Source organism: Myxine glutinosa, chromosome 6 (assembly GCF_964187855.1).
Source record: "Myxine glutinosa chromosome 6, kmMyxGlut1.1, whole genome shotgun sequence".
NCBI lineage: Eukaryota > Metazoa > Chordata > Myxini > Myxiniformes > Myxinidae > Myxine > Myxine glutinosa.
Window position 1 is genome coordinate 40,300,540 of NC_136266.1, and position 110,150 is coordinate 40,410,689.

The 110,150-nt window shown below is 43.6% G+C and overlaps 1 protein-coding gene and 1 long non-coding RNA gene across 9 annotated transcripts; both read right to left on the minus strand.

Annotated features, from left to right (window-relative positions):
- Nucleotides 1-1,662: 1,662 nt before the first annotated feature.
- Nucleotides 1,663-9,186, minus strand: LOC144892582 (uncharacterized). The gene is made up of 3 exons (XR_013623782.1): nt 7,247-9,186; nt 6,947-7,095; nt 1,663-4,552 (listed from the first exon to the last, which is right to left on the minus strand). It is a non-coding gene; the product is annotated as an uncharacterized LOC144892582 (long non-coding RNA).
- A 4,501-nt stretch (nt 9,187-13,687) lies between these two features.
- On the minus strand, nt 13,688-103,752 carry LOC137429706 (cell cycle progression protein 1). 8 transcript variants are annotated; one of them, XM_078779772.1, is made up of 16 exons: nt 103,410-103,489; nt 103,187-103,314; nt 91,222-91,303; nt 62,505-62,646; nt 53,928-53,978; nt 51,273-51,376; nt 50,506-50,647; nt 50,282-50,362; nt 42,254-42,508; nt 39,994-40,109; nt 39,785-39,868; nt 28,473-29,255; nt 28,088-28,300; nt 27,824-27,930; nt 24,976-25,018; nt 13,915-14,258 (listed from the first exon to the last, which is right to left on the minus strand). In XM_078779772.1, exons 3-15 carry the CDS (start codon nt 91,279-91,281, stop codon nt 25,000-25,002), a joined length of 2,157 nt encoding a protein of 718 aa, XP_078635898.1. In that variant the 5' UTR covers nt 91,282-91,303; nt 103,187-103,314; nt 103,410-103,489; the 3' UTR covers nt 13,915-14,258; nt 24,976-24,999. The 8 variants fall into 8 exon arrangements, with proteins under 8 accessions (XP_067975974.2, XP_078635898.1, XP_067975977.2 ...); XM_068119876.2 differs by having other exon boundaries at nt 39,994-40,115; XM_068119873.2 differs by lacking the exon at nt 24,976-25,018 and having other exon boundaries at nt 13,688-14,258; nt 39,994-40,115; nt 103,410-103,752.
- Between the last annotated feature and the right edge of the window lie 6,398 nt (nt 103,753-110,150).

Consider the following 110,150-nt stretch of genomic DNA (forward strand, 5'->3'; position numbering starts at 1 on the left):
TCGAGATCTCAGGCTCATCAAATAATTAATGCTACACCAAAATGAGAAGTTGAAACGATTCTTCGTTTTGAGAATCTCTCTTCGCTACGGGACTTGTATACTCGATTTTAATCGTAAATAACGTGAATCAGTGTCGTCAAGTTAAAATATTGTTGAAATCGGCTTCTTATTTATTTTGTACATTTATTTTCACAAACAAATGGGAGCTTTACGAAGCGCACAGAGTTTCTCTGTAATGCAAAGTTAAACGTGGAGAAGTTTGAACATCCTGGCGAATTCAACCAAATCTTCAGCATTACGACTCCCCCCAATCGTTCAACTTTCGACCACTGAAAGATCTCGTCGAACAGGCCTTTCTGCACAAAAGAGCGATTTTTAATAAGAAGTCGGAAGGTTCTACGAAGCGCCTGGAGTAATAAATCCATTACATACGGCGATAGTTTTTTTTCGGAACTTGCTTCCGACGATTAATCGCTGCAGCTTTTGCCACCAAACCCGACATTGGAAGACGTCATTTCTCTACCTACAGCATGAGTCGCAAAACCGAAGAAATCTGCTATTTCCTCCACGTTTTTGCTCGTCATCAGTTGTCCAACACTGAATGCCTGGTTTTTATGTCTCTGGATAAGCTCTGAGCAAAGTATTTGTACAAAATAGCTGCTTCCAGTTGGGCAAGATAGCTGTAATATTTATAGTGAGAACCAAAGACTCTACCTCACTTAATTTCCATTCGTGATTTTTAAAATCACACCATCGATACCAAAGAATACCAAAGATGTTTTTTCTCGGCACGGTCTTTGTCGTCCGCATCCTCGCGTTGTCTTATCCTTATACCGTGTACCTGATACCCAATCTCCTCGACAAATCTGCGTGTTGCGACCCATGCAAAAGTCCCTTTCCCCCCCCAACCCATCCTTTTTTCCCCTTCAATCGACTCCCACCGTTACCCCATCCCCCCCAATCCCACCTTATCGTCAACCTGACTTGGACCCCGACTCCGGAACAACCTTTCCTCCAACGAGCTCAGTCCACAGGACGAGTGCCTTGCTTGAACCAAAGTTTTCACGTCTCTGGAGACATCTCAGACTAGGTCCTATTCGGAATTTCCTCAACCGGATGGATCGCGTCACACAGACTACGTCATCGCTGCGCCTGGTGCTTGGGAGTGTGTAGTCCCGACAGCGAGAGCACGCCAGCGGAAGGAAGCAAAAAGGAAGAAGAAGATTAACTTGCTCTATACCAAAGTCTTTTTTTTTTTTCTCACATCGCATACCAAAGCCAAAAATAAGTAAATAAAGACAACCAACGAGCGAACGCGAAGCATAGGCCGTGTCTTTGTCCGATAGCTTTTGTTCGCTTTATTGCTCTGAGAAATACCTCATAGATTTAATGTTTAGGGTAACCTGTCGGTTATAGATTTGTGAGTATTGCTATTAACTTATGAAATAGTTTGGTAACTTAAATGTGACGCAAAGCTTTAACTCCATGTCCACACCCTGGGAAGGATTTTGAAGGATGTGTGTGTGTGATCACTTATGGAACAGTTGAATGTTTAGTCTGATGAAAGACTAAGGAAGGCAAGAAAAGTTTACAAACTCCTTGTTCAACCATATATTTTTCAACATCGATTCGTTTGATCGATTCTGGGTTCTATTATTCACGTTTGAAAATTATTTTTCTAACACCAACATTCAATCTCTATGCTTTTCCAGGATGTTATCCTCGAAATCTATTTAACCACTTCCATATCGTACGTAAATTATGATCCAAAAAAAAGAGGAGGGTTTGATGAATGTTTGCGACTCCACTCAAATGAAACGTCATAATTGCAAATTCAATTATTATCACAATTCCCGTGATCATTGTAGGTGAAGATTGGTCAAATATTTTTTTTATTTTGTACGTCAGCGTTTTAAGTTATTATAATTTATCTGTCGGCATGTAATGCCACTTAATTCTAGCAGCGATTGACTATACTTTGATCAAAGTTATTTAAATGCCAAATAATGTGTGACAACTTTCTTACGATTCTTTGCCATGAATGTAGAGTATACGTGCATGCTTTAACGCAATGGTGAATTTTGTATTTTAAAATGATAACAGCTAACGTGACCCTGTATAAGCTTTTATGATTTCGCTCTTATCTCGCAGATGGGTTTTTATTTATTCATTCACAGGTGGACGTAGGCATGGTCTTGTACAATTCCTTGCATTAGCAGCACCCGTCCCGATGTGCAGCGGTCGTGGTTTTTATTGATTTATCCGTTTAATTTGTTCATTTTTGTGTGGGAAAAAAGCGTGTTTAAGACATCTCGCACCATGGGAATAAATTATATCGATTATAAATAACGGTTATGCAGACACTGCACGTTTTAAAAGGGTCCCGAGTGTAAAACTTTGTCGCCAACATGATGTAACACTTTGATCACTATGGATTGTCTGTCCGTCAAGGCGTCCAAATCGAGCAAAACAATTAGGAGAAGTTCCCCACTTTGGATACGACTAATAAAATTATGAAATAAAAGGCTTTCTACAAACCATTCAGAATAATTAATTTAAGTTCGATGATTTTCTGAGTCAAACCTACATGTTTGTTTTCGTTTTATATTAAAGGATATCATTTTCACCATGAACTATATCAAGACTTTTCATGGCAGAAACTCGACCTGATCCACAAAAGACAATTGAGGACTACCAGTCCATCTCCTCCAGAGCGAGTCAGATGGATTTCCATGGTTTATATAAAGATTCAAATGACAGCCTGGTGTTGGCTTAGCGGTTCGGGTGCCGGCTTGGGATCCTAGGATCCTGGGTTTGAATCCCGGTCGATCGCCTAATTGACGCCAGGGGGGTTGACTCAGCCTCTCATCCTTCCGAGGTCGGCAAATCGAGTACCAGTTTACTGGCAATTCCCTGTGTGTCGCAAGGAGCGACTAACGGGGTTGGTGGCAGGAAGGGCATCCGGCCATAAAACATCGCTTCAATAAGGGGACCATGGTGCCCGAAAAAGGCCAACCCCTGCTCTGTGGGGAAAAATGGCCTCTAAAGGTGGTTCTATATAAAGATTCAAATTCACCTTATGGCCACCTCTTTTCTTCAACTCTTGAATTGTGTAGCGTTTCAGACATTCATTTTGACTTCATCGGCACACAGCTCTCTTCTTAAAAACCCTCAATCTCGAAAGTTTTCAAGAACAAACCTGGATCCACTGGAGCACGTATAGCTCATTGGTTTTTCACATGACATCTTTACAACCTATAGGATGCTATAAAGATTTGCATGTGACCAAATTGAATCATATATATGCCATGGAAATCCATTTGATTCAAACAGGTCGAACAACAACCCACGTGGCTTTGAGGTTCACTCAAATGCTGTCACAGCTATACATTCCTTGGAATACCATTTGATCGATTCCACATTTCTCGCATACTGTTGCGTTTGGGTCATGTACATGCGGCTCAGTTTATGGCCATTTGAGGGGGAACACGATGAAGTACTTTAAAAATAAACAACAACCTTAAGTTTGAGCGTGTTGAGTGGTAAATGGTGTCTAGCATGTATCATCATTTTACATTAATCGACTAATGCATATATGGTTGTGGAATCGTGAGCCAGTTTATGTGCTCTTGGATCTTCCACTGCGGGCCAAACCACTTGCAGAACGACTAGTGATGCAACCTATTGGGCTTTTGTATAAAATCCATCAATCCCAGAAAATGCAAGCCTCTGCATTCCACGGATTATTCGGCACCAAATTTGTCAAGTTCAACGAGCAGAAATTACGCCAAGGAACGGAAATGACATCAGAACACAATTATTGCATAAGGGAGGAAACAACACTGACAAATTCAAGCGAGGTCTTATTTTGGCTGTTAGTTCCTTATGCACAGGTCTAAGCGAACAAATAATTTCCAAAAAAATAAAAGTAAAAATACCTACGGGCGAACCCACAAGTGGACCGGAGGCGGCGGCGACCATTTCTCGCGGTGGTTTCCTCACTGTGTGTGCAACCAATATGTCCCCTGCTCCCTTCTGTAGCCTATACCTGTGTTTCACGTTTGCGACGGCTGTGTAGTTGAATAAAAGCAGACGCTGTAGTCAATAAAATGACGTTTCACAGCATATGATCGGCTTGTGTGGTTATGATTTGTATGAGAGAAATGCAACATGTGTGACCCAGCACCATGGACAAGACCGCAGCACAATGCAACATGATGGCTCATGCCGCAATGGCTCCCACTGAAAACTCTTGGTACAGAGGCCTCATGATGTTATATACACAATGATGTTGGTGTAAACTCTCCAAACTTGTAAAATTTAAAAATAAAGGGAAGTGTTGGGGCCAGACTGCATCAAGATCATCATTGTGTTAATTTAAAGACAACCCTACCAAGGGTATGTGTACAAGATCAGTTGATGAGTATCAGACATGGGCTGGACTTTGGCCTGAGATGCAGCAACACCTCATTCAAACAACATCTGTGCCCAGCTACACCGATCCTCCATAATGTCACCACACCATGCAGCAAGTGCACGGAATGAGGCTCACCTATGTGGAGGAATTGGGGAGGAGAGACTATTGTCACACAATTTGAGAATCAAGTGGAGCGGCTGAATGAGTAGTATGTGTTATTGTATCAGTAATTCAAAACACAAACAGTTGAAATACCTCCTTTAGTATTTTTGGGAGATGCTTCACCTTCAAATTCAACCTTGTCCCAACATTCCATAACTTTTCACCTCAACCCTCGATTCAGCACTCTTTTATAAATCCTCTCGTGAATGACTCGGCCTCTGTATTTTCAACCTAAACCACGAGTACTTCTTCAAACTCCACAAGTTTGGCTGTTGCTGCTCTTCCTTTCCAGTATACAACTATTCTTAAAACCTGAATCTTGAAAGTTGAAAAAGCTTTAATTCCATTTGATTGGTGAAACAAGTTGTCTGCAGGACTATCACAACGGAGGGCCACACAAACTAAAGACACCCATTTCAATGTGGCCCTGCACACTCCACGCTCTCTACCTGTTGGTGAAATTTGAACATGGAAGAACATTGACAATGAAGACTTATTGGTCAATAACAACAGCTATGAATACACATGCAAACACAGGCCAAATGCACATCAAGGCCGAAATCAATAAGAAGAAGAAAAGCTCCCATGCCGTACAAACTGTGACCAAGGCACAACATCTGTATTTTAATGCAAATAAATACTCAGATCAAAGAAGTGATGGAAAATGTGCTTGGCAGGCAAGGAAGTGGGCAAACAAAATACCTTCGTACCTCTGCCAGGCTGAACAGTTTACATTTTATGTCCGCTGATAAGCTGCATCTGGATTCGGACTTCAAACAAAATCGAATCTGCTTGCTCTTCTCATATACCCAACTCGTCCACCTAGTTCTGTTTTAACTCGTCCACAACTTTTTGAGATATCGTGCTATATATCATTTTTGGCCCGATCTCTCAATGGTGAATAAGCACTTAAAAAATTCTCGTATCTGGATCTGGATTCGTATCTTCACCAAAATTGAATCAAGTCGTCCTTATCACACACCCAACCTGTCCACAAAGTTTTGTCCAAATCCGTCCATAAAATTTTGAGATATCCTGCTCACAAACAGACAAACAGGGGTGAATACATAACCCCCCGTCCACCTTGGGTGGCAGAGATACCAAATAGTCTTGGGAATGGAATACTTTCTGCCTTTGGTACAACCCTGCTGAATGAACCATATACTCAACCAAATGATATTGCATACCTCGATATGGGTGGCGTGGTTGATTCTTCAAGTACAGCACTTGTATGTATAAATAATATTTAAAGTGCCGAGTGCAATGTAGTTTATTGGAATATTACTTATTAAACTGGCCTGAAATTCCTTAAAGTAAAAATATATATTGTATGTAGGTATTGAAGCATATATATTTAAAGTTGTCATTGAAGTTTTTGAAAGACAACTTGTTAAGCTCTACACAAAATCTGAATTAAACTTGCAAAACAAACGTTGCCTTTTTAGTTTAACTACGAAGGCCTTGAAGGGGTTCGGGTATGGACAAAGCTAGCTGGATGCGGTCGTATAACGATTGAACCCGAGATGTACAGTGCACATGACATCCATATGGAACAAAATATTCAATTTATTTTTTAAAACCATGATCTCTGTGAAGTGGAATATATTTGCCAAATTAGTGGATAGCTTTAAGTTTAGCAGATTAATCAAATGACTCGACCCACCACCTATCTTCAAAGTTAAACATTCTATTCCAGAAGGCCTCATGGAAGGCACAACAAATCGTTTAAACAGAGGGCAAGCACAAAGAGGACAAGGAAGAGCAATCAGAGATTGCAAACCCTCGCCAGGATGTCTTTTCAGTGGTTTTTAAGGCTTTTTTTTGTGTTAAAACAAATATGGCGGCCGAACCACGTGACCGATGACGTCACCATTATTTTTTTTTTCTATACTAATTTATTCCTAGATTATGCTCAAGAAATTTCATCTTGATCGGATGAAGTTTTCTATTTGTCGAATTATGACGTCATCATTAACATATTTTATTCCCCATGGAGAGTTCTTTATAATGAGCCATGTCTCAATTTTTTCTATTCAGCACTTTTGGAGATATAGAGGTGCAAAGTTTTTTGGTTTTTCCAAGGTGGCGGCCGAACCACGTGACCTATGACGTCATAATTATCATAAAAAAATTATACAGGTGGAGTTGCACCTTTGGTGAAAATTTCCTGTCAATCGGACCAACGGTTGCAGAGAAAATCATATTTATTCTGTGCGGACAAACAAACAAACACACACACACACACACAAATAGACAAACGGACTCAAATGCAATACCCTCTCCTCTGGCGAGGGTAACAAAACAACATTAGATGTAACATGAGGGATCAGATTTGTGTTATTTTAGTATGAGGGGAAAAACACTCACCTCATAATGCAAGGAGCAAGAGATTCAAACCGGTGTCTTAAATGAATTTGTCTACTGTGTCCAAAGTCTGTCTTTTTTTTAAGGAGATTATGCACCATTTCCTCCACGGGCTTTACAATGTAGAATGCGATTATGGTACTCGAGTGCACCTGTAAAGCAAAACATGTACCGTCTCACTCCCAGCAAACCTAGATTAACGCACCGGGCAAGACTTCAAATGGAGACAACATTTTCCTGTGCAGAGATAACATAAAGCAAGTCCCGAGAAGGATAAATGCAATGACAACGGTAATAGAATACCCGACTCGGTGGCGTAATGGTTGCTAGCTGTTGGAGGATCGATCATGGACAAACGATGCTGAGAAGGCAATGGCAAACAACCCAGTGTAACCCTTGCCAAGAAACTGCTTCGGCAGCACCGACGCCCTGTAAAGAGTATGGTCCATCAAAATCAAAGCAACAGCAGAACATGGAATGCTTCTCGTCAGGGGGAAACGGGATAAGGGGTCAGCATTTGAAGACGTGAAAAGGCACATTTTCTGACCCTCCGCCTTCCCAACCGACCATCTTTTCCGTTGCACATCCTCTTCCGCACAACTCTCTGTCCTCAGATTTCTTCCCTCCAACCCGTTTTCCTTTTATCAATCCCCATCCCCACTCCCACCAAGTGTGTAATTTGCAGATTGCTCTCGGATGGAAACGCCATTCTTTGTGTTGCTCAGAAAGCACTTCATAGATTTTTGCTTTCTGTCGTCATTATACATGACGGGTAGTGGCTTTTTACCCCCTCCCCTTGACCCCCAACAAATACTAAGCTTTAAAAAGGACCTTTACTTTTCCTTGGAGTTCAGACTATTCGTTTAGTTTCTCCTAATTCACCTTCCTTCCCTTTTCTCTCCATACTCACAAATTCCCCCACCTGCATTTCTTAAGTATATTCTTCCACTTTCATTTTTAACATCACTCCCCTCACGACCCTACAACCAGACCCATGCATATGTAATAAAGAGATGACCCCTAAAGTAATGACCCAACATCAGCATCATTCCTGGTTTGGTTTCAATCTCCTTCCGTTCTATTTCTTGTATAGACTGGAAAACATCCCATTATTTATGAACCAACAACAAAACGGCCCATTATCCCATAACTAAAAGTGTTTTTAATTCGGACATAAACTTGGAATATTTATTACAAGCTTCTCAGTGAAATTTTAAATCTACTGTACAGAAAACTTTTCTTTTTTTGAGTTTCACCATCACAATTTCCCCAGACGATTGTCTGCTCAACAGAAGCGAGCGTTTAAAAGATAGAAGGACCACTCTCCTCACCCCCAGAGCCGTAGATAGAGAGAGTTAGGTCAACCCGGTTTCAACTGGTCTGCCCTATGATTGGTTAAGCGCTGTCATGTGATTCACAGGCGCCATGTTGTTACCCAACCTCCGTAACTAGCAGAACGCGCATCGCATTGCATGCATTCGCTTAGTGGAAGTTGGGATGGATGAGGGGAAGTTGGGATGGATGAGGGGAAGGAGGGATGGATGAGTGAAAGGATGGATGGATGAGTGGAAGTTGGGATGGATGAGTGGAAGTTGGGATGGATGAGTGGAAGGATGGATGAATGGAAGGAGGGATGGATGAGTGGAAGGAGGGATGGATGAGTGGAAATGGGGATGGATGAGTGGAAATGGGGATGGATGAGGGGAAGGAGGGATGGATGAGGGGAAGGAGGGATGGATGAGTGGAAATGGGGATGGATGAGTGGAAATGGGGATGGATGAGGGGAAGGAGGGATGGATGAGTGGAAGTTGGGATAGATGAGTGGAAGTGGGGATGGTTGAGGGGAAGGAGGGATGGATGAGGGGAAGGAGGGATGGATGAGGGGAAGGAGGGATGGATGAGGGGAAGGAGGGATGGATGAGGGGAAGGAGGGATGGATGAGTGGAAGTTGGGATGTATGAGTGGAAGTTGGGATGGATGAGTGGAAGGATGGATGAATGGAAGGAGGGATGGATGAGTGGAAGGAGGGATGGATGAGTGGAAGGAGGGATGAATGACGGGAAGGAGGGATGGATGAGGGGAAGGAGGGATGGATGAGTGGAAGGATGGATGGATGAGTGGAAGTTGGGATGGATGAGTGGAAGTTGGGATGGATGAGTGGAAGGAGGGATGGATGAGTGGAAGGAGGGATGGATGAGTGGAAGGAAGGATGGATGAGGGGAAGGAGGGGTGGATGAGTGGAAGGAGGGATGGATGAGGGGAAGGAGGGATGGATGAGTGGAAGGATGGATGGATGAGTGGAAGTTGGGATGGATGAGTGGAAGTTGGGATGGATGAGTGGAAGGAGGGATGGATGAGTGGAAGGAAGGATGGATGAGTGATGGATCTTCCACTCACCCATCCCAACTTCCACTCATCATCCACCCATCCCTCCTTACATTCATACATCCCTCCTTCCACTCATATATCCCTCCTTCCACTCATTTGCAACTGACTAAACAATGTATGAAACTCACGAACATAAAAATAAACCCGTCCCTAATAGCAGTAAGTTGCATGCACGCTTGAACGCACGCGCGTGTGCATTTGACCTTGGGTAACAACATGGCGCCTATTGTTTAGTTGGCCAAACTATCTACAGCTCTGCTCACCCCCACACATCCCACCTCCCCCCCCCCCCCCTTCACCCGCCCCTCCCAAAAAGAAGCACAAAGCAACCGGTAGCGTTTTTAATTAATACCTGTAATGAGAATAGATGAATAATGCCGAGTAATTACGTTTTCCACAACCTCTGGAACAAGCAGAGTGGGAATAAACAGAGCAGATGTTGAATCGTTGGCATGATCATTTCAATAAAATAAGGCTCACTGCAAAATAATAAAACAATAATAAAACATCAAACACCAAGTGCTTCCTGGCATCATTGCAACAGCGAGCGGTTTGAAGGTTTGCAGAAGCAGCAAATTAGAAACTTAAATTAAATGTATACCAAGGGTTGGGGTGTATTTACATTTACAAGCTGAATCTACACGTCCAATTTGTTGGTACTTTTATGAAGCAGTGCAAATCCATTGCAGGAAAGAGGTCGAAGTTTTACAACAAACACTTCAGCTTTCCTTTATGCATAAAACTACACACTCCATAAACACATCAGCTTGAGAGAAGTAAGTAAGTGGAAGCTCCAGAGAAAGCTCTCGGCACCGATCGGTTACTGGCGGAGTCCAAATTCACGACGCAAATAAACAAACGGTTGCGAGTACGAACCCATTCGGCGAGAAGTGACGTCAAGAGTTAAAGCTGCACCCACGACAAAACATTTGCCTCTTGCAATGCGCACTTCCGGTGAAATCAAATAGTTTTTTTTAATTTTTAAACATTACATTGCTCTTGGAAGACATTTCCAGGTTTAGGACAAAAAAATATTGATAATAAACGGTGGCATTACACGAGGTAGGGTCGGTTGATCAAAAACTCAATCCCCTTTTGGGTGAGTTTTTCTTCGCTCATCGAAATGTTTAAAACAAACCATAAGACACAAAAACCATGCTCGAACAAAAGGTTTAGTCACGTTTATGCAGAAAATAGTTAAAGGAAATTTGTTATACAGCATGGTGAACACATGTTGCTTCCCCTTCTTAGCAAACGCTCTCGTCTCAGTTTAGTGTCCACTGTATTCTGCTCATTGCTCCATTAATGAGGTTCGTTTGCATTATGAATGAAAATGGTAATACTTTTTAGAACGAAGTCTCGACTCGTTGAGGAGATTAAATGACAACAACAGTTTTAACACCGACAGCAGGTAAAAGGGAAATGTAGTGACAACACCAGTGAGTAGATCAGTGGCAGGAATTGGAATAATAAAAATAAATGATTCAATAAATGGATTGGCAAGGGAGGAGTAGAATATATATATATATATATACACATCAGAGGTGCCGAGGGGAGAAATTATACCCTGCACGCTCAAACCCAACCACCTACAAGGGAACAAAAGGGGAAACAGCTGCACCAGCCCAGAGTGGGGAGCCTTACTCCACAATACTTTGGATGAAGGCCTAGTACGCCATGGTGAGCTCTGTGATGCACAACGGACTTGCCTCGGCAGAGAATAGCAAGGGTCGAGCCAGCTTAGAGTTTGGAAACACAGTGAATGGCAAGGGATGAGCAAGAGAGGGAATGGCAGATAGCGAGAGCATACAGGGATTACACCTCTTCCAGGGGTTGGCAAAAAAAAGAAACAACCTAGGGGTTCGACAGCTGATCCGTATGGAGGAACGGTCATCCTTATTGGACAATGGTATAGTTGGGAGGTGAACAGGTATATGGCCCAACAGGCTTGCATACATCGATGGGCACAAATTTATATTTTCAACACCACAGGGGAGAAGGCAAAGAAATAAAATGGGAAAATGTAATAATAAGTATTCATATTATTGGCTTTTACAAAGTATGGGTGTGTCTGGAAATAATGAGAAGAGTGCATGAAGCAGACAATGAGACAGAGGGCAAGAGAGAGGGTAAGGAGAGAGAGGGCAAGAGAGAGGGTAAGGAGAGAGAGGGCAAGAGAGAGGGTAAGGAGAGAGAGGGCGAGAGAGAGGGTAAGGAGAGAGAGGGCAAGAGAGAGGGTAAGGAGAGAGAGGGCAAGACAGAGGGTAAGGAGCAAGAGGGTGAGAGAGAGGGTAAGGAGAGAGAGGGCGAGAGAGAGGGTAAGGAGAGAGAGGGCGAGAGGGCGAGAGGGCGAGAGGGCGAGAGGGAGAGAGAGAGAGAGAGAGAGAGGGTAAGGAGAGAGAGGGCGAGAGAGAGGGTAAGGAGAGAGAGGGCGAGAGGGAGGGTAAGGAGAGAGAGAGGGTAAGGAGAGAGAGGGCGAGAGGGCGAGAGGGCGAGAGAGAGAGAGAGAGAGAGAGAGAGAGAGAGAGAGAGAGAGAGAGAGAGAGAAAAGGAGGAAATAAGAGGAGGAGACAATGGCCATGGGAAGAAGGGGAGAGAAGGAAGAGAGGAGGAGGGAGGTGGGCAAGGGAAGGGGAGGGAAGAGGGGGCAGAGGAGGAAGAAGGGGAGAAAAAGAAAGAAGGGAAAATAAAACAACCGGATGAAAATTTGCTGCGAATGCATTGATGGATGGGTATGCCTTCACCTGTGTTGGATGTCAACCCACTTATGTTTGATCTCAATCAAAGGTCACATGAAAAAGTAAAGGTCACTTGAGAATGAGATATGGAGACAGAGAGGTAGAGAGAGAGAGGTAGAGAGAGAGAGAGGTAGAGAGAGAGAGAGGTAGAGAGAGAGAGGTAGAGAGAGAGGTAGACAGAGAGAGGTAGACAGAGAGAGGTAGAGAGAGAGAGAGATACAGAGAGAGAGAGGTAGCGAGAGAGAGAGGTAGAGAGAGAGAGAGGTAGAGAGAGAGAGAGGTAGAGAGAGAGGTAGAGAGAGAGAGGTAGAGAGAGAGAGAGGTAGAGAGAGAGAGGTAGAGAGAGAGAGGTAGAGAGAGAGAGGGAGAGAGTTGGTAGAGAGAGAGAGGTAGAGAGAGAGGTAGAGAGAGAGGTAGAGAGAGAGGTAGAGAGAGAGGTAGAGAGAGAGGTAGAGAGAGAGGTAGGGAGAGAGAGGTAGAGAGAGAGAGGTAGGGAGAGAGAGGTAGAGAGAGAGAGGTAGAGAGAGAGAGGTACAGAGAGAGGTAGAGAGAGAGAGAGAGGTAGAGAGAGAGAGGTAGAGAGAGAGGTAGAGAGGGAGAGTTGGTAGAGAGAGAGGTAGAGAGAGATAGAGAGAGGTAGAGAGAGAGGGAGAGAGTTGGTAGAGAGAGAGGTAGAGAGAGAGGAGGGAAGACAGAGATAAGTAGAAAAGAGAAAACGTCAGCTGCTTCCGACTGGAAATATTTTTTGCAGCTCATAACTCCAAAGGGCACACGTCCTTTGACCTGTTGAACCCAGGATTTAATAATTTCATCTTTGTACCGCAGTCTATACTTGTGCCAAGTTTGGTTGAAATCCCTTCTGTGGTTCACAAGTTATTGTGGCAACAAAGATTTTCAATTTAATGTCGCATGACTATCGATCTTTGACCTTTTGAACCCAAAATCCAGTCAGTTCATACTTTTGCAGTTTGGTTGGAATCCCTTCTGTGGTTCACACATAATTGCAGTAACGAAAATCTGCTACGCACGCACTGCCGAACGGCCAAACCCAAAAACACAATGCCACCAGCGCCTTCGTCTGCTGGGGCATAAAAAAACAGAGACAGAGAGAAGAATAGAGATTTAAAAAGGCAAAGCAAGAAAAGAGTATGCCGTGCGAATATAAAGATTCTGGTTGAGGGAGGCACCACGAGAGATAAAGTTAGGAGCACATCAGGAGAGAGATGCTGATGAGAACTCTTCGGTGGGAACTCTTTGCTATTCCGCTTTTAGAGCCCCACTGCACTACATTCTGGGATGGAAAGAGATGAGCTCAACACTTCCTTTACAATTTCAATTCCATTGCACATACCCGAGACGATTCGAGAAAACTTCCAAATTTCAACTCGTGAGATAAGTTTCTTACAAACTACAATATTACTACAACAGTTTAAGCTAGTATACTTAAACCAGACTTTTAAAGTCCAATCCAGATGTTTTAAGTATGACGAACAGCTGGTATGCCCTCCATTTAAGGTCCACAAACCTTTACAGATGAGGGCAAAGACATTGGGTACAACACAGAGAAAACGTTATGAAAGAACGATGGATTGACAGAGAATCCAAAAGGTGTTACCAATTTAAGTGTAGGTTTGTTGCTTGCATTCGCGTTCAAAGTTTGGAAACATCACTCCTGTATGCAGGTCCACAAGTTACAAACTCGATCTTAGCCTCAACAGGTCGCAAAATACAATGTCAGTTAAACCCCACAAATCTGCAAAATAAGCATGAAACAGCTACCGTAATGCTATGGTCGACACGTAACAGGGAAACAGGCAGAATCTTCCAAAAAAAAAAAGCGCAGTTAAAAAAAGAAATCATTTTAATCATGCGACTGCAATGAACAATTGCACGTTCTTCATCACAAAAACACAAATCTTCCACAATCAGCTCGCCTCTATGAATTAGGTCCAAAGAGCATTGGCCCGAGCTCTATCTCCACACCAGCCATGCGATGCCCAGTGGCTTGGCATGTTTTGTCATACCAAACCATGCTGCAGGGTCGCTGGCACTGTTGGTTGTGGTGATGGTTGTAGAAGCTTGACCGTCTGTTCTCTTTACCTTGTTCCCAGCATGGTGCAGCATCATTAGAGGCTGCACATCGGCGTTCATGCTGCCAGCACTCAAAACTTGCCTGCATCCTGCCATGCCTGCACCCAAATCAAAATGACAAAACAAACATTTCACTTGGAAGAAGACAGTGACATCACATCAAATAGAAAAACTAACTTCCCAGTTAAAAACGAAAGAGGAAGGGAGGAGAGGGTGGGAAGATCAAATTACCAATAAATCAGCAATGTCATGGAATCCATCCCGCTTCTGATACCAAATCTTTCCACTTCTCCAATGGCTTGATCTCGGATCATCAATTTGGATTCAGACCAGGTCATTCTACTCTGGACATGCTGGTTCTGCTGTCTCAACAATCGATGGAGGCGCTCAATGGCAAACGGGAAATCAGAGCCGTCTCCCTTGACATATCTCATGCCTTCGATACGATCTGGTACCCCGCCCTGCTCACCAAACTCTCCTCCTATGGTAGCCGTGGAAACCTCCACACATGGCTTGCCGACTTCTTCTCTGGTCGCAGTCAATTTGAGGCCCTGAATGGAATTCTCTCATCTCCTCTTCCTGTTCAGGCTGGAGTTCCCCAAGGCAGTGTTCTGGGCCTTGTGCTTTTTCTGGTCTTCATTAATGATATCTCCGACTCTCTGGAAAATCCTCTCTATTTCTTTGCTGATGACTCCACTCTCTGCCGCTCCATATCTCAACCCTCAGATCGGCAGTTTGAGCCTCTTCACTCTCTGCAGACATGGACAAAATCACAAACTGGTCAAACAAGTGGAACATGTCTTTCAATCCTGACAAATCTCACACTCTCACTATGTCTCTCCATAAAGACCATCTGGACAACTATCCCATCTAATTTCTCAACAATCCTCTCGAAGAAGTTTTGTCACTCAAGCTTTTGGGTCTCACAATCTGTCATGATCTTTCCTGGGAAAACCACATTTCCAAGCTGTCCTCCAAAGCCAATCGCCGTCTGAGCATCCTCCGTCGGTCGAAGTCCTTTCTGGGCACTTCTGAGCTCCTCACCACATACATCAGCCCAAGTGTCCTAAAATCCTGCTCTGCCACTCTATCTCACACTCTCTCTGTTCTTTTCACCCTCTCTTTTGCTCAAGGTCATCTGCCAGCTTCTTGGAAATCAGCAAACATTACCGCTTTACACAAAAAGGTGCAAAAATAGATCCTTGCAACTACAGACCAATCAGCCTGCTTCCAATTATCAACAAAGTCATGGAATCCATCATTGCTTCGGACATCAAATCCTTCCTCTTCTCCAATGGCTTGATCTCTGATCATCAATTTGGATTCAGACCAGGTCATTCTACTCTGGACATGTTGCTTCTGCTGTCTCAACAATGGATGGAGGTCCTCAATGCCAAACAGGAAATCAGAGCTGTCTCACTTGACATATCACATGCCTTCGATATGGTCTGGCACCCAGCTCTGCTCACCAAACTCTCCTCCTATGGTATCCACGGAAATCTCCACTCATGGCTTGCGGACTTCCTCTCTGGTCGAAGGCAACGTGTGGCCCTGAATGGATTTCTCTCATCTCCCCTTCCTGTTCTGGCTGGAGTTCCCCAAGGTAGTGTTCTGGGCCCTGTGCTATTTCTGGTCTTCATCAATGATCTCTCTGACTCTCTGGAAAATCCTCTCTATCTCTTTGCTGATGACTCCACTATCTGCCGCTCCATTCCTCATCCCTCAGATCGGCAGTCTGCAGCCTCCACACTCTCTGCAGACCTGGAAGAAAAAAAATCACAGACTGGTCAAACAAGTGGAACACGTTTTTCAATCCTGACAAATCTCACACTCTTACAATGTCTCTCCAAAAGGACCGACTGGAAAACCCTCCCATCTACTTTCTCAACAATCCTCTCCAAGAAGTTCTGTCGCTCAAGCTTTTGGGTCTCACTATCTGCCATGATCTTTCTTGGGAAAACCACATTTCCAAGCTGGCCTCCAAAGCCAGTCGCCGACTGGCCATCCTCCGTCGTGCGAAGTCCTTCCTTGGCACACCTGAGCTCCTCACCACATACAAGGCTTTCATCCGCAGCTCAATGGAATACTGTTCCCCCCTCTGGGCTGGTGCTCCTGCCTCACACCTAGCTCGGCTTCACGCTGTTGAAACCAAAGCTTTCAGAATCATTGGAATCTCCTGCGATGAAGTTAACTCCGAGGGCCTTTCACTCACTCACCGCAGGCAGGTTAGTGGTCTTTCTGTCTTCTACCGACTCTTCTCCGGCCTTGCTCCCCCAGCTCTCTGTGCTCTGTCCCCCCAATATGCCTTCAGGTCGCACAAGATCTGCCTGCAACCCTCTTATGGTTAAACTGCCAAAATCTAGGCTCTCTGCTCACCTTCACTCTTTCATTCCCCTTTTCTCCCGCCTCTGGAACAAACTCCCCCACTCCCTTCAATCCCACCCCTCCCTCCAGGTCTTTAAAACAGCTGTTCACCACCATCTCTTATCTTCCCCCATCCAAAACCTTGATCTTTTCTACACCCCGCTAATTCACCCCAGATACACTTTATTTGAAATTCCAACTTCTTTCCTGGAAGTCCTTGTAGTGTTCATATGTTTTATACCTCTCCCACCTCCCCCAAAGCCCTCCCCCTCCCACAATTCTCCTGATGTCCCTGCTATCAAATGTTGTGTTTGTGTCCTTCCCCCTCTCTCCCCATCTTGTCTGCCGCTCCCCTTATTTTTTGTGTTTTGTGTGTCGGTTTGACGTTTTGTGCGATTAATGTTAGCTCTTTCACGAGCCTCGATCTTGTATACAAAAAAAAAAGAAAAAAAAAAAAGGTTTGATCCGCAGCTTGATGGGGGTACTGCTCTCCCCTCTGGGTTAATGCTCCTGCCTCACACCTAGCTCGGCTTCACGCTGTTGAAACCAAAGCATTCAGAATCATTGTAATCTCCCGTGATGAAGCTGATTCCGAGGGCTTTTCTCTCTCATCACAGGCAGGTTGGTGCTCTTTCTGTCTTCTACCGACTCCTCTCCGGCCTTGCTCCCCTTGCTCTGTCTGTGCTCTGTCCCCAAAATATTCCTACAGGTCGCACAAGATCTGCCAGCAACTCTCTTCTGGTGAAACTGCCAAAATTAACTCTCTCTCACCTTTACTCTTTCATTCCTCTTTTTTCCTGCCTCTGGAACAAACTCCCACACTCTCTTCAATCCCACTCCTCCACTCCAGGTCTTTAAAACAGCTGTTTAAACTAAAACAACAGTTTAAACTAAAACAGGTCTTTAAACCACTATCTCTTATCTTCCCCCATCCAAAACCTTGATCTTTTCTACCCCCGTTAAAACACCCCTGTTTCAATCTCCAACTTCTTTCCTGAAATTCCTAGTAGTGTTCAATTGCTTTATATCATGTATACCGTGAAACATTTAGCTATGTCCCATGGTTCCATCACCCAAATTATATTAACCAGTATGTTGATTGGCCGATGCTGCTATAGTCAGGGAAGTTGCAGAAAAGAGCATTGTTTTATTATATGCAAGTTCCAAAAATTATACGACTCCAGAGATACACTTTTAGTTGCATAACAAGAAGTTGCAGAAAAGCTGCATGGTGTCCAGGAGGCTAAAGAATCAGCTTGTACATACGCTGCATTAAGACACAAGTGCAATGTAATGCTTGAGATTTGACAATGTGGTATTCAAACCCTGCATCAAAAGGTAAGAACACCAGATGTGGTGGCATAATGATTAAAGCATCCACTTTGAGTCCAGGTCAGCGGTTTGAACCCCAGCAGTCATACAAAAAAACCCTTCAAAATGGTATGTGCATGCTGAGCCTGGTGTTGGCTTAGTGGTTAGGGTGCAGGCTTGGGATCCTAGGATCCTGAGCTCGAATCCCAGTCGATCGTTGGATTAACGCCAGGGGGGTTGACAGCCTGTCATCCTTCCGAGGTCGGCAAATTGAGTACCAGCTTGCTGGGATGAATGTGCTGGTGTGTGCCCCGGTTTAGAATAGGTACACCGTATCCCTGCGTGTCGTAAGAGGCGACTACACGGTTCGGCGTCAGGAAGGGTATCCGGCCATAAAAACATTGCCTCAAAAAGGGAACCATGATGATTGTCATGGGGCCCGCAAGGCGAATCCCCACTCGAGCAGGGAAAATGGCCTTGAAAAGGGATTATTTTTTTTTGGTATGTGCATGCTGCTTCGTTGCTTCAAGCTCAGCATTTAAAAAAGGTTGGAGCACAGACAATCAACCATAGTTTGGCAATCATAGCATGGGCTAAGATAGGACAATGGCCCTGTCCCGCATTGAACCTTGTGTAAGGAAACTCATGACGTTCGTTCACTCATCTGGAAATAAGCAAAAGACTACCTCATATTTTGCTTGTACATGTTAATGTTGTTTAGTAAGTAAAGTGGATTGTCATTTGTTGTTCACAACACCAATGTTTTTTTTCTCTCAGAACACCACTGTATTGCATGCTACCTCCTGTCTAATGGTGGTTCTGAGATCTCATCGAACCATTTGCTTTGGTTTTATACTTCCATGGAACTGAATGGAACATTAAGAACAGCTACATCCATGCTTAAAGTAGTTTGTTTTCAAAAGTAGAGTTTACATTTCAAATTCAACATTCTCCATGTTGCACATGTTGCACCCGAGGCGCCCTTGAGAAAATCACTGAAAAGTTGAAATTTGTTTTATTTCGGTTTTCTGCCTGTAAAATGGTTTTTTTTCTAGCCCTGTAATTACAAATAAATGATATTTTGAATCCTAGACTGCCTTACAACTTATTTCTTGAGTTTATAGCCAATACTCTACTTTGTGGTGCCAGTCAAAGCAGCATTATTTTTTAATTTATGAAAGCTGCCCAGCTTTCCGATACACAATAATTCTCCACAAAAACATCTCTCGCACTTCCTGAGCAATTAGCGGTGACGCAGACCGACGATTAGGTGTAATATAACAGTGCCCTTAATTGCTCAGGAAGTTTCTCATGAAATGTTTGTAAACAAGAGAAAAAATAGCCTTCGACCATGTATAGAACGAGCTCCATTACGAGCATTAGACCATGGAAAAATAAATAAATAAATAATGTGGTGGCCCGTATACAAGTAAACCGGCCGCTATGGTTCAAAGGGTTAAAGATAAAATATATATTTTAAATATTTTGTAAAAAACTTTGACAAATAAATAATCACAATCAGTGGTATTTTAGTCACATCATGATCATTTGAAAGCAAACGTTTGAAATTGGTTTAAGCACGCTCCATCTGCCACTGTTTTTAAGCGAGGTAGATGATTTGCATTTCCCTCTACTTCACAAAAGGTGCACAAGATTGTATGAACTAGATTGCATGAACTATAATTCCCACCAAATAAGAGTGAGTGTTTATTAAGAATGCAAAAAGAATTAAGAACTACAACGACATTCAGAGCGCATAGTCACGCCACACATGCTCATTCTGAATAAAAATACCATCATTAACTGAACACGCTACTATTATGGCCCATATAACCGTATCATCCACACACCCACCCTATTATGTCACATACAATGCCATTATCCATAGCTTTATTGATTGATTGGGCAGCTGGAAGGGCAGCTGTAAGGCATTCTATGGGCAGCTGGGGTCCATTGGACCCGAGTCATGCATCCTCGGGTTAATGACCACTTATGTGCCCAATAAGCTAAATTGTGTCAATGAATATATTAATATACAGATGAATATGAAAAATCATTTTTTTTTTTAAATCCAATATGGCCACCAGACCACGTGACCGATAGCATCGTAAATTGAATTCTCCACTGACATAGGATCATAGATCAGAGATATTAAGTTTTAGATTTTTTGAACAAGGGTTATGATTCAACCAATTAAGGCTGGAATACCATGTCACTAATGATGTCATTTTCTTCAAGCAATTCAAAAGATGATTGGATAAGCTCTATTATCATTTTAGATGTACTAGTGGGCCTGTTGGTCCATTGGACCAAATTTTCATTTGTCTTCACGGCCTAGTAGCATTCCTGCCTGCTGTATTGCTTGATCATTAGCTTGCCTTTCACCAAGCCCAGATGTGCTTGGGCCAGGGCGGGAATTATATGTCAGTTATTATTATTGTCAAATGATACTATGATGATTCTTGTTGTTATTATTATTAGTATTAATTAATATGTGATTTATTACATCGTTATCATTCTTTTTGTTATTTCTTTTGTAACTAAAATGCCATGCCGTGGAAGGACCTATTAAGCTACTCTATATACCCTAACATGGCATGCATCTTTGTCATTAATTGGCCTAATCAACTCAGGAGATCATGATGATCATTCTGATGCATCACATTCCACATCAGAAAGCTCCATGGAACTCCACAAGAACATCTTGTGTTGATAAAAAGAAGAAAAATATCTCAAGCAAAGAGTCACAGGCCTCCTCTCCTATAGGGGAAACCCTATGCCTGTACGGCCACTCCGAGCAGCAGGAAAGTGCGCTGTAAAAAATAATGACTGCACCTTCTCAAACGAGGAAAAACATCACCTTGCGAAGAGACATGATTATGCACCAAAGCAAGAAGTTGAGAAGGTGCTAACTGTCTCACCACCATCAAGGACAATACTCCAGAGGAGAAAACTACAAACGGAAACATGGAGTTTTGAGAAGGAGATAATCCTCGAAGGCAAAATGTTTTCCATACATGAAGCATGGGGGAGTAAAGGTAAAGGTGACATTTAACGAACTGATCCAATAGGAAAAGGCAGTAGATGAGTGGCTCATAGAATGTAATACCTTTCTCATCCCAAAATCGGAGGAAACCCCACTCCCCCACAAATACTTGCGGATAACATGCCTACCAACCACATACAAACTGCTGACAGGAATCATCACAGAAATGATGTACCATCATCTAACACAGCAAGGAGGTTTAGAGGCAGAACAAAAGGGATGTAAGAGAGGATGTTATGGAACAATTGATCACCTACTACTGAACAAGGCCATACTTGAAAATTGCAAAATGAAAAGAACTAAATTGTTCACTGCCTGGATAGACTAAAAAACCTTTTGATAGTGTCCCACATTCGTGGATGATAAAACCAAAACTTCTCCACCTTGTCAGCAGAGGACACAGAGTCCAGGAGCAGCTGGCTTCGACTGGGAAAGGTGGGTACAGAGAGAGATGGGTTCGGAACACAAGATTTTGAGGCAAACAGAGTTGAGGCATTTGGCTTTTTCATGTGCGGTGTCAGCTGTGTAGCCATTTGAGGTAAGGGAGGGGATGGAAGGGGAACAAACACCAGAAACAGATTTGACTAGACACCACCAGGATTTGGAGGAGGGAAACAGGTTTGAGAGTTCAGTCTTGAGAGTAGAGAGATATTATTTCCTGGCTCTCCTGAGGGTCGACACACACTTGTTCCGAGATTTGTGAAAGGAACTGAGATTACCTTCAACTGTGGGGGATCTGAAAATAGCAGTTGGGAGAAGGCACCCCCTTAAATCTGGGAGAACTGGAGCAGTTTGTACAAGAAGAGTGGGCCAAACTGCAAGTAGAGAGGTGCAGGAAGCTCATTCATGGCTATAGGAAGTGCTTGACCGCAGTTGTTTTGTCCAAAGACTGTGTGCTACCAAATATTAAGTCCAGGGTGTCAACAATGTTGTCAATGTCATTTATTTTTATTTTCTGATTTAAAAGGATATATTAAGTTCTGAATCAAAAACAAAGGTTCTGTAATAGTAACAGTGAAATAATGAATTGCGGAGACCAAATACTTTTGTCAATTTCAACTTATTTTTGGAGAAAATTGTGAGTGATTTAAAAAAAGTGTAAGGGTGCCAATATTTTTGGCCACGACTGCATATGTTTCGACTCGCGTGCTGTACTTACCTCAACCTGAATTGATTTGAACCTCTCATTTTACTGCTCTGGCTGCAAAATGCCCAATGGTGTCACCATAAAGTGTACCAATCATTCGAGAAAAGGATGTGGAAAGGCATTTCACAAGTTATGACATTCAGGATTTTAACGAATTTAATGTGTGAAAATAGATTAAGTTTGGTTTTGTGCTCGGGCTTCCTGGTTAGTGAAATATGTGACAAAATATAGTGAAATATAATGAGTTGTAGACAAACGACATAATTAGTTTTAGACATTGTTAATCGGAAATCTGAACTAACAGAAAATATTATAAACTAGAAATCATCTGAAAACGCAAAGCCCGTCCGCGTCTGTTTGTATTCAGACGTCTTCTTCTTCTGTATGCTCAAAATAACGAAAACAGTTTAATAAAATTTACAAAATGAAAATTTCTGATTTTATGCAGCCTGGAGCTTTCAGCTTTAGATCTAAAAAAAGAACTATCGTCTTCTAACTTTTGATTGGTGAACCAATTCAGCGCCCCAACATGCATATTCTTAAAATTTCGGGTCAATCAGATGAAAATTGACGATGTTATGTGACGCTGACCTTTTGACCAAATTATTAATTTGCCTTCTACATATTCTCACAATAAAGCTTTGTTGAAAATCTGATGACAAAACTCAAATGGTAAATTTAAATTTCAGGCCAATTGAAAGAAAACTGATGATTTATGTGATGCTGACCTTTGACCATTTGACAAAATTATTAATTTGCCTTCTCCGTTTTATAATAATAAAGCTTTGGTGAAAATTTGATGACCAAACCCAAATGGTAAAAACGTTTTGATCCAGGTCCACAAACACACGTCCACGCGATTACAAAACCCCGTCCCCTGCGCTAATAAGGTCTTTCGAATAAAAAACAACAACTTGTGACTCAAATAATGAATGTTCATTATGAGTTGAAAGTCAAAGTTGATGTGAACACTTTCTCATGTAAACATAATCTAACACGGGCCGCTGTGAATAATTCACTGGGCCTAGCAACATGTCTGTGCGGTGGCGACACAATGGTGTGTGCAATATGAATAGCCATAATCCTTCGTCTTGTATACAGCTAAATTGTTGGGGGTGTGTTCAGTTACCAATTTTATTGTACAGCGCTCGCCAAGTGGCTTAAGCATTCAAGCTAACACTCCAATCAAAACCGTTGATCAGGAACTGCTGGCTTATCAAGCGCTAGATAGCTGCTTGGTAACTGGACACACCCAAGGTTTCCTACCTTTCAGTTTCATCTTAAACAGCAGTAGGGACTGTTTCAAAAGCTAATAATAGGTGTTTGTGGTTTATAATATTTTTGGGGTCCCCCACAAAACGGCACGATAAGATATCTATAAATATTAACACGGTGTTCGGCCAAGGAGAAAAACCCCTTGGGGAGTGGGGCAAATTAAGTCATTCCTCTTCGAAGATAAAGACAAAGAAGAAGAGGAACACAAACTCATCTCCCAGTCACAGATGTTGATGAGGATTCTGCAGTGGTCCTAGTGGCCCGCACCCATACTCTGCAACCTCCAATTGGAGCATTGAACACTGAACAGGCTTTTTAAAGCTAGAGCATTGGGAGGTGATTATGTCAGTGGAGAGCATCCAATCGGAATTGGTGTTACTGATGGGTTCTTCTTCAATGTCTCATTCACCTTGTGCGAATATCACCTGAATGTACACCGAAAAGCTGTGGTTCTTTTCAATTCTGTTTTATTGAAATGTCCTTCATATGTCTCTGTGTCTACCAACCATAAACACAAACTCAAGCAAAAAGCTGATTCAGGGGTTTAAGTTACCAATCACCCCCCATCCCTTATCAACCATTTCAATGGAGTGCTTGCTTGAGTGTTTAAGCCACTTGGGGATTGCTCTACAAGCGCATTGGTAATCCGTAATGGAACACAACCCAGCACATGTGCTACACTGAGCTTGGTTTGCATGCCCCTAACGCTGCCTCTAGATGTAGAAGCAAGGCTGTGAGCTTGCAATGTGCACGCATCACATCGTTGGCCGGCCGCGTGCTAGAATGATCTAAAGCACGCATGTAGCTCGAGCACGCGATTGCGCAATGCCCAAATGTACAGCAATATAGTGCCAATGTACTGTGCGCAACTTCTGATTGGCTGTCTAATTTTAGTAGAGACTGGAATGACCCATTTGATCATATGGTGCTGCTCTAATGATCACATGGGGCAGAGACTTCATTTCAGAGAAGATGTGCACTTCGGTTTTCCATCTATTCACTGCAATTATCTGCAATTATCTTGTCAATAGCTGAAGGTTGTGTTGAGCTAACAATTGTTTTGGAAAATGCAATAACTGTGTTAATATGTGAAGAAAATCTTCTTCAGCAAACATTAAAACTGTCCATACCTAGTATTATTTTACTGAAAGTTAGTAGGTACATGATTGAATAGCTGACGGGAGTGTTCTGTGATTACGAGTTGCGAGGTTGTTGGTATGAAAAGCACTGAAATATGATCTGTATGTGCTGTGAGAAATAATAATTTAAACGTGGATACTGATTTTTATGAACTTTTATTTGATTCACCACCAAATAATATGTGGTCGAGCCACCCCCCAAAAAAATTAAAAAATCAAAATCAAAAGAAATAAAAAATAAATCAAGCGTGACCCCTGGATAAGTAACGGCCGAATGTATCGCGGTTATAAAGAGGACAGACAGACACCATACTTGCGTATTTTAGTATTACGAAAATGTGCATTGAAAAATTGAAAGCCCATTCTGTTAAAGTCAGAGCCAGGAAATACATTCATGCAAAAAAAAGAAAAGAAAAAAAGCCTTACAATTATAAATAAATAAATATAAAAAATACTTAAAACGACCTGGAATCTATTTCAAAGCTTCTTTCAAGTGTTGGTTAACTAATTGTAAGACTTAAAAAGACCTTTACCTAGTTTTTGAAGAGATGAAATTTCTATTGTTGAAGTGCCAGCCTAAAAACAGGAAAAGAAAGGTTTGAAGAAATGAACAAAAAAACATCACGTGGAAATTAAATTCTGATAGAAATATCCTCAACAAAATCAATCTAAAACTCGTCATGATGCCCTAGAACAAACAAATGAAAAAGATGGACCAACACAGCTCACTTTTCAGGAGTCACATGTACATCGAGTCATCACTCTATAGAGTCGCATCACATAGAGTCGTTTACATTTACTGGGTCAAAGAAGATAGAAAATAAAACACATCTCGTTTATATCCAACAGTTGTAAATAAGTGTCGAATGATAAAGCTAAACACTGACTGTTATGGCATAAAGGTCCACAGAATCAGAAATTGTTTGGCTTAATGAATAAATATGGCTTCACTTAACACTTATCATTGTGTTTTCTTGAATAAATATTGTTACCTTTGTAGGGGGTAGACAATGATTAACTTAGAACCAGGTAGAATGTATAGATTAGTGTGCTCCAACTGTCGTGTGAAGAAGAAGAATCATCTCAATGTACCATAAGTACGGACTTTGTTTTAGACCGGACTGTCGTGTTAGTGCATCTTCATCCCCATCAGAGGAGTAGGGTATGTTAATTAGCTCAGGGATTATGGGTAAATTTATCCCCTGTGGGTCGATGCCTCTATAATGTATTCCCTTTGTTCCTTTTGACACCGCACTAGACACTAGCCAAAATCAGCCAAAAACACCACTATTTAATAAAACCACCGGAAGCTCAGATCAAGCCCTACCGCAGATTACCCCGACTTTGGAAGCACACATGACAAAAGATCCGTGAGGCCACGCCCCGAGGAGCCATGATTGGGTGGGGTTTGATTGGCAGAAAGGACTGGTAAGTCCTTTCTGTCAATTGGGTGGGGTTTGATTGACAGAAAGGACTGGTAAGATGGAACTCGCTGATAGGGTCGGGACGGAGACGTGTTGAGATGATGTCAGAGCCTGAAGACAAAAGACTGTGTTCCCGACATTTTGTCCTCTTTCACGTGGGGAGTTCAGAACGCTCTGACCGATATTTGTCGCTCCTGCGCATTCTCGCCTGGAACTCGTATGAACAGTGGCACTTTGCTCTCTGGCTCAAGGAAGCTCATGGTGAGCGGCCGTGTTGGGACATCTTGCTGGTGGTTCTGCGGAGGAAGAGCTATGGCCTGGGAACTTCGGTTCTCCGTGCAGAGGACGGGTGGACGAGCACAGTGTGGCAGAGCGGGCTGCACGCTTGCTTGTTCGCCTCGCGCAGGAGGCCTACGTCATGCCCACGAGCGTGGCCTAGTGAACGAGGGTGTAGAGAGGCCTTGTTCCCGCCAATAATGGAGCCGCGTCCAGACTGTGCGCTCGGGGCCTGGACGAGTCCTGACGAGACGCACCGGTCGAGTTGAGCTAAGTACAATTAAATAACACGTTTTTCTTTTACCGTTATATTTCCCATTGTCTGTATTTGATTCTGTATGTGGGAGCACTCCATATAGGAATTTTAGTGTTACCGTGTTTTATTTTGTTACCGGCATTCTTCAATAAAGCCGGTATTTTTGGACATTTTCATTTTGTGTTGGTTTGAGTTAATTTATACAGGTGTGAAGACGCCAGGTAAGTTCGTCACCCCCTTCTCCCCCCCCCCCCTTTTTCCTCGCGTGTAACGAATACCGCCATCATTGAACTGAACGCATTGGAGTAACAGCTTGTTTGGCTATTCGTTCCTTGGAAAGATTTTAATTACCAGGAACGTGACAATATTTTGATATGAAGATTTTAGTGTTTTTTGGGGCCTTTGTACTCTCGATGGCCCCCCTTCCCCCAAAATGGCGATGGGATTACACCATATATCACGTGACCCGCTACATCTTCTTCAAAACACTTTTACTTCTGCATTTGTTTACAGGTGCTGCCTACATACTTTTTAAACATAGCACCGTAATCACGCCATTGACTAAAAACGAATGAAAGCAATTGAAAGTGTCAACCAAAATTAGAGATCATTCTAATCTAATGAAGAAGAAGAAAAGGACAGAAGAGCTTCCGGAAAGCACTAGAAACAGAGGGTAAGTAGCATAATGTTGCCCCGGCTGTTTACAGTTATGTTCAATCAGTGCTCATTCACATGTTGTACATCACTCACTCACTGCATGCACATTGTGTGGATAGTCCCATCCAGTATGATTTATAATAAGCCACCAGTTGGTGTCAACAATATTGTATACCCCTTTGCTTTTCAATGAGCACATTCCTCATGAGAACAATAATTACAGAAAAGCATTACATCAAAATACCACTAAACTCCACATGTTCTAGCTCTATGATTTACCACTTACCAGTTGTTATTGCCGAGTCTTTCTTCATCGTCATGCCGATTGTTATGAACACCAGGTATTTCATGAACGATGTCATCCCAAATTTCCACCTCGGGTTCATACATACAAGGTCTGACAGCACCTTCTACATCATGCTTTTGATTATCGTCGTAATCTGAGGATTCTTGATCAGAAAAGTATTCGTCGAATTCATTTTCTGACGGGTCTGAAGCGAATTGTGTGGATTCTTGGCATGCTAAGAAAATTGTACTGGTGATTACGTCACAAGTATGCACTGACCACGGAGGTTTTCTGGATTTTTTTAGGGAGAGTATTGGATTTCTTTTTTAGCCAGGTTGGCTTAAAAAAAAAAGCTTTAACAACTCAAAAAATTATTATAATTAAAAAACACTTTCAGTTCTTTGTTTATTAATTACAAATCAACATGATCATATAAAAATAAAATGTAATTTCTCATTCTGTAGACCTTTAAATCTATGTACCTGGAAGTATGTCGGTGACCTGGTAGTCGTCGCAAAATAAAATCGTCCAGATCTTCACCCTTCTTTGGCTCCTCTAACCCAAGCTCATCCTCGAGAAAATCTTCCACCTGAAGGAGGAACACAACAGACAACTCATGGCCACAACCTTTTAGAAAACAGACATCTTAGTCACAGCATTAAACAATATTGTCACAGATCATGGCTGGCTTCAGACTTCAGAGGTAACTCAGGTCCTGCGAAATGTACAATACGACAGCTCTGCACCTTGTCAACAAAGCGGCGGAATGAAGTACGGTCATGTGCAAAGACACCGTCGGCTCCGAAGAAAGGGCGCACAAAGCCATCAAGGCGCGGCCAATGGGGGAACTTTAGTCCAGCAAGACGGCCGACGTAATCACGCAACAGCTGTTGGAACTGACCGGAACTGACAGGTAGGAGTGCTTCAAGGTGAGCACACTCGGTGACTGTTGAACAAGACTATCATACAACAGAAGCAAGAGAAGGGAGACAGGAAATGTAGGCATATAATTAAACAAAAACATTACAAAGGTCCAATGAAATAATTAAGATTGCTACGAGAACGATAATGATTTTGCTCAAAAAACAAGGATTTTTTTTTTTTTGGTTTCTCAAAAGATGGAACACTCACTGTTTTTTGCTGCAAACGTTGCTTTTGGTATCGCTTTTCCCCAACGAATCCATCATTTGATGTCCTCTCAGCCCGTTGTTGATGCCAAGCAGCATAGTTCCGAACATCTCTTGCACCTTGGGCCCGTGTCCCAGGACGATGGCGTGATTGATGGATATGGCCACTTTTCCCCTTCACAATATATTTCGAATGATCATTCCTCTCCACCCCACTTCCTGATTGAAGAGATTCTGTGACAAGTGGACTATATGTTTGCAAAAACTTCTGCTTTCCTTCGTTTTTGTCGCTAGTCACACCAGAATCTTTTCTGCGCCGAGAACCTCTGAAGCCCCGGGTGTTGTTCGTTACCACCTGTCGTTCTCCGTTGTCACCTTTGACAACAGTCCCTTCTTCTCTAGCTTGAACATACAGTCGCTCCCACATGTGAGCACGCTGCTGTAACATTGACAACTTACCCTCAGTCTCAGCCAGTTTCCTTCGTAGCTTTTCCGTTACCCCAAGAAACTTCTGATCATCTCTCAAATCTCTGCCTCTTTTATCACTAGGTGGTTCTTCATTCATTTTTGTGCCCATCTGCATCTTCCCTTGCCCTTGTCTGAGTGATCGAATGCGGTTATTCAACGTAGCGACCTCTTGGCGCAGTACAGCTAATGTTGCCTCGTCGCGCTGCCGGATAGCTTTCAGGCGTTCACCATCTTGCGCTGCCTCATTGCGAGACAATTCTGCAGCACGTCGTGCTTCATCTGCTTCATGCAGCCGAGACTCCAGCTCCTGCCGATTTGACTATACAGATGTTTGGAAGACAGGAATAAAGGAGGGGAAAAAGGGCTTCCTTTATTGTATTACCTGTTGCTGTACACAAGACAATTAAGTTTTACAGATTTGGGATGTTGGGATCTGGGGGATTTCAATGATTCAGAGCTTAAGATGTTGATGTATTTTTCTTTACATGGACAACAGATATGCAACAATTTTTTGCAACATCAACAAAATCTATTAACTGGTATAGGTGACCAGGGTGACAGGTGACCATATATTCATACATAACCAGGGTGTGTACCCTGGTTTAGAATAGGTACACCGTATCCCTGCGTGTCGTAAGAGGCGACTAATAGTACATGGTGTTATGTAGAATTATTATATGTAAGTGCAAAATTTGCTACACTAGTGGAACCAATGTTTTTTTGCATCTATATACCCTTGGCAACAAGACCTGAGTTGGTTCCATTTTTTTCAATGGCGTCTTCGGCGGCCATTTTGAATTTCAAAATGGCCGCCGTTTTTTGCAATTTTGTATGTATTCTAATTTCTAGTCTTAAACTACACATAGATAACTATAATTACAATAATGAAGGAAATATGAACATTTGCTTTATTCTTTTTTATCTTACAGGTATTCATAGACAAGTTGGATTTCAGCTTCACCGCCGCATAATGTCATCGTTTGAAGAGCCGCCTTCTAAGAAGCAATGCACAAGTTACGAACTTTGTGTATTCTGCCAAGAGAGAACTCCTGAACCTTCGGTTGACGTTGCTCATGCCAATTTCAAATGTGCAATTTCAAATTTCCAGGGAGCAACCACCACCAAAACACAATCACACAATGAAAAGATAAATGGAACATGTGCACTTATTGGACAGCACATCATCCAGGAGTTCAAATCTGATCGGCAGGTGCAATATCAGCCAAAGTCCTCAACTTCAACCTTCAGGTTCACAACTGAAACGCCATTAGGGGCTGGACTTTCACTCCATAGCCATCATGCACACCGCAGTCGCAGAGACATAGACATGTTGTACCAGAGTGGCGTGGTGTTTCATATCAACGTGTAAAGGAGATCACTTAAAAGATTGCCACCACAGTCCAAGAGAATATGAATGAATTCAATGGCGTTTACATGCCTCCAGGACTGTTGAAAAATCTGCCAATCAGATGCTCAGCTGATAACATAGATGCCAAGGTAGACACAGCTGATGGACGGAACACATTCCATGGGACTGCTCTTGCTGTCTATCAACAAGTTCCCCCAGATGTATCAGAATACGAGACTGTAGCTGAACCACTGAAGCTGCATGACAACACATCAACAAAACTTGAGAACATCCTGCCAACTGTGACTGAAATGTCTGACTGTACAATTACTGGTAACCCCAAGCCAAGTAGAAGTCCACGCTATGAAAACTTTAAACTTGGTCAGTATCAAGATAACGTTGTTAATGCAACACAGCAAGACTTTGCATGGCTACTTTCACGGTATTCACAGAGGCACCATGTAGAGACATCAGACGGTATACCAGTTTGGTCAGCATACAATTCTCGTGTGTGCACTCCAGAAGAGAACAAGACACCCAACCTTGATCAAGATCACAAAATGCCTATCATTAAGGCACCAGCTCATGAGTGGACAACACTGGTGACAGTTCTTGAGAAGCTTTCGTACGTCAATAGTGTTGTGTGTCCAGAAAACACTGGAACGATCTTAGTTACATTTGACATGGATCTTTACAAGAGGGCCCTAAAGTTAGAATATCTTCATGACCAATATGCTGGGAAATGGATGGTATGCCCTGGTGGTTTCCACACTGTCTTGTGTGCACTAAGGTGCCTTGGGAGGACTGTTGAGCACAGCGGGCTTGATGAAGCTTGGAGCAAGGATCTGTACAGCACTGTGACAGTAAATCAGATACTCAATGGGAATCACCACAATCGTGCTGTTCAAGCTCATGAGCTCACATTAGAGGTATTCTTTGATCTCTGGCTTGCAGAATTTCTGAAAGAGAAGCCTGCAGTTGTAGAAGCTCTATCTGCCTGTATGGATAACTTGATAGAAGCAAACAAGAAAGAGGTAGGCATTCAGGAAGCCCATCACCAACTTCTAATGGAGATTGAACATCTAAACTTGGAAAAGCAGCCGAGTGATTTTGACAGAAGCCACAGTAAAGTCCCAATGTATCAATGGGCACGAATGTACATGAGGCAAGTGTTGGCGCTGATTAACTTCACACGTTCACTGAAGCAGCCAGATTTCTTCCTGTACTTGGCGTCTCTAGAAAATTTGTGCATATACTTCTTCAGCTACAACCGACTAGATTATGCTCAAAACAAGTTGTTAGCCAAAGATATTTCTCAAAAAACGTCTGTTAACTGGATATAAGTGTTCTGGTGGATTTTCTGTACAAGGAATGACAAACATGCCAGAAAAAATGGTTAATCAAAGTGGTTTATGTGAAAAGATACATACAAAATTGCAAAAAATGGCGGCCATTTTGAAAGTCAAAATGGCCGCCAAAGACGCCATTGAAAAAAATGGAACCAACTCAGGTCTTGTTGCCTAGGGTATAAGGATTCCAAAAAACATTGGTTCCACTAGTGTAGCAAATTTTGCACTACAATGACACAACACCATGTACTATAAGAGGGTTGGCGTCAGGAAGGGCATCCGGCCATAAAAACATTGCCTCAAAAAGAGAACACTGACAATTACAAATGAGCAGGGTACAGCCCAAAGTGGAGATCGGTTTCTGAGGTTTGGGACATGGAATGTAGGGACAATGACAGGGAGATCAGGAGAAGTGGTGGAAGTATTGATCAGAAGAAGAGTGGACATATGTTGTGTGCAAGAGACGAGATGGAAGGGAAGTGGTGTGAGAATGGTGAAGGGTAGGCAGGGACAGAAATACAAGTTTGTGTGGCAAGGGTGCCCGGAGGGCGTGAATGGTGTTGGTGTCCTGTTTTCTGAGGAGTTTGTAGACAGTGTGGTGAGTGTGACTAGAGTGAGTGATAGGTTGATGATGGTGAAAATGATAATTGGAAAGCTCTTGGTGAACATCATCTCGGGATATGCTCCGCAGGTTGGTCGGAGCGATGAAGAGAAGGACAAGTTCTGGTGTGCGATAGAGAAGCTGATGGAAAACGTGAAAGATGAGGAAGTTGTTGTGGTAGGAGGAGACCTAAATCGACATGTGGGAAGGAGTATGGATGGTTTTGAGGGGGTTCATGGGGGTTACGGATATGGTGTGAGAAATGGAGAAGGTGAAAGGATTTTGGAGTTTGCTGATGGAGCTGATTTGTAATACTCAGTTCCAGAAAGAGGATAATAAGCATGTTACATACACGTCAGGTGGGTCGACGACAACCATTGCCTACCTGATGGTGCGTAGGCGAGATAGGGGGCACCTCCGGGACACAAAGGTGATCCCGGGGGAGGAGGCTGTTTCACAGCACCACTTGATTGTCTGCGACACAAGGGTGAAAGGTGCGAGGAGAGCTCAGCAGGTGAAGTACCAACCGAGAATGAAGGTGTGGAGGTTGAAAGAGGTGACAGTAAGGGGGGCATTAAAAGAGAGCGTTACGGATTCGTCACTTCCGTTTTTGTGGTTTTCATCCACTGTAAACATTTTTGATTCCATGTACTATTATTGTTGTCGTTTAAAGAAAAATAGATTACTATTTGCAAAATGAAAAAAAGTTAATGTTTTAAATGAAACATTAACCGGACGACGACGAAGAGGAAGAGGAGGAAAAGCAGGCGGAGCGAGTGAGTCGGACAAGAAGGAGCCGAGCTACTTGGAGGTTTGGAGCGAACGTTGATGAACGAGAGTCACGAATGAACTTTTGGTTTCCCGGGAAAGGGATTCCTGCGACAGAGTTGTTATCGCTGTGACAGATCAACCTGGGTGTCAGGTTTTGCGGTCGATTCCGAAGAGAATCATCGTCGGGCCATTACGTCTCGAGTACGGGCCGTCGGTCATTTTGACTCGCGTGCTTTGCGCGTCGCGCAAGGTTTCTTTGCTTCCCTTCAGCCGTTTTCACCGCATTCAGACGTTTATCTGGTGTGAGTGTGTATAACGTGGATTTTGAAGGTTAATTTGCGGTTCGCCGACTGAGCCGTGAAGCGTCCATACCCGGGGGTGTGATTTCCCAGTCGCCTGGAGGGGGCCTTTGGATTTCCCAGTCGCCTTGAGGGCGCCTTTGCGCAGCTTTGGCCGCGTGACTGTGACTGTCAACCCAACGGGATTCTGGTCTCGATACGACATCGTACGGACGATTGCTGGAGCGGATCGACTTTGGCTTGAAGCCGGAATCAACTTTGGCTTGAAGCCGGGAATCGAGACATTGGGAATCTTCTTCTTTTCGCTCACTTGGAGCACAGTGAGTTATATTGTACGAACCTGATGGTACCATCATAGGAATGATATACTATTTGTTGTCCAATTGATTACTATTGTTTTTGTGTTGTTATTCTTGTGTGACCTTAATACAATATTTGTTTGTTGGTAACAATTGGTGTGGTTTCACCATTGATCTTTGACACAGAATAACACATTTCTCTGCCGTGACTCCTCTCGGGGCTCGGAGGTACACCTTGACCGGGGGTTGGGGAGGAGCACGTAACAAGAGGCTGAGTATAGAAGAGGATGATGTGGTTGAGCTTGAAAGTGGTTGGATGTCAATGAAAGATAGTCTGTTGGGAGCCGTTGGTGAGGTATGTGGATGGACAATAGGACCACCGAGGCACTCGGAAACATGGTGGTGGGATGACGAAGTTGGAAAGAGGATTGACGAGAAGAGGAAGAAGTTCAAGGAGTGGCAGAAGGCGAAGGGTACGGGAGCAGAAAAGGCAGAGCATGAAAGTTATAAGGCAGCCAAGAAGGCTACAAAGAAAGAGGGAGCAAAGGCACAGGAGGCATGTAGGAAAATGTTCGGAGAACGCTGGGATTTGGAAGAGGGTCAGAGAGCGGTATTCAGGATTGCAAAGCAGATAGCGAAAGAGAGGTGTGATGTGATGGGGGTGAGCTGCTTGAAGGATGAAGTGGGACAAATCGTTGTGAACCCAGATGGAATTAAAGGAAGATGGAAAAGATATATGGAAATGCTGTTGAATACAGAGAATGAATGGGATGGCAACAGAGAGTAACCCAGTTTTAGGACCAGCAGAGAAGATAACTGAGAAGGAAGTTGAGGAAGCGATAAAAGCAATGAAGAGTAGAAAAGCGGGAGGGCCGACGGGAGTTGTGGGAGATATGTTGAAGGCAGCGGGAAGTTGGGGTGTGAAGAGAATGACAGAGATCTGTAATCTGGTGGTGAAAGAAGGCCGCATTCCAGTGGATTGGGAACCGAGTACCCTCGTCCCTCTATACAAGGGGAAAGGTGACCCTCTGGAGTGTGGCTCGTATCAAGCGATAAAGTTATTGGAGCATGGAATGAAGGTATTGGAAAGGATGTTGGAGAGGAGGATAAGGAAGAAGGTGAAGATCAACGAAATGCAGTTTGGATTTATGCCAGGAAGAGGAACGACAGACGCGCTCTTTATTGTGAGGCAGTTGCAGGAGAAGTACATGGAGAAGAGGAAGAAGTTGTTTCTTGGGTTTGTTGATCTGGAGAAAGCATTTGATAGGGTTCCACGCGAAGTATTGACATGGGCATTGAGGAAGTTAGGAGTGGAGGAATGGTTGATCAGAGTAGTGATGGCAATGTACAAAAGAGCGCTCACAGCTGTAAGGACTAAGTACGGGAACAGTGGTGAGTTTGAGGTGAAGGTGGGAGTGCATCAGGGGTCGGTACTAAGTCCACTACTATTTGTAGCTGTGATGGAGGTGCTGGCTCGGAACGTAAAGGAGGGTTTACCGTGGGAGTTGTTGTATGCAGATGATCTGGTGTTGATTGCAGAAAGTATGGATGGACTGAAGGAGAAGATGAACAAGTGGAAGGAATGTATGGAGACAAAAGGTCTGAAGGTGAATATCGGAAAAACGAAGGTGATGGCAAGTGGTAAAGCATGTGGTGAGGTGGAAAGAACTGGGAAGTGGCCATGTGCTGTGTGCAGGAAGGGTGTCGGAGTGAACTCCATTCAATGTACAATGTGCGCTGAGTGGGTTCATCAAAAATGCAGTGGTCTGAGAGGGTCAGTAACCAGTGTGGCAGCTACATTCAAATGTAAGGTGTGCACAGAGGGAGCTGCAGATGGTGGAAATGTTGAGTTGGATCTTGGAGACGGCGTGAAGCTGCAAGTTGTGAAAACATTTTGTTACCTTGGAGACATGCTGAATGGAGAAGGTGGATCAGACTTGGCAACGGTTGCTTGAGTGAGATGTGCATGGAAGAAGTTTCGGGAACTGAGTGGCGTGCTGATGAGGAGGGGAGTGTCGTTGAAGCTGAAGGGAAAGGTGTATGCTGCATGTGTGAGAAGTGTTATGATTTATGGGAGCGAGACATGGGTAATGAACGTAGAGCAGCAACGAAGGCTGGAAAGAGTGGAAATGCGAATGGTTCGGTGGATGTGCGGAGTATCGTTGAGAGAGAGGAAGACAAATGATGAATTGCGAAAGATGATGGGAATAGAGCCCGTGATTGATGCTGTGAAGAGGAACAGGTTGAGATGGTTTGGTCATGTGTTGAGGAAGGATGAAAGTGACTGGTTGAGAAGAGTGATGGAAATGAATGTAGAAGGAAGTAGAGGACGGGGAAGACCGAGACAGACTTGGCTAAAGATGGTGGAAGAAGAAATGCGGGCAAGGGGGTTAACAAGGAGAGATGCAGAAAATAGTGCAAAATGGAGAAGATCGTCATGGGGACCGCAAGGCTAACCCCCGCTCTAGCAGGGAAAATGGCCTTAAAATGCATGTTGTTGTTGTACAGGTATGGCAGAAACTGATTGGGAATCTGAAACTGTTAAAAATCTAAATGAATGAGTCATTTATTCAAATGATAGATTTACCATCTATCAAAGGGAATGCTGAGTTTTGACACTTGGACATCAAAGTACCAATTTTAATCCCACAGTTAATTATAGTTCTGAATGGTGACCCTTTGTTCCATCCACATACCTCACCAACGGCTCCCAACAGACTATATTTCATTGACATCCAACCACTTTCAAGCTCAACCACATCATCCTCTACCATACTCAGCCTCTCTTTTAATGCCTCCCTCACCGTCACATCTTTCAACCTCCACACCTTCATTCTCTGTTGGAACTTCACCCGCCGAGCTCTCCTCGCACCTTTCACCCTTATGTCGCAAACAACCAAGTGGTGCTGTGAAACAGCCTCCTCCCCCAGGATCACCTTTGTGTCCCGGAGGGTGCCCCCTATGTCGCCTTCGCACCAGTAGGTAGTCAACGGTTGTCGTCGACCCACCTGACGTGTATGTAACAAGCTTATTATCCTCTTTCTGGAACTGAGTATTACAAATCCAGAAATCAGCTCTATCAGCAAGCTCCAAAATCCTTTCACCTTCTCCATTTCTCACACCATATCCGTAACGCCCATGAACTCCCTCAAAACCGTCCATACTCCTTCCCACATGTCCATTTAGGTCTCCTCCTACCACAACAACTTCCTTATCTTTCACGTTTTCCATCAGCTTCCCTATTGCACACCAGAACTTCTCCTTCTCTTCATCGCTCCGACCAACCTGCGGAGCATATCCCGAGATGACGTTCACCAAGAGCTTTCCAATCAACATTTTCACCATCATCAACCTTTCACTCACTCTCGTCACACTCACCACACTGTCTACAAACTCCTCAGAAAACATGACACCAACACCATTCACACCTTCTGGGCACCTTTGCCACACAAACTTGTATTTCTGTCCCTGCCTACCCTTCACCATTCTCACACCACTTACCTTCCATCTCGTCTCCTGCACACAACATATATCCACTCTTCTTCTGACCAATACTTCCACCACTTCTCCTGATCTCCCTGTCATTGTCCCTACATTCCATGTCCCAAACCTCAGAAACCGATCTCCACATCGGGCATAAGACGTTTCGTCGTCATAAATGGATAGCTAGACGTAACGACGTAAAATAACAAAAATTTAACTTTTTGACTTGAATGCAAGACACACGTCTGGTGGAAATTGAGCAAAGCTTATCACCCATCCAACACCATCCCTATCCTGAAGCATGGTGGTGGCCGCATCATGCTATGGGAATATTTTTTCCATATTATGGGAACATAAAGCTGTGGGGATGCTTTTCAGTGGCAGGGACTGGGAGACTTGGAAGGATAGAGGGAACAATGAATGGAGCCAATTATAGGCAAATCCTTGTAGGCTTCAGAGTACAAAAGACCTTCGACTGCAGGGAATATTTACATTCCAACAGGACAATGACCCCAAGCATACAGCCAAAACAACAATGGAATGGCTTAAGCACGAGATTGTGAAAATCCTAGAGTGACCCAGCCAAAACCCAGACTCGAATCCCATTGAGAATCTGTGGAAAGACATGAAGATTGATGTTCACCGACACTGCCGATCCAACTTTACAGAGCTTGAGCAAATCTGCAAGGAAGAATGGGAGAAACTCCCCAAATCCAGATGTGCAAAGCTGATACAGACATACCCAAGAGGACTCAAAGCTGTAATCACTGCCAAAGGCGCTTCTACGAAGTATTGACTGAGGGGGTTGACCACTGATGTAAATTAGATATTTCTGTAAATCATTTTCAATAAATTTGTTTAAAAATTCTAAAAACATGTTTCACTTTGTCATTATGGGGTATTTTGTGTCGATCAGTGACAAAAAGTTTCAATTTAATCCATTTTAAATTCAAGCTTTAACTCAACAAAACATGAAAAAGTCAAGGGGTATGAATAATTTCTAACAGCAATGTATATAATTATAAACACTCCAGTGTCCTTTATCAGCAGGTGCATGCTGCCGTTCAGTTGCTCACTTGTTGACGAGAGGCAAACTACTTGCACTTGATGGAGGAACACCAGGTGTCCAGGACTATTTATTTTTTTAAAGGAAAGGTGCAGGTAAGCACAGTTCAGTTTTGGGTTTGTGCGGGTGCGCACAATTCAGTTTGGTGGGGACATGTGGCACTTGGGGTCCACTCTCAGGGTACCCATGCCCACAAATCTGGATGCCCCTCAGTGCCCATGGCAATGCATTCCACTGAAAATAACCGTTCTCCAATCGAGCTGCAGTGGAAAAGCCTCTACTCAAACTTTGTAGAAAACTTCAAGGTCCCCAACCCTCTCTTCTTATACCAATCCTACTCCTCTTTACTGAAAAAGAAAAAAAAGATCTTCCAACAAACAAATGAACCTTCAACCAAGGTGAAGAAATTTCTAGTCTTCTCCACTGCTACTGGTCCTGACAACCATCAATTTGGCTCCCACACAAGCCATTCCACTATGGACACATGCTACTTCTGCTCATCCAGCAATAAATTGATGCCCTAATCTCAAACAAGAGGTCAGGGTAGTCTCATTTGACATCGCCCATGCAATAATTGTCTGGCATCCCAACCACAATTCGGAACATACTTGCTACAAGATAACCTGTACATTCATAAGCAGTGAGTTGCTTCGGATAGAATTCTCTCCCTTGCTGTACTTCTGCAAGCTAGTGTCTCTCAAGGTAGTGTGTTGGGACAAATCCTGTATGTGTATATACTGTATATATATATTGACATGTCTGTCACTGGAAAATCCATTGCATCACCTTATAGGCTGCACCCCTCCACCCGGTAAACTGACAGCATCCTTCCCTGCAGATATGGAGACAATATGCAACTGGACATAGACCTGGAGCAGATATTTTTGCGCAACCCTTCCCCGCTACCCCCAAAAAAGCACCAAAAACAAAAACTAATTCTCACTTGTAATTTCACACTGGAAGTCCATAAGGACTGGATCTACGTCAAACTATACAATACAAAACGATGGATTAAAAAAATCAGCCGATGATTGAAGATGCTTAATCAGGCAAAAAAAAAAACAAAAAAAAAAAACTCTGAACAACCAACATCCAACATGTTAAGTTTTTTTTTTTTGTTAAAAAATAATTATTCGTGCAGAGATCAGTGGAATACTGTTCTCCTCTATAAACCAGAACTGCATCCACCTTGCATTTTGAAGTTGCGATGGCTAAGGCATTATTATTTTTGTTATTACAATGTGGCCTCTCAATCTTTTACTACCATTCATCCTTACTTCGTTAACTTCGTCAGCTCTCCAGCTTCACCAGCAGGTCACAGGTGTTAGTCTAGTAACTCACTTGCCAATTGACATAAGTGAAAGGCTGTCATTTTCTACTTTGCATGCCATCCCCCCCCCTACCTGTGAAATTACCTTCTTGTATTTATGCACACTTGCCCTACCCTCCAGTCCATTACATGGTAAGATCTCAAAAGTAAGCCCTACCAATTGTTGATGTCGTTTTTCAACTCCAATAAGCCTCTTTTATACATTTGTCCACCAAACAAAACCAGAACACCATGCTGAAGAATGGTTCTTGGCAATCACCCTCATGTAAGCAAAGAAAGTAGTGATGAAATGCCTGGCCTACTTGTAAGTGGGCTTGTGTAGCACGGAGAACTTCATTTTCTTCAGCCAACCTCCTAGCATCGGACAGCATTCCCGATTCTCCCCCCTGTAATGTGCCAGAAATGTTAACAATACTTACCAAAAATAGTTCGATGTCAATAACAACATTACATCTGGGTTTCAATCACAGCAGTTCATATCAAAGATTGGATGAGATCAGCACAGGCTTACTGCATGAGTATAAAACGTCTTCCGTTCCTGCTGGCACTGTACAAGGTCATTCCGAATATCATCCATTTCATCTTCATATTGCTCCTCAACTTCCCTCTGCTGCCCTTTAAGTTGTGCTGTACCTAGTCAGGACAGAGGTCAATTAAAATGTGATGCACCACTGAGTATTCAGAGCAGTCAGTCAAAAAGTATACAAATATCCACAAAATTCACTTTTATACCATCACATCAGATAAAAGATAAGTTTAACAGCAAGGCTTGACCAACAAGACAAGTTTCGCAGCCATAAGTAGTAAACCATCACAATGCTGGGAGACAAGCCAATAAATCAGGTTAGAGCAGCAGTTACATCAAATGACAATTAATTGCAGCTTCACTCAGCCGAACAACTCAACCTCCTCCTCCTCCTCCATGGCTCAGAAATGTTCAATCCCGATGTGCTTGCAGCACCATGAGGTCGAGATCACGCAATCAATTTTAAAAAACTCACAAAAGCAAGCATCATGCCACAAATGTACTTACTGAAAAACCTTCCTAGATCTGGTTTCCCTATAAGCAGAAGGTAATAATTTGAAGATGTTAGTGCTGTACACTTTTAAAGAAAAAGGTCTATTGCTCAGTTATTTCCCTCTTAATGTGTCCACTGCACCAGTCAGCAACTTTTTCTTTAAAAAAACAAAAAACAAAAAAACAATGACGTCATGAGTCACATGTCTGATCAATGCGTGGTTAAATCAAAGTGGGGTTTGGGCCCCAGCATAACTGCTCGCATTTATAAAAACACACATATAGCTCTTATTAAAACTGTTATTCCAAAGAAAACGTCTAAACAGGTGCTCATCGATGACACTTGCAGGATACAAGTTGGAGAATGGGAGTAAATAGTGTATTAAAAACAATTCCAGCTAGGTAACATTAATCCTAACATGGCAGCATAAATGACAATCTAAATTTCTCAATTTCTACTGGACCTACAAGACAAGTTTCACAGCAAAGCTCACATGATCAATAAGTGCCAAAAGCAGATCAGTCCACCCAGTGGTGTAGTGATGGGGGGGAGCAGAGCGGGCGACCGCACCAGTCGCGAAGTGGATGGGGCATCAAATGACGCACTCAAAAAAACGTTTTAATGCTCCATTTGAATGTTATTGTATATAAATTATAATACAACTAACTCGTGAGATCACGAGAAGCAATTTTCAGAACCATGCTTTACAGTGTAAACTCCATGCTATTGGCCCAAGGGATGGAGGGGTGTAACTGTTGGACATTTGTTATGTAATTACGTCTATCAAATTTAGATATCTCACGGTGTATGCCTCAATCAGCGACGGCCAGGATCACGTGCCAAGCGAATTCTTTAACTTCCTTTCCTTCCTCTGCTGCTCTGTCTCATCAGCTCTCGTCTCTAGGCCATAGAAATACCACACCTTGCTGCATGCATGTTTGATGTAGTTTTTGTTAACGGCCTTGTAGCATACCTGCCTGCTCCACTGCTTCAGCATTAGTTTACCTTTCACGAAGCCCAGGTCTGCTTGGACCAGGGGCGGGGATTACACGTTCGTTTTATTATAGCCAAATGGCACTAATATTATTATTGTTGGTAATATTATTAGTATTAATAAATGCTTTGTTACAATTTTATAATTGTTTTTGTTATTTATTTTGTAATAGGGATACCATGCCATGGAAGGACCTATTAAACTGCTCTATACACCTCAACATGGTGCGTGTTTAGAAACAGGAATTCTTCCGCATTCTTTGCAGTTAATAAGCTGAATCATCTCAAAAGATCATAACTAAATCTATTCTCATTTTGAACAGCTTCCAGCTGCTGAGCCCACTGCGGAAGCTTAGAGCTCTTCAATATGGCCCCCTCAATAGGAATTTCTGACTATGTCCATACCTGCAGGGGGCGGTATATTTGACCTTGGCCCTGAGCGCCACAAACCATCACTACGCCACTACGTTTGTGCATTCCAGAATCCAACATAGGATATATGTGTGTGGAATGTACAATATTCTGGAGCAATACGATCTCACAACACACAAGGAATCCTCTCTAGGGTTAAAACTGAAAACACATTGGAAAAACAAAGCCAGCATCTCTTCGCATACTCCTACAAGTGCCGTGGGACAATTGTTTTGACTGCAACATATGTGTGTGTGTGTATGTATGTGTGTGCAAACGTCAAACAACCTTTTAAGAATTAAAGCCGAGTAACTACTCAAGTTGTGGGAAAACATCAAAAATACTCACCATAGAAATGTCCGATGCCCAAGCTAAGGGCCACCACAAGTGCAAATAGGATGCACTTGTCAAGTGTCAACCATGCAGGAAAGAGGGAATGGTTGCTTGAAGTCTCTACCAGTTCATCCTCACATCCAGGAGCCATTGGTTTCACACAAGGGAGAGAAGCAAGTGGAACAGAACGACGGTGCCGCTTATGAACAGGAGGCTCCAAAAACACGTCTTCACTGCTCGAGTCCGTTTGTGGGTCAGCTTGAAAACACTCTGCAGGGGCAAGAACTCAAATGAGGTTTTACCAGAATAAAGAGGAATTAAGAGTTGAAGAAAAGATGGTAGCATCACAAGGCAACAAAAGGAATGTTGGCAAAAATTACGGTACCAAAAACAGGATCAGTACTAGACGGTCTACAGCGATGACATTTAACTGCTCTTCAATTACGGATGTCGGTTACAGATTATGGAAATAAATCCACTTTTTGGAAGTGGTGGATAGCACTACTGTGTAGATGGGCACCAAATGCTGCCAACATAGTAGGGCAATCCACTCCTGCAAGAAAAATAAATCTCCTTGGATTGACAATCCATTTTGATTCAAGTTCCTACCATTTCAATTCATTTTTGCCCAAGTGATTAACCCACTTTAGGAAAGACATCCTTCAATGATCGTCTTGCACTCATATTCACGAGCATGTTCGCACCGTGCCAGCCGTAAACATCGAGCATCTCTACTCTGCTTTGCACCGTTGGTCGGCTCAGAGCCATTAATTGTGTGTGTGTATATATATATATATATATATATATTAAACCAGCCTGACAACCCCTTCCAGTTGAGCTTGTCTCATTTCACGCTCAAATGAGATCAATGCTAAAAAGTTCTAAAAGTTATCGCATGCAGTTGTTCAATGAACTGTTTAGCAATGGCGACCATGATAGCTGTTCGCCTAAATAATCGCAAACAGCCATTACTCATGTCTGCCAAATACGAAAGACTTCCCAACCGTTACACATGTGCTTTAAGAGTACAAAAATCCCTGAAATAAACTTTGTAGACTGTCCACAAGTACAACTACTGCTATACTTGTAGTTGCAGCAGGTGCCACTATTTCCTGGTCAACAAAGCCACATTGGAGGCATTTTGGGCACAAATTAGTCATCATGACAACTTAGGCTAGCTCATGTATGGTGTTATGAGAACATCAGCATACCCATATCAGATCACGAGTCTGCTTTGACTTTTTACCATGCTGGCAGATACACAAGATTCGAGCAAGCATGGCCTAGTTTCTGGGACAAAAAGGTTCTGCACAGTTTCATGAAAACTAAAGGCACAAGCATTATTTTCACATTTCCTCACAGGTGATGAATCATGTATATGTATTGAAATAAATAAAAAGGGCTCCTCTTTATCGGTCATCCTTCAAAGGATAGAAAAAAAGAAAATCAAAGTTCCATGACATTCATGCATATAAAGGATCAAATTTCTGCATACTTTTCACAATACACATCTCCATGCTGCCTACGGAGCAGGTGCTGTAGAACTCAAAATTTGGTTTCAAACCAGCAGAGGTACTCAAGGCATACATTTGGACACTAACCCTCCTCACAGCAACCCCAGACCTGATCCTTTCTACACTACACCCCCACCCACCCTTCCTCTAACGGCTGCTCCTTTTGGCCTGACTGAAGCCTACTTCTCACATCACCCGTCCTCCTCTAGAATCTCCCTTACCAGATGACTAATATTTTATGGTACCCAACACCAGATGACTAAGAAATGTTGCTCACACACGACCTGCATGCATTCGTTTCTGATTATACTCTTCTACCTCGACAAACCAGGCTCTTGCTCCAGTGGTAGTGTTTCCACGTTAGTTAATACTCCCATACACCACAACATGTGCTCTGTACGAATCCCTCCCATTCCTCTGGAAACACTTATTCCTCTCTACCAACCTGTTTGTTGGAGGTGGTGTAGCATGTACTCAAAGGATGACAAATCCATATATCTCATGTGGCCCTGTTTTTACTCGTCCACCCCAACCCTTCTTCAGAAGTGCCTTTATCATTCACTATTATAGCTGAATTGGGGAGAGGAGAGAGGGGGTTAAAGCTTCACGACATCTTGTCATGTTATTACTGCAAAGCAGCAGGTGCAACCCAACGAGTTTCCCCGTCGCACATCAACGACAGGTAATGTTCACTACTGTACTTTTACCCAGGGTGCCAAAGGGGTTTAATGGTCAGGGAGTGCTGTAAAATGTTTGTCTCCAGAAATCAATCTATATCCATCTCTGATCACAACCTAGGTGGACAATGAAGAAGAAATTTGGACACTCGTATTTGGACAAATAGATATTGCATTGTCTCAATCGTACTATCATAGAGATGTTTTAAATATCTATTTTAGCAGAACTTGTCTCCTCCGATAACAGATACTCAAATTTCTTTGTTGCACATAACTGGGCAAGACGAGCACCCAGTCACAGATAACTGGGCAAGACGAGCATCCAATCACAGATAACTGGGCAAGACGAGCATCCAATCACAGATAACTGGGCAAGACGAGCATCCAGTCACAGATGCTACTGACGGCAAAGAGAAGGCATGAGGATGCAGTTAACTACTTAAAGTGCATCATATGTCAAGGGCCTACAATCAAAGGACTGCTGAATGTGCAAATGACAACAACACCAAAGCATATTATGACGACGGCTCGACAGGACGAGCTTTTCAGAAGAGAACATCTAGATTTTTCCATGGACACATGTGCAGCAGAAAGTCACCCAAATGGCATGCCAAATGCGGGAACTACAGGAACATCTTAATTTATGAACACGTGTTCCTAAAAAGTAGCTCATAAATCGAAAGATCATAAATCTGGAGCGATTTTTTACATAGATATAATGATATAATGGGGGGATGTGTACCCCCCAATTTTTCCCTATTACAGAGCTATGTATTTTGTGGACTTGCACTGCACTGGAAGGTATCACAGAGCGAGCACATACCATGATCTTTTCTTTGTCATTGCGCATCGTAATCACCGTTGTATTTGCAAGGCCAAAACCAAGCTCAATATCCGTAAGGCCGGCGACAGCATCAAACTGTCTTAGAATTTCTGATTCCTCTTTCCCATCTCTCTTTACACCACCATCACTTCCTTGAGCACTTATCTTCCTTTCAGGAGCCACGGTATAAGATTGCTGCCGCACTGGCACATGCCAAAAGTTAGGCTGTGAATAAAAGGCATTGCACAAGAAGAGGACGAGACATAACCAGCTTTCCCTACTTCACGACCAAGAAAGCATGAATGAAAAGCAGCAAGATGGTGAACACATCAGTGTTGGAGGACTTTTCAGAGCCAGATGGCTGATATTACTAAATAAGTCACCAGCCAAGTGTGGGAGCTGATGGTTGCTTTATCAAACCTTTTCTCATTAGTTATTTGAACAGGCTGAGAATGCATATCTCATGCTCTGTGATCTTTTTCTCTTGCATTTGCTGTTCTGACCACAAAGCTGGTCTGTGTTTCTCTCTGGTTATCTTTGATTTAAAAACATATTGTGGGTTTCTCAGGGGAACAGGCCGCCCCGTGCTGGAAGCCGACCTTCAAGATCGCATGTGTGGCACTATGAGTGTGTTGCATGTTCTTATCTCCACTGCACTGGACCGCTCACTGGGAATTGTATTTGAGAAGGGATCGAGCCAGATTCGAGCTGATGTCCTTCTCCCACATGTATAGTTACCATTAAATGGTTTGTATTCTTGGTGCGGTGTCTTTTGTGTCTGTGGACATCGGACATCTCACTTCGTCACAAGCAAGGAAGCTTCCAGTCGCAGTTTACACCAACAAGGGGGACGAGTTTGAAGGATCAGAGCTCGAGAAGCTCGAGTTTACAAATTCCTGAACAACAAAAAAAAAAAATCAACTCTGCTGAAACTTCTACCACCGACAGATGGTATGCATTCGTCCTACATCTAAGACGTGCAGCTTTAGCAACCATTATAGACGAGAATGTCCATGTTTGCAACCCTGAGATCCCACAGTATGAAAACTGCGGATGGGCAGTGGATAGTGACAAGATGACCGCATGCCATCTACACAACCGGCCTGGCCACAGAAGATTAGGAAGACCATTCCATGCAGCTGTATGAAAGGTTGCAATAGGAACTATTCCTGTACCAAGATAAATCCTGCCTGCCACTGCCAAGGATCTGCAAAGTGCAGCAGTGTACAGCACAGTGCCTTTGACAGCAGTGATTCATTAAATGACAACTAACAGATAATTGTAGTGTCATTTGAAACCAATTTTAGCTCACCTGGACTTCAATCCGGTGAGCTTATGTGATTGAGCAGTGTCCGTAAGTAAATCAATCACAGTGAGTGAGTCTTTAAACACTTCATTCATTATCGCTTGAACCAAACACATGGTTTTTGATGAAACCTGGCCACAAGCTTCATATCTGAAGCCTAACAAAGTGTATTGACCTCATCAAAATCTGCACTCATTGACGGGTTGAAATCAGGCCTAAAACGCTAAAAATTCCTGCCCTAACTTGCAGGAGACATTGCATCAGCAGCACAGCCATGCACTCAGCCAAAAACATGACCTGTAAACATGTATCACTGTAATCAGCATTGAGAGGGCTTCAGTTAAACCAATCACGTGACCAGTTTATGCGCATGAACGAAATTTCGATATTTTATGACGTCCTTGACTGTTGCTCCTGATCCAGGTGAGCTTCAGGATCCGTGGTCCTACTGTTTCTATAAGTGGTTACATAATAAGCCTGGTTTTGGGACTGTAATTAATTAAACACGTTTTTTATCTATCCAAGTTGGTTGAATTGACCAATCATCATGGGAAGCAAGAATACCACAATCGGTAACAGCTGCAAAAGGGACATTTTGCTTGTAAGACAATATTACTTAAGAGCTGCCCATGGACTTTCAGTAGTTTGTTGGCAAGATTGTCCACCGAGGTTGTGATCATAGATGCATATAGATCGGATTTCTGGAGGAAAACCTTTTGCAGCACTCAATGACCATTTTCTCAAAAAACAAAAACAGGATGTCTCCCCCTTGGTATTTGTGATAAACTTTCCTGCCAACCTCTTTTTTTTGTTCTGCCTCATTCAACTCCTCTGATCACATCTAAAGGATGTCCATTTAACTGGCCATATACCGAGAGCAACCCAAGAACTATAGAGTCTGGTAAATTCCTGAGGCTGACTGGGCCGACTTTGTGATCTGCCCTTTCATCCTCAGAAGGGTGCAATGTCTGCTCTGCCTCTGTCAGTTACACCTTTTGGAAATGTTTTTCATAGGAAAAAAGGTCATAATTTCCTTGACACATTGGTTCATTCCATCTCACCTGCAGACATCATGCCCATCTTCTTTTCCAGTACACAGAAGCATTGCACAGGCAGTACAACAATCAGTTTACCTTGTCATGTTGGAAGGCAAAATTGAAGCTCACAACAACTACGTTCCTTTCACGAGACAAGCCACAGAAAAATACCAGTCTTGTCAGAAATTTGAACTGTCTACTTCCTTAGTCATGTTTGGTGAAATTTGGTGGCCAGAATGTTTCCCCAAAGCCCAATCATCGTACAGTGAATGCTGCCCTTCATAAGGTAGTCTCTACTCCACCTGTGCTCAATAAACAATAATCAACCCATCCCTCTTCACGAAATATGACAGTCATTTGATCGATTGATCTACAACAGCAGACACGAGTCTTCCAACAGAGTTAATTCCATCATTTAGTGTCAATTTGTCGTTATAACGTGGAACTCCCCCCGCCCCCCCCCTCCACCCTTTCAATTTCCCCCTTTCCCCATCCCTCTCCCTTCCACAGATCTCCTGATGTCCCTGTTCTCTACTGTTGTTGTACTTGTGTGGTTACCTCCCTCTCCCCATTTTGTCTCCCGCTCCCTTTATTATATGTTTTATGTGTCCGTTTATGTTTTTTGTGTTTAATGTTAGCTCTTACACGAGCCTAGATCTTGTATACAAAAAAGAATAATAATAATAATAATAATAATAATAAAAATTCTGCAAAACAAATGCAGCATGGCACACACCACAATTCGGGAGCCACTCCCCTGCCCCCTCAACTCCAAACTTCTTATTCTCTCCTTCCCTTGTATGGATCCCCTCAAGATAATCTCCACAAAGGTGCTTCCTTCGCCAAATACAACTTTAATTAAAGAGTTAGATTTTTAAACAGAGTTAATTAAATACGTTTTCTAGAGGATTCTAAATCTGGAAGTAACTGGAAAATCCTCAAACAACAATCACTCTATACAGGTTAAAGAGTAACCCTAACGTGACAACCTGTTCCCTTTTTATACAAAACAACTTCTGAAATACAGGGTGTTTCAAAAAGTTCGGAATTGTACGATATTTTTTTTGACACAATGCCTTTGACGTGGATAGGACACCGTGAACTGATAGAATAAACCGCACATACTCCAAATTTAACATCACTTGACTTTTTTTTTTCTTTGGGGAGACCTGAAATTGGTGGTATATACCACAATACCACGAAATATTGAAGATCCAGGGAATTAAATCAGAAACAAATGTGCTAAAATTGATGTGTCGATTGACGTGGATTTTTTACAACATATATTGGAGCCTTATATGTCATTTCTCCCAACAGATGCTTCAAGTGTGACATGCGCTATTGCCTCTAACACCCTTACGGCACAATTGTGACCTTCATTCGACGCATAACGCATTCGTAACGCACACTCGTCTCTAAGCTGTCCACCCAGCTATAAACTGTCATCCTGGTTTTAAATAAGCAGGGTGATTCATCAATGTGTGCCGTCCCTCGGTTGAATATTAAACTGGGTGTCCCATCTGGTGACATAGGTTGGTGGAAGTTAAAGATCCCACGCTGTCCTTCACGAAGAGTAAGCAAGCAAGCCATTGCTGTCACCCTGAACAAATTCCAGTTCAAATCTTAGTAGAATGTGAGGCCTGGGCAGCTGGTTCGTGAAAGACTTGGGCCAAGCTTCCCACGGCCAACCCGATAAGAACGTGGGAATAATTGTGGCAATTAAAGAATAATAATAATAATAATAATAATAATAATAATAATAATAACCCACCACCATCTACATGATCTGCATTGCCACGGCCACCCACCTGGGGTTTCTGGATGTAATAAACTTGTAAAAAAAATATTCCTATGATTCAAACCTCATGTATAGAGCTCACCTCCACAAAAATTACACAGTCATATAATAGAACCAGTATGTTTTGTATCAAACATTGGGCATACCAGCCTTAACCTCCTGCTGTACCCATACACCACCCAAAAGACAAAATTTATGTCACCACTTGAGAAGGTCAAGAAGTTTTTGTATGGCTCAGAAGTCACCTTTGCTACAGGTTAAGAAGGCAACAGTGCCAGAGTTCTCAAATCTTGCTCTACTGAACAGGTAGCTTCTGTTTTACTCCTTCAACAAATTATTCACATTGGTTCATCCACTATCCCTCTGGAAGGTGGCAAACATCACTTCTATCCACATTAGGAGTGTAAATAATCTGAAATCTGAACCGTCAGCACATTTCCTATTGTCAGAAAGGTAAGGAATCCTCCAAGATCTCTGCTCATCTGCACCATGTCCTCTTCCATCCCTTCCCAACACTACAGAAAAAAACTCCGTGTATGCCCAGCCCCAGCAACGTTTCCCTCCAGTGCTTCAAGGTTGGGACCTCACTGCAATATCGTGGTTGGTCTTAGATTCCTGCAAACAATTTCTCTTACTAAGTAACCCTGCACCCTAAACGCAACTATTATTTTTGGAAAACCTGCTTGACTGTGTAATCAATTTCCATACATCCCCCATTGCACCTTGCATTGTCGGTAACATCTCCATATTTTATAGGTGAAGTGCTATTATAAGCCTTGACTATTTAAAAATAAAAAGGTGTTCCCCAATTCATTGCTGCAGTAATAGCAGCAAAGCTACCACCGTTTTGGGATCCTACAAAAGTTATTTTGCTGATCTTGCCAGCACCTTGATTTGGTACAATCAGGTGAGGTGAAGAAGCAGTTGGTAAGGATGGGTGAAGATCTGAAACCAGCTGCACCAATTCATCTGAGGACAGCAAACAAAGCAAGTAAATACGATCCAAAATGAGCCTGTGGTAAAAAATGATAAATCATCAAATTACAGTAGTTAATAATTTCTGACAGGTAACCAGGACTATAAAAAGGTGTTCATCACGCATTTTCCTTTACCACTTTCTTGTGGCTCCAACTCGTGCACGAACGGTTGATGAAGCATCGGGTCCTTGCCAACAGCACATGGCTCAGATGGAACCCCCTCAAGGGAACTTTGCTCCATTGGATCACGATGACTGCAAGACTCCAAAGGGGGTGGCTGCCACGGAAGGACATTTGAGGCAATTTTGTAAAGGAGAAAGTGTCATGAAGGATAGTAGGATTGCCTGGAGGTGGCTCGCCAGATTCCACATAATCTCTTTCTGTGTTTGACAACCGGCATTAACAATGCCACAATATTGCTGCTGTGCCAGCAGATGTATAAAGATGCTGATAAATACTTATATGCTGCAATTCAAAGCAGATTTGAAAATACATATAAAGGTTAGAAGCTCTACTCTGCATCTCTCTCTACCTTGTATACCTTTTTTCTCATCTGAAACATTTGAATCCATTCTTTAACTCTTGGTGCAGAGAGATTAATTTATTTACTCCTGAATTTAATATGACACCAAGTGTTATCATTTGAAGTTACTTTCAAAATACTTGCCATATATCAGTCTTTCAAATAAACAAAATCAGGATTTGAACTCGTATCCGATGGTATGTTAAACAGGTGCATTAACTATTACACTTTGTCAACTTCTCTAAGACTCCGCAGAGTCCAAATTATGCTTTTTATAAAACCATCAATAAATGACCGCTAAGGGTGTACAGTGCCTTTAAGTAAGCAATCTTGGAAAAAGCCAAACAAACGTAGTTTGTAGAAGAATTTTCATACTCACCACAGCAGAAACTTCTGCCTCAAAACCTGGAATTTCTGTTTCAGAAGTTGGCACTTGCACCTCTGCACTGATATTCGTGTGAACTGACCTTAACTTGTCACTCCCTACAAAACATCAAAATATGCAATCTCGTTCTAAAATAAATTCAAATAAAAATGCAACAAGATTGATAATCAATTTAGAACAATCAAAATTCATCTTTAAATCCAGACAAATCTCTCTCCCTCTCCCTGAAAGGAGCGTCTGGCAACTCCTTCTCTCCCCTCCCCCCCCCCCCCCCTCCTGCCCTCGTCTACATTCTTAACAATCCTCTTGAGGAAGTTCAGTCACTGAAACTCTTAGGTCTCACTATCATCCATGATCCTTCTTGGACAAACCACATTTTAAAGTTAGCCTCCAAATCCAGTTGCCAACTGGGCATCCTCTGTTGTACAAAGTCCTTCTTTGGCACACATTAACTCCTATAGGCTGTACAGCGTCTTTATCTGCAGATAATGATTGAGTACTGCTCCCCCTCCCCCCTCTTCTGGGCTGTCTCCCCTACCTCAGAACTTGCTCAGCTTGATGGTGTGGATAACAAGGCCTTTTTCTTTTATATACATGGCCAAGGTTCATGGAGGAGCTAGGACACAATAGATAAGAAAACAACATAACAAAGGGAACTATCAGAAGAAAGGGGAAATGCCAACAGCAGGGTGGAGGGAGAAAGTAGATCGAGATGGACAAACAAGGAATGCAGGTAACAATGATGGGTAAGGGAGAATGCAAGGAGTGGACAAGATGGATACATAAGCAAAATTTTGGAAGGGGAGGGGGTGGTTTAACAGGTGAAGGAAAGATCATGGTTTTAGATGAAGGATTGCCTTGAGAGGGTGGTGAACAGCTGTGCTGAAGACCTGGAGGGAAGAATGAGATTGAGGAGAGTGTGGAAGGTGGTTCCACAGGTGGAAAAAGAAGAATAAATGAATGGAGATGAGCAGTGGTTCTGGATTTAGGTCGTTTCACTAGGAGGGGGTTGCTAGTGGACCACATGCATCCTGCAGATATCTGGGGAGTGGGGACAAAGCACAGAGAGGGCAGAGGGTGCAAGACCAGAAATGAGATGGAAGAAGACAGAGGGACCACCGACCTGTCGGCGATGGCGAAGTGATAGGTCCATAGGCTCACCTGCATTGTGAGAGATTCCAATGATCTTGAAAGCCTTGATTTCCATGGTGTCAAGCTGAGTAGGATGTGAGGCAGGGAAGCCAGCCCAGAGGGGCGAGCAGTGCTCCATCAAGCTGCAGATGAAAGCTTTGCAGGTGGATAGGAGCTCATAAGTGCCAAGGAAGGCCTTTGCACGATGGAGGATGCCCAGTCGGTGACTGGCTTTGGAGGCCAACTTTTAAATGATCTCCCAAGAGAGATCATGCCTGAGAGTGAGATCCAAGAGTTTGAGTGACTGAACTTCTTCGAGAGGGTTGTTGATAAAGTAGATTGGAGGATTTGCGGTACAGTCCTTTCGGAGAGACAGTGAGCGTGTGGGAGATTTCTCAGAATTGAAAGGCATATTGCAAGCGTTTGACCAGTTTGTGATTTTGCCATGGTCTGAGGAGGGAAGAGGCTGTCAGCCAGGCTGTCAGAAAGATGACGGATGCCATGTCATTCAGCAACGAAATAGAGGATTTTCCAGAGAGTCAGTGAAATCATTCATGAAGATTAGGAATAAGATGGAGGTGGCCTATAAACACTGCCTCAGGGTACTCCAGTCTTGACAGGGAGAGGAGAAGAAAGGGTTCCGTTGAGAGCCACATGTTGGCCAAGAGAGTGGAGGAAGTTTTGAGGGGAAGGCGGGATGCCAGACTGTATTGAAAGGTCGAGATATGTCCAGAGAGATGCCCCTGATGTTATGTCTGTAATTGAGGGCCTCCGTCAATTGTTGGGAGAGGAGAAGCAACATGTCCAAGGTTGAATGACCAGGTCTGAATTCGAATTGATGATCTGAGATGAGACTGTTGGATAAAAGGAATGATATTATGTCATCTGCGATGATGGATTCCATGAGTCTGCTGAAGATTGGAAGTGAACCAATTGGTCTATAATTAAAAGGGTCCCATTTCTGCACCTTTTTATGTAATGCTGTGATGTTGGCTCATTCAAAGACAATGGAAGATGACCTAGGGTAAATAACATGGTGAAAAGGGCAGAGAGAGGGAGTGCAAGAGCAGAAGAGCAGGTTTTTAGGACATGTGAGCTGATTCCGTCTGATACAATGGCAGAGTCAGAGTCGAAGGTTGCCAGAAACGTTTCCACCTTCCCATGTGCAAAAGACAAATAATCCAGGAGCAGTTGGGTATGACTGGAAAGGTTGGGTACAGAGAGAAAGAGGGGTTACAGACGCAAAATTTTGAAGCACACTAAGAATTGAGGCATTCGGCCTTCTCACGAGCAGACAGCTGTGGTGCCATTTGAAGTGAGGGATGAGATGGAAGGAAGGGGAGCATCATACACCAGAGACAGACTTGACAAGTGCCACCAGGTTTCAGAGAGAAGGGAGACAAGTTAAGGATTAAGCCTTCAGGATCACTGGAATTTTCTGTGCTGCAGCAGAATCTATGGGTCTATCCCTTCCCCATCACAGAAAGGATGGTTGTCTCTCTGTCTTCTACCACTTACTTTCTGGTCTTGCACCCTCTGCTCTTCCCGTGCTTTGGTCCCTCCAGGTTTCTGCAGGGCACACATGGTCCACCATCAAACCCTGCTGGTGAAACTCCAAAAATCCAAATCCAGAATCACTGCTCAGCTCCACTCATTTGTTCCTCTTTTTCCCACCTGTGGAACAAACTTCCACATTCTCTTCAATATCATTCTTCTGTCCAGGTCTTCAAAACAACTGTTCACAATCATCTCAGATAATCCCCTATCCAAAACCATGATATTTTCTTCCCTCGTTAACCTCCATCCCCTCCCCACAACCAAGTCCACCTCATGGGGCTCAAACCCCCTCCTTGGCTAAAGTATGGGAGAAAGTCATCTGACTGGATTAGTACTAATGGCAGTGCATCACAGTAGGTGGATCTCAGTAGAGACCGTGATTGACACACTTGCACTCTTACCCCATTGCCTTCATTTTGTACTTTAATATTTTGTGTACCTCTGCTACTTACTCATTTACAGGCAACCTTAGCCCCCTAAGGCAAATCCTAGTTGCATCCCCAGGTGGGAGGAGGTAGGGGGGAGGGGAGGTAAGTGGATGGCCAGTGTCAAAAATAGAGAATTGGTAGACACAAAAATAAACAGAAAAACAAGCTTAAAAAAAAAAGTGAGAAGGTGTCATGGACAGATTATGCCAGCCGTCAATTTGGAGGGGAAGAACAGGATTGAAAGAGGAAGAAAAGGAATATGTTACCAGGCTCAGTGGAATTGTGGTTAAAACAGCATCTGCTCTGAGCCAAACAGAGTTAATTAAACACGTTTTGAATCCAGGTTAATTAATAGAGAAGGCAAACTTTTTTTTCTAGCGTGAATGGGTTGTGAGAAATTAGTGTTGAAAATAGATTAAATTTAGAAGCAACTACTGTCTCACAAAAAGATTTAATGGCAACACCATTTTCCGGAATATTCCAGAATGCAATGCGGCTTTAAGGCGTTTTCTTTAACTGGCGATTTTTTCCCCCTTTTTTTAAGGCCATTTTCCCTGCTAGAGCAGGGGTTAGCCTTGCTGGCCCCATGCCAATCATCATGGTTTCCTTTTTGAGGCAATGTTTTTATGGCCGGATGCCCTTCCTGACGCCAACTCTTTAGTCGCCTCTAACGACACGCAGGGATACGGTGTACCTATTCTAAACCGGGGCACACACCGGTTGGCGATTGGTGATTACTCAAAGGTAAACAGTATAGGCAGTGAGTGGAGTGGTTTTCTGAAAAGTTTCAATTAAAATATGAATGAATGAATGAATGAATGAATGTTAGAGGACGAACAGAAATGGGGAAAAAAGGAAGAATCCATCAAAACTGGGAATTGCAAAAAAAATAAAGTGTGCATGCAAGAATCAGGCATCCAACAGACCACGAGATCAAGTTTGTTATTCTCGTAATCAAATTCTATAAAATGAGCATTTACAAGTTAATTATGATGACAAAATCAAAAAGGCCATGTGAAACTTAAAATATTTATACAATGTGCAATGAAGAAGCTGCATCGGCGACTGCTCTCTCATTCCCATTTATATTTTTGGTGAGAATGGTGAGAATGTGTCCCTGGGTCTCACCATACAAGTTTTGTGTTATGTCATACCACCCCAGCGGGAGAGCAACGAAGACCCGAGGAAACATGGCCAGACTCAGGGCTGTGCGCCAAATTTCAATTCCTATTCCTAAACATGTAAAGCCCGAAGAGCAGAACTCCACAAATGCATTATATTTTGCAATGTGACAAAATTGGCAATACTATGGGTAGTCAACTGCTTTTTGACTTTGACTATGCTAGCTGAAGCTGAAGGAGGCTTAAGGAAGGAAGGCTGAAGGAAGGAAGCTGAAGTTGAAGCTAGCTGAAGAAGGAAGATGTAGCTATGGTGAGGAGAGTCCAGTCCATATTGGTAAGAAAGATACAAACACAGCACGTCACTGCTGTTGATCGGAGATGTCCTAGAGCAGGTCAGCAACATCGTCATCGGGCTGTCCGAGCGCAGGCCGGAACGATAACCGAGTAGTCATTAGAGTGTTTTATTATTTAGATTTTAGATTTTATTATTTAGTGTTTTATATTTAGATTAAAGTGTTTATTAGCTCACCTGGAACGAAGTTCAGGGGAGCTTATGCGATGGCGCCTTGTCCGTCAGTCCATAAACACTTGAAACCTCTTCTCTGAAACCGCTGATGGGATTGCGACCAAATTTGGCACTAATGATATTTGTTATGTTGCGACTAAAGTTTGTTCACGGCATTAAAAAAAAACAAAAAAAAACGAGGTTCCAGGGAACCTCAACTCAACTGGTCTATATCAATATGGTTAGAATATGCATAATAGAACCACAAACTATATAGTTTATATGTACTAAAAATATATATGACAAAAATTGATTTTTCAATATGGCCGCCCTGCAGCGCCCATTTTTGGGCGTGCAACACCCAAATGCAATCTCAAACTAGTTTATGTCTTAAAGATGCTGCATAACAAGTTTCATCAAATTTGATTAATATTTGTGACTTTTAGAGCGTAGACGTCGAATTGTTTAGACAGACAGACAGAGACGGACGACGGACACAGGGTGTCGACAAAAACTCAGCTGGACATAGTCCAGTTGAGTTTTAAAAAATCGGGGTATAAGGGGGTCAAAGTGGATCCAGGTTTGACACCCAAAAATAGGAATTTGCTTTTTCCTCTGAAACTACACAAACTATTTCGATAAAACTTGACCACAACCTTCATCACCCGTGATGTACCAACGTTTGCTTACGGCACTAAGAAAATCGAAGTCTAAGGTGGTCTATGGGGGGGTCAAAGTGGGTCCAGGTTTGAACCCCCAAAATAGATATTTCCTTTCTTCTCCGAAACGACACACACACAATTTCGATTAAACTTGACCACAACCTTCATCACCCGTGATGTACCAAAGTTTGTTCACGGCATTAAATTTTAAAAAACCTGCCCCTTTGGAGGTCTACAGGGGGGTTTCCCCCTCAAAATTCGTTTGCTTTCTTCTCAGAAACTACACCTGCAATTCTAATAGAAACTTGACCACAACCTTCATCACACGTGATGTTCCAAAGTTTGTTCATGGCATTTTAAAAATCTGCCCCTTTAGGTGTATTGTCCCCCAGAAAAGGTTTTTTTTTTTTTTTTTTTTTTGTTTAAAGTCGATTATGTTTGTATGATTCTACATGCTGCTCTGTCTTCTAGCAACCAATAAAATTGGTTTAAAATACCTTTAGTCAGTGTAGTATACGGTTTATTCTACCAGGTGAGTGCAGGGGTATTGCCCCAATTTTTTTTTTTCCTTTTTTTTTTTTCAGTTAATTTCCAAAAGTGAGGTGTTCATACAGTTTAAACCTGGAATGGTATGATTTCCGTGTTGGTCCGTCAGTGTGAGCTCTGTGCCTGCATTTTTGCATGTGGTGCGGCAAGCACAATGTGAAAGCTGAGCGTTCCTAAAGTCTGCAGCCCGAACTGAATGCGTATTATGCATGCCGGATGGAATCTCTTTGCCGACCAGATCTGGCCCTCGGTTGCCCACCCGTCCTAGAGCAAGGCTCACAAAGGAGGAGATGTAATAGAAAAGATGTGTATTTCCATTATTTGTTTGACTATAGAGTCAATCAACCCTCAACCGTCAATATTTATTCAAACTTTTCCAAGAACTATAATCAAGTCAAAGTTGAAGAAAAAAGAAGAGAAGAAAAAGAAACAGCAATAAATAAGAATCTGGCCTGTTATTTCAATATATATACTATATATATATATATATATATATATATATATATATATATATATATATATATATATATATTAAAGCGCGGCGTTACGCGCGCTGCTTGTGAGCAAGGAGGAAGCGGACAAGCGGTAACATATAAACGTCTTTATTGTAAGACTACACTAACACTGAACTCCTCCGGGCTGGTCGCCCGGTGTATATCATGAGGCCACGCCTACCCCTCGGGCGTGGCCACCGCCCACTTGGTGCGTGGAATGATGTCACCACGCCAGTGGGCTTTTGTGTCCGCCACACGTGCCCCCCCAGAATTCCCGCGCACCTGGAGGGCCAGTTTGCGGGGCAGACGAATGACCCGGCCGAAGCGCCCCCTGGCGATCGGCGGCGTCCGGGGTGCAGGGATACCAGGTGGGATGCCCCTGGCTGCCCCTGGGATGGGTGCAGGACCGGGGGGCGCCGTGGCGGCGGGGCTGGGCGGTGCCGGGGGTCCGCCCGCAGGAGGGCGGCCCCGACGTGGGGGTCGGGCCACTGGCGGTGGATGGTCCACATCGAGGTGGGCCGGCTTGAGGCGGTCTACCGAAACGCGGTCAGGAGTACCGCCGATGTCCAGGGTGAAGTGCTTCGCCCCGGTCTCCAGCACGCGGAAAGGCCCGTTGTACGGGGGCCGCAGTGGTGTCCGATGGGCATCGTGGCGGACGAAGACGTACTCCGCCGTGCGAAGCTCCGGGGCGACGTGCGTCGGTGGGTGCCCGTGGCATGCCGTTGGCACCGGGGCGAACCTCTGGGCGGTCTCTTGCAGAGCGGAGCGCTGCTGTGCCGCGGACCATGGTGCCGTGGAGTCGGGGAGGAACTCGCCCGGCACCCGCAGCGGTTGCCCGAAGACCAACTCCGCCGCGGATGCGCGCAGGTCCTCCTTGGGCGCCGTCCGGAGGCCCAGCAGGACCCAGGGGAGCCTGTCGACCCAGCCGCCGTCGCGGAGGGTGGCCCGGAGCGCGGCCTTCAATGAGCGGTGAAATCGCTCACACAGGCCGTTAGCCTGGGGGTGGTAGGCCGTGGTTCGGTGCAGCCGGACCCCGAGCCCCTGCGCAACCGCCCCCCAGAGCTCCGAGGTGAACTGGGGGCCGCGGTCGGATGAGATGTCTGAGGGGGCGCCGAACCGGGCGACCCAGGTGGCGATGAAAGCCTGCGCGACATCGGCCGCCGTTGTCGACGCCAAGGGCACGGCCTCCGGCCACCGGGTGGTGCGGTCCACCATGGTGAGGACGTAGGTGAAACCCCGCGAGGGGGGCAGAGGTCCCACCAGGTCCACGTGGACGTGGTCAAACCGGCGTTCCGGCACCGTGAACGGGGCCAACGGGGCCTGGGTGTGCCGGTGCACCTTGGCGCGCTGGCACGCGAGGCACGTCCTGGCCCAGCCGCGGACGGCCTTCCGGAGGCCATGCCAGACAAACTTGTCGGCGATCAGCCTTTGGGAGGCCCTCGCGCCCGGGTGGGACAGGCCGTGGATGGCGTCAAACACCTGGCGCTGCCAGCACGCGGGCACAATGGGGCGAGGACGCCCGAGGGAGACGTCGCACAAGAGGGCCGCGCCCGCGCCGTCGAACGGCACCTCGGTGACGCGGAGGCCCGTGACGGCGGTCGCAAGGCCTGGACGTCGGGGTCAGCGGTCTGGTCCGCTGCCATCCGGGCATAGTCGATGCCGAGGTGGACTGCGTGGGCGACGGCCCGGGAAAGGCAATCCGCCACCGGGTTGTCCTTCCCCGCGACGTGCTGGATGTCCGTCGTGTACTCGGACACGGCCGAGAGGTGACGCTGCTGCCGGGCCGACCACGGCTCGGTGACCTTGCCCATCGCGAAGATCAGCGGCTTGTGGTCGACGAAGGCAGTGATCGCCCGGCCCTCGAGCAGATGGCGGAAGTGCCTGACCGCCAAGTGAAGTCCGAGCAACTCGCGGTCGAAGGTACTGTAACGGCGTTCGGGCGGGCGAAGCTGCCGGCTAAAGAACGCCAGCGGTTGCCAAGCTCCACGCACCCATTGCTCGTGCACCGCGCCCACCGCGTAGTCCGAGGCATCGGTGGTGAGGGCGATCGGTGCATCGGGCGCCGGGTGCGCGAGCATGGTGGCGTTAGCCGAGGCGAGCTTCGCGCCCGTGAACGCCGTGTCCATCTGCTCGGTCCAGGTAACGTCGCCTTTGCCCGGCTTACCTCGGAGAGCTTCGTGCAGGGGGCGCAGGAGCTGGGCGATACGGGGCAGGAACCGATGGTAAAAGTTCACCATGCCCAGGAACTCCTGCAGCCCTCTGATCGTGCGGGGGCGCGGAAACCCCTTCACCGCCTCCACCTTGGCCGGCAGGGGGACGGCGCCGTGCCTGGTGACACGGTGCCCCAGAAAATCGATTGTGGCGGCGCCGAACCGGCACTTTGCGGGGTTCACAATCAGGCCATGCTGGCCCAGGCGTTCGAAGAGCGTGCGGAGGTGGCGTAGGTGCTCTTCACGGGACGCGCTGGCGACGAGGATATCGTCCAGGTAGACGTAGACAAAATCCAAGTCGCGGAGGACGCTGTCCATCAGTCGCTGGAACGCCTGAGCCGCATTCTTCAGACCGAAGGGCATGCGCAGGAACTCGAAGAGTCCGAATGGCGTGATGACCGCCGTCTTCGGGACGTCCTCCGGCCTGACGGGGACCTGATGGTAGCCGCGTATGAGGTCCACCTTCGAGAAGAAGGACCTGCCCGCCAAACGGGCGGAAAAGTCCTGAATGTGGGGGACGGGGTAGCGGTCGGGAGTCGTGGCGTCATTGAGACGGCGATAGTCCCCGCACGGTCGCCATCCCCCGCCGGGCTTCGGCACGATGTGCAGCGGCGACGCCCAAGCGCTCTCTGAGCGCCGAACGATGCCGAGTCGCTCCAGGGTAGCGAACCCCGCTTTTGCCACCGCCAGCTTCGTCGGCTCGAGGCGGCGTGCCCGGGCGTAGACCGGTGGCCCGACGGTGGGGATGTGATGGGCCACCCCGTGCTTGACGGCCCCCGCCGAGAAGGTGGGCCGCGTGAGGGCCGGGAAGCCGGCGAGGAGGCGGGTGAATGCGTCCGCTGCCGGAAGCGTACAGACCAACGTGGCCGGAACCGAATAGTTCGGCAAGCCGCTTGGCAAGCCGCTCGTTGAGCTGGGCAACGCACACGCGAGCGAGCTGAACGTCTCGGCCTGGACAAGCCGTCTGCGCTTGACGTCGACCAGGAGCCCATTAGCGCACAGGAAGTCCGCGCCAAGCAGTGCCATGGGCACGTCGGCGGTGACGAACGTCCATCGGAAAACCTGCCCTCCAAACCGCAGAGAGAGGCAGCGTTTTCCGTACGTACGGATGGGCGTCCCGTTCGTGGCAAGCAGCGCGGGGCCCCCACCCGCGGCGTGCTTGTCTGACGTGCCGGCGGGAATGACACTCACCTGCGCTCCCGTGTCGCACAGGTAACGGCGCCCGGAGAAGGTGTCCGTTATGAACAGCAGGCTGCTCGAACGGCCGGCGCTCATCGCCACAATTGAGCGCCGGCCCGGGCATTTCCCGACCCGTTGAAGGAGCACGGCGGATGACACCGCCGAGCTTCGTGGCCGAACTTGGCGTGGAACCAGCACCAGGTGGTGGAGCTGGAGGAGCGCGGCTGGCTCCGCCAGGCCGGTGGAGTCGACGGGTTTCCCCGCGGTGGCGGTTTTCGCCGCGGCGGTGGGCGGGGCGTGGCGGCGTTCACGAGGTGCGTATCAGCATGCTGCTGAACTTCAGCGTGCTGTAGAAGATGATGCTGTGGAACATCAGCGTCGAAGGCCGTGACGGCCACGCCAACGCTCGCCCGCGTGTCCGAAGCGGCGAAGTACTTGTCCGCCTCGGCCGCCAATGCTCGGGGTTCCGTTAGCCCGGTCCCGGCCAACGCGAGGCGAACCTGCGCTGGAAGTTGGCGACGGAAAAGCGCCCGGAATAGCGAACCGGGGGCTTCGTCGCCCAACAGTGACAGCATATGGTCCATTCGGACCGACGGGCGCGTCTCACCGAGCTCGGGGAGATCCAGGAGGCGGTCGGCCCGTGCGTCGTCCGTGAGGCTGAACGTGGCTAGGAGTAGCCGCTTGAGTGCCTCGTACTTGTGGCCGTCCGGTGGGTGGCGAAGGACGGACACAACTCGAGCGGCCGTGCCGGGCCCGAGGGAGGCGACGACGTGGCAGTAGCGCGTGTCATCGCCGGTGAGGTGCCGAAGCTGAAATTGGGCTTCGGCCTGGACGAACCAGACTTCGGCCTGAGCCTCCCAAAATTCCGGAAGTTTGACGAAGGCGGCCATGGCGATGGCGTCGCGTGTGGAAGGATCGCTCCGGCAGATCCAACGTCGAGGGTCACCAGTAAAGCGCGGCGTTACGCGCGCTGCTTGTGAGCAAGGAGGAAGCGGACAAGCGGTAACATATAAACGTCTTTATTGTAAGACTACACTGTAACACTGAACTCCTCCGGGCTGGTCGCCCGGTGTATATCATGAGGCCACGCCTACCCCTCGGGCGTGGCCACCGCCCACTTGGTGCGTGGAATGATGTCACCACGCCAGTGGGCTTTTGTGTCCGCCACAATATATATATATATATATATATATATATATATATATATATATATATATATATATATATATATATATATAACAAATCAACAACTGCCAAAAAAAAAAAATGCTCACACATACAAGTGGGGTTTGGGGTCAGAGGATATAAAATTAAATAATTTGTTAAGTGGGGTTGGAGAAGGGACAGAAATCTGCTAACTGTTGGAATTTAAAGTCTTGTTGTACATCAGCACCTGCTTCTTGAAAATTTACTGACTCAAACTGTTGTTCGGCAGTAACATCTTCCAAATCTGGAGCTTCATCTTGTGCAGCGTCACCCACAGAACCCTGAGAGCTTCCATCCAACACATCTGCCTCCATTTCTCCCACAAAGTTCTGCACAACATGACCTCATATTATAATGGCAAATGCAAACAAAACATCCAACAAGCTTTGGAAGAAAAAATATGGTAAGCGATGTCAAAGCAGTGGATCTTTGGGGACAATTGTGGAGTCAGTAAATTCAATCACTTTATGTTGAGATGGAGTGCCTTTCTTATGGACACTTGTCCCTTATGGAGACAACTGTAAAGAGGAATGTTCCAACAAAGCAATAATAGCAAAGCATTTTGTTCAAGTACATAAGATGAAAAGAAAAGGTGAAGACATGTGTAGACGTGTTGAGGAAGAGCACAGGGTGATTGGCAAATTCTAATGGTGGGATGGCAGGATTATTAAAGTAATTTTGTTTAATCATGCACAAAGGAGTTAATAGCGAATGCACCAGCAACAGAAGATAGAGAAGGGCTATTAAAGTAGATGTGGATGGGACAGGAAGAAGTAAGGAGGAATCTGGAAAGCTAAGACAGCATTGGAAATGATTGAAAGGAAGAAGTAGAGCAGATAACTGAGATACCAACGGAGATATTTAATAGCTAGCTTGAGTCAGGACGGATACCAGATGATTAGTGTGGCAACAAATACAGCATCATTATTAAGGGAGGGCTCCAAGAAAGCAATAGAGAACTACAGGCTGAACTTCAGTCGTGAGGAATGTGACATTGAACGTGTTGTGAATGACACAGCTGATGTTAATCTTTACGACATTATTTATGGCAAAACAAAACTTTATTGACAAAATGATATCAAAGAATACAGATTATGACAGGAAAGACCTTGGAGAGATTTAGGGATAAGATGAAGGACCCTTTACTAATTTATGTGAATATAAATAAATTCAAGATAGCCAGCACAGGTTTATCAGAGGGAAATAATGTTTAACAAATTTGTTAAATTTGAAAGAACTAAAGTTGAACGAACTAAATTTTAACTGGCTAAAGGATAGTGAAGCAAAGAGTGGTCGTCAGTGGGAATGGGTCAGACCGAGTAGTTGAAAGTTTTTAACAGTACCTCAACGATCAGTATTAGGACCGGTGTTAGAATTTACAGTCTATCTAGTATAGGGGAGAGAGTAGACTTTCAAAATTCGTGGAGAACACCAAACGTTGAGTTAATGTAGATATAAAGTGGGCAGTGGTCCAGATTCAGGAAAGCCTTGGTACACTCATTGCAGAAACAAAAATGAAATGACAAATTCAATGTGAGGAAATGTGAAGTATTGGGCATGGGGAGGAATAAGTGAAATAGCAAGGAGCTACAAAATGAAAAATTTGCATAACCTAAAAGTGGGTTACACACACACAAAAAAAAAATCATGTTGCCCATTTTCTTTGGAAAGTGGGGAGTGGGGGGTGGGGGAGGGTTGAGAGAGGAAGGAGGGAGAGAATAGTGAATAAATTAATTACTGTAGTTATTGCTCAAAATTGGACAATTTTATTCCTTTAGTTAGGACAGAAAAATTAATCTTTCATACTTATGATTAGACGTCACACACGATGCTGACGAGAAAAAAAATGTGTGAAAATTACTACTGGATAGAATATTAAGTTAAGATTATCTTGTGAATTACACTCGGTCAACTAAGTCATCCATGTCTGCAATTGTCGTCATAATTGATGGAAAACATTCGCTAAACGGCCACTTTTCAAATGTGTTCAAAGAAATGGTTTCCCCCAGTTTTCCAGGCATTATGGAAGCCAAATGCTGCGGCACACAAAACCTTTTTGGTCTCACATAACAATCTTGACCCAATCAAATAGCACCACACAATGTTCACTGTCCAATCGGCAAGCCCATAACAACAGCTTACCAAAAGAAACTGTTCGCAATTCTTGTGATCATCAGAAGAACAAAAGATTATGGAGCACAGATATAAAAATCTGTACTTGATTCTGCATCGGTTACACATGAAAACTTGAGACAATTTCCTAATTTTTTTTTTTTAATTTCCAAAATCTGATTGCTTCAGTCCAATTAATTTTTTTAGCACTTTTTTTTTTTAAAGCGGTGAAGCTGCTTCAATGTTTGGCTGTGTCCTGTCCATCCATCCTTCAAAATTGAAAAGGGCGAACCATGTAATTCTAGAGGGTTCTAAAGGGTAATATTAAAGGGTTTTAAAGGGTAATATTAAAGGGTTCTAAAGAGTAATTCTAAAGGATAATTTTAAAGGGTAATTCTAAAGGGTAATTCTAAAGGGTAATTCTAAAGGGTAATTCTAAAGGGTAATTCTAAAGGGTAATTCTAAAGGGTAATTCTAAAGGGTCATTCTAAAGGGTAATTCCAAAGGGCAATCATAAAGGGTAATGCTAATGGGTAATTCTAAAGGATAATTTTAAAGGGTTCTGTTAATTTCTAGGCTTTGTCTATTTCATATTTAAAATGCCAAACTGAACTGCTTCCTTCGGACACTGGTGCATTTTTATTTTATTTTAAGAATGAGATGGGTTTCACGGCACGCTGACTGTTTTTGTCACTGAATTTTATCTCCATGATATGCAGATTACATATTCATGCGCGTTATATCAATTTACAGAGACAATAACCAACTTTGCAAACAATTATATTGTTATGTCGGTGGGGTAGTGATATATAGAGTCAGGTAGATTTGTGGAGGTATCATGCTCTGATTATCGTGATAGGAAACCCCACATGTAATAAGTTCTGTTAGACTGTGTGTTTGGGGTAAGCTTGTATATTTGTCCCTGTTACGAGGAATGGGGCATGTTAACTAGTGTAGGGATTATGTTAATTCCCCTGTTCGTGAGACCTTGTGATTTATCCGTTGTCCTGTATGGCACTGCACCATAGACACTAGTGAGAAAGGCCCATGAACTACAACATAAATAATAATAAAACCCAACCGGAAGGCAGGCATCAAGCACCAAGGCTAACAATCCCGCCTGGCAGGCACACATCGCCCAAGCAGGCCGAGGAACGCCCCGGAGACTCGTGATTGGCTAGAGCGCAGCAAGAAGCGACTAGCTATTGGGCAGGAGTTGACCAATGGGAAGAACGGAGTAAAGAAGGACTTGTGATTGGCCAGGGGCAGGGCAAGAAGCTTCCCCCGGATTGGTGAAGAGAAAGGTGTGTAGGGGCATCACGCTGATTGGCACGGCACGCCAATGACGTCAAAGGGAGGACTGCGTGTGCTTCGCTCTGATGAGGATGTTTCTTCCTTGGTTCATTGTGTCCAGGAGTTTAGCTCAGCAAGCTCTGTAAAAATCAACTGGCTCAAGAGCAATGCTCTCTACTTGGGTCCGCAAAGTAATGCCCCTCCTCCAACCCTGCCCGGCCAGCTTGTGTGGGCACGAGACGGGATACATTATCTCGGGGTCTCTCTTGGCACTCCGGACCTCTTTTCGAAGAACTGGGAAACACTCATAACTAAAGCTGAGCAACGGCTTCTAAAATGGAAGGGTTTACTGAATCAGCTCACTTATTGGGGTCACGCCCTGATATAATAAACAATCTTGCGGCATCAATGCTGTGGCATAAGTTTAAGGCACTACAGGCCCCAGCTTTTATTCTTTAAAAAAAAGAAACTCTCAAGTGTTTTGATTGACTTTTTGGGGGGGGGGGGGGGGACACTGGCTCCGGTCAGGCGTGCTCAGCCTGCCCGTCGCTGAAGGTGGACAGGGGGTGGTCGATGTCAACAGTAAGGTGATGGCTTTTCGCTTCCTCTCACGACGCCGGCTTCTGTACACAGATATCCTGTGGAAAGCTTTTGCTCATGCCTACTTAGACAAGCCGGGAAACTTGGTTTTGACCAGCAGCTCTCTCATCGACATCAAGAGCGTCGATTTAACTTTGGTCCCCCTGTTCTACAGGAGCATGCTGGAAGCATGGCAGGCGATTCAGTTTCAGCGTGATACCTGTGATTATTCCCTCTCAATTTTTTTTAAATGAGCCAGTCTTTTTAAACCCAGTTTTAAAGGGGTCTGTAGTGACAGATCTTTTATGCAAAAATTCATTGATATTGATTGTACCAAGGTCAAAAACTTTGAGACCCTTTTCTCCATAAATAGAAGTCAGCAGCTGAGATTGCTGTGGCTACTGGTGTTCGTTCCATCAGTCATTGGGAGAATCTTCTCTCTGATTTTTACGCCTTTTTAAACAAACCGGGCGAAAATGGGACCCACTGGTGGAAGCTAACCCTCCTTTGTCCCAATGCCCCTTTCCAAAACTTTTAATTTCTTTCCAATGTCTTATTCCTTTTAATACAATGGAGAAATCCTCTGTTTATTCCTTGTGTGTTGGAATTATTGTTCCCTGTAAACCAGCAGAACCACAAACACACTGGAGACCTCTGCTCCAAATTGGTGCTTCCGCAACAAACAAATGGCTCACCATGTATAGGGCACCCATTGTCAAACACACTGGGACCTGCAATGGTGACTGGCACATTATATTTTATCTTCAAACGTTTTATCTCACCGCATATGCCCTGACAACTCGGAAATGTGTCCTTTCTGTGATGTCCCTGAAACGATTTTTCATGCTTTTATTGAATGTACGAGGCTGGCTCCTCTTTTTACAGTTTTATCACGTGTGATTGAAGGGCTGGGTTTGATTTTTACACATTGTTTTTATATTTGGTTTCAATATTTCTTACCGGTGTAAAGAGGAATGTATTTTAGTCAACTATCTGTTTGTGGAGGCAAAACTTGCTAGTTATTTATCAAGGAAGCACAAAATGCAAACCATTCGCACACTACTTTTATCTGATGATGATGTTTTAATGATTTTTAAAGGTCTAGTTATGTCTCGTTTACATCTGGAGTTTGAATTCATTGATTGTACACTTTTCTCACAGTGATGGTGCGTGAAGGAATCCCTTTGCAGTTTGGTTGATGGTGTCCTCCAAGTTAATTTGTAAATTTTAGCCCTTGCTCTCATGTAACCCCTATCCTTATTTATATGAAATGTGTCAAATGACTTTTTATCATGTACACTGATTTCTTAGTAATAAAAAGGAACAAAATGTCCATGTCCATCTCTCTCTCTGCTGGCTGTCGGTGTGTTTGGGCGTGGCAAGATGGTGGCTGTTCATGTGTGGTGAGGTACGAGCTGATCTGCTGCCCTATCCTTTTGTCCCTTTCCACGTCGTATTTCACCTTTCTCCTTGCCCTGTTGGTTTATCTGCACATCTTCACTCTGCATTTCTGCACCAACCCCTCCCTTTCGATCAGACCCAACACTTCAGGGTGGTTTCCCAAATCTCATTTCCCAAATCTTTCCCGAAGATACTACTGGTTTGTGGAAAAATGGTCGTCTGGTACTGGTATTAAGGTTCTTTTCTCAACCATCGAAGAAGCGCTATTTAAACGTACAAATTTCATTCATAATCACATTCCCCTGTTCACCATGCCTCCCAAGACATAAGGAAGTCCAAGCAGCTTAATTATAACAAAGGTTTTATTTTCATCTGCACAGTTTTAGGTTACCCATTTGAACCCACCAAACAGTATTGTCATATTCATAAATGTAGAAAACTTCCAAATTTTAATGTAAGTTTGAAAATTTCACTGGAAACTATTATATTTGCCCTATAAAACACAAATTTATTCCCCTAGTTATACAAAGAGCCCCAAATATCCTAACAATATTAATACTCAGTTTATATCCACCAGTTAAACACGTCATATCCTGTAAAGCAATAGTTGTAATAACTGTATTTAATATTCAACTAACTACTAACACAAACAATCGAATTGGATTCTTGTTATCATCATGGTGATATAAACTTTCATTAATACTGTGAAGAACAGAATTTGACACATGTCAAGTTTATATGAAATATACCAAGTCAGGCTGTGCCTTGTTGCATGAATGTCCCTACACATTTGACCAAAGAGACATTACTCATCATAATCACTGTCACCGTCATCAACATCGCTCTCCAGTACATGCTCCATGTCATCAAATGTATTGTCAGCTGAGTCATCGTCACTGTCAGTATCATCAGGTGCGACTTCAGCTATGTCAGCCAGCTCTCGTGGGAGTAGATCTCCTTTATACCAGACAGGAACCAGGTTGTCATTCTCCTCTTCCAAGCCATGACCTTGGCTTGGCTTGGGAATCCTTGGTTTAGGAACATGCGCTCTCTTCCAAATTCCTACTTGATGATTGACCCTCTGAATTTGCTGTGTAAGGCTCCTCTTACATGGTGGAATATTGGCCATGTCAACATTGCCTGAAGGAAGAAGACGTTTCTCTTTGGCACATAACTCATTTATGCGGATGAGTCTCAGATCGTCAACACTTGACACCTTTGATGCTCTGCCATACACGGCACATGTGAAGCTGTTCAGTTCATCATTCAGCTCTTCTGGTATATGCCACGTATCTCCAAGCTTCTTGAGTTCAGGGATGTATTTCGGGTGGCGCAGCAGAGTTTTGACAGGCTTGATTTTGCCAATCCCTCGGAAAGCACTTGTGCTGTCACAGCCACTGTACGCGTGGAAAGCCATAAGTGCTGTACATTTCTCTTGGCCGAAGTCTGCTGCCATCTTGTACGTTGATCAGCCTCTGCTTATTTACTGTGCCAGTGTCGAACAATATCGTTATGTCTTCCATGGATGCAGCATAATGCAGTAAGATGAAGAAGACATCTGAATCTGGGCTCTTCACTCGAACGAACTCGTAGTTTCTGCTTCTAGCGTAATTGACATATAGTATTATGCGTGAGTCTGTTTCTTCCTGTGACGATTCCAGCAGAGGCAACTCTTGGGCATCTGTTTTCTGGTCATCAGCAGATGTGCCTTCCCTTCACATATAAAGATTACAATTCTTCCGTAAAGCCGTGAGGCATACTGGTCGCTGTTCCAGAGTCTGAGCAGCAATCTGATGAACTGGATTTTGTTTTCACCATTGGACAGAAACAATTTCCAATCATGTGGTTTCTTGGTGGCTTCACCTTTCAGTATAAGCTTTTCTCCACAGCCACGGCATCGCCTCTCCATTGACTTCACAGATCCGGGTAGGTATTGATCTGTGCTAAATATGACATCTCCTGTTTTGCCGATGATGTCAAATACCTGGGAACAGATCTGGCTGAAGTTATTAGGAATGTCTTTCAGGTAGTAGAAGGTCACATTTCCGTCATACACAGTCAGTGTTTGACTTGCCTGTGGTACATAATCTTCAGTGCAGTTTTTGGTCAGGTACTGGAATCCTTTTGCCTTGTCCGTCTTTGCGAGGTATCCATCTGCAGTGGCCAAGCTGTATGGGACAGGGGTTAATGGGTAAGTAATCAGTTCCTTTAGATCAAGCTGTAGCCCTTCTTTCTGAGACTTAATGAACAGCTGAAAGGCAACGTTTGCCTGCTGCTTGAACAGGATGACTTTGTTCTTGCTTGTCTTTGTCTTCGAGCTTTTGTTCATGTCACTCAAAGTTTTGAGGTTGAGTCGTTTCACGGATTCAAAGAAATCTTGGCCAGTTTTCAGATGGATCTCAATGAAGTCATCACGTGCTTGTTGACCGATGGCTTCAGCCTTCAGGACATCTGCAGCAATATCGTCAGATGCTGCGCTCCCCGACGAGATAATCAGCAGCTGATCTTTTGTTTCTACAGTGAATGGATTCAGAAAATTTGCAACAGAAGGTCAAGTTTGCAACAGAAGCGGTTCGTATGACAATTGTATCGTCACACGACCATTTTTCCACGAATCGGTAGTATCTTTGACATGATGTATCAAAACGGGTTTGGGTGCTATGGGATCGTTTATGGTATCAAATGAAAGCTGAGATAATGTACAATGATAGAAAATATCTATTTATGCATATCAGGTATTTGGAACCCGTATTTTACATATAAGCTGAAATATTTTAGTCGATTCCGCATTACGTTAGGAAAAAATGGGGTACTGCTATTCAACCCCAGTTATGCCAACCAAGTTACCCTTAAATCTGTCATATAGATATTTTATTATGATAAGTAGATGATCAGCTTTCTTTTGATATATAAACTTGTGCTATTGAGCAATATTAACCATCACAGGCACTTCAGCCTGGCGTTGGCTTAGCGGTTAGGGTGCCGGCTTGGGATCCTAGGATCCTGGGTTCGAATCCCGGTCGATCGCTGAATTAACGCGAGGGGGGTTGACTCAGCCTGTCATCCTTCCGAGGTCGGCAAATTGAGTACCAACTTTATGGGATGAATGATCACGGTGTGTACCCCGATTAAGAATAGGTACACCGTATCCCTGCGCATCGTAAGAGCATGAACAAGGGTTGGCGTCAGGAAGGGCATCCGGCCATAAAAACATTGCCTCAAACAGGGAACCATGATTGTCATGGGGCCCGCAAGGCTAACCCCCGCTCTAGCGGGGAAAAATGGCCTTTAAACGATCATTCATTCATTCATTCACAGACACGGAAATAAATAAGAGCGTTGAATATGGGGCGACATCGATGACAAAATCGGTGTTTTGGGGGTACCATCAGATATGGGTCCCAAATGGACAGTGGGTCCCAGTTTATTAACTGTTACCAGTTGATTTACACTTCAGGGGACCCCAATGGTCCAGAAAAACATGGGGTCAGAGGGTTGTGAGGGGGTGGGGGGGGGGGGGGGGAGGGTGCAGATGGATCCGACCTGGCCCATTTGGGTCTCACTATCTGCTATGATCTTTCCTGGGAAAACCACATTTCAAATCTGGCCTCCAAAGCCAGTCGCCGACTGGGCATCCTCCGCCGTGCGAAGTCCTTCCTTGGCACAACTGAGCTGCTTACCACATACAAGGCTTTCATCCGCAGCTCAATGGAATACTGTTCTCCCCTCTGGGCCGGTGCTCCTGCCTCACACCTAGCTCGGCTTCACGCTGTTGAAACCAAAGCTTTCAGGATCATTGGAATCTCCCGCGATGAAGCTAACTCCGAGGGCCTTTCACTTACTCACCGCAGGCAGGTTGGTGGTCTTTCTGTCTTCTACAGACTCCTCTCTGGCCTTGCTCCCCCAGCTCTCTCTGGGCTCTGTCCCCCAAATATTCCTACAGGTCGCACAAGATCTGCCTGCAACCCTCTTATGGTTAAACTGCCAAAATCAAGACTCTCTGCTCACCTTCACTCCTTCATTCCTCTTTTCTCCCACCTCTGGAACAAACTCCTTCACTCTCTTCAATCCCACTCCAGGTCTTTAAAACAGCTGTTCACCACCTTCTCTTATCTTCCCCCATCCAAAACCTTGATCTTTTCTACCCCCACTAATTTCACCCGAGATTCACTTTTTTTGAAATAGCAACTTCCTTCCTGGAAGTCCTTGCAGTGTCCTTGTGTTTTTCACTTCTCCCACCCCTCCCCCCCCCTTCTCCCCCCCAAGCCCACCCACAGATCTCCCAATGTCCCTGCTCTCAAATGTTGCATTTGTGTGCTTCCCCTTCTCTCCCCATCTTGTCTACGGCTCCCCTTATTATATACTTTTTGTGTGTTTGATTTTTTTGTGTGATAAATGTTAGCTCTTTCACGTGTTTCGATCCTGTATATATATATATATATATATATATATATATATATGTATATATATATATATATATATATATATATATATATATATATATATACACACAGACTTGGCATTTAATATGGAATATTTTTTATTCTTCTTGACTTGGGTTTACTTTCTTAACTCAGTATATCAATCTGGTGAATTTCTTTTACACTTTGGTGATTTATTTGTTAAAAGAACCATGTCACTGATTGTCTGTCGCAGCAAGAAGTCAACAACAGGATTATATCACAGGTGGCGTGGCAAAATGTACGGACAGGTGCATTTGACGATTGGCTTCACAGTCGGGTATACAAGGGTTGTTGCATTCTGTATTAGTGGAAAACAACTGCTGCACATCTCCAAAAGTTATTGCCGCTTCCTCTGGAGATGGTCCGTCAACTCGACAATGCTGTTTGTCATGGAGTGGTGGCTTTACGAAATTATGGCATGAAACAGCGTGCCATTCCTCGGCAGTATGGCATCACTCAAGGTCAGGTGTCAAAGATCCTGAAACGAAATGCTCAGAGGGGTGTCCCTACTCCAATACCGAGGCCAGGACGTCCCCGCAGAACCGCAAGGAGGGATGATCGCCAGCTGCACCGGTTAGTCCGCAATGGCCGTACCAAGTCAGCTAATCGGCTTAGGGCTGAGTGGCAGCAACTGACAAATGTGCCTGTATCCATAAGGCTAGTCAACCAACGACTGGTTCAAGCAGGCAATCGTGCCAGGCGTCCCCTGAGAAAGCCACGCCTGACCAGACAACACCGCCAGCGCCGATTGCAATGGGCCAGAGAGCACCGTCAATGGCAGCCAGGACACTGGAATCACGTGATCTTCAGTGACGAGTCTAGATTTCTGATCTATCGTTAAGATGGCCACGTCCGAGTGTGCAGAGAAGTGCATGAAGCCTACAACAAAGATTGTATAGTGCCAAAAGTCCAAGCTGGAGGTGGTGGCGTGACCGTTTGGGCTGCTTTTCATGCAGGGGGCAAAACTGACCTGGTTGTTCTGAATGGAAACCTGAACCAGTTCGAGTACAGGGCCATTCTGGAAGAAACATTGCTTCCATTTGCTCGTGCAGCCTTTCGAGGAAACTTTGTCTTCCAAGATGACAATGCACGGCCTCATCGTGCTCGCATGATCCAACACTTTCTTGCTGACCGTGGTGAAGAGCATATGGAGTGGCCTGCCATGTCCCCGGATATGAATCCGATAGAGAACTTGTGGGCAGAATTAACGCGTCAAATCGACCACTTGGACCAGCAGCCGACCTCTGTGCGTGAATTGCAGCAGGCTATTGTCACTGCATTGCAAGCGATTCCTGTCCAAACCTTGGCAAATCTCGTGAACAGCATGCCTCAACGTGTACGTGCTCTCCTGAATGCTCGTGGGGGTTACACGAAGTACTGAACTGTAATTTTACTGTCCGTAATCCCAGTCGTAATTTAACTTTTGTTTTTGTTTAAAAAAAAATTGGCTAATGTGCAAAATAAAGAGATGCTTCTGGAAAACGTACAGAAGTTTAACACAGTACTGTCCATGAGTTGAGTTCGATATCAGTTTCCATCACTTTCAAGGATCAATTTATTTGTTTCGAAATGTCAAATGTGGTTTTTGTTTCTTTTAAAGGTCACATTAACAAAATCTGGAATAATTTCAACATAATTCCAATGAACTTTTGGTTCTAAGACATCTTGAAAAGTAAGTTCACCCCCACAAAAAAAATATTCCATATTAAATGCCAAGTCTGTATATATATATATTGTCAGTGTCGCTTCTTTCTCTGTCGGCCTGCCAGTGTTGTGTGTAGGTGGACGTTCCCACCTGGAGGGGCCAATTACCTTGGACGAACTTGGCGCCGCTCTGCACAGCCTTGCTTGCTGGAAAGCACCTGGATTGGATGGACTTAAAACTGAATTTTATAAGAAATTTTGGCATTCATTGGGTCCTGAACTCAACACTTTGAACGCAAGCTGCCAGCTTTGAGAGCTCCCTCAGAGTTGCCGATGGGCTATTCTCACGCTCATCCCAAAGAAAGGAGACTTGCTCTATATTCAAAACTGGCATCCAATCTCTTTGTTATGCACAGACTATAAGTTATTCTCGAAAGCCCTGGCATCGCGACTTACTCATCTCTCCTCATTGTTGAAAGAAGACCAATGCTATTGTGTACCAAAATGCTCCATTTATGACAACATCTCGCTTATAAGAGACATGATCGAACTGTGCAAAGAAAACCCCACAGATTTTGGACTTCTTCTCCTTGATCAGGAGAAGGTCTTCAATCGCGTTGACCATCGGTACCTCTTTAAAGTGCTCAAACGGTTTGGACTTGGTTCGACCTTCATTTCTTAAATTAAAATACAACAACAACAACAACATGCATTTTAAAGGCCATTTTCCCTGCTAGAGAGGGGGTTAGCCTTAAATTAAAGGCTTCTTAAATTAAAATGCTGTACAATAATATTTCTAGTGTGCTTAAAATAAACAATGAACTTGTTACACCCTTGCCTGTTAACAGGGGAATTCGACAAGGTTGCCCTCTCTCTGGGTTGCTCTATGCTCTCTCCATTGAACCCTTACTGGTTTATTTGCGTGCTGGACTAACCGGGGTTGGGGTTTCTCATCTTGAACGACCCATCAAGGTGCTGGCATATGCCGATGATGTGCGTGTCTTTGTGCAGAACCTCAATGACATTAACGTCACCTGTTATTGTCTTTCCGTGTTCGAAAAGGCTTCTTCAGCCAAAGTGAATTGGAACAAAACGAGCGCCTTTTGGCTTGGACTGTCGTGTCACTTGGCACCAAGACTTCCTGCTTCTCTCTCATGGGCCAACGATGGCGTGAAATACCTTGGAGTGTTCTTGGGTAATGATGCCACAGCAGCAAAGAATTGGGCTGGTCTGTTGGATTTTGTTGAGGGAAAACTGCAAAAATGGAAAGGTCTGATCACACAACTGTCTTATCGTGGAAGGGTCTTGGTGATCAACAGTTTGGTGGCCTCTACCCTATGGCACAGGTGCTTTGTGCTGCACCCTCCGGTAGTAGTGCGGGTCATACTCAGGTGCCAAAATGAATCTGAAGGAAATCCTAACATGAGGGGTGTTAGTTTCTCCTTCTAACACCTAACACCTTCTAACATCTAACAAAAACACATATTATGTGTTTTTTTATGGGGAATTCAAATATGAGTTTATTTTTTGGATATTTTATAAGATATTAAAAGATATAAGGGAAATCATTCATATTGACACAGCCAAATGAAATGTACATATTTATTAACAGGTGAACTGCATGTATATCACTGGTTACAATTACAAAGATCAATCTCCTTACTTCCTGAACTTTACCAGGTTGCACAAGTCCTGCTTTGACTCATTCTTGGACATCAGCCTCCTGCTGGTCTCCTGAGCCCTGATGCCTCCATCCCTCTTTTCCTGTGAGAAGTACTTAGCAGAAGCCTCAGTCACCATTTTAACAACCCTCTCAATGCTTTGTGTGTGGCAATGCCAGTTGAGCACCTCCATGGGGGTGTTGATGAAGTTCTTCACCTCCGAGGTGCTTAGGGAGCAGGTGAGAGGTGGCTCTGACACACCTTCTGACCAGCTGATCAAGTTACCAATGCTGGAAGCATCACAGTTGATGTCAGGTGTCTTTCTGGTCCTGACAGAGGAGTCCCCCAGCTGAGTGTCTGGGTCCCCCTCTCCCCTGATGGCCAGGATTCTCTCCACCCCCTCAGTCCTCTCCTTCTGATCCTCAGAGCACAGCAGTGTTTGGAGGATGGCTTCACTGTGGGCATACCAAGCAGATCTTCTCACAGTCGGCATCACAAGGTCCAGCACCTCCTTCCTCTGGGACTTGAGGCAGTCCAGCTGAAACAAGATGTGCCTAGGCCCTTCGATCCAGGAGTGCTTGACTTTCACGTTGAACCAACATGGATAATACACTCCAATGATGAATTTCACAATGAATTGCAGATTCTTCCGGTTCTTTCCTTTCAGTCCATGCTTTGACACCCAGAGCCTGAGAAGTCTGTTCGCTGTGGTGAGCCAGCGGCTGTGGTTTACTGGTCCAATCTCCACTAGAGCCAGCCTTGCAGGAAGCACTCCATCCCTGATTGCACAGACAATTTTATAGCCATAGTGTTGATCAGTTGAGAGATCTTCAATGGCCTTGTCAGACAGCTTGATCAGTGGAGGACCAACAAAGATCCGGGTGAAGTTTGGATTGATATCCAAGTCTGTAGCAGAAGCAAGGAGCTTTCCTATTGGCCCGGAAAATGTGTTGTCTGACAGAGTAGGGCCATCAAGGTGAACAATGAGATGGCGCAGGGGAAGTTCACCAGTGTGCAGGTTGCACACCAACCAGACCAGCTTTCTCCCCAGGTGCAGCTCCAGCTTCCGCATTACTCCAGCTTTCACACCAGTGTTGACATTTGTTGAGTCTCCTCCAATGGCCCACAAGGTCTTATCAAAACCCCTCTTTCAGCCAGGCAAACAGGACCTTAGCAATCTGCTCCACATGTGACTCCTCTTTAGTTGCTTTCTCTGGGGTAAAGTGGAACAGATAGTAGCTACCAGGCTCACTAACAACACTATAGTGTTCTTCCTTGATCTTTGCAGGAAAAGATTGGTCACTGCCCTCAGCTTCCATCATCACATTGTTCAGGTCAATCCACCCATCAAAGAGGATGCAGGAGATCCCCCCTCCTCCCTGCACTTCTCATCAAACTCTTCCCCCAGCTCTGTCATCAACTTCTCCTGTGCTCTATTGACCTTGTTCTTATCAATCACTTTACTTGTATTGTCTTCTGTGATGATTCCTGCATCAATCAGAGCTGCAGTTGCTATCGCTGCAGTTGGCCTCAGCCCTGTGCCATACCTTACACTAGCAAGGGCAATGTTTGGAATCTCATCATAGTTTTTCTGGACCTTTGCTGAAGCTGCAGGCTCAGTGTCAGTTTCAGGGAAGAGCTCAACTTCAGTGACAAACTCATCTTCAGCACCACTTCTCTCCAATTCCAGATCCTCATCACCATCTGACAAAAATCTCTCAACATCCTTCCTGGCTGCCTTCTCTGCTGCTGCAGCATTTTCCTCCTTGCTCCTTCTCCTTTTCTCTGCATTCTTTTTCTTTTCCTGCCTTTCCAATGTCCTCACCTGTCTCTTGTGCTCTGGCAGATCAGGGCTCCCCATTTGGTGGGGTCCTTTACTTCCAACCTTCTCTTTCTGTCCCTTGATGTAGGTAAGATCTTTCACAGGAATCATTTTCTCTCTGCTGCAGGAACAGTTAATGTGGGCTTGGATCACACAGCCCTCACCGGCCTCACAGCCTCCCCCCTCACAACTGGTAATCTGACACTTGCAAGTCAAAATATCAAATAACTTGTCTAACTTGACAATGAACCTCTCTTTGGCATCAAGTTTGCCCTTCCCAAGAGAAAACTTCACTGCCTGATTCCAGACCTCCTTGAGCTTGGACATGATGGTCACCTTTTCATTGATAACAGGAGGCTTGAAAAGAGCATTAGTTTTGCTCCACTGACAAATCAGACCAGGGTAGATGTCAGACATGAGCTGGTCCACTGGGTAGTTCCTCCTGTCATCTTCACTTTGCTCCCTCAAGTAGATGCCATACCTCAGGATATCCCTCAGTTGGCAGTTCAGACACCAACAGCTCCTGCCCAGTGCCAACAAGATTACTTAAATGAGAACTTGATTTCATCCTTGTTCTGACTTGAGCCATTTTTAGTAGTTCACACTGAAATAAAAACAATAATACACAGGTAAGTATCCACTACAGACAGATATTAAGGTATTACACAGGTATTACAGAAAACCATCAAAATATTCACTTCACAGGTCACTATTTTCCTTCACATGTAACTCAGGCTAGCAATAGGTAAGTACACAAATCAATTAACAAATATAATATAAAACAAGGTAATTTACATCTAAAATTATTATCTATTTGTTCCTCAGGTTCCTAATCAAAAACGTACTTACTGGCAATGCCATAAGAAGAGAAGAGAAGACAGATGGATAAGGATCGCCAACCTCCTCAACATCGAGCTTTCAGCAACAAGATGGCTACAACTGCCGTCCCAACAGGAAGTTACCAAAATAAAAGCCCTAACTTCAAAATAAAAAACGTCTTTTTTCCAGAATAGCAAAATAATCAAAAATTTTATAATAATCAACTGCAAATTAATGTAGGTTAGGGTTATCAGAATCTTTAAAAACCTCAGATTTGTGTTCTACACACCAAAATACGTAATATGAACACCCCTCTCGATTAATTTACAAAAAAATTATAAAGTATGGCCCACCCTACTCTGGTAGTGTTGCTTCAACAGCTCCAGAAGTGCTTTGTGTCCTTCTTCTGGGATGGAAAGCACTGGTTGCGACCCGAGGTCCTCAGTTTGCCATTGACCAATGGAGGCCAAGGCCTGGTTGACATAAAGAGCCGGTTAATGGCCGTTTGACTTCCGGTTGTTCCGCGCATGCTGTACACGCACCCCTCTCCACCATGGGTTAACGTTGTTCATTGCCTTTGGCAGCAGGTGGGGAGACTAGGCTATGACCATGCTCTATTCTTGACGGATCTATCCCATCTTGATATGTCTACCCTCTCTAGTTTCTATCAGAGTGTATTAAGCACATGGCGAGCCCCAACGACAACAAGAGCCACGCATTCGTACACAGAGCAAATGTTCTTGGTGGAGCCTTTGTTTTACAATTCCCATTTCCATGATATGCCTGCTGATAGGCGTCTCGTTCAACACTGTCGCGAAGAATGTAAAATCAGTCGCCGATCTTTTAAGCCCAAATGGTAGTTGGATTGGAGCTGATGCACTGGCAAGCCTGGTTGGCGTGCGATTCTCCAGAATTGTGGCACGTATGTTATGTAGTGTGCTTCGTACCTATGCACAGCTTGCAGTTAATTGGGAGCAAGGCCAAGCAAACAATGAACAAGGTGCTTCTCTTTCCACCTTTCCTGAACTAATTTGCAAGTTTTCTCTTGCTAACTCTCCTCCTTGTACCCTTTTTAGCATCGGCTTCAATGGGTTTCCTAAACAAAAAGACCTCTATCTGGGTTGTGTAAGATTTCTTTTACAAGGGCAAATGACACAGCGGAGGGTTCGATGGAGAGACCTCTACCTTGATCACCCCCATATTTTCTTGTTTAAGAATCTTGTGATAAGCCGTGTAAAATTTGACTTTGCTTTCTTCTCAGTAACAGGAAGGCTGCCACAGTTTTAAGCCAAATGGTGCATAAAAAGAAGTTATTTGTTAAGTCCTAGATAAACGTTCATTGTTTTGTGAAATGTTTTGCATATAATCCACTGCGTTAACATTTTGTTTTCTGCTTTTCTCCCTGAAATGAGAATGTGACCCCTATATGGGGGTTTTCTGTTCTATTTTCATAATAAAAAGATACAAAAGTCTGTCTCTGTCTCTGTCTCTCTCTCTCTCTCTCTCTCTCTCTCTCTCTCATGGCCCTGACTTCATGAATGTTGGGGTACACCATCCTGGATGTGAGGGATCTCTGGGTCGCTCCTGGGAGATTGATCAGCTATCTCCGTGCCACAGGCTTGTTCTAGAGAACTGTCCAGGGCTGTACAACAACAATAACAACAACAACAACAACAACACCAACAATACATTACATTAGTTCTTCATGCCTGATGTTTGTATCCTTTAAAACGTCCACAAAAGCAGAAAGTTTCCTTTTTGGAATGATTTTCAATTTTGTTTGACTACCAGACAGAGTAAAAGTATGTTAAACTGTAGGTTTGTTTTCCAATTCATGGTCTGATTCGTGTTCAAACGATAACATTCCATTGAAATGAAGTTGTTCCACAATCATAAACTGGCATTTGTAGACAGAAGCACAGACAGACAGACAGATGTGAACCAATTACTTCACCCCACTTTTCGCTTCACATGCATGGGTACAACCCGGGTATACAAAAAAAAAAAACCCAACAACCCGGGGGTTTTTCTTCGCCAGAAAAATACCAAAAATCCCTTTTGAAAGACAAACAAAAACGTGCTGGTGTTAATGAAGGATCATTTTGAGAGAAATCATACACAAAGCAATTAGCTACCCTTTACAAGCAAAACCGATATATAGGATGAATGTTATTTTTACCTCCGCTACCAAAGGTGGATGGAAGTTATGTTTTCACCCCTGTCTGTTTGTGAACAAAATATCTCAACAAGTTGTGGACGGATTCGGACGAAATTTGGCAGAGATGTAGCATATGTCAAAAGGACGAAATGATTAGATTTTGGTGAAGATCCGGATTCGGATACTAGAATTTTTAAAGCGATTCTTCACCATTGGGAGATGGGGCCAAAAACAATACATATACCCAGGGAGCAAGAGTGGTCAACCAGACACGGTCTGCTATAAAAGGTTTTTGTATACGGTTGGATTCCTTAGACCCCCCAGCAACAACTTCCAGGTGGACAACCTTTCCAACAGGCTACTGTAACTGTGCAATTCAAGATGGCGTCCAAGATGGTCGCCATATTTTTAAATCTCCATATTGTCGTCAATTGTTATCTTATTTTCATGTGTAATACTTTGTTCCTCTGGTTTTCAAGGTCAGGGAATCTATTTATGATGGTTTCAGAGTGATATGATGTGTTTTATGCCATTTGTCTCATAAAAATCATGTGGGCAGAAATGTCCAAAACGGTGTGATCTGTAGTGGTGTGGCCATTGTGTAGTGTGCATGTAGTCTAGCATATGTTACGTGGTCCTCCCGGTAACTACCTGGTCTTGGTGACCCCCGGACCGTGGGAGGACCCCGCCAGAAAGATATATGATCTATACGCTTTCGTAATGCAATCAATATGAAAGACACAAACAATTCAGGTCAATAAGCAACCCCACATCAAGGATCCGGATTAATTAATAATATATTCTCAATCCATCAACAACAATCAACAATCAATCACAATATTACTAAGATGGCCATCTCATATATTTCCCCCCTTTCCCCACTCACGACCCCTCAATAGTCACTGTCCCTCACAATGTCTCTGGGCCCCTCCAGACCAAGGTGAAGGTCGACTTCTCCGCACACGGGCGGTTGAACGGACCCCTGGCTGACGTGCTCCAAACGTGCACGTCGCGTACCGAGAACAGCTGCTGCAGCGCACACATCCTTGCAAAGCAAAGCGGGCAAAGCAAAGCGCGGCTCGCAAAGCGCGCGAGGCCCAAGGTGCGACCCGTACACGCCCTCGGAGGCGTCGAGGCAAACAGTGCCGGACCCTTGGTTCTTTCCAGGAAGCCACGGCAACCTGACACGTAACAGGCAATCACCCCGCGCAGGTAACTCCTCTCGCCAGACGGGCTTTTCAAACTCAGCGTTCCCAACGCTAATCAATATCGACACCGCTCGCGTCGGAGCTGGGCGAGGATGAAGAAGATAGCCGCTTCTCCAGGACCTCGTGTCTTTTCCTCTTCCGGTTCACTATCCCGTTTCCGGTCTCCTGTTATCCGGAGCCTCTCTAACCATTTAACCACAACAACCTTTAATAGAATAAACATTAATAAGCAATGACATGAATAGTAATTCACCTAAATCCGGATCCGTAACACATATCAGAAATTTGCATGTAGTGTAGCATATCAATAGCTTGCATGTAGGCCTACTCTAGTTGCTCGTATGCATAACATGGTGGTGGATTTGCTGTTGCAGGTGATTGCATGAGAGGTACGATGATGACCCAGGCAGAGAAACGGATGGTGGAAGGAAGCTCGTCACTGAAAAAGGAACCCAAGAGGAGACGCCAGGACACTGACATTGACTACACAAAGTGCATAATATGTCAAGGACTTGGTGCAAAGGGACTATATAATATTACAACAACAGACAAACTAGTTTTGGCCATGAAGGCTCGACAAGATGAGACATTTGAGAGACTCAAATATGATTTGGCTACTGGTACAAGGCTGACAGACAAAATGCCCAAATGGCACAGTAAATGTAGAAACTGGTACACGAATGAAGAGTTACAAACTTGCTGAAAAGAAGAACATTGGAAGCAGTGATGCTGAAGACTTGAACCAGCCTGGGTGCAGTACCTCTTCCCAGCATTCAAGGTTAACCAAAATTCAAGGTTAATGCCAGTGGTGGAGACGTCGATGTCGTCAACTTTATTGGCAAACACGAGTGCAGTGAACTCTGCCATGTTCTACCCCAATCTTTATTCAATGAAGATGGAACCATGAGAGCTGCAGGTACAAAGGTTAGTCTAGCGAAAACACTGGAGGAGACTCAAGTGACCAGTGCTGATATTCTGCCACAAGGAGACTGGAAGACGACAGTAGTGGTTGATGCAATGCATGCTATACGCCATTGGTCCTTCAAGAAAAATGAGACATTTGGAAACATTGCTGATCGCTACAAGGAGCAGCTGCTGAAAGATGCGCCTGCTGGCACAGAGATCATACATTTCTGCTGCGACCGATACAGTGAACAAAGCCTCAAATCAGCAGAACAGCAACACAGGTATGGCCAATCCAGGCAAGCAAAGGTGTTTGAGGTCAGTGAGCAGTACAAAGCCCCTGACCCACAGGAATTCTTCTCTGTGTCAGCTAACAAAGCAGCCCTTCTGAGTTTCTTGTGTGAGACATTGAGGTCAGTGAGCAGTACAAAGCCCCTGACCCACAGGAATTCTTCTCTGTGTCAGCTAACAAAGCAGCCCTTCTGAGTTTCTTGTGTGAGACATGGAGCAAGAGTGAACAGCTAAATCCAGCACTGGGCTCAACTCGCCTTTACTTAGGTGGAGGCTTCAATGAAGAAACCAAGAGCATGCTGGTCACTGAGGGGTCAGCCACTGACATCACTGCCTTGGAGTCTACACAGCAGGAGGCTGATACCAGAGTAATGCTTCATGCTATTTATAGTGTCCAGAATGAAGGTGTTGATAGGGTGGTCATTCATGGCAATGACACAGATATAATCATCATTTGTATCTACTATGCTGCCAGCATTCTGGAAGATCTTCCTGAACTGTGGGTAAGAACTGCTGCAGGGACATATCTGCCCATACACCAAATGGCTAGGTCACTAGGACCTTCGAAATGTCGTGCACTTCCCTTCATCCACAGCCTGAGTGGAAGGGATACGACCAGCTACCCATTCTTCACTGGCAAAAAGACCTGGTTGAACCGCAGCTATACCACAGACATAACTGAGCTCGAACACTTTGGTGAGCAAGGTCAGAACCGCAACCAGATCACATCAGACCTCATCAACCAGGCACGCACACTTGTCATTGCTGTGTACACTAACAGATCTGATGACTGAGGACTGCGATCTTGGAAAGCTTAGAGCCTATAAATTCCTGATCAACAGGTCAACCATGCTGAAACTACTCCCCCCAACAGAACATACATTCCTTCTACATCTACAGCATGCAGCTCTTGCAACTATTCTAGATAAGACTGCACATGTGGCCAAGCCTCAGCTTCCCCCATTTGTGGATTATGGTTGGGCTCTGGAGGACGGGAAACTAGTTCCAGCCCTGTCAACTCAATCAGCCTGGCCACAGACAATTACAAAGGCTGTTGCATGTGGCTGCACCAAAGGCTGCAACAGGAACTGTTTCTGTGCCAGGAAGAACGTGGCCTGTTACATTGTATGTCGTTGCCAGGGATCAGCCACCAAGTGCAGCCGAGTGAAATACATTGCAGCATTTGACAGCAGTGACAGCAGTGACAGTAGTGACAGCAGTGACTCAAACAGTGACAATTAACTGTATACCATCAGCTGTTCACATGGACACTTGTATTGCAGCATTATATTGAGTGGTAGACCTGTTCATAGGATGCAACATTGTGGCGTGTATCACTGACATGAATTTTACAAATATTTGCCTCAGCCATTTGGCTTGCATTCCAAACTGTGAAGCACATGCAGTAGTTCATTTCTCATGTAATCTGTTCTTGGTAACTAGTACCTTTCTGTACCATTATTGTTCTTACAACAACAGTAAACTACTGTGTATTGTTCTTATAGATTTTCTGTGTCATGGTCGCCTTAAGATAATAAATTAACATGTAATAAATATTAGGCCTAGTACAGGGTGTCTCAAAATAGATGGAACCCATTAACATGATAATTTATTACTCAGACAAGAAACTCCAAAAAAGATTACATTTCCTGGAAGCTGATATAACAATTAAAAAACTGAAGATTTGAGGTCTCTAGCTCAAAGGATACATTTATTAGAGCACATGTTCCAAATGACCGCCTTTGCGCCTTAGACACACTTGAAGCCGACGAGCGAAGTTGTCAATCACCCTGACACACTCTTCCTTCCTGATGGCACGAATCTTCTGGGTGATGGCCACTTTCAGTTCAGAAATGGATTGAGGACGATTCTCATACACGTGGTCCTTCAAGAACCCCCAGAGATTAAAAAAAAATCTGGGGGGTTCAGATCAGGTTAATGCGGAGACCACTCGGGTTCGCGGCGCCTGCTGATCAGCCGATCAGGGAATCAGTGGTCCAGCCACTCCATCATGATGTTGGCTGTATGTGGAGTTGCCCCATCTTGTTGGAACCATTGCACATCTCGATTCATGCCACGACGACTCCCAAGTCCCTTCCAGAACATGTTGAGCACCACAATGTAACGCTCCTTTGTGACAGTGACTGCCTCCTCGTCTGCGTCTTCAAACCAAAACGGTCCGATTATGCCATGTTTTGAGATGGCCACCCAGGCCGTGTATTTCACAGAGTGCAAGGGCCTCTGAAGCACCTCGTCTGGGACTTGTGTGCCCCAGAACACATTGTTCTTGCTATTGACATGCCCACAGAGCAAGAAGTGTGCTTCGTCGCTGAACCAAACATCATCAAGAAAGTCAGGATCCTCTTCGATCTTGTTCTCGAACCACCGGCACATCACAACACGTTTTGCCATGTCAGCTGGTGTGAGTTTATGCTTGATCTGGATCTTGTATGGGTACAGCTGAAAATCATTGATCAAGATTCTTTGCACTGACGCACGTGAAAGACCTACTGTAGCTCTTGGCTACGTCTTCGGATGGACTTTTTCGGGCTCCTTCCGACAGAATGTCTCACCGCATTCACATTGTCAGGAGATCTTGCAGTCAGCTTCCTGCCAGAACTGGGTGTTTCTGCCTCCTTGTTGAGGTTGTTTACTGATCCAGTGGCTTGAAATTTGTGTGCCCAACGATAAATTTGGTTTTTCTGGGGATAGTTGTTGAAGTTGAACTTCCTGCGAAATTTTGCTTGCTCCTTGCTTTGCTTGCTTGCTCGTTTTGAATGATTTCGTCTCCAAATAAGTCGTGACGCAAAATACTTTTTCCTCCTTTGTCCAAGGCATTTTGATTGATAATTATTAGTTGTTATGGTCTCCTCTCTTCAAATCTGAAAAAAGAAGAACAAGAACATTAATATTGGCAGAATTATTAGCAGTGATATGGGTTCCATGTATTTTGAGACACCCTGTACATAGTATAAAACACATCATATCACTCTGAAACCATCATAAATAGATTCCCTGACCTTGAAAACCAGAGGAACAAAGTATTACACATGAAAATAAGATAACAATTGACGACAATATGGAGATTTAAAAATATGGCGACCATCTTGGACGCCATCTTGAATTGCACAGTTACAGTAGCCTGTTGGAAAGGTTGTCCACCTGGAAGTTGTTGCTGGGGGTCTAAGGAATCCAACCACATACAAAAACCTTTTATAGCAGACCGTGTCTGTTTTCACAAAAAATGGGGGGTTTGCCCCCTGGGTAATAGTAGGATATCTCAAAAAGATGTGGCCAGATTTGGACGAAACTTGGTTGACCGGTTGGGTGTCTGACAAGGACAAATATATTTGATTTTGGTGAAGATCTGAATATCGATTCGGATATGAGAATTATTTAATTTTTATTAAGTGATTCTTCACCATTGAGTGATATGGCCAAAAACGAGGTGTAGATCAGGGTATGAAAGATTGGACCTATGGTGATTCCTGAAGTTGTGGACGGCCGATTTCGATTAAATGGGATTCTGTATTGTGATTTTCTGGTCTACATCATAACCCCCAACAAGAGGTATGCTCTCTCCTGAGTGCCTTTCTTGTTTGCCTTTGCATTTGACTTGAGTAATGTGGTCAAACTAGCATGCAACAAGCATTACTTGCAATGATCGTGCTGATCTGTCATTTCCAAAGAAAAAAAAACAACCTCACATCGGATGATATCACCAAAAACCTTAAAAACATCTCCCTACAAACTGCTGCTGTAATTCACATACCCTTGAAGCTGAATATAAAAACACATTCAAGTCATCGAGACGCACTTGCAAAAGCGCACAAGCAACCTTTATGGCAAGATGTGGTTTGTAAAGTGCAAAGAGAACCAAAAATAGCTTGAGCAATGAGCACTTTCCTCTTCTGCCAGGCACATGGACTGCCAACGATGCCTAGATCAGTACTTGCCAATAATCTTCAAAATGGTTTTTCATCATAAAAACAGCTTTGCAAATAAGTTGCCCTCAATTCAAGGTTTCATCAAATTTTTAAAATGCGGATATTTGCAGTTTCTGGATCACAATTGCAGGTTTTTTGGTCCAAAATATCAATCCTGGCTTCAAAAACCCTGTACAAGAACGTTGCAAGAGAATTCATGTTCACATTTTTATCAGGGATAAAACATTGGAGTTTAGGCTTGCAAATTTGAAGTTCTTCCCCACAAGACAGTGATCACTTTACAACAACATTTACAACACTTTACAACACAAAGAAGAGAGTGTGGGTTACAGCGTGTGGAACAGAAACATGGGCTTTAAGATAAAAAGGAAAAGGAAGAGGAGTTGCGAGAGAGGACAGAGATGAAAATACTTCCGTGGATTCTCAGAGTATTATGAAGAGAGCGGTTGAGAAATGAGGAGATATGCAAGAGAGCCAGAGTTGTGTGTAGAGCAGAAAATATTAGAGGCTAGGTTATAGTGGTTGGGGCACGTGATGGGAAGAAAGATTGAGGAAAAAAGAAATCAAGAAAGTATGGAAAGAGCTGATTGGAGGAACAGTTAAAGAAGACAGAGATTACATTGGAGGGATATCGTGGAGTGGAAGGAGATTTGAAGAACAAGGGATTGAGAATAAGAAGAATATACAGAAGACAGAGGAGAATGAGAAAGGTATATCCAATAAGCTGATCCCCAACTGTTGGGATTAAGGCACAAGATAGAAGTGGAAATCTGAAGTTCTTCCACAAACCTACAATTTATTTATTTCTTTTATATTTTCATTTTTTGTTTACAAAGTCGAGGCTCATGTATGAGCCAACACATCAAACACAAAAACAAACGGACACATAAAACATATAATAAAAGGTGCGGGAGACAAGAGGGGGAAAAGAGAGGGAAGCACACAAGCACAACAACAGTAGAGAACAAGGACATCGATAGATCTGTGGAAGTGAGGGTGGGAGAGGGAGGTACACGGTACAAAACAAGTGGACACTACAAGGAATTTCAGGAATGAAGTCGGAGATTGAAAAAGATGGATTTGGAATGTATTAACGGGGGTAGAAAGAATCGGGGTTTTGGATGGGGGAAGATAAAAGATGGTGGTGAACAGCTGTTTTAAAGACCTGGAGGGAGGAGTGGGATTGAAGAGAGTGTGGGAGTTTGTTCCAGAGGCGGGAGAAAAGAGGAATGAAAGTGAGGGTGAGCAGAGAGTCTTGATTTTGGCGGTTTCACCAGAAGAGGGTTGCTGGCAGACCTTATGTGTCCTGCAGGAATATTTGGGGGACAGAGCACAGACAGCTGGGGGAGCTAGGCTGGGAGGCGGTAGAAGACAAAGTTCACCAACCTGCCTACGGTGAGCGAGTGAAAGGCCCTCAGAGTCGGCTTCACCACGGGAGATACCAATGATTCTGAAAGCTTTCGCTTCAACAGCGTGAAGCCGAGCTCGGTGTGAGGCAGGAGCACCAGCCCAGAGGGGAGAGCAGTACTCCATTAAGCTGCGGATGAAAGCTTTGTAAATTGTGAGAAGCTCAGACGTGCCAAGGAAGGACTTCACACGATGGAGGATGCCCAGTTGGCGACTAGCTTTGGACGCCAGATTGGAAATGTGTTTTTCCCAGGAAAGATCAAGGCAGCTAGTGAGACCCAAAAGCTTGAGTGACAGAACTTCTTTAAGAGGATTGTTGTGAAAGTAGATGGGAGGGTTTTCCAGACTGTCTTTTCGGAGAGACATAGAGAGAGTGTGAGATTTGTCGGGATTGAAAGACATGTTCCACTTGTTTGACAAGTTTGTGGTTTTGTCCAGGTCGGCTGAGAGTGAGGAGGCTGCTGCCTGCCGATCTGAGGGATGAGGTATGAAGCGGCAGAGGGTGGAGTCATCAGCAAAGATATAGAGAGGATTTTCTAGAGTCAGGGAGATCATTGATGAAGACCAGAAAAAGCACAGGGCCCAGAACACTGCCTTGGGGAACTCCAGCCTGGACAGGAAGCGGAAATGAGAGAATTCCATTCAGGGCAACACTTTGACTGCGACCGAAGAGGAAGTCCGCAAGCCATGCGTGGAGATTTCAATGGATACCATTAGAGGAGAGTTTGGTGAGCATGGCGGGGTGCCAGGCAATATCGAAGGCACAAGATATGTCAAGGGAGACAGCTCTGATTTCCTGTTTGACATTGAGGACCTCTATCCATTGTTGAGACTGCAGAAGCAACATGTCCAGAGTAGAGTGACCTGGTTTGAATCCAAATTGATGATCAGAGATCAAGCCATTGGAGAAGAGGAAGGAATTCATTTCGGAAGCAATATTGGATTCCATGACCTTGCTGATTATTGGGAGCAGGCTGATTGGTCTGTAGTTGCAAGGATCTGTTTTTGCAAATTTTTTGAGTAAAGCGGTAATGTTGGCTGATTTCCAAGCAGATGGAAGATGACCTTGACCAAAACAGAGGGTGAAGAAAACAGAGAGAGGGTGAAATATAGCGGCAGCGCAGGATTTTAGGACCCATGGGCTGACGCCATCTGGTCCAGTTGCAGAATCGGAGTCGAGGTTTGACAAACTTCTCCACCTTGTCGGGAGAGAAGGACACACAGTCGAACCAATCTGCTCCTCGACTAAGTAAAGTGCGTACAGAGAGCGATGGGTTTGGGACACAATATTTTGAAGCAAACACAGAGTTAAGGCATTCAGCTTTTTCATGTGCAGTGTCAGCTGTGTAGCCGTTTGAGTTAAGGGTGGGGATTGAAGGGGAACAAACACCAGAAACAGATTTGACCAGACGCCACCAGGATTTGGAAGAGGGAGACAGGTTTGAGAGTTCAGTCTTGAGAGTAGAGAGATATCGTTTCCTGACTCTCCTGAGGGTAGACACACACTTGTTCCAAGCTTTGTGAAAGGAACCGAGATGTTTCTGTTAGGCAGATTAAGTCTGGTTTGTCAGAAGCAACCTGTATGGAGAGATCAGTCACGTTTGAACGAAGGCCCCGGATGTTTGAGGTCCATACCGTTAAGGAAGGGGGAGTGGGAGTATCGGATACAGGACAGGGGAGGGGAGGGGAGGGGTAGGGAACGATGAAGGAGGAGAGAGGAGGCAGGGAGAGCTGTTGACAGTGTGTCAGAGATTGCAGGAGAGCTGGGAGAAGGGGAAGGATGAGGAGGACAAAAGGTGTGATTGTGATGGGATGAGGCACAGAGAGGCATTATTTGAGGGGAAGCAGAGCGAAATAGAAAGTTTGAGGTGGTGGAGGTATGAGTTGGAAGGGAGAGGAAGTGAGGAGGAGGAAGCTTTGTGGAGGAGGGGTGAGGAAGGAATTGAAGAAAAATGGTGAGGAAGGAGATTTGGAGGGGAGGGGTGAGCAGGGAGATTTGAGGGAGTGGGGTGAGGGCGAGATCTGAGGGGAGGGGTGAGGGGGGTGTTTAGGAGGGGAGGGGTGAGGTGGAGATTTGAAGGGGAGAGGTGAGGAGGGAGATTTGAGGGAGAGGGGAGAGGGGGGATATTAAAAGAGGAGGGATAAGGGATGGGGGTTTGAGGGGAGGGATGAGGAGGGAGATTGGAAGGGGAGCGGTGAGTTGGGAGTTTTGAAAAATTAATGAAAATCGAACATTTATTACAAACTGGGTTTCTAGAGATATTCAAGTCAAATAGCTGTTTGGAAATGATTGAGGAGGGGTAGAATGAAGGTGAGTTTAGAGAATGAAGAAAGGAAGAACTATAAGAGATTGAATTTTTTTTGTGACGGAAAGATTTGATGAGCAAATTGAAGACAGCTTTTTGATTAAGAAGACGAAGAGCAAGTTATAACATACAAATGAATGCAACATGGCAGAGGGGAGTTTAAACATATACACAAAGAATTAAGTTAAGCACCCCCCCCCGTTTTTTTACAACCTCGCACATTACAAGTTTGTTGTCGTCAAAACAGTGTAATATACCCATGATATTGCTATATTTTCTGGAGAAGTGATATTATGGTCACATAAAAACATAACAATCATGCCGTTTTCAATATTTTATTCTGAATAATTTAAGGTGAAATTTTTTGGGAATTTTAGGCATATTTTCACCTCAATTTAAGTATGGAGTTATAGGTCCATCACGGACAGTGTGGATGACGTTTATGTTTTCTAACGTACAGTCATTGTTCTGAGAAGACCTCTAGCGATCTTTGCGTCAATAACGTGTGTAGGACCCACGTGATCGGATCACTGACTCAACCCTACGTCTCATAGACCCTGTAAGCCGTCGTATGCGTTGCTGTGGCAGGTTGTTCCATTCCCGATGTAATGCACGTTCCAATTCATCCAGATTGGCTATTGGAGGGACCATCTTCGCAATTTGTCGTCCCAACATGTCCCAAACGTGCTCGAGGGGGTTCAGGTTCAGGACAGGATTAGGGGGTGCTTAACTTAATTCTTTGTGTAGGGGTGCTTAACTTAATTCTTTGTGTATATATAAAAAAATTTTTTAATTCATGTTAAAGCTGAGTTTTACACCAAACGACTGCTTGCAGTTATGCAAATAGTTTTGTTCTTATTTACCCACAATCATTGGTAAGTGCGACTTACCTCAGAACCGAGGAAGGTCCAACTGCTGGTGCCCTCACTGTCGCTGGAATTAGTAGACATTTTGGAAGTTACAGCACACGACCTAAACACACAATCAAACAATACAGACTTCATTCACTTGCTGTCTCACTTAAACCTCACATGCACCTCATGTTATTTAATGCAACACTGCTGCACATTCAGGATCCTTCCCTTCATTCATGTGCAGCATTTAATTTTCATCTCGTATATGCAAACTTGAAAGTGCGTCCTTTGAATTGAAACATCGTGCTATTTCCATCAATAGCTTGCACACACATATTCACCTACCAAATGCAGCCAAATGAATACAAATCAAATTTTCGGTGACGGTAACTAACTGCTGCATGCAGCTCCACCTTCTGCCAACCTTCTGCCACCTAAGCCTCCTCCATGAGTGCAGATTTTGATGCAGTCAATACACCTTCGTTGGGAATCAGATATGAAACGTGTGGCCAAGTTTCATCAATATCGTGTGTTTGGTTCAAGCGATAATAACTGAAGTCTTTTCTGACTCACTGACTTACTTACCTACGGACACTGCTCGATCCACAAGCTCACCAGACTAAAGTCCAGGTGAGCTGATAGTAGTACATGCTGCTTCCTTGCTTGATGCTCAGCATTTAAAGGATAGAGCATGGTTAAAAAAATAAACAAACACAATTCACAGGTTGGCATCCATGGGGATGGGGGGGGGGGGGGGAGGGGTGAAATTCCTCCTTGATGTCTACGCTGAGTGTGAAGAGAAAATACATGTCATGAAGAAGACATCGCTAGCATCCAGAGTGCTCTGGGAAGTGACATTACTTTCCCTAATCTCAGCGGCTATGTTTGTGAGAATGTCAAGCAGAGTGTTTTCTCATGCATCTGCCTGCATGTGTGCATGTGTGTGCAATTTGTGATGCAGATCTTCCATGAACCTTAGAGTCTGTAAAAAGGAAAAAATTAAAACAAGTACAGATACAAAGCACACCGCTGCCATGCCAAATAAATAAATAACATATCCTCCAGTGCACGACATTGCCAGGATGTCTTCAGTGCCCCGGCAATGCCACAGTGCAGCACATGGAGACACAATTGAGAGGGAATGGTGTACAATAATTCATTGATTAATTGCATAATTAAAATAAATAAATAATAATCATGAAATAATTAATTGGCTCATTGCATACCTAAACCACTAAACATTCATTGCATACCAATTGCATAATGCATTTGAATCTAACTTTTTGAAAATTAATTAACCGATTGAGTAATCAAATAATTAATCGATTAATTTATTACGTTGCAATAAATCAAAAATACCCTTTACAGCCAAATCACGTGGTCATTGGTGCATCCAAATATCAGTTTCCCAGCTCAAAAAGTGCCTGAAATATTGCCCAGATGAGAAAGGAAATAAAGAAATACATAATTGATGAATCAAAATTTTTTTGTTTTTTGGCAAGGCACGTGCTCACTATTGTGCCCAAACTTCAGCTTCCCAGCTCAAAGGATATATCGCCTGGACAAACAAGAAGACGTCATGCGGAGCACGATACTTGCAAAATCGGTCCCCCACAACCAAGAAAAAAAAATTCCATTGATACAGCAAATTGTCCATTTCATCAAGATTAAAATTGACAATCTTGATCAAAGCTCGGGTCAATAGGAAGAAAAGTGACAATTTTTCAGATGAAAAATGACGATTTTGGAAGGTTGACCTTGAGTTGACCTTAAAAATAGTTTCCCTATTTAGTGACTCACTGTGCAAATGCTGTTCAATTTTCAAGTCAATCGGATGAAAATTAAGGATTTTAGAAACTTGGCCTATGTTGACTATTTGGCCTATGTTCACCTCAAAAATACTTGGTGGTTGAATTCAGTGACCAGATATGCAAGTCCTCTTCTTCAAATTTCAAGTCAATTGCATGAAAATTGAGGATTTTAGAATTTTGGCCTATGTTGACCTTTTGGCCTGTTGACCTTTTGGCCTATGTTGACCACAAAAATACATGGTGGTTGAATTCAGTGACCAGATGTGCAAGTCTTCTTCAAATTCCTAGTCAATTGGATGAAAAGAGGATTTTAGAAATTTGGCCTATGTTGACCTTAAAAATACTTGGTGGTTGAATTCAATGACCAGATATGAAAGCCCTCTTCAAATTTCAAGTCAATTGGATGAAAATTGAAGATTTTAGAATTTTGGCCTATGTTGACCTTTTGGCCAATGTTGACCTCAAAAATACTTAGTGGTTGAATTCAGGAAACAGATATGCAAGTCCTCTTCGAATTTCAAGTCAATCGGATGAAAATTGAGGATTTTAGAAATTTAGCAAAGTTGGTGAGCTTTGGCCTATGTTAACCTTTTGACCTTTGACACCAAAAACAATAGGCTTCTTGCTTTTGACCAACTCTACCATTTGGTGAAGTTTCGTGGAGATCGGTTGAAAATTGTGACCTGTAGGCCGGTGACAAACAAACAAACAGACAGACAGAAACACAAAAGCAACCGACCAATATACTTGAAAAATCTTCCATTTTGCAAGTAACAAGAAAGAAACCGGAGTGAAAACTGAGTACTCCCTTTCAGCGCGTCATTGCCGGGCCCCCTTTGGTGCCCAGCGATGACGTCATACAGCGCCTGGAGATGGAATCAGAAAGACGTGGTGTACAATTAAGACTTTATGCCAAGATGCTTCTCACTCTCAGCAGAGTTTATTTCCAACCACTAGGGGCCATAAATAAGAAAGCCAAAGTGCAGTTTAATGCAGTACATATCTTGCTTCTCAGAAGTTTGTTGCACAAGTTTGTTCATTAAACATCAAATTCCACAAAGAGGGTCCCACAGTGGTCAAATTCAATATCTTCTAGTTATATATCTCTTTTTTAATGGAATTTTGAATTTAAAGTTATACGTGCCACAAGAAAAATTTCCCTCACCCATGGCAGGCATTATATATTTCCAAGGAAACAGCACACATGGCCTTGGCAAATTTATGGCGTCGACAAATCTAATAAGTTTTTCTATATATCAAAGTTCTTATATCAGCAGCTGGTAAGGGCCCATCCCTGGGTAGTGTTATTCCAATTAAGCTTGCCCAAGTGGTGAGTTCGGAGGATGTGTAGGCCATCTGTCTTTAGGAGGAAGTCCTGTTCGGAATACGAGAGTGCAATTTATTAATTCAAAGTACAAAGTTGGGACAGACGTTTCCTGTGTAGTATTTGAAGGGTAATGCTGTACGTCCCAGTTGTGGTGGGGATCACAATGCTGCGTATGGGAGCTGCGCGTTTGCACAATAGCTTGGCAGATTTAAATGATAAAGGGTACTGAAAAGATATGCCACAGCTGTTGGGATATCTGTTGCTGGAGTGAGATTTCAGAATGGTTTCAGGGAAGGATGAACATGTCCAAGCTTGGGTTTCTAAAGTCCGTGCATCATTGTAATTTGCTAGTACAGTACTGAGGAACACGATATCAAATAACTTCTCCTGCCACACTGGGTTTCTTAATCAATTGCAGTTTAAAAATAAAGAAATTTGATTTTGGCTCATATTCTAAGAGGTTGTATATGTGTCACATGCAGGACAGGGATATTGGTAAACTTTTTAACATAAATTGCAACGGTGGGGAAGAGCAGTCCATGGTAGGCTGAAGTCACAAAATTTGTTCAGGATCTCTCAATGCCAGTGAAGTTAATTCGGAACCTCAACCACAACACATCAATTGGATACTAGAATCTGTTGAATCTCCAAAACTTAAGATATCAACTTCTGTTCATAAATTGCTTTCAATCTGAAAGGGACCTAAGAGCTTGAATGACAATTTCCCCAGATAAATGGATTATATTTATGATAGAACCAGGATGACTCTCCCCTACCCTGATTCGTTATACAGCTCCTTGTCCTGGACAATTTTTACCAATTTTTTTTTATAGAATATCAATGACGCGTAGTGCTTCCTGAGTAAACGCAGCGGCCACCATTGTTTGTGCAGTACCATATGTACACGCTCTGAGCCAATCACCGTTTACTCCACTTCGTTTTGCAGCAGGATGAGCCTCCTCCCACCTCATCTCCCACCACTGCCACGTAGGAGTAGGGCAATGGCAGTTATTCTTTTCATTGATGTTTGGACATATTTTATGTTTTTGTTCATACTTACTGATGCTATTATAATTAAAAATATATATTATTTTTATTCATAAAATAATACGTTTACCACCTATATTATTACCGCTATTACCTATACTATACCCCAACGAATCCCTCAAAGTACCGCTCATTTATAAGACATAACGCTGTCGGGAATGCACCTCCATATCAACAATGGTATCATGACCCCTTTTAGCGCATTTTGATTAGCGCTCTCTTTTCCAGGAAAGCATTCTGCATCCTGAGTGCTCAGCGGGTATTACTGTTTCACACAGTCAGCATCTCCGTTAACCCAATACATGGGCATACATATAGTGGAGTTGACCATCTCCGTTAACCCAATACATGGGCATTGGGCATACATATAGTGGAGTTGACCATCTCCGTTAACCCAATACATGGGCATTGGGCATACATATAGTGGAGTTGACCATCTCCGTTAACCCAATACATGGGCATAAATATAGTGGAGTTGACCATCTCCGTTAACCTAATACATGGGCATAAATATAGTGGAGTTGACCATCTCCGTTAACCTAATACATGGGCATAAATATAGTGGAGTTGACCATCTCCATTAACCCAATACATGGGCATACATATAGTGGAGTTGACCATCTCCGTTAACCTAATACATGGGCATAAATATAGTGGAGTTGACCATCTCCGTTAACCCAATACATGGGCATAAATATAGTGGAGTTGACCATCTCCGTTAACCCAATACATGGGCATAAATATAGTGGAGTTGAGAGAAATAGCAATGGTTGTACAACAATGGTGACAAAGACAGATGGCATTCTTGTCATTCTGAGAACAAGGAAATAATAATCTACTATATAAGAGAGATGTCTGTCTGTGTGTGTGTGTCTGTCTGTCTGTCGCCATTTTCTCAGAGATGGCTGAACAGATCTTCGTCAAATTTTCAGAGGTTCATCAGAGTGCCTGGGAGTGTTTTTGGCAAAAAAAAAAATTGAAAAAAAAAATTGAAAAAGAATGATCGTTTTTTGGAGTTTTTGTTGTTGTTTTTTTTATTGCTCGATCGTGCCTAAGCTTTTTAAAATTAATGACAGTTATAGACAAGTACACATTCGCATAAATAAATACAAAACAATCACCAAACATTTGAATACAAATAAATCAAACCATTCCAGAAGTGTACGAAGTTGGTTGTACGGCTTCTTCTTCTTTTTCATGATCGGCATCACACTTGACTCAGAAACGTGATGAACGCCATATTCACCCCATTCACCCACCAGCATATATATGAACCCCCTTCCTCTCTTGCCTCTCCTCTCCTCCCCCCGGCAAAGCCGGGTGCTTCTGCTAGTCATAAATAAATTATCCTTGTAGATTTTAACAAAGTCCAAGGATCATGCAAGAGCTGTCTATTTGCTTCATATTGTCCTAACAATTCATGTATGAAAGGTATAGACATCCCATGATGTCCTACTTCTTTCTGCATGTGATGTGTTATATGTACAAGATCTTACATGAGCCTTTATAGATCACTTTGTATATAAAATTAAATAACAAAAACACCCAAGCAGTAACAATGTTTAGATTTCGATTCGAAAACTTCACACTTCATACAAATAAAATTAGACAAGAAGTTTCAAGTTTAAGCCATGGGAGGTCGCCTTTTAAACGAATCAAACTTTGGAATACTATTTGGGGACTGCTCAAAATAATGCATAATTAGCACTTTCTATATTCTAGCAACGTGTCACAGATTAATAAACTTTTTCCATGCATAGCAGAATGTGCATAAAAACAAGTTCCAGAAACTAGCATGCTTGGCTGTTTTATAACTTACCACAAAATGTTCTACATCTGTAGGTATCAAAAAGCACAAAAAGTGCAAATACATTTTGTTGTTGTTGCTGTCTATGAAAGTTTTGTCATGTGCTGTACCACGTAAACATCACACTCAACTCCTGGGGCAAGTTAACATGTCGTAAACAAATGCAGAAAAGTTCAATAATATCCTCAGTGTGCATTTCAGACAAGCAAATGGCCCCGTATGGGTATCACCACGTGATATAATGTGATACATCAACAGAACTCGAGCAGGAGGGAGTGCAGGCCAAGGAAAACATGGATTAACACTTACAAAATGGGTAAAGAGTTGTCATTTTTATTCATCTTCACTCCATACACTTGCACCAGCATTTAATACCGGTACATGAAGCAGTGCATGCTTCAAAGTGAAATTTGTTTTTAAATTAGCATCAGCCAAACAGCTTCTATCTAGAAATTTCTCAAAATTGTACTCCATAAGGGTATAAAAATATAATAACCACCTTTAGAGGCCATTTTTCCCCGCAAAGCAGGGGTTGGCCTTTTTCGGGAACCGTGGTTGTTGTTGTTTTTCGGTCCCCTTTTTGAAGCAATGTTTTACGGCCGGATGCCCTTCCTGACGCCAACCCTGTTTGTCGCCTTTTAACGACAAACAGGGAATTACCAGTGAACTGGTACTCAATTAGCCGACCTCGGAAGGATGACAGGCTGAGTCGACCCCCCTGGTGTTAATTCAGCGATCGACCGGGATTCGAACCCAGGATCCTTGGATCCTAAGCCGGCACCCTAGCCGCTAGCCCAACACCAGAGCTTTAAGGGTAATGGTTAAAAAAAATGGTAATTTTTAATGGTACTCCATAAGGGTAATGGTTGAAAAAAATGGGAGAGTGGGCCCTCACATCCACTGCCTCACAATCCCTCGCATCTTCGATTTTGCAAGTGACAGACAGAATAACAAATGCAACCGACCAATAAACTTGAAAAATCTTCGATTTTGCAAGTAAAAATAGTTTCGGAATCCACAGAGATCGTATATTCCCGGCTCAGATGAGGGTCTGTGTTAATGGACGCCTCTGACACGACTATGTTTTAACGACATTTCCAGTGCGTTTGCAAAACGTGCACTCCATGAATGAGTTGTTTGGAGTTGTTGTCATGCTGGAAAATAAAGTGGTCACCAATTGTCCTCCTTCCTGAATCTCAGAATGGTATCTGGACATTGCTATGTGACATTATGTCCAGAGGTGGTGGCTTCCATGCTGTCCGAGTCGTACTCTGCGATTTTGCTTCTGGTTTTCCTTATCTAATTGTATTTTAAATACAGGATTTTGCTTGCACCATTCACAACATGATTCACATGATGATTTCCTGTCATGTTGCTTGCCAGGTTGACACCTCGGTACCTGCTCTGCTGGAAGGATGTAAAGTTTACCCTCATCACGCAGTGTGTGAAATCACTGGGTTGTCGGCATCTCGTTGCATGCTTTGTGCGGCACGTTGACGGGTTGAAAGCAATTTGCCATCTGTGGGACCAATCCCTCAATGTGTATAGATCTTTCTGCAACTTCCCTTGATCTTCCTCCCCACGAGTGGGGTGGTACAAATGATAATTGTCAGCGAAGAGCTTTATCTTGGCCCTTTGCTGGATTATCTCCCTGATGTCATTGATGTACATCAGAAACATAAAGGGACCGAGAGCACGCAGTCCCCTTGGCCTAGGGGACACCTGATGTAACTGGTATTGATCGAGATGTTTCTCCATCAACAATACGTTGACTTCTTTTGATTAACCAGGTATCTATCCACTGCAAGGTTTTACTTTTAAGTGGTTGATTTTACTCCAAAGTTTTTAATGCACCAAATAATTAAATGCTTTATTAAAATCTAGCTGTGTCCATGTGTTTTTTTACCTCTCCCACCCCCCAACCCCCTTCCCACGCCACCTCCCCTCAAGCCCTCTCCCTCCCACAGATCTCCCGATGTCCGTTCTCAAATGTTGTACTTGTGTGCTTCCCCCTCTCTCCCCATCTTGTCTCCCGCTCCCTTTATTTTCTTATGTGTCCGTTTGTTTTTTTGTCATTCATGTTAGCTCTTACACGAACCTCGATCTTGTATCCAAAAATAAATAAATAAATAAATAAATTAATCTACTATCTGTGCTCTGGGTTCTTGGTTAAGGTAATGCACGATCTCCTTCCAGTGTCCACAACCTTTTAAAAAGCTATGCTGATACGCTTTCAGGCTTTTATGTTCCTCTACATGGGCCATAATTAGAGAACACTGCGTTCTCCAAAATATTACAGGAGACTGACGGAAGTGAGAACGATCGGTAGTTAGCAGGGAGTGAGGGGTTTACCTTTCTAAAGACAGGGCAAATTGCTAGCAGTTAACGAATGTGCTGGGAGTTCCCCTTTTATCGACCAATTGTAGATCCTAGTAAGTGCTGGTGTTAATTATTCAGCACCTTCCGTCATTATATACACTGGTATTACATCTGGTCCACATGTTTTTTGCTGCTTAGGTTGCTCTTGGAGTTTTAATACACCTGAGGAATCAATTCCACCAGATAGGATACAATGGTGGATTACGACCGGTTTGTACTTGTCAGTATTCATTGTTCTTTCAATTCACACCAAATCACCAATTCCAGAGGTAGAGATGGATCCACAAACCTGAACAGAGCCTTCATCATGCTTCACAGCTAGCTGTAGACCCATATCCTTATACTTCTCATCAACCCGACTGACAAACTGCCTTCTTTCTGTGCCTGGATGGCTTTGAGAGAAGAGGAGTAGCAGCTGAAAGCAGAATCCTACCCTGGTTCCTCCTGATGACTCCATCTTTGCTCTTTACTTATTCGGATTGCTTCTGATTACTCCAATGCAGTATTTGGTCTTTCGTTTGATTTATGATTGCACCATATCCTGATGCTGTTTGGACTGTGCTTCCCCGCTGATGGACCTCTGGTAGCTTGTTGCTGCGTTTGAGCCTGGGAAGCAACTGCTAAAAACGATCTATTGGGTTCTTCCCAACAGCTTTGTTTTGTTCCTTTCACACTTCTTTTTATTCGTTCTAATTCTTGCTTTTTTGTTTTAGCTTAGCTCTTTTACTCTATTTCTCTTTCTTTGTCTGTCTAGGAGAAGTGAATTTTTGAACAAAATTTTCTCCAAGGATCATCTGGCTGTACGTGGAGGGGTTTGAGGGTAGAGAAGTAGTAACTGAAACCCGAATGATATCCAGGTTCCTCATGATGACTCCATCTTTGCTCTTTACTTATTCTGGTTCATTCTGATGACTCCTAATGCAGTATTCGGTCTTCCGTTTGATTCTCTTTGTTTCAAAATTTACAAACTTTGTCACATCACTTCAAAGTACCTTTCCCCACTGATTAGAATCCCAACTGTGATGTTCTTCGGCATATTTCAGTGTCATGGCTTTGTTACCTTTATGAAGAATGGGTTTTTTTGAAAGCAACTATTCCATGGAGACCACTTTTGATAAGATAACTTCTGTCAGCAGATTAGTTAACTTAAACCCTTGATGTCTGTGCCAGCTCTTATGCAAGGTCGATACTTCATTTTTATTTCTTAAGAAACTTATATTTAAGTATTGCTGAGTTTCTTCGGCCTTCCAATCCATTTTTTAATCTTTAACTTCTCCCGTCTCATTATGCTTCTATATTGTTGCTGAAATGCTTGTTTTGGGGGATATTTATTTGGGAATTGCCTTCTTGGTGCAAAATTATTATGTTGAGTTTCCTCGATTTGGCTATCTTAGGCATGGTGCATATAGAGTCCACCAAAAGTAATAACTGTATTTGCATTGTAAATTGTGCTGAAGGCAATGGAGTAACTGTTAGTTTTTCTGGTGCAGGTTACTTTTAAGCCTTAAGGGTTGAATTTAATCATGGATAAGTGGACACTTCAGCAGAGGGAACTGATTGTGGAGCTGTACTTCCGAAACAGTTGCAGCGGTGTGTGTGTGCACAGCGTGAATTCCGAAGAGCACGTGGCGTGAGAATAGCACCAACAGACAAAGCAATAAGGATATAGGTGACAGCATCCTGGCAGACACAAAAAGGTCAGGTTGTCCGAGGTCAGCAAGAACTGCAACAAAGATTGCAGCTGTCCAGGAAGACGGCGGGCGCTCCCCAAAGAAATCTTGTAAACGGCGATCCCATGGACTGCAGATTTTCAAGATGTCACTGTGTTGGATTATGAAAAAGGACAACGGTGTTCTCTGGGGATACACCATATAAAACCCAGCACCTTACAGGAACTAATGGACAATATTCGTAGAGAAATCCTTAACATTCAGTTGAAAGCACTGGCATTAGTGATGGAGTGTGTTGTGCAGGAAGCACCATTTTGTGTGGGTACCTACGACAGTCACTTACTGGATTTGATTTTTACAAAATAAATTGTGAACAATCTCTAAAGTGCGTTCTTTCATTTCCATCTTATATATGTAGTACAACATACTTATTATTTCCTACATTGCTGTTTGAAATATAGTCACGACTTTTGGCAGACCCTGTATTACCTACAAGAGAGAAGTTACAAATTAAATGAAAAAAAAAATTAATACATAAATAAAAATGTGGCGATATGAATTAACAAAGCATCAGTCTTTATGGAAGGGATGATTCCCTGTCACAGATGTCGATAATTTTGACTAAATTAACCCAGGTTAATTCCTAATTCGACTAGTCTTGCCCTGGAGGGATTGCGAGACTGCAACGCCCATGTGTGTGTGTCTACGTCCATATATTTTAGCAAAAAAAAAAAAATATATATATATATATATAAATAGATATACATATATTCTGCAACTGCTCGTCTGATTGATGCAAAACTTTAAACATTGGAGGGACTCCCCATGGACAATATTTGATTGACAACTCTGACATCATAGGTCACATGGTATGGCAGCCATATTGGATTAAATGAAAAAATGTGGACATCTCGAAAACAGCACAACAAAAATAATTGAAATTTGACATGTGCCATCAACTCCCCATTGGTTATACAGGACGATGACAATCACATCATTAGTGAAGTGGTATTCCAGATACAATTGGTTGAATCGAAATCCTCATCTGAAAAATTAGAAACTTCACTTATGCGATCAATGACCCGATGTGTGAAGAATTAAATTTAGGACGTCATTGGTTACGTGGCCTGGCATCCATATTGGACTGAAAGTAAAAATGTAAAAAAAGAAAAAAGGAAAAAAAAGAAAAAAAAAAGACCTCCAGAACAGCGACAGATAATGGCAAATGTATGTGACATAATAGGGTGCATGGATGATATGGGCCATGATAATAGTAGCATGTTCAGTTAACATGTTATTTCTGTCAGAATGAGCTCGCGAGGCAAGACCATGCGCTCTACCGAGTGCCATCTAGTTAGGACTTGGAATACCCCACCACCCTCCTCACACCAAGTTTTGAACCATACGATACACATTTACGTTGAGAAAATTTGGCTCATCTCCCCACCCTAAACACAGAATAATTTTTTCCCACTTAAAACCTTTCCAGGCATACCCAGAGTACAACCACCAGTTTTGAAGTCATCCCATCCAACAGCTAAGGACTACATAGAAGTCAACCACACACCACACACCACACACACACAATTTCTCTGCAAATACAAACACATTCCTGTCAAACTTTTACAATTCTGAGGAAATCACATTAAATCGCTGTAGTTTATACAAGGACATATTTTATTTATCCCACGTCGACCTCACAGGGTAAATTATCACAATCTGTTCACCTTCCATTCGACGTTAAAAATGAATAAACCTTTAGTTTTATTGACACATTCGTGCAAACCACAATATAATATTGTTAAAAGTAGATATATATATTTTTTAACCTGACAAAAGTCGAAAGAAATCCTCAATTACAACAAAAGTTAAAAAGCAGGTATTACTAAAATAGGTAAGTAAAGCAGGTGGGGTCGGGGGGTGGGGACAACGTGGGATGTCACATCAATGCAAGGCCTACCTTACAGGCCATGAACTACCCTAGAACCAAGCGCAGGATTGGAGCACAAAGCTCCCGACAACGTCCTAGTCCGAGGTACCTCAGCACACAAGTCCGGCTCGCTCGCTCTGTAGAAACCTTTAAACACGCTGCAACGAAAGGAGATAACCAAGCGAGCTGCAAAACACCAAATAAAGCTGTTATCCTCAATAACAACAAAACGAAAGGACCACGACCGACTTACCAACCACTCTTTGTTGTTGTTTTGAACCAGATGCGCGTGACGCAACCATTGACACTGCGCACGCGAATCTGACGTAATCACGTACAATGACGTAATCGCGCAAGATTTGCATGCTTCATTCATAAACCAGGCGAAGGAGAGCGATAACGTATGGAAAAACCAGATACTATACAGCGTGACCAATAACCGGCGTTACATTTATTCACATTCTTTGTTCGATATCGATCCAAACAATAAATATGAACCTGTATCTGAGGTAATTACAACGTATATTTAATTTAGTTCATGGAGGTGTTTTTTTCTTTTTCTCGACCATGCTGCAAACCATTTAGTTCCTGAAGGTATAATTTAGTTCAATTTTGTTCCTGAAGGCTGAAGGTGTTTTCATTCTCCGCCAACCACTGGGTCTGCGTTTAGCGGATCCTCCCACTTTCCCTGTTAAATTATCCAATCAGTCACAAGTCAATGGGTGGTCTAATAACAGTTTAATAAACGAAGGGTTTTTTGGAATCACTTTTACAGAAATAATATGAATAAGCATTGCGTAGAGTGAGAGCTTCGTCGACAATGGTCAGTCGATCGAGTACGCAGCCCTCACAAACATCTGTAGGTCTAGGCCTAGCTAGGCTAGGTTGGTTGATCTTGGGCTTAGAATTAAAATTAATTTTATTGAACGGATAGAATGCAGGACTTACCTACTGTAGGCTATATAGTCTAGACTTCTAATCGACTGAACCAGGTACGCAGGTCTGAATGGCAGGTACGTACTGAAATCGGTGTAGCTGGTGGAAAATTGAAGACGGTGTAGCTGGGGGGAAAAAGAAGTCGGTGTAGCTGGCTTTAACGTTTAATGATGAGCGGTTTCGAATTCAAAATCCGTTCTGTGCAGTACTGTATTGTAGTTTATTGATTTTAATCACCAGGTGAAAATAATTTTAATCAACAGGTGAAAATAATTTATCGGTTGCGCCAGACCAAAGCAAGATCACGTGAGCAAGATGCTTTTATGAAAAAGCGAACAATGAACAATAAATGAATAAATGAATTCATTTATATATATATATATATATATATATATATATATATATATATATTTTAATCACCAGGTGAAAATAATTTATCGGTCGCGCCAGACCAAAGCAAGATCACGTGAGCAAGATGGCGGATCATGGAAGGGACAAGATGGCGGATCATGGAAGGGACAAGATGGCGGATCATGGAAGGGACATTTCAAATGACAACATGAAATTTTGTTCCCAAGGGAATGGGGAAAAATTAGAATTTTTTTTTTTTGTGAAATGTGAAAAAAAAAAATTGTGAAATTTGAAATGAAAGTGAAATTTTGAATGGATTTACATACACATGCAATTGGCATAGAGGTTCCTTATGAAGCTCTCTATGACATGAGCCTTGTGGGCTACAGGCATTGATGTATTACACCAGGGTCCAGGGTCTTGTGAGGAACCACAAGGTGGTGTATCCTACCTAACACCTGCAGATTTCAAAATTTGACTGATGGCCCCAATGCACCATCCCAATTAACACACCATGCACAATGGAAACGTTAACAGACACATTGCAGACAGGACAAACAACTTATGTCTCCCCAAAGGATGGCATGTTCTACAATGCAGAACCACTCCTGGCACTACATAAAATGGCAGTCAATTGGGCCACAGGTCTAACCCTGAACTAGTCCACTCAGAACTCATGCTTACCCGCAGCAACGATCTTCATATGAACGATGATTATGATTCTGTCGAATAACAGTGGGATCTTTAGGCTCCACCATTTAATGGTAACAAACAGGACACCCAGCTTATTATTAATACGAGGGACGGCGCACTTTGTGATGTACCACCCACCAATCCCACAGTTTAAAGTTCGGTCGACAATCACCTCCAGAGTAGAAACTGCAAAGGAAAGTGGACTTACTACCTCTGCATGATCCTTTCAGGATCTCCGAAAGATAAGCTCTCTCAATCACTCCCTTTACCTTGGGGATTTCAAAACATAACACGAGGCCTACACATATTCATCGTGTGTGGTGCATACATATACAAACATATACATGGTAAAGTAACTATTTAAAATACAAAAACCATGACAGTATAATCTTATACTGGATTTCCTCCCACACAGTGTCCTTTTACACCCATGTTTAGACCCATTTTACCCATGACCATGTCCTATTGACCCATGTTTTACACCCATTTTAAACCCCACCCATGTTTCTGCAGCTGTGCATCACAACATCTGACATCTGTTTACAAAGCCTTGCCACCCTGTGTCGATCTGGCACCCGATATGTATTGCCAAAGTCAAAGGACTTTTCAGAGTCGTTGGCAAAACGTGGCATATACGTGACACTGCAAGTTCAACACAGGCCTCAATCCCGTAGCTTGAATTAATGACCCCCATTTGAAATGCACACTGTGATCCCAACAGCAAACCTCATCTCTATTGTGACAGGGCAGAAAGTTGCTTCTCTCACTTTTTACTTCATTTTGATAATAACAAGTAGGAAAGGTGTTCAGCGTTTTGGAAACTCGAGATAATCGAGGTTAAAAATACTGTGCACTGTGCATGCAGAATGCAATGGTAAGAAAGAAAACAAGGGAAAAATTGCTCACGCAAAACCCCAAGAAAGTAAGAAAGTACAGTATATTTGTCACGGAGAGACAGGTTCACAACACGGTAATTTTAATGTCGCTAACATTGTAAATTCATCGTCTTGTGCTTAGTCCAAAACATTACTGCTCGACTTAAAAAATAAATCACAGCAAGGACAGCAGCACGATGGGAAATACATAACGCGACACATTCTTAAGGTGACCAGTGAACACATAAGTCAGGTTCACTATGTTAACAAATATAATTTCGTTCAAAATTTTGGGAGATTAGCAAAACTATACATTTTTGGAATCATCAGACCATGGAGAATCCGAAAATCAATGTTGGCATTTGCACAGACACAGATTTTGGATTTTCAAAATGGCCGCCATAAACTCCATATTTTGCGCTATCTCGGCTTCTCGTCAACCTAGAAACTTAATTAAATATGCTAATCCTATGTTTTCTGGGTCAAGAAATCCAATAAAGGCCTCAAAATAGTGCTCAGGATTATAGAAAAGCAACAAACAAAGGTAATTGAAAATCATTGTCTTTATATTTGTGATATAACTGTATTACATAATACATGATATTGCAAGTCCTTTGAAGTTATAAGTTGGGTTTATAAAGCAAGAAAGCAGCCTTGTTAGTATCAGATTGAACTATAAGTCCTATACACAGGATCTACGAGGTCTATACCGTTCAGGAATTTGCTTTTACAGATCTTCATCACTGTCCTGAGTGTCATTTTCGCAAAGGTGTCTACGCAAATGCCAACATTAATTTTTGGATTCCTCATGCTCTGAATATTCCAAAAATGTATAGTTTTGCTAATCTCCAAAATTTTTGAACGAAAAAACATAGTGAACCTGACGACATGGATGAACACAGAAGTTAGACTCTATTATCCGTGCCCTGAATCAAGCTTCGGATTTTATCTGCATCAGCTTGCAACATGGCGTTCCCACGATCAAGCTTCAGAGCACCTTCAAAATCCTGCAAACCTACGAAGAGAGAAATGAGAGACAACTTGTAAATTGAAAATCCCAACAGTCTATTGCTGTGCTTACACGATTAGTTCAGAAAAATTCAGCAAAAAAAAAAAGGATAGGAAGAGTTTGCTGAACCGCCATTCATTGGTTCAGCAAACTCTTCCGATCATCACCACCTTGTGGCTTCCTGAATCATAACGCCAGACAAAGACAGTTCCTCAGCCAAGATCAATATTATCACACAAAACGTTGCAATACACAAACAATATCTTTCAGAATCATTGGAATCTCCCACAATGAAGCTAACTCCGAGGGCCTTTCACTTACTCACCGCAGGCAGGTTGGTGGTCTTTCTGTCTTCTACCGACTCCTCTCCGGCCTTGCTCCCCCAGCTCTCTCTGGGCTCTGTCCCCCAAATATTCCTACAGGTCGCACAAGATCTGCCTGCAATCCTCTTATGGTTAAACTACCAAAATCAAGACTCTCTGCTCACCTTCACTCCTTCATTCCTCTTTTCTCCCACCTTTGGAACAAACTCCCTCACTCTCTTCAATCCCACTCCTCCCTCCAGGTCTTTAAAACAGCTGTTCACCACCATCTCTTATCCAAAACCACCAACTCTTGTCTTCCCCCATCCAAAACCTTGATCTTTTCTACCCCCGCTAATTTCACCCCAGATCCACTTTTTTGAAATACCAACTTCTGTCGTGGAAGTCCTTGCAGTGTCTTGTGTTTTATGCTTCTCTGACCACCCCCCCCCCCCCCCCATTCCCACGCCTCATCCCCCCCAAGCCCTCTCCCTCCCACAGATCTCCCGATGTTCCTGCTCTCATATGTTGTGTTTGTGCTTCCCCTTCTCTCCCCATCTTGTCTACCGCTACCCTTATGATATGTTTTGTGTGTCTTTGATTTTTTGTGTGATAAATGTTAGCTCTTTCATGAGCCTCGATCCTGTATACAAAAAATAAAATAAAATACTGAGCATTTAACGACATCGCTAGTACATAGATCGCAGTAGATCTGATAGTGAGCAATTTATATGAAAGTAGATCTGTGTGCGTGCACACGCACGCACGCACGCACACACACACACACACACACACACACACACACACGCACACACACGCACACACACACCATTTCAATGGCCTCTCCTCTAGGGATGAGGCTAAATATTGTGCGTGAGACTGCATTGTGTGTTCTGGAAAATGCTATCTTTAAGGGGTCCATTAAATAAATCATGAGCATAACAGGCTAAACACAATTGATGCGTACTGTCAAATATGAAGAAGCAACACTTTGACCACTGGAAATTTTACTCGACAAGATTCACGTAAAAACAAAATTTGCCGCTTATCTATATTGCAAAATGACCGTGTGGCAGGTGAGATTGGCTGGTCATTAAATTGATTAATATAATGGAAGAAATTCTGAATTCGGAAATTGATATATGAAGATATACATCTTGCAAAGAAAAACAAAGTTATGAATGTGTTGAAAATTTAGAAACCCTGGCACAATGGAAACTACCAAAGCACTGTGAAATTTTCAGCAGAATGGACAGGACCAGGGGCCGCAGTTTCAAAGTAAAGAAGAGGAGAGTTAGGATGGTATTAAGGCAAGGTTCTTTCACTCGGAGAGCAGTAAATGCATGGAATAGTCTCCCAGGAAAGGACGTGAGAACAGAAACTGCAGATACTTTTAAAATTGAGTTGTTGTTGTTTAGCCCCGGATAATTCTCTCAAACAAGCCCGCAGCACAGAGACCTTCACAATCCCCACCTTCACAATGTCAGGGCCACGTCAGAGTTAGAGAGAGAGGGAGAGAGAAATAGAGAGAAGAGACAGTGACAAGAGGGAAAGGGCCGATCCAAGGGAAGGGTCTGGGGAAACTTTGGTCCCCCGACTTGCATTGGGGTGGAGGAAGGGTGCGTTCACCCCCGGAAAAAGAGACGTCCCTTAAAATTGAGTTATGTAGATATCTAGATCAAAGTGATTAAATTAAAAGTGATCTTTGATCATTTAAATTTTAAATGATCAAATTAAATTACATCCCACAGGTAGTTCAAATTTTGAGCTAAATTTGTGACCAGTTTTAAGTGGGCCTGGTATTGATGACATAATCTCTCACAAATGTTTAGTCTTCCGAGACAGATTCCTCAAACAGGATTAGATGTCTGATAAAGTGTGTGTCCATAATGATGTTGTACATACACACCATAGAATAAACCGATGGAATGTTTGAAAAGAGTTTGAAAAAGCCACCTGATATTTCTGAATTTTCTGTTCACATTTACATTTGCACGGGCTTAATGAAACTGAAGGTTGATGGATAATAAGATCTTACCTTCTACAAAGAGCTGAAGTTCACAGAAGGCCGTTCCCCGTCGTACATATGCCTTGGCCCGAGCAACAGCATTTACGTCCACTGCAGGGACAAGCAGTTCCAGAGCCTACAATCAAATATAAATAATATAATTAGAGTGCCATACTCTTTAAGGAGTGCCAGGGCATATCACGACTAGTCGATAAATATTCTATGGCGAGAACCAATGATGGAATGGTCACTACTCTGACATAGGATACTCCACTGAAGGTGAAAGGATTTGGAATTTGCTCATCAGAGTGCAGGCAATAACTTGCCTCCTCTTCGTAAAAGACACCGAGATATTTAATGTTTACGAATGCCCCTTGTGCGGCATAATATCCATGAAACACCAGGGTGACAGTTTGTAGCTGGAGTCAAACCCAAGCTAGATAGCTCAGAAGTGAGTGCCCATATAAAAAAAACCACCTTTAGAGGCCATTTTTCCCCGCAAGTGGGGGTTGGCCTTTTTCGGGAACTGTGGTTGTTGTTGTTTTTCGGTCCCCTTTTTGAAGCAATGTTTTACGGCCGGATGCCCTTCCTGACGCCAACCCTTTTTGCCGCCTTTAACGACAAGCAGGGAATTACCAGTGAACTGGTACTCAATAGCCGACCTCGGAAGGATGACAGGCTGAGTCAACCCCCCTGGCGTTAATTCGGCGATCGACCGAGATTCGAACCCAGGATCCTAGGTATCCTAAGCCGGCACCCTAGCCGCTAGCCCAACACCAGGGATGAGTGCCCATATACCTCTAGGTTATTTCGCCAGCCT

Excerpts from the sequence above, each read along its gene's own strand:
- LOC137429706 (XM_068119873.2), bottom strand. The coding sequence starts at position 91,281 with ATGTCTACTAATTCCAGCGACAGTGAGGGCACCAGCAGTTGGACCTTC. Across the intron at positions 53,979-62,504 it reads AGTAAATTTTCAAGAAGCAG|AAACCTGGAGGGACCAAAGC; the intron begins GTGCTGATGTAC and ends TGTGCCCTGCAG. Across the intron at positions 29,256-39,784 it reads CTACACAAGCCCACTTACAA|TCAAATCGGCAGGAGCTGGA; the intron begins GTAGGCCAGGCA and ends ACATCTGTATAG.